The sequence below is a fragment of the Rousettus aegyptiacus genome, unplaced genomic scaffold (genome assembly GCF_014176215.1).
Source record: "Rousettus aegyptiacus isolate mRouAeg1 unplaced genomic scaffold, mRouAeg1.p scaffold_m13_p_6, whole genome shotgun sequence".
NCBI lineage: Eukaryota > Metazoa > Chordata > Mammalia > Chiroptera > Pteropodidae > Rousettus > Rousettus aegyptiacus.
The window spans coordinates 31,035,759-31,179,937 of record NW_023416309.1 but is presented as its reverse complement, the minus strand read 5'-3'; the positions used below and the strand labels follow the sequence as shown (position 1 = coordinate 31,179,937).

Here is a 144,179-nt window from a genome sequence, read left to right as displayed (position 1 = left end):
CTCATAAAACATTGCTGTTACCAATGACCACTTGCCCAGCTCCATCTTATTTCCAGACCTAAGAAAAACTCGTTCTGAGAGTCTCCCTAAACTTTAGAACTTCTAAGTAGCACTTTACTTATCACTGCTTCAGATGGGGGTGTTCTTCCAGGAGAAGGCTGGGAGATGGGTTTTTATAGATGCTTGCACTTCTCATAATTAGGACAATAGCCTCCCTCACAGTACGTATTGACTCCTGGTTGACGCTGTAGGCATATTCTCATTTATCACTCCATTGAGGCAGGAGTTGTCTGTTCTGTTTGCAGAGGGCTGGCACATGGGAGGTACTCAATACATATGTTTTGAATAAATGAATTTTTGTATCAACTTTATGAAATAACAGCATAATTTGTTTACTGGATGGAAAAACTGACATGGGAAGAGAATAAGTTGTCTGGTAGAAGGCTCGTTTGCACAACTGTCTCTCTTACTCTCATCTGTGCCGAGCCCGTCTGAGAGAGGGCAACCATTTACCTAGGTACCTCCTCCTCTTTATAACTAGAGAGCTGCTTTCAAGGGTATCACTTCCTTTTTCTGATATGTTTAAAAAAAAAATAAACAACTCCTTCGATCCCTTGAAGATTAGCTAAAAAGAAAGTTAAACCATGGGGACCTATATAGTAATGTTTCCCTGTGACCTTTTTTTCTAAATCAGGAAATGGTTACTTAGGCCCTCAGAAAGCCAGCTCAGAGCTCTGCTTCTTTCCCCTTTATCAGACTTCCTTGACTTGGAAAGTAGTTTCTCTGCCAAAGACTGTATCAACAATATTTACAGGCTGCCCCCCCACGCCCCCGCCACCCCTCTTTCTTAAAGGATCCAGGGCTTTTTCTTCTCCAGAACTTTATGACACAATTAGGCAAAAGCCAGCTATTTTCAAACAATGTTATGTCACAGTTTCCACAAAATATTTTAGAAAACTTGCCATATCTAATTGAGTATTTAACTTAATACAGGTATTCAGTAGCAAGAATCACACAAATACTTAAAGACTGAAAAATTTTAAAAAGGTAGTAGCTACTTAAAAATAAAAAAAATTCAAGTATTGATCAGGGACTACCAAAAACTTACTATCTATAATTTCTTAATGAAGCAAATATGTTATGTTTACATACACATCAGCCCACAGTGATAACAAGAGCACAAAATGCATTTTAGTGCAATTTATTTCTATAGAATTCTACCCTTACAATATACATTTACAGTATAAATAAAGAGAAAAAAAGAGTAATTGGTTGTATATTAGTCCATATTGGTCATTTCGACTGAGTCTACACGTTGACAAAAATTGTATATCAATTAAAAAAAAAAACTAAGAGAAAAAAAAACAGACCTATTGCTTTGTGACAGCAGTGGAAAAATGCCTGAATCTGGGTGGATAAGGACTTGTATAAATTGACTCCCATATTCTTAATCTTGCAATTGAAATGATAATATTATCCAGGAAGCTGCCATTCATTTGAATTGAGTAAGATGTTATATGTAAATCACACAACACAATGTCTGGCACGTGGGCTTGGTGTTTGCTTTTAGCTGTCCATGGCACTCACTGACACCAATAATGCTGCTCCAAAGTGAGGAAGCACTATAATAAATATGCTTGTCTGCTTGGAGTACTACCCCTAGAATTCATTTTATATCTACTTTAAGAGTGGACTCATTTCTATGTGAATCATAATAAAACATCAATTGTCAAATATGTCTTCCCCTCTATGCCCAGCCGAATGAAATCTCACCCATCTTGAAAAGCTCATCTTGAATGCCACTTCCTCCATTACATATTTTGCGATCTCTCCTGCAGGCCAATGTTTTCACTTTCTCAAACACCTCAAAAACTTGGGTTTTTACCTCTCAGAAGATACTTTCCCTGCTCTGCATGTTATGTTGTGGTCTCTTGGCATTATCCCTGATTAGATTCGAAGTCCCCTGAAAGCAGGGATCAGTCTTATCTTTACATTTCCTATAGGCTGAGCAGAGGGTGTCCGACTTGGATGCTCAATAAAAATGTGTTGATTTGGAGTGAATCGTGACCCATCCCAGCTACCAGGCCCTCAGCCAACTTCAGAGTGCAGAACACAATGGAGCCTTGTATTCCCCGCTGTGCATACCCACAAACATATACTGAACACCTGGAAACATGGGGACACTTAGTTGCTTGGCAAATACTCTCCCTCCCAGGGTGTCTTTCCTTTTGAAGAGGCTCCTCTGACAGCTGGTCTGCTGCTAGTTATATGGGGCACTCCCCAGAATGGGCCATCACTGCAGCAAATGGCCAAGTTCACTGTGCCAAGAACCAAGAAAAGAGAAGGGTCCAAGTAGGAGAGTGTCAATGCCAAGAATGCGCTTTCGGACTTATAACTGAAACAGACATCTCTGCAAGGGAGAAAACCATGTTGAATTCGCACTGAAACTTCCTCCCTCTCCTGCCTTCTTTTTCTTCTCAGTCCTCCTATGTCCCTCTCCTGCACCGGGTTCCCCACTGTCACTTGGTTCTAAGGAGCTTAGAATTCAACCTTAATTCCCAAGGAGAGGCCTCCACTCCGGGGAGGTCAGGGCCCTCTCCCACATCCTCTGTGGGATGCTCTCACAAGACGCTGTGGCAGCAGTGCTTACTGCTCTTTATTAAATACAAATTGCACCGAGCAGTTTCCAGGAACTTTAGTGGAAAGTCGATTCCTCCCAAATATTCAAGAAATTTCCCAGATCCTGAAAGGATCATTATTATTATCACAGCTACCATTATTTACAAAGCCCACATCATAAAAAAAAAAAAAAAAAGTTTTCTTAAAAGAATAAGATAGAGTAGGCATAAGCATGCCGCTTCCAGAAGGAGCCTTTATATTTTGCTTCCTTCAGAAGCATGACAGAACCTGCTGGCATCTGGTTGGGCAGCAAGGAAGAAGGGATCGGGCTTCTTGAAACCCAGGCAGGGTTGCCAGATTTAGCAAATAAAAATACAGGAAGCCCAGTTCGATTTGAATTTCAGAAAAACGATGAATAATGTTTTTGTATATGTTTATCCCAAATATTGCATGGAACACACTTATACTAAACCAATATTTGTTGTTTATTTGAAATTCAAAGTGAACTAGTTATCCTATACTTTTTCAGGCAACCCTCAGCCCAGAGAGAGTCAGGACAGTAAAGAAATTTTCACCAACAAAGCTTCTTTTAAAGCTCTGGCTGAATGGCTTTAAACGACATTTCAATTCAGGCCCTGCATTTTCCCTGGAGTGTGAGCTCAATGTCATAGAAAAACAATTGGGAGAATGAACATTCAGTGAGCATTCCGCCCCTTCCTTGCCCTCGGCAGCCTGTGGCAAACTGTTCCCCTTCAACCAGCTGGGGAGGAAAAAAGCTTCTCTTTTAAGATGGCTTTCCCCTCCCCTTTTATAGATTGGATTGTTTCTTGGATTTGCTGGAGAGCTGCTTTTGCTAATTGCTTGCAGACTGCAGTCCAAGCAGGCCTGCCAACTGTGGAGGTGGCGTGGAGGGGCTGAGAGGTAAAGAGGACGGGGTCTGGAATCAAGCAGACCTGGTTTGAAATTCCGGTTCTGCCACTTCCTGCCTGTGATACATCAGGTAAGTTGCTTAGCCTCTCTAGACCCCAGTATTCGCATCGGCAAAATGGGGGTACTCACAAGGTTTAGTTAAGGGTAACATGAAACTGGAGCATGTACAGGGCTTGTCACAGTGCCAGACACATAGTAGGCGCGCCTTTAATATTAGCCATTGTTATTATTATTGTATCTCTTTGATATGACTCACATGACTGTGACACCTGGAATCGCGTCTACTCAAGCCTGAGACTTAGAAATGTGAGGACAGATTCTAGAAGGCTATTCGACCCTTTTTCACCAGGAAGGGGTAGTTCAAAAAAAAAAAAAGGTGACTCCACTGCTTTCCTTAAGGGGCCTGCCCCGTCAGTCCTGCAGCAGCCGGCACTCTGACCGCCTCTAAAATCAATGATTAGATCACCAAATGGACTTGAATTAGGTCACCACAAAATTTATCTGGAGTCAGAAGTCTACTTAAGAAGGGAGAATAAGAGATAGAGCAGAGAGAGAGGGAAGGAAGTAGGGAAGAAGAGAAAGGGAGAGGGAGGAAGAAGAGAGAGAACGAATTTCTTGGTTTTATTGTTAAAAGCCACCTCTCTGTGTTCATGAATGTGATGGCCATCTGTCTGGGGCAGCTATTTAGTCGCTGTTCTTCCCTCAGATCTCTGGTGGTTCAGGTTTAGTAGAGGCACACATGGCCCAGGCCTAAACTGACAAGATGATTACATCCCTTGGCCACAGAGATGGTGTAGAGATGGGCAAGTGACCAAAGTCAAGCTAATCAAACCCACAGAGGGCTAGTCCCAGATTTGGACTGAGTGATTAAAAGAAGTATGAACTTTACCCTCTTAGCCTTAGAAACTAAGAGGAAGTAAAGGTCTGGAGCCTCTGCAGGCATCTTACAAGCATGAAGATATACTTGAAGATGTTACATCTTACAAATGCGAAGTCTGTGGAAGAACAGAATCAGTATAGAAGGAACCCAGTCATCTGACAGAGAGAGGAAAAAGAATTCTGTGACATCCTTCAAGCTCCTGTATACATCCCTCAGCTGCTTACTAACAGGTCCAAATACAACCTATGTATTATTTAATTTTGTTTGTGACGGGCTTTCTGTTACTAGATCAGTGTCCCTGGCTCCCAGTCCATTTCTGTCTGCCCAGTGCTTGATTTCGGAATCTGTTCATTTATAGCTACTAGCACTTCCAGGGTTCATCTCAACCTGCTTACTTACCAGCGGTCAGGAGTTTCAGCTTTAAGCCCCTACCAACCCTGATACTGCCTGTCCCAAGACGTATCATTTTAGGATAACAGGAAATTGCTATTGGCTGGTTGCTATGCCTAGGAGTGCCTGTCACTGTGCTAAGAACTTTGTTCCACTAAGTCCTCCAGCAACTTCATTTTATGGATGAGGCTACTGAGTCTCAGAGGGTGTATTAAGTGTCAGTAGGGTTGTTTCTTCTCAGTGATCTCTACTTGGCTTGCAGATAGCCAACTTTTCCCAGTATCTTCACATGGTTTTCTATGTCTGTGTCCTAATCTCCTCTTTTTAAAAGAATACCAGTCACATTGAATTAGGGCCCACTCACTTAACCTGATTTTACCTTACTTACAGCTTTAAAAGCCCTGTCTCCAAATACAGTCATATTCCGAGATACTGGAGGGTTAGGATTTCGACATATGAATTTTAGGGAGTTATAATTCAGGCTGTAACAGAAGGGTTAAGTAACTTAGCCCAGGTCATTCAACTGGATACACTGAGGAGCTAAGATTCACACTCAGATCTGTGTGTCTCTGAAGTCCATCATTCTTTAAATATCATGCTTTCCCATCCAGGACCTCCATCCACTACCGCTATTGCAATTGGTGTCATCAGGAATACAAAAAGAGGATTTATAAGCACGTCCTCCAGTGTGTCAACCAGTAGAGGCAAGAGAAGAAGGTAAAAAACAAGTATATAAATGATTATAAAATTTATAGTAAATGTTCAACAACTACTAATTCTCTTCTCTCCATTCTAACAAGGTCTATAACAACATAGAAGAAGTTAAATTAAAAAATTATAAAGAAAACACTGTGTGGTTACAAAGGAGGGAGAATTTGCAATCAAGGAAGGTGAGGTAGGGGGTGGGGGAGCAGATGGAGGGAAAGGAGATAGGATCAGAAAAGGCTTCAGGAAAGAGATGATATTTAAGAAATAAAAAAGAAATTATTGGGGCATGTAGGAATCAAACCGCCAGAATGTGAATCTTAGCTCTACCACCTACTGGTTATATGATCTTGGGCAATGTACTTAGCCTCAATTTCCTTATCTTTAAAATGGGGATAATAATAATTAGATGGATCTCATAGACTTCTTATGAGAAATCAATACAATAATCTTAGTGAGTATTAAAACAAGGCTGGCACATAACAATACTTTAATAAATGTTACCTATTATTATTTGAGATGTCTCAAAGAATGGGTAAGGTTTGCATAAAGAAATTGCATAAAAGAAATATATGACAGAAGAATAAATAATTGAAATTATAATGAAGCTGACTTTAAATGTGTGAATGATGAATTTGGACTCGATTTTACAGGCGATGGAGCTATGGAAGACTTTTGAACAGAGGCTGTGTGATATTACTATGAGAAGATACATTCTGTGAAAAGATTGCTCTCATAAACAAGTGTAAGATGGACTGGAGGAGGAACAGGACATGACAGAAAGACTAGGGTAAACAGGAGGCTGTTGGGAAAAAACAGATGAAAAGTAAAATGAGCATGAAGTTGGGAGGAGGGGCATACCGCAGAGCGAGGGAAAGGACAGAGAGGAGAAACTGCAGAGATCAAATATACAAACTTGGCTACTGATGGGATATCTCTGATCAGAAAGAAGAAACACAGTTTCAAGCTCAAGTATTGGTCGTTGCCTATAGCAGACCTTGTTTTTCCTCCCACACTCTTCATCACCCCTCCCTCTCTCCAATTTTGTTCAAATATTCACCATCCTCTAAATGGCCACTGCTTCAGAGAAGATGCACTATCCTCAGCCTCAGGGGGCAGAGAGGGTATTGAGTTGTTCAAGACACCCAGGTGGCTTCGTTTTCTTGCCAGTGATTGGATTAAGCATGAGCATGTGGTGAAATATTTGGCAAAAAGAGGCAGACAAGCATAAACAACCCAAATGTCCATCAACTGAGGAATGAATGAACAAAATGTGATATATCCATACAATGGAGTACTATTCAACAATAAAAAGGATGAAATACTAATTTATCATATAATATGGATAACCTTCAAAATATGCTAAGTGAAAAAAGCCAGACACTAAAGACCACATATTATATGATTCCATTTAAACAAAGCGTTCAGAATCCACAAATGCATAAAGACAGAAGTAAATCAGTGGTTGTCAGGGACTGGAGGAAGAGGGGAATGGGAAGTGATTGTTAATGGACACAGGGTTTTTTGGGGGGCAGTAAAAATGTTTTAAAATTGATTGGGATGATAGCGGCACAATTCTACGAATGTATTAAAACCCATTGAATTGTATACCTTAAATAGATGAATTATATGGTATGCAATTATATTTCAAAAAAGCTATTATTTTTTTAAAAAGCAAGGGGAAGGCTGTTAAGATTTTGGAACAGATTTCATCACTCTTAAAAAGAAACACAAAGAAGAGCTGGCTCCTGATTTGGAGGCTGATGTATTTGAATATGATCACTGGAGCTATTACGGAAGCCTACCTATGATGACAGGAGCCAGCAGAAGCCAAAACTGACCCACAGAGCAAGCTAGAGCTAAGAGACGCACCTAGACTTTTCATTACTTAACATAATAAATTTCCTTATATTTTAGCCAATTGAGTGAAAGTATTCTGTCACTTGCAGTCATGGTGTTCTAACTAATACAATTCCATTAACAGAAAAATTTTTAGGTCAGGAGAAGTGTTGGTTTTTCAAAGGGACTATGAATTTATATTAATTTAAAAGTTGCGGGTTGTATTCCAACTAAAAGTTAAGGGCAGATCTGGAGGAAGAGATGGATAGATGGATTGATTAGAGTGTTACACTCTCAGCTGAAAAGAATGAGCTGCCTGGACTCCATACACTGAGCAGAAGGAAAAGAAATTAGTGAAGGAGACTGAAAAAAAGTGCCTGGAAAAGGACATGGAAGAACTGGAAAATGCTGCAGATGATGTCATGCAAATAACAACAAAAAAAAGAAGATTCAGAAAGAAGGAGATCGAAATTTGGGTCAAATTCTGCAAAGAAACCAGGGAGGGAATAGCACAGAAAATATAGTTAGATAGACAAGTAGGAGGTCATTACAAGAAAAAAAAATTTTTTTTTTTTAAATACCCAGAAATTTTAGTGGAGTGTTGGCAGTAAAGGCCAGATTTTAAAAGATATGGGTTGGATGGACGGTGAGTGAACTCTGGGGAAGTAGTGTTAGCAGTATAGGCACCTCCTTACAGAAGTTTGGTTGTGAAAAGCATTACTATGTTCACCAATATCTGGTTCTGTTCCCCTTCCTGGCACGTGAAAGATGATACTTCTCAGTGTCCTTGCACTTGGGAGGAGCCAGGTGATAGTTTTTTAGTACAATGTAAAGTGGGTCACTTCTGGACTGAGGCAGTGAAAAGCCTGTGCCTGAATTTTTAATCTCTCTCTCTCCCTGCCACAGAGGTCACGGAAGAGGCCTCCTCACATAGATAACAAAACCAAAGATTGACCCTTGATTGCTGAGTCACTGTGTCAGATGATAACTCCTCTCAAGGAGGTTCACCTGATCTTCAGTGGCCATGAAGAAGAAATAAATTCTTGTCAAGCCACTGAGATGTAAGAGCTATATGTTATCATAACCTAGTCCTATCCTTGTTAATAGATAGTGAATAGGAAGAAAGCTAGACAAGTAGCAAAAGGGAAGAGCAGTCAAAGAAAGGATATTTTTAGTTTCATTTTTCTGAGTTTTCATAATTTTAGGGCAAGTGAGACCCAAGCATGTTTGTCAGGAAAACGGAAAGAATGAGTAGAGAAGAACCTGAAGATGACAAAGCAGTGTCCTAAAGACAGAGAGAAATATGACAAGCCTAGACATGGGTCTCTGCCCTAATTCCGAGAGATTAAAAATATCCAAACCTAAGGTAAATACCTGGCAGTTTGGGTTGGATGTGGAAGTCGAAGGAGCCCACATTCATCGGCCCATACACTCGACTTCTGAGACAGGAAAGCAGAGGGTGGAATTTGGAATCTTTAGAGTGGAGCAATTTCAAGAGATGACGAGTGTCTACGACTGAAATAGCCATGCAGGCAATGATTGCCTTTGTGTATCAGCCTCCTGGCAGCTGCCCATGAAGGATGACTGGCAAGGACTGCTACAGACTACGTTTCATTCTTTCGGTTTAAATTTTATAGGCATTTCTTAAATAAAACTATCATTATTTAAAAAGTAAATAAAGTCATGCCCAGAAAGGGTTAAAACTGGTTTTCCCAAGTTCTAGCCTATTCCCCCACCCCCACTGTTTCCCCATGTCCTTTAATGAAATTAGTTATTCCACTGACAGGCCAGTGCTCATCCCCTCACAGAACAACACATGCTGTGCTCTCTGCGAGTGCACTCTTGATGAACTTTGAGCCACACATCTGCTGCGGAGAAGGAACTCTTATTCCCAAACGGCTGACATTAGCTGAAGATTCTGGGTTCATCTCTACCATAGGATATTTTTATTAGATAGACTGCTGGAGAATCAGAGGAATAAATTTAGTTACTATGTCTCTATCTCATTACGATGCATCCCCAACTATTGTCCTTTTCATCGGCTTGATGTTGTTCTAAGACTTTGCTTCTGCAAAATAAATATTTGGATTAAAACCAGTGTCCATCCTCAATTACCCCCATACCATGTCTATATCTGGGCTGAGGATATAGTTTCACGATGTCATCACTCCGAGCCTCTTTCTTTGATTTAAAGTGGTTGGCAAAGGTTTTGTGTAAAGGCTCAGATAGTAAATATTTTAGGCTTTGTCGCAACTACTCTGTTGCAACTACTCAATTCTGTTATTGAAGCACTGAAGACAGCCAGTGATAATACCTAAATGAATGAGCATGGTTGTGTTCCAATAACATTTTATTTACAAAAATAGGCAGTGGGTTGGATTTAGCCCATGGGCTGTACTTTGTTAACCCCATTTAAAGTAGGGATTAGCAAGAAAACTTCGAGTGACTGATAAAAACCATTATCTTTTCATATAATCATCTCCTAGAAGGAAAACATAACTACACTTTGTTGGACTTTTTTTTTTTTTTTTTTTGCAAATAACAGTATGGCATTTTTCTCCTTCTAATATATCGCATGTTCTTAAGTTCTGAGATTACTTTCCCACAAAAAAAAGTTAAGGAGAGGAGAATTTAATTCAGGGAAGAGAGGGTTAAGTGGCCAAAAATTGCAGGGCAAAAGTATCACTTATCTGCAAACACAGCGTCTTCTTTAGAAACTGATTACCCAGACATTGAGTTGGTTATAAGAAATGTAGAGTAAAAACAAATTTGCTGACCTTCATTTCAGAGATCAAAGGTTAAATTCATACCCTGTAGGATAGTTCTGTTAAATTACTCCCAAGCTGCCTGGTGACATATTTTCAAAAAATATTTCTCTTCAACTTTATCAAGTGTTCTTTGTGTTCTGGAAACATGATTTGAAGTCCCATCTGGAGCAGAAACCTCTTGAGTCTTAGATAGCTAAAATTCTTCTATATCCAGAGGTGTATGGTTAGTTGTGACAGACATTTATTGGAAGAGCTAATATCTCCAAGTCTAATTATTTATCGAAGTTTGAAATTAACATTTTACATTGGATAGCCAAAGGTTATATAAACTGTGCATAGATAAAGAGCTGAAATTGTCCACTTTGATGTCCTTGTCATCGGCTGCTAAAACCTGTCTTAAATTGTAAAATCCGTTAATGACGGAATGTTCCCAATTTCTTTGCTTTTAAGCAATGCTCCAAAACAGAATTCCAGTAGTTCAAAAGTTGGGAAACCTTTGTGTACAAATTAGTTCAATCCAAAATTCATTTTTTAAAAAAGGAAATTTCCTGTTTCTTTAATTGTAAACTTATATGAAACCTTTCAACAGCAATGGTTCACAAAATTCCTTTTGTCAGTCCATAGTGAGATGAAAAAAATTAAGACACTGGTGTAAATGTTATATATATCTAAGTGCATTTCATTTATTTTTAAAAAAATTATTTATTTATTCATTTTATGGTGACATTGGGTAATGAAATCCAATAAGTTTCAGCTGTACACTTAAACAGTAAGGCATATATATATATATATATATTTACACTTTGTATTCACCTCCCATAGTTAGATTTCTTTCTGTCACCACATATTTGACCTCATATACCCCATCTACCTCCCTAAGTGCATTTCATTTAAAGGACTTTCCTCTATTTTTATATTAAACAAGCAAATTTAATTAATTTTAACTAATAATTAAGTTAGTAAAATAATGTTAGCAATCCTATATTGGTCACAAGTTGTTTTAAACTACAATTGTTATAAGCTGAAATCCCTCCAAAATTTATATGTTGAAGACCTAACCCCCAATGTGATGGTATTTCAAGATATTATTTGGGAGGTCTTTGGGAGATAACTAGAATTAGACTAGGTCATGAGGGTGGGACCCTCAAGCTGGGAACAATGGCTCTCTAAGAAGAGGAAAAAAAGAGAGATTTTACTCTGTCTGTCATGAAGACACAGCAAGGCCGTCAGCCAGGAAGATGGCCCTTGCCAGGAATCAAACTGGCTGGTACCTTGATCTTGAATTTTCCAGCTCCCAGAACTGTGAGAAATAAAAATCTATTGTCTAAGCCCCCCAGTCTATGGCATTTTGTTATGTCAGCCCATCTGACTAATAGAACAATTCTACTATTTAATGAGTAGGGAACTGAGAAGATAGAAGAGTGTTATTGAAACTTAATTTCTAACACTTGTTGGCTCAATAAAGAATAACAAATCTAGATTTTCTTCCCTACAAAGTTCAGAGAGTATGTCATTGCTGGCTGACCCCTAAGAATCTGGAATGTAAAACCTAAGCTGAATAATGTTCTGTGTTTTGGGGTATGTGTGTACAGTATCATCATTGACGTAGTAGGAGGCACATATCAGGATACCTAATTTATTGGATGAAGAAACAATTGATTTTTCCAACTGTGAGAGAGATGAAAATCAAACCCAAATGTCCTCACAGATGGCATTTCATTCATACACCACACACTTCCTATTGTAGCATGGATCAAACCAATGACAATTTAATAATTGAAGTTTCCAGTAAGACACTTGTCAGGTGACTTTATATATGTTCTTTACCCTCTCCAAGGCTTGGCTTCTTAATCTATAAATAGGGATAATAATATATCCAATCATGAGGGTGGTCGGAAATTAGAGATAATGAAAGAAACACACTAGTTTAGTTACTGGCATAAAATAAGTGCTCAATAAATGTTTTGGGCTATTGTTTGGATTATTTGCTTTAAAAAGACAAAAATGACTGATTTTACTCATGAAATTACCTTCCCAAATTTTGAAGCCAAAATAGGAAATGAAATTGCCTGGATCTTTATCAACTTAAAGCCAGTCAAGTAGTTGAAAGCCTTCTATCTAAGACTTTGCTGTGTGCGTGCGTGCGTGCGTGCGTGTGTATGTGTTGGGGTTGGGAGGGTGAGGATCATTAAGGCTGATAAAAAAAATTACTAAATTTTTCTATCGAGAGGCAGAGAGATAGATGGGATCTTAACCTCTAAGTCTTTTCTTGCTAACAAGCCACTATCAGTCAGGGCCAGGTAAGGCTACTTGGCAAAGAAAGACTTGATTACCCACTCAAGATTTGGCCCAATTCCCTGACCAGTGAGGCTCAGACTTATGTACCTGTGAGAATTTATTTTGCCAGGGGTGGGGAGATCTAAAAGGTCCTACCTCTCCTCAAATATGTCCTGAGCAGGAGATAGTGCGGTGTTAACAGTTTCAGCCACACAAATCACCAAGTGAGAAGAGCAATGCAGAAGATAACCAAAAGGACCAGCACTCCTATGTAGAAGTCAAGCATTCATCTCTTTTCCTTACCACATGAAAACTCCACTTAAGCTCACCATAACTACAAAACTCTTTCTTTCTTGGGGTTGAGTGAGCAATGGGTTGGGGTAAAGGAAAATGTTAAGCTTCTTTCAAAGTATATATTTTTACTTCGGTATGAGTGTGAGAGGCAGCACGGACCTGTGCGAAAACCATTGAAGCAAACACTCCCCAGAGGGAAAAAAAAAATTGACAAATACATAAAATGTTGCATGTAATTTGAGGGAATAAACAGATCTCCTGGTTCCTCTCTATGAACCCCAATTAAGAACCCTTGCCTTATTGTTATTTTAAACAAATATTCATTGAGCACTGTCAGGCACTGTGTTAGACACTTTTATATCTGCATGTCCTTAGATGTCCAAACATTTCTTCCTTGCAGATATTATTGTCCCCATTTGGAAATTAGGAAACTAAAGCTAAGAAATGTTAAATTACCTGCCCGGTTCTAGGTTTCAATAGCAGCTCTTTCACGTACTACCTGAATGAACTTGGGTCAGATTAGCTGCTCTTGCACTCATCCTTAGTTTTCTGCTCTATAAAATTGGGTTAAAATACAATGTGCCACTTAATACTGAGGATACATTCTGAGAAATGCATCATTAGGTGATTTCATCTTTTTGTAAACATAGTGTTTTTACACAAACCTAGATAGTAGAGATTCCTACCATAATTGTATGTGCTATACTTTTATACAACAGGCAGTTCAGTATGTTTGTTTACACCAGCATCACCACAAACATGTGAGTAATATTTTGCATTATGATGTTACAACGCCTATGATGTCACTAAGCAAGAGGGATTTTTCAGCTCCATTATAATCTCATGGGAACTCATACATGCCATTTACCATTCACTGGAATGTTGTTATACAGCACATGACTGTAAAATTTACTGCTGACTGTTGTATTAAATTGTATGTATTTATATAAATTGTATAGTTTAAATGAGATCATGCAGAAAAATATTTTTCACTGATTCTGAGACATGTTAAATATACAATAAATGATCGCAAAAGAAGGATGAGGAGGAGGAGGAGGAGGAGGAGGAAGAGGAAGAGGAGGAGGAAGAGAAGGAGAAGGGGAAGGGGAAGGAGAAGGAGAAGGAGAAGAAGGAGAAAGAAAAAGAAGCAGCAGAAGCAGCAGAAGCAGCAGAAGCAGCAGCCTTGCCTGATTATCAAAATGAGCCACCAATCCATATGTCAGCTAAAGAAAGCTGGATGATACCAATCAAAGTCCTTTTGGATATTAGAAACAAAAATTCACTCAAAGTAAGCCAAGAAAAGAGAAGCATTATTTAATCAGCAATTTGTCCACAAAATAGAGTGTTCACACTCTCCCAAGAAATGGGAGCTTTTTACAGAATCTTAGGGTAAGAACTCCAGTCAGACCTCATGGACTAGAGCTGAAATTCTGGGTTTAGAAAACAGTCCCTCTAATTTTCAAGACCTGTATAGTCTTTCTCAGATCTTCTCATCCCTCTCTACCCTTTTTGTATCTACTTCACTATACTTTTTTTTACCTACTTTATTTTTCTCTTTCTCTCCTTGCCTTTTTCCTCCGAGTGCTCATTTTAAACATGACCCAGTGTAGCTATCTTAGCCCCAACCTCCATCTTCTTCCTACTCAAGTATTTCTACCAACTGAATCCTCCTCTCTGTGATTTAAAACATCTAAAGAAGGGATTTGGTTGGCTTAGCCAGGCTATGCCTCCCTTTGGGGTCAGATCATCTTAATCAGCTAAAGCCATAGGATGGTAAGAGTGAGTACTCTCAAGTGTGCAAATGTGGTGACTCAGGCCCACTCATTTCAGGTCGTGGTGGGGGGACAACTTTGGAAATGGTTTTATTGTGTGCTCTGGTCTCCAGGAGGAATGAGGGATAAATTGATCATTGTTACTTAACAAACATCCCTACCATGGAAAAGAAAACTCTAAGTCATTTTACTCAGAAGGTACATATTCCTGTATTTGTTTTAAAGGGCAACATATAAACTCCTGATTTTACAGTGTGTCCAAGTCTTTAGGGAAACATGTCCAAGAGTGGTTTGCGCCTGTTTCATACTTGCTTCATTTGATTTGGCAGCAAAATGAAGATCGTGTTTCGAATAAAAGCCCAGTTCTGTCCCTTACACGTTTCATTAAGCATTATATGCTGTTCCCGTGCTCTTGCTCTTCTGTCATGCCCAGACAGGCTTTGCAGACTCCTTTTGTGGGAATATTTTTGCTCATTTCTACATTTATGATTTCTTGTAGCCACAAAATAAATCTGACATTTGACATGGTGTTGGGAAGAGATAAAAGTCTCTTCCCAAATCATTATTTATATTAAAAATGGATAAAACTGCTTTTTTAAAATGCTGTTTTTTAAAAACTGCTGAAAAACCTAAAACTGAAATATGTTTCTGGAGAGAAAGAAAGGACAGAGAGTAAGAGTTATTGTGAAGTTGGAAGTCTGAGCCCAGGCTCTACCCCTCACAAATTGTGGGTCCTTTGGAAAGTCACATAACCTATCTGGGACTTAGCCTCCCTCATTATTTATATAGAATTAATACTGCCTTGAGCTCGAGCTCACAAATTTGTTTGAGGTTACAATGAGGTAAAAATGATGTGCTCTCGTAAATATACTTTGGAAAACTGGTTAAAAGAATAAAAATTTCTTGAGCCTAGAAAACAGTAAAACTTACTCCCTCGCCATGTGACTACCTTCAGCAGTGTCTGGTGGGTTTAGAGGAAGATGGATCCAGACCCTTTGTACTAACTCTGCCCTGTTCAGTCCCCCACTGCCTTGTGGACAGATTCTGTCATATTCATTGCCCTGGTGATTCTTGGATCATTTCCTCCAACATGGATGCTCACCTTTGATGGTAATTTAAAAATTAAATCAGTGAATGTATATCAGCTCCTATTGTTCATTAGGTATTTTTCTAAGTTGTGACTTTATTACAACAACAACAACAACAACAATAATAATAAATAGCAATATGCCAGGTGGTCTTTTAAGCACTTATATAAATTATTTTATTTGATGTACATGACAAACCCCTGCTATATATACTATTATCATTGTCCTGTTTAATAAACTAAGAACTGAGGCAGAGAGAGGTTTAGTAACTTGTCAGAGGTCATAAAGCCTGTTAGCTATGGAATCAGGCTGTGAATCCAAAAGATGACTAGATTGACTCCAAAGGGCATACAATCCACTAAGAGGTTGTATTCCACTAACCATAACATGGAATGACACATTCCAACCTAGTGCTGTGGGCTGAGGAAACTCAGATGTGGGCTTATTTCTACCTATTTCTATTAGAAGAGCTACAAAGAGAAGTTAAGAGCTGAGTTGAATCTTTGGCATAGAGTTAAGCTGATCAGACCTCCCTTGTCATCATTCACTTGGGCTTACTCATCCAGCATTTTAGATATGATTCCTGCCATAGTTTTCAGTAGCCACATTAGCCTAAGTGTCAGTGAATTGAAGAAAAAGATTAAAACAACAAAAACACCTTAGTTGAGAGGTCAAATACTTAGTGCTTGATAATACTACAAACTCCCCATCATCCAGCTTTTCATCCTGCATGCACTTGCTTCAAGCAATTCATAAAAGCTGAGACCCTAGACATCATCTAGTTCAAGGATAGCACATAGATTTCATTTCATGTGCCAACTCTAACCTACTGAAGGTCGCTGCTGGAAAATTGATTTTAGAAGGATCCTGAGGCTATCGAGGATCTAAGGAAAAAGTGCCTCAATTGATTAGTGATGTCTGGCATGGGCCCAGGAGTAGAGAATGATGGTATGTATGCAACATGTGTATCAGACAATCTAATCCAACATGGTTGTTTTACAGATGAGGAAATAGGACTCTGAAATGAAAGGTTGAATGCCTCAAAATCACCTAGTTGGTTAGCGGCAGAATTACCTGGTTTCTGGTGTTGTTTCCATAATACCACGACTCCTAACTGGTGCTCACAGAATCAGCAGCAAAAACCAACAAGCAAAGTACATTATGCTTAATACAGTCTCTGTGTTAAGTGTATTTTATTCTATTCCTTGAAACCTGGTGATCCACATAATATAACTATTCATCAGAATATTTGATTATTTAGAGCAATCTGTGACTCTGTTGAATAATAACCAATAACCATCCCCTAGGCAAGTAGCAATTTATTCCAGAGAAGAGGAAAGATGACAGATCAAGGTCTCCCTTCTTTTTCTAAAGGCCCAGTGACAAACATTTATGCAGTTGTACTATTTGCCAATCTGACCTGGATGTCAGTAACTCTTGACAAAATAAAATGCATTTGAAAGAATGATGGCTCTCTAAACAGCCAACTCAGCTAAGTTAAAACTTGGTGGTCAGATTTCATCATCTCTAAACATTCCTCAAGTATGAACAAATCAAGAAGTGAGCCCTGAGGAATACAGGTAGAGAGGAAGAAAGGAGACCATACCTCACAATAAAAATGCATTTGCAAATTTTTAGTGATAAAGAGGAGTAGAGCTCCTTGGTGGAGAGTGAGGTCAGCCTCGTTAGAACATGGAGTTTGGAGAGCAATTAAGAAGTAAATGTATTATGATGAAAAGAACCTGGACTATGCAGTCAGGTGGATTTCAAACTCAATCCTAACTCCACCACTCAACTAGTTGCAGAATCCCAACTCTGAGACTTAGTTTTTTCATCATATATCTTTCAGGGTGGTCAAAAAATTTTGAGATCATTATGTCAAATAGTTGTACACAGTGCCTGGAATTTAGTTGGTGCTCAACAAATAGTCAAGTAATTATTTAAAGTGCTGGCTTATTACATTTTGTAGAGAAAGCAACATTGATCCAGGAAAGAGAAGCCCTGAGTTCTGGTCCCAGCTCTGCTACAAGCCATCACTGGGACCTTGAACACTCTGCTTTGGACACAGTAAGCATTAAATAAATATTTGCAGAATGAATAAATGAATGAGAAAATGCAAGAATTTTACATGTTAGGCCCCAGTTTTCTCATCTGTCTAAGGAAGGCTGATTGGTCAGATTCCTTTTAATAGTAATGTTCTTTTGATTTCTGCATTTCTAACAGATGCTCAACTTTGTTATGAGTTGGGCACTGTCCTGGCCATGATACTGAAGACCCAGAGAAATTCATAGAATGCAGTGTTTGACCTCAGCAGTTCCTAGGCTAAATCATACCTGAAGGTTTGACCTTGACCACCCAAAGATTCCATAATGCTCTACTTCTTCTTGTAGCTGACTCCAAGCAAAGGAATGCGGATTTTAAAAGAAGGGATAGCCAAGGGTGAAAAGGAGACCTGGAGATGCATCACAGCCTCTGCTCATTTGTATGAATTGATGTCACAGGCACTGTTCTCTTTATGGGCTTTCAGCCCCATCTCCTGTGAATCAGAGACTGTCGAGTGGAGGGTTTATGTTGTTTGGCCGCCATGAAAGTCAGGATGCTTCATCTACCCTTCGGCCTGATCTGCCACATTGAGGTGGAGCTCGTTTAATGGGAAGGGAGTAGCAGGCAGGGTTTGCTGAGCCATCAGGGCACCAAGGACCACCACACTTTCCCTGGCTTCCTGTTCGCTGGTGGAGATTCCCTTCAAGGGTGGGCTCAGACCCAGAAGGGGGCAAAGGTGCCCAGAAACAGAGAGACAATAACATTCACAAGAGGAGAGTTGGAAAGGAAACAGCACAAGCTGGAAGTAATTGATGTGTCTTTAGTGCTTCAAATATGCCTGCTTTTGTTTATTTTTTTAATCTCAACAAGTCACAGGCACTGAATGGTAAATCAGATTTGTTTCCCCCAGCTTTTGGTACTCCGGCTTAAGAGGAGCTTTTATAAGCTTTAAAGATAAAACTTCAGAAAGTCCTAGCTCTGTGCCCAGGAGGCAGGAAAAACAGCCATCTGACTAAAGGAAGGAAGTGGCAAAGGCTGGCTGATCAGTCCTCCCAGAAAATGAGGTTGGAACCAGGAAGTACAATGAGGTAGGAACCCGACAGACAAGTTTGCTGGGAGCTGATAAAAGTAAGAAGTCATGAGACCGGGAAAGTTGAGGAGCTGGTTTGTTATTAACATAGTACCTAAAGGAAATCCTTATAGGTTTCCAAGCAGAGAAATGGACAGTAAGAATATTCTTCTGGTGAAAGATGTTTCTAGTATCTTTTCTTGTGGCAGATTAAAACAAATGGCTGTGAGGGCACACTGACCTGTCTGTAGATCAAATTCAGTTTTAAAATTAGAAAGGATGGAAGTAGATTGTAATTTTTCTAATGCATGTTTTATTCAAATAACAAGAATGTTTTTAGTGCTACCAACACCATTTAGTTATTTACTCAATAAATATGTATTAAATATCAACTATGTGATCATCTCTCTGGGAGATACAGAAGAGGAAGAAATCGATAGTCTCATCAACAGAAGTGTATAAAAATGTGCCGAAGAGGAAAAGGACACAATTAATTTTCCAAGGAGCAGTGCAGATAGTGTACCATCTGTTGAAGGAGAACCCCCTGAGAGCTGGAGTGGTCTGGGGAAGGCAGGTAGATGGGGGACGGGAGCTGGTTCAAAGGGAACATTCCAGTCCAGAGACAAATTGGCAAAGACTTGGAAGGAAGCATAAACAGAGTATCTAAAGGAGGGATTCAAAAGCCATGTTCAGAGTCGGTCAGAAGTGAGAGAGTTGAAGAGGAAGAGGTCAGTAGGGGCTACACCAATGATCCAGAGGCAGAGAGATGAGACTGGGAGGCTGGGTCAAGCATAGCCTATCCTAATAGTGGGCTCCCACTGGCACTTTCAAATATCCCAGGGCCCAGCCAGCTGTCCAAGCTGTATAAAGAGTGAATTGGACACCTGTGCTCCAAATCCCTGCTTGTGCCAGGAAATGAATACTTCTGATGCCTAAGAGGAGCCTGGAGAATAGAACAAAACCCCAGGAAAGTGAGCTTCCCATCTGCAGCCCACATCCCGGCAGCCCGCCCACCATTGTAGAAAAGGGGGATTAATGAGATGCAGATTGTCCAAGGCCTGGCCTTCTATTATTCATTTTTCTTGGAAATGTCTGAGGTTGTATAATCCCTCTCTAATTCCATATGCCATACTTAGCTTACATTTTGACAAGCATGGACTGGGCTGGACTGGGAGGTCCTGCCTTCAGCCTGTACTGAGGACCCACCACACATGGCCAGTGCACCCATTCCAGGTGGCATCAGTTAGCCCCAGAGCCCAGATCTCTGGCACTAATCACAGTTCAGAAAACCAGAAAATAGGGTCTTTTTATTTTTGCTTCTCCTCTTTTTATATTTTGAACGTAACAAGAGTTTTTCTCTAACATCAACCTGAATTAAATTTCTGAGTTTTGAAAATTCACAAGAATTTTTATTTAATCTGTAAGTGCTCTACTCTCAGAGTGATTCCGTGACTTGGGTTTCCCTTTCTAGCTGGGGCCCTCTATTTTATTTTCATGGATGGCCTGTAATTTCTTCTATTATCCAGTAATTTGTATCCAGAATCCCCTGTTCTGAACCAAAAGTTTCTTGGCTTTCTATACCCAATAACATTCATAGAGTAAGGAAAGACAAGATGTTTCTTTGGGTTTTGGTAACTTTCTTTTTCATTAAAAATGTCGAAACACAAACCACAGATCTTCTTAATATTTTTATCCAACTGTGAAAAACTGATGTCTGCAAAATATATAAATCTATACCCCTTCAGAAGACCTCTAATTAGCTCAGTGCCACCCACGTCACTCCTGTTCCTCACTGTCCTGCTTGTTTGACGTAGTTTGCTGCTTCATCCTTATTTTCTAGTCACTGGTAACAGTGGGTGTTATCTCTTAGTGTCACATCTTGAGAGTGCAGCCCAGCAGGGTGTAGCACAATGCTGGCCTTAGAAGTGTTCTAAAAGGCTTGTTTAATAATCGCCACAAATTGATGTTTGAAAATCCTTGTGTTTTTCCTCGGAACTGATCTTGCTCCCTCCCACCAATCCCCCTAACTGGGACTCACTCGGGTCTCAATTCCTGTAACCTCTGAGCCGAATGGACCACTAGAATGCCCAGAGTCTGTCTCTGTTACCCCAGCCAATGCTTGGGGAGCAGCCCACATACTACATCTTTCTCTGCCTACTTCTCTACATCAGTGGTTACCCAGGAACACAATATTCTGGATAGAGAAATTGAGTTCTGAAAAAGGATGGGGGAGACCTGGGGGGTTTTGTTTGGTTGGTTCGTTTTTTTAATCCCCTTCTTCCTGACTTTCTGTTAGGAAACCATCTTTCTACATATTTCCAGAATTTTTGATTCTGAAAGTGCATGCTCCAGAGGACAGCACACAGCCCAGGCCTGGCTACTTCTCTTCCCTTGTTTTGGTAATTGATTCAGGGGGTGGGTGTGTGACGCAAGCAAAGACAAAATGTCATTCTCAGGGTTTTTGCCGGAACTCTTAGGAGAGAGATACTATCCTTTTGCTGGATTTGAAAGCTGATAAATTGTAAGCGTGAGGCTTCTGGTGGCCATTTTCTCATCATAAGGGAAGAACCTTCTGGAGTACTAAGCCAAGAGAAGAAAGCAGAGATCTGGAGAGACACAGATGTCTGGTGACATTTTGTGAGCCCCTGGACCTACCTATGCCTGAGCTTTTCATTTATGCTAGCCAGAAAGATTCTTTTTTTTGCTTAAGACTGCTTGAACAAGGCTATTCTTCAAAAAAGAGGCTTCCCCGCCCCCACCCCCATGCCTTGGTACTTAGAGTCTACTGTTAATGGAGGCTCTTCCTGTGCTTACTGATATGCTAATGTCCAGGAATGGATTGATTCCTGTTTATCCACTGATTAAGACACAATATAGAAATACGTAGCCTTATGAACTCTGCAATCATTTCCAACATATCTTAGTCAATATTCTTAATCTCTTCTTTCCTAAACACGACAAAGTAATGATTAAGTAGCAAAATTTACAGGTTGTTTACCTGTGTGAAGACTGATAGATAATGAAAGGTCACAATGTGAGAGGCAGCAACATAGGACCTGCCTGATGCACACAACTGATGCCCAGTCCCCAAAAGAGTGATCATGAATTTATCATACACAATCTAAGTTCCTCTTCAGAAGTGGCTAATCAGGGCCAAGAGAAAGGACTTCCCAAAGCAATAATATTTCTGATCCATAGACCTAAAAGCTAAATCTATTTGTTAACAGGACCTAAACAAACACCATGAGCTTTGATATTAAGCAGACTTGTATTTAAATCCCAACATTTGTAACTTACTAGTTGTGTGAAATCTCAAAGGAGCTTTCTTAACTTAATTTCCTTTCCCATAAATGGGAATAATACTATCTATCTCATAAGGTTGTTGATGATACTCAAAGAAATTATAAATTTAAATATTTTATCTAGTCACTGGCACATAGCACTCAATAATTGAGAACCATCATTACTAACAGTAATTATAATAATAATAATAATAATAATAATAATAATAATAGAGGCAGTAAGAGTTTGCTCACTCCTATTGAAATTTTATGTGTTTGGTATAACTAGAATTTTAGAACTATAAAACAGCATTAAGAACAATTATCTTTAAATAGGGCCGTGGTGTCCGTTAGCCTGGCATATAAAGATTGGGAGAGCAGAGAGATGGAAGGACATTTTGACCAATTTCGTTGAGGCCAATACAAAGTATGTACCTTAACTAAGCTATATTTCTCAAACACAGAATTTCGTGCACTAATTCCTGCTTACTTTTAATTCGGGAAAAATGTCCCATTTAAGATAATGCTAACAGATCTCTTTTAACAGTTAAATTATATAAACTTTACTAAAAGATAAATGCTAATACATTTCATTTATTTGTTCGGCCTCTACAAATGACATCTGAAATGACATATTAAATTTGTCCTCAAAGGAGAATTTTGAAAATATACTCTAGAGTTCCTCATTTAAAAAATATGGCATAAAATGTAAAGAAAACTGAATATACAAACTGAAGGAGAAAAAAAACAATGCCACATAATCAAACAGAACAACAAAATAATGTCAATGAATGTAACAGTAACATACACACATATGTGATTCTAGTTCATTTATATCCTGATAACTGAGTTTTAAATGGTTTTTAAGTTTAGATCTCCTTTAAAATCAAACCTGGATCCTGTGGTAGGTAGAGGAAAAAGGAAAGGGAGTCACAATCCCCCACTTGAGCTGAGGTGCGTATGTCTTCTGCTTCGTTGTGTTTAGGGCTCTCTGCCCTGACTTTCAGTCCAATCTCCCCACATCAGCGATGGCCTACTCTAAGCGGCACACGCCTAGCCAGAGTGATTGCGCCAGGGATAGGTATGTGAAAAAATTCTGCCCGACGATAGTCGGGTTCAAGATTTCATTGAACGTCTTGGGAAGAAAAACTCACTTTTTTCCATAGGACCTGAAAATGAGAGGATGTACTCCTACAATCTCTCGTAAAACATGAGATTGAAGCCACCCAAAGAAGAAGACAGAGCTGAGAAAGGGAAGAAACTGAGTCTTGAAAATCCCCTTTGGAGCCTTGAATGCTGCTGTGCCTAACCTGCTCCCTCACCTTTCTAATCTGTGGAAGCCCATGGATTCCCTTTCTGTTTAAGCTAATTTAGGCAAGGGTTTTGCTACTTGCGAATTGAAGTGACCTAATAATATCGAGATTCGGTATCAAAACAAACAAACAAAATCAAGAAATTTCTAAGTTCAAATCAAGCATAAGCAAATCAGGAAAGTTCTGTGATCACAGCTGAGATGTGAACGACCAGCACAGAGGTCTGTTGAACCTAGAAAACTTCTTCGAGTCGATCCATAGGCTCATGACACACCTTTAGATAAAAAATAATTAAACAAATAAAACCTCTGATTTATGCTGTGTGGCCATGTCTGTTCAATTGGGGAGTTTCGAGATAGAAATTAAGACAAGTATCAGAATCTAAATAGTGGCTCCGGCAGGGAAATGGATCAGGGCTTGGGTGGTCTCTTCAGGAAATTAGCCGAGGATTCAGCCGTTTTACAACAACTGTCCTGATCGGGAAAAGCAAAGGGATAATAGCTTGCTAGATATCGAACTGAGATGCTTGCAACAACTGCATTATTTAGGGCTTCTGTGACTTCAGATAAGAGGTTTTTCCCAAACTTGGGAAGGTGCCTTTAGGGCCAGAAATAAAGGGGTGTGACTCTTCTAGCACACAAGCAGAAAGTACTCAGACAAACGAGGAATTGTAGTTTTTATGAAATGGGGACTGTACAAAGCAGATGCATTAGGAATTTGGAACCAGTTTAAGACAGTACATTGTTTGTTCAATTCCTGGTAGAAATCCCGCCCCCCAAATTATTTTTAATCGTATATGGCAACTTATTTGCCAAAAAAGAGCTTTGATGCAATGCTAGCATAAAAATCACTTAAAGCCAGCAGTTCAGAAGACTCTCAGAACTCAGAAATTTCGCTTCCAAACCACAGCTAGTCCAGTGCCCGTTTCTGGCAGGGTGGAGTGGAGTGCAGAGTGATGGCAGGCTGTGAGGCTGAGGAGGCGACAGAGGCAGCAGCCAAATTTTTTCTTTGCATTAAGAACTTTGTATTAGAACTCTAATATTCTTCTGATCCGTGTATTTGAAGTATTTGGCACTATTTAATTCTGCTTCTACTGGGTAAACATTAGGAACTGTTTGAAAAACAGGAGAGGATTAACTCAGCCCAGTACACATTCAAATACCAAGGTTTGAGTCCCCTGGGCAAGAAGTTTGCCAACCACAGAAGGCTAGTGCTCCACTGAGGAAGCCAAAGGAATCATTCCACACCTTAGGTCCTCCCCATGCCATAAGATGGCTCATCTGTGTACCATGTGTTAAGCTGCATTTATAGCACAAAAACATTTGCAGTACATTCAATCCTCGTTTTATATGGCAAACAGGAGAAGGGATCTGGCTCTGTGATGAAAAACACAGTATCCAAAATAAAATGAATGATTCAATAAAAGGCTGAGAATCAGCCCTAGAATAGTGCCTAGGACATAGCAGGCACTTATAAGTATATGTTGAGTGAATGAATCAAAACAGAAGCAAACGAATAAATGAATGAATGAATCACTAAATTGATCAATTGATTGTGCCATTTAAAATGAGACCTGTAAGAAAACCACTTCAAAACTTTTGAAAGTGGAGTAAGATCACAGTTGGCCAACAGGACAAGTATTTATAGTTCATCCATCTTGCACAAGGTAAAGTGGAAAATACTGAGGGGGAGGGATATACAAAGATGTAGCAGTATGGTTTCTGCTCATATTGCTTGCTCCACTTGAAAAAATAAATATACTAGGAATACAAGAATTACACTGTAAATTCTCTTCATGAAACAAAGGATATAGAGAAAAAAATCTTACAAGTGTTTGTATAAGCTTTAGGGGTTGAAGGTCAGAGAAGGCTTCGAGCAGAGATAGTATCAGTGTAGGGAGAATTTGAATCTGTGGATAGGAGGAGCAAGGCTTGTCTGTCAAGGGAATGTATGATGTGAATGCAATCATGTGACATATTTAGGACCAGACTGACATCTAAATATCTCTAATCTGTCCATATCTCTCATCCTCTCTACCATGCTCCTGGTTCCTGCCATCATCTCTTGCCTGAATTGTAACCTCTACTTGGGTTTCCAGTCTCTTTATTTAGTATTCTTCTAACCCACTGTCTTCAAGGCAGCCAGAATGATCTTTTTAAAAGATAAATCTTATCAGTTTCCTCCCCTGCTTAAAATATACAATGGTTCCTCACTGACCTTAGAACGAAGTTCTAACTCGCTAGGCTTTCAAATCCAGCAGGAGCTGGCCTATTTTCTGACCCCAATTTCCACCTTTCCAGCCCTAATCCACTCTGCCTTCCAGCTATACTGAACTTCTTTTATTCCCAAGAATGCTATGCTGTCTCCCCAGGGCTTCATACATGATATCCCAATCACTAAGAAAAAATTTCCCGTGTTTCACCTGGCTAAATCTTATTCACAGGTGAGATTTCAGGCTAGATAGCACTTTTTCTGCAAAGGGTCCCTTCGGGGTCCAGGTTACATGTCCCTCCTCTGTTCTTCCAGATGCCTCTGTGCTTCCTGCTCATAGAGTTTGTCACACTGAATGATCAGGTTTAGTGTTCCATGTTGCCACCAGACTAAGTTCCATGGGAGAGGCATGAGGCTTATGTCACCAATCTGTTTTCAACACAAAATACAGTGCCTGAAACTTGTTAGATATTCAATAAAGTTTTGTTGAATGAATGGATGAATGAATGAATGTTGTACAAACAAGTTAGGAGGGGATTAAGAATTGCAGTGGGCCTTGAATGACAGGCCAAGGATTCTGAATTTTGTCTTCAAAGTACCTTATTATTAAACTATTTTGAGTATAAAATATGACAAAAAAAGAGACGATGAAATTATATTCAAAAGAAAAAATAGATATAATCGATTTTATGAGAAGAGAAAGTTGGAGAATAAAAAAAGAGAAGCCAAAGATTTCATTTCACAAAAATGAAGGACTTGAAAGAAGGAGATGTGACATCAACTGTGCGGTTTGAAGTGCTTCTTAGATGAATTATTAATATTTGGAGACTTTTAAGATTGGATTCAACTTAAGTTGGTCCTCAGAACTAACCATAGGCCACCCTCCCTTAGTGCCATGTCATAAACACTGGTACATGTCTCACCCAAACACATGCACATGCATAAAAGAGGAATACAATATCTCAAAGATAATTTGTAAATAACGTTTTCCATGTAGAGTGAGCTGCATTTCTTTGATAGAGGAAAGGCAATAGTAAAGATTTAAAGTTGAATAGAGGAGATGGATACTCTCAAGTCTGACTGCACTTGAACTGGAGTTCCAGTCAACATGTGAGCTGGTCCTCGGCTTACCCAACCCACAAGGCTGAGCTGGTCCTTGTTAACAAAATTTAAAAAGAAGAAGAAAAAGAAAAAGTTAAAATGTTTTCATTGTTCTATTTTTATGTGTGTGATAAGCACCAAGTAAGCAGAGGAGGGACAAAAACTCCAGCTAGTTTGCAAATACTGTAAAGGTCAAAATAGTCCAACCAACTATAGTGAGTTGTCTTAGAATACGTTAGCCTAAATGATTCCTAAGCCTTATTCTTCCATTCAGTAAAATGTTGTTTGGATTATAATATTAATATAGAACTAACATGACCCACACTGTTGAGATTATTCAAAGAGTAGAAAATTGCACAACTGAACATTTTTCTTAGTCTTCAGAGCCTTAGGGTCATAATTTATAGGAATCACTGTGTTGGCTTGGCTACTGAGTATTCACTAAGTGTTGACAGCTTCTTCAGTTCTGTACAAGACAGAAAAAGAAGTCCCAGTTTCTCCTAGGGAAGTGATAATATAAGTTGGGCCAGCAAAGAATTCAGCATAATATAGACAAGGTGTGGTGGTAAAGTAATGACAGGGAATTTTTTAAACAAAAATACCACAATTCTATTCAAGAGAGCTCTCTGCAAATCCATCACCTTGGGGGCATGGTACTATTAGTTCAGAGATATATCTATTGCTCAGACACTACAATGCAGTGTGGTATAGCAAAAGACACATAAACTGCGAATTCTGACCATTACCAGCTGCATGACCGTAGGCAGGTTTCCTCACCTATGAACTCCTTAGATTCTCTTGTAAAATGGAGATAAGATACCATGCTTCAGTTTTCTGAGGATCAATGAAATGATTCCCAAAAGTACCAGTCTTGAGAGTGCTTGTCACCAAAGGCAGCCATTGCTTGTTGTGTCATTGAAGTTCAGTTTTAGTCAATAGGATAAAATCAGTCTTGTTAGGTAATCATAAAATTTTTTGACTGGCAGCAGAATTACTCAACTTGATGACTCCTACAGACATCAAACTTAGTCCCCATATTAGTTTCTTAGGGCTGTTGTAACAAAACGCTACGTATTGAGTGGCTTAAACAATAGACATATATTCTCTCACAGTTCTGAAGTCTAGAAATCCAAAATCAAGGTATCAGCAAGGCCATGCTCTCTCTTTAAAAGCTCTAGGGGAGGATCCTGTCATGCTTTTTCCTAGTTCTGGTGGTCCTTAGCCATCCTTGAAGTTTCTTGGCTATAGACTTAGCACTCCAATATCTGCCTTCATTATCACATGACATTCCTCTGCATGTCTATATCCCTATGTGTCATCTCCTCTCCTTTTAGGGACATCAGTAGATAGAATTTAAGGCCCATCATAATCCACTTCATTTTAACTAATTCTATCTGCAAAAATCCTATTTCTACGTAAGGTCACATTCTGAGGGTCTGGATGGATGTAAACTTTGGGGATTCACTGACTTTGTGTGTGTATTCTCATGATTTTAAAACTTTAGTTAAACTATTGCTTTGTCCCTCCGTGAATGTGGAATGAAGAACATACTCGTGCCTGCCTCGGCTTACCAACTGATACTCAACTCAAAGGGACCGGAAGAGCAATTCTGTCTCTCTCTCTCTCTCTCATTCACTCTCTCTGCAGCAAAAAAAAAAAAAAAAAAAAAAAAAAAAAAAAAAAAAAAAAGGAATAATAAAGATGACATCTTTCTCTAAATTTAATCTATCCAGAAAATGATGATTCAGGCTGAGTTATTCCATTTTCATCTCCAGCCTCCAAGCTTTGTATAGTTATACAGTTTACATTTGTATAAATATCAAAAATGTTTATAGACATGTATAGATAGATATATAGCATTTATACAAAAAGTTAAAGATGTTCCCCAGTCTCAAGTGGAACCCCTCCCTTGAAGAAAACATTTTAGATGGAGACAGATGTTCACATAAGACCTCCTTCAAGGAACTGTTAGAGAGTCCTTCCCAAAGAGAGGTGGGAGACCCACCAGGGCTGCTGAGGGTTTTCAGTCACGTGGTGTCCTGCGAGTCTGTGGTCCAGGCCAAGCTCTCCGCTTCAATGACTGAGTTGTATCAAGCTGAGCAGACACAATGACCCCATTCTACAGTCTCTGTGTCTCATGAGGCAGGTGAGCCATACGCAGAAGGCATCAATCTCAAAAGGAGTCAAGTCCTAATCTGATTCTGGGTGACTGGAAGGGTTATAATTATTGCCAAGATCAGCATAGATATTCCTGGGTTCCCCATGCCAAAATCTAAGGTCCCAAGGAGACTTGTCAGAGGCTCAAGTGCAGTAAATATATAGAAGAACCCAAAAGGGACTGTGGGACAGAGTCAGGCCACCTGAGACCCAGCATGAAGAGAGAGACTCTTCACCAGAACACTGACTGTCATGTGGGGGAACATTTTGCTCAACTTTTGAGGCCTGTGATTTTAGCTACGGAAGATTATGGAAGCCTTATCAACTCTCCTTCTCTTTTAATAAAGCATTCCTTTGATTCGTGCTAACCAGTGTTATTTACGAGTTGAAGAATTGAAATCGGCCTCCTGAGCGGGCAAGAGAACAATTTTTCAGATTGCGGGTGAAAACCAAAAGAAGTGCTTGGCCCTCATAAAGTTCCCTAATTCCCTTCTTCCATAGTGATCTTCGACATCAGGCTTGCACTTGAAAAACTTCTCTGAAGGGAACTTAATCTGAGAAGCAAGGAGAACACTTGAAAACTGAAATGCCTGCAAGAGGAGTGGCAAGCTTAAGAATCACAAAGTCCAATGCTTGCAAAGGCCACGCGGGTAACCTCAGGATGAAGTGGAGCTAGTTTAGGTAGCAGTGAGCACAAGAAAGAATTCTGTTGAGTGAGAGCAGTGGCTTCTAGCACCAGCCTGTTGGTGTCACGCAGGAATATAGGCCCACAGTTGCTACGTTTTTTAAGAGAAACTCAACATCTAAAAACTTGGGATGCAATCTGCCCATTTTAACATCTTTATTGCAATATAACTGATATACGATCAACTGCACATGTTTAAAATGTACAATGTAATAAGCATATATATGTATATGCATATATTTATATGGACGTATATTCACCTGTGAATTAGAACCAAAATCAAGATAACCAAAACATCCATTATTCCCAAGAATTTTTTTATTCCCTTTATAATTTCTCTTGCTCGCCTTCATTCCCATGCACAGGCAACCACATTTATGCTTCCTGTAACTATAGATTCATTTGCATTTTCTAGAATTTTATGTAAACAAACTCATATAATGTGCAATTTTTTCTTTGGTCCGGTTTTTTGCACTGCCAAAATCTCTTTTCATTTATGAAGCAGATTATCATGATTAATATTATATATTTTTTCAGCATACTTATTTTGAGACTCACTCATATTGTGTGTATCATTAGTTCATTCATTTTTATTGCTGAGTAGTATTCCATTGCATGTATGTACAACAAGTTGTTTATCCTTTATCTGTAATGGACATTTGGGTTGTTTCTAGTTTGGGGACTACTTGAATGAAATTGCTATAATATTTTTGTGTAAGTCACTGGATATATTCTTCTGTTTCTTTTGGATAAACACCTAAGAGTAGAACGGCTAGGTCATACAATAGCTAAATATTTTTAAGCTGTTAGAAAAGTACCAAAATGTTTCCGGAATGGCTGCACCGCTTTAGATTCCCGCCAGCAGTGTATGAGAGTTCCATTTCCTCCACATGCTTGCTAACAATTGATATGGTCAGTCCTTTAAATTTTAGCCACTTTAACAGTGTGTAGTGCTATGTTGTTGTGCTTTTAATTTACATTACCATAATGATTAATTTAATTGAGTGTCTTTTTAGGTGTTTATTTGCTGCTCATGTATCTTCCTTGATGAAGCATCTATTTAAATCTTCTGCCCTTTTTTATTGGGTTATTTATTTTCTTATTATTGTGTTTTGAGAGTTCTTTACATAATTTCTATACATGTCCTTTATCAGGCATGTGATTTTTAAATATTTTCTCCCAATCCATGACTCATCTTTTATATTTCCAACAGTGTCTTTTAAAACAAAATTCAGCTTATTTTTTTTTTCTTTCATGGATCATGATTTTGGTGTTTCAGCTAAGGTCATAAAGATATTCTCCTACATTTTCCTTTCTCCCTATTTTAAAAGGCTGGAAATAAATTTAAATTCTATGAAAGTTCTGTATAGGCTAAACAAAACACATTTATAGGTTCTATCTAGCCTCAGAGTCATCTGTTTATAATCTTTACTTACTGCATAATCCCTTGTATCCCTAATTTTATATCATGCAAAGCTAACAAAATCCTTGCTTAACTTTTTCACTGCACACCATCTTTCACAAAAAATACAAATTGTAAGTTTTGTTTGGAGTCACCTACACAGAAGATCAATGCCTCCTTTTAAAAAAGTATTGCGACGTCCTAACACTTGTATTGAGTATTGAAAAAAAATGAATAAATACTGCTTTAGTTCCCTTGAGTCTGAACTTCTTGGAGTTCTGATCAGATGAAAATAACATTCACTAGCATGATCTATTAGTCAACTTTTGTTGAACTTTAATGAGAAAATTGTAGAGGCGATGGGATTAGGAGAAGGGGCAGAGAGAAACCAGATTTTTCTGTTTAAATTTTGTTTTCAGGTAATTAGGGTCAGTGTCAGTTGGGGTCCTTTATTCTTTAGTGTTATCTCAGAACTCAAAAAAAAAAAAATTCCAAAACACTAGACTAATTAAATGCTCTTCCTTTAACATGGACTCTTCAGGATAGTGTTTTTAATATAGTGGAGGAGATAAAATTTTTGCCCTGGGCAGATGTTAGAAACATTTTTGTGTAGTCAAAAGAGAAAGAGTGTTCTTAGCCCCTCTGGCATTGTTCTGGAAATCCACACAAGATGCAGGAAATTAGTTGTCTCATGTCCGAACACTGTTCACAAGAACAATCTTTAAAAATATAATCAGACACCACTAAAATGCAGGGTGAAGTTCAGAATGTGTGATGTGTCCTGAGACCACAGAAGCTTAAGAACGTCAGTAGGTGGATGGGCAGTCCACTGGCAAGGGAGAGTGGAAGTTTAGAAAAGCCATTTATTGGAAAAGAGCTTTGCTGGACCCTGTGAAATCACTAAAGCATTAAACTTTAGTAACTAAAAAGGAGAAAAGACAAGTATTGAGCCCCAGTGTTCTGTAAACGCATAAAACTTTTCTTCTATTACAGGCAAGATGCTGGTTTGGGTCAAAGAGCATAAACTTACGTTGGAGACTCTTCTACTCTGTTGATTGTTTCAGCAATGGTTCAAATACAGTACTGAATCCTGTAAAAAGTATTTTCAGAGAAGCAAAAATTTTCTATTGCCCTTAGAGGAGACTGTTGCTTCTGAACTCCCTTTATCTCCTCTCTTAGGGCATATGTGATATTCTCAAAGCAATAGGACAGTTTATTCTTCCTCTGAAGCCATTTCACGCTATTCAGAGGACCAGCAAGAGGTTAAATATCTCCCAAACTTCCAGAGTCAATAGTTGAGGCCTGAATATCCCTTAAAACCTCACTTCCTTGATCTTGCACCAGCAACCAGGTACCTTGGCCTCTTTGTATTTCTTTCAGCATTTAGTACTAGTACTTGATCTGTTTATCATAGCCCAGAATGAAGCCACCAATTCTCACTATTAATCCAAGGTAGGGTGAGTTTGAAATCTAAATATACATGAACTGAGAAAAAAAATCCTTCTAGCAAATCTCATTACAGCAGAACTTGAAATAAGTATATGGGACCTGTTATCTTAAGAGTTCCTCCATGTCCCTCAAAGAGAGGATTAAAAAACTAAAATTTGGGACATTTTTTTTTTCCTGAATTGTGCAGAGGGATGATAATTGGGCAAGGGAAAAGTTTAACTCCATTTTATTTAGTAGAAAACACATTGCTCACTAGAAAAAGGCAGCCATTCTATTTTAGTTTACTATATATCAGTCCCAAGTGCCTTGGTCTAGTAAGGAAAGCACAAGCCATGAGTTTTATGGACTGGGGTTTGTATAGCAGCCCTACCACCTGCTGCTGTCTGTGTGGCCTTGAGTGAGTATTCTGACCTCCCTGAAACTTAGCGTTATCACATATAAATGAGGTTATTGACATGCAGCCTGGAATGTTGCTGTGAGGAGTCCATTGCACTTCAAGAAGCTGAGCAAGGTAGCCAGGAGTGGTGGCTGTTCTGCACCTGTTCTCACTGCACTGTAGATTCCATCATAGCATTCACCACCATATTTCATAACTGCTTATGTTATCTCTGACTTTCCCCAATACCCTGTAAGGGCAAGGGCCTTGTCTCATTTGCTCACCTTTACGGTATTCGCTGACACAGGCCTCCTACAGAGGAAGCTCTCTATAAATATTTTTAGAAGGAAAGAAAGAAGGAAGGAAGGGAAGAATAGGTTTGTTAGAATAGTGAGCAAATGATTAAAAGCATAGACTTTGGAATCAAAATAGACATCAAATCTAAATTCTGTGACTCACTAGTTGGGTGACTTTGAGCAAGTTATTCAACTTTCATCAATAGAAAAAAAGATAGTAATACCTACCTCGAAGAGATGAGATAAGGGTTATGAGATTTACTTTGCAAAGAGTTCAGCATCGTTCTCAGCACATGATAAACGCTTGGTGATCACTATGTAGTTTAACCGAAGTCATCTTTCTGATTGTCACATTAAAAACTTTTGGGTAATGATTGCTTTGATTCTTGCTGGATGAAACAGGCAATGAAATCATGCAGAACTGCCTTCTCTATCACTAGAAATAAGTTTAAATAATCAGCACTATCCTATAACTGTATGCAGGAAAGGATGAGTTGCCACTGTTGTTAGCAAGCCTAACCCTGTGGGCTGTGTGGAATTTTAACCAATTCAGACAGGCATTTGAACACCCCTATCTGTATGTCCAAGGCACAGGGCTAAGTGTTCTGTGGTGTTCAGATATAAAGCACATTCTGCCCTCCAGGAGCTGACAACTCATAAATCACTACAAGAAAAGGCAGACAATGACCAAGTGCTCTAGCCCAAGTGCAGACCATGGTCTGAAACCCACAGAGTGAGGAGAGGTGACTTGCTGATTGGGAAAACGAGCTCTAGGTACAAATCGCTGTCTCACTATTTTCTGGCTGGGAGAAACTTTATTTCCTCATATATAAAGCGAGAGCAACTAGAGTATCTGCTTCACAGAATGGTAGTAAGCATTAAATGATATCATACTCTTGACTGGACACAATGCCTGGTTCATGTTCAATAAATGTTAGCCATTATTGTTGTGGCTATTATTATCCAACTAGTATTATTTTAACTGGAGAATAGTAATATTATTATAAATATTAATATATAGTATAACTGCTAGCATATTATTCTATATCTCTATCTTACTATAGTTAATATCATAATGTTAATCAGTATAAAACTAATAGTATAATAACAGCGTTTATAACATGATAAGTGCTTCATGTAAAATTTAGCTTCTGAGCTAAGTCTTGAAAATGGGCAGCATTTAGGCAATGTTTGGCTATTCAATATCTAAGGAATGAAAGCATGTACTTTTATCTGATGGCTTTAAAGTTTCTAATCAGTTGTAAGTTTAACTAACATTCTCCAAGTTCGAGACCATGGGCAGAAGGCTCTGTAACCAAAGGGTTAATGAGGACGAGCCTGGAACCAGATATTCTCAGAGGTGAAGGAGACAAAGAAATGCCATTCAGCAGAAATTGCCCAGGTCAGTGCTTTCCCGTGTTCTGTCTGCTTTACCCACCTAGACATCCCACAGGAGAGCAAGGGCAGTGCTCATCAGAGCACTCCACACACTATAAATATTCACTTCACGACTACTGGATTATTAGTATTTATGATGAAAACAAATTCCCCTTTGGGACTCCTGCTCAAATCTATTGGCACCTAGTGGATCCTTTAATATTTAAGTTCCTCCATCTTCAAAGATCCACATCAGAGTCTTTCCTGAGGCTGAGGACTGAACGTTCTTGCACCTGGGAATTTCCCTCATGGCCAGAAAACCCAAAGAGGGAAGCATTTCATGCATAAAAGAAATGTTAAAGGGAGAAGATAAAGCAAAGAAGAAGGGGTGGATCTTGAAGTCTAAAAACCACACATAAACATTTAAATTAGCCTTCCTCTACACCTTCCCCCATTCCCATTAGAAGCTTATAAAACAGTGTGAGTGTGTGTTTATACACACGAGTGCACATGTAAGCATTAGGAAGGGCACAATCATTTAGAGCTGAAATGTGCATTGACTTCCCAGAAAATGTTTCATAAAGTTTGTTTGTAAAATAAATCTAAGGCGGCCATTCTCAAACTTCAATGAGCACAGAACCACCTGGAGAGCTGCTGAAAATTTATATTTCCAGCTCCAGGGAGCTTGCTTCAGTAGGTCCAGGATGGAAGTCTGGAATCTTTATTTTTAACAAGCATCCATGTAATCCCGATGCAAATGGTTCTTGAATCACTTTGAAAAATGCTAGTCTAAGGTTTATATTTTTCTCTCTCTACATTTTTTCTGTCCTTCTATCATTTAGGGACAACTTTTAAACATTTTTTTTCCAATTTTTTCACTACATACAAGATTCCCATCATTTGCACAGGTGGATTTTTTTTTCCATTTTTGGAAATGATTTAGTTTCTAAAAGCTAAAATGCCTTTTCATTGAATTGCGCTGGGACAAATGTAGTGGAGACAGCTTTATTTATTCTCAGCTAGATGATGACAGAGAATACCAGAAAAATTTTCTCTCAAGGGCTTTCTCCAAAAGCAGTTAAAACAGGAAAGTCAGCTGAATGGGGTCTCCTGTGAACTGTCCCTTCTCTGTTAACTTAAAAGCTATGTGGTCATCTTCTGCACAGAGCACATGGCCATGGAAACTTAGCCATATGTGCCAGGGGGAATCCAGGGCTATGGTTTGGTATGTGTAAGCCGCACTGTGCAAGTGTGAGGCAAACCAGAGGGTCCCTGGCACCCAGTCAAGAGGCAGGTAACGCAGTCTGCCCTAATCCTGCTGTTCTGAGATTTGCCCTCCCATGGCTTCCAGTGGAAGGGCCCAGGCACCTGTTCTGAAAGAAGGAAACTTGACAACGTAATTCACAATGTCTTTTGTGTCCTCTCTTCATTTGAAGTTGAATAAACTGCTCTTGGAGGAGGTGGAGAAAGGATAAAGGAAGGCTCTTGGGTACCAGGACCAGACCATTGCCCCTCAGAACAAGCCCTGCTATGGAGGGCAGGCACTGAGTAGAAGAGCAGGAGTGATGATAGATACTGAACTTAATGGCAGCTATAAAAATCCTCCTAAGAAATTTGAAGACCAAGAAATATTTTAATCTGCGAAAGTTTTCACAAAGCTGTTAGAACAATAGTTAACCCCCTTGCTCTTCAACAAAGTGGCTGTAAGCCCTGCTGTTTTAACATCTATGAATTTCAGTTTCTTCTTCTATGAAATAAGGGTATTGCAGCTGATGATTTCTATGAGCCCTTCCAGCGCCAACATCCTAAAAATGAATGTTTTATCCAAGTTGTACCTGAGAAGTTTCTTATGATTAGCTACACCGATCTTTAATAGTTGCAAAGTTAGTTAGCTATTACTGTGTAACAAACTACTCCAAAATTTAACACCTTAAAGAGACCATTTAATTTTGCTCACAGTTTTGTGGATCAAGGATTTAGGAAGAGCTCAGCTGGGTGATTCATCTCTGATTCCAACAGGGGCTAGAGGATACATTTCCGAGATTCTCTGTTGGCTTCTTTACTCACCTATCTGATGTCAATCCGCCACAGTCAGCATTCATATAGAAGTTAACTTCCAACGTGATTAAAGTGACCAGCCCGCCCAAAAATATATTCTTTCATAAAACTCCAACGATTCAGCCTTCTTAAAACAAGAAATCTGATCTCCTTTACCCTGGGAGCAAGGCTCCTCCCATAGCCCCTCATGCCCTGAAAATCTATGCCTACACCAAATTTATCTGCACCCCCCCTCCCTTTCAGGAGCACCTCTCAGCTGCTGAGCCAATCACTGTCTACAGTGGTGCTGAAACAACCTGAGACACTGATGAGAGCCTCATCAGCCTGGCGGCTTCACGTCCCCTGATCTCACTTATTTCTAGCCACAGCTTCCAAACCAGCGCCATTTCAAGAGACATTGACTCAGCAGCCAAGTTCATCGGTGTGGGGCCGACACAGTAGGGGCGGCTGGCTCTGGGGCTGGAACTGGGACTGTGTTTGGGAACCTCATCATTAGTTATGCCAGGACCCCTTCCCTGAAACAACAGCTCTTCTCCTATACTATTCTGGGCTTTGCCCTCTCAGAGGCCACAGGGCTCTTTTGCCTGATGGTGGCCTTTTTCACCCTCTTCACCACACGAAGGAGCTGTATCCACCTCCTGTAGTTCTCTCATCTGCCCCCTATGTTCCTTTTCCTGTATCTCCCCATGTAGCCTGGGGAAAGTGGTTGGCTCAGGATTTAGTAGACAGAAGACAGATAAATACTGTATCAATAAGTGGGCTGGGGGTGGGGGGTGGACAAGAAAGCTGTTCGAGATATCCAATGATTGTTTTATGGTCACTTCATACCCAGACAAGAAGCTGATTGCTGAAGAAGGTCAAGTTCATAAAGGCACTGTATATAGACCAAAAAGCTATTTTTAAATAGAAACTGATAGCTGTTAAAAACAAAGTGGGGGGAAAAAGACTTGTTTTAATGCAATTGACTTTTATCTTTGATAATGCTCAGCCCTTGGCTGTTTCACAAAGAATGGCATGAAAATTGCTAAGAAGTATCCAGTAACTATCTACAAAGCCCTGTCGCTGAGGGCCACTTCATGGGGGCAGAGGATAAGCTCATTGCTTAGTGCTCTGCTTATGGTACTCGGTGTGACACAGATGCCACCCTTGCAGTCTACACACAAACAGATCTTTGTTGCTCTGGGTGCAGCAAATTCTTTACCATGAATAATCCACTACAACAAGTGCTCCCTTTAGTTCCTTCTCAGCCTTGAGAGCATTTGAGCTCCCAAGAGAAAAGAAATCAGAACTCAACAGGAATTAAATGCTAGAAATTTTCTCTTGAAGCATTGCTAAGGAAAAGAAAGGGAATGGCAGCATTTATCCTTTAAATATGGCAAAAGAAATAAATGAATACATTTGAGACATAGACACAGAGCACTACAGTAACAAGGAGGCAGGGTGGTGGGGCAGGGAGGCGCCTGGGCCTTGGAGTAACGTAGCCTGGATTTGCATCCACGCCTCATCAATTCCCAGCCATGACACTTTGGACCAATAACTGACCTTACCTGCACTTCACTTTTTCCTCAGAGATAAGGAAAAGACCACAAAAGAAACGTCTATCTCATAAGGCCACTTGCTGAGGGTGAAATGAGCTGATCCTTGCCAAGTACTCGGCACGCAGTAAGCACTTGATACATATTTCTACTTTTATCACCACATAGTGGACTCACACATACATCGCTCAAGGAAAATGTGGTTTCTTAATTTTGTTCATTATTGTTATAATATTCCTCAGGAGTTCCCCCACTGCATGGGGTAGTTGGGAAGGGAAGATTTTAAACATGTTGTTTAAACATGTCATTTAATACTTCTGTCTCTTCTGGTTTGAATACTTTTGTGGATGACTCCATATTGTTTAGGTCATCTACAATGTCTCCCCTTCCCCACATTTGTCACTAAAACGGAGTCAGAATATAAATGGAAGGTGAGGGCTTGGGAACCAGAATCCTGCTTTGGTGCTTGCTTATCTCTGCAGTGGAGTATACCTTGTCCTGGACAAGCATTGACCATGCAACAACCATAGAACCAGCCATCTGTTCCCAGATCTCTGCAGTGCCCCTGGCCTCCAGTAGCTCCAAGTCCTGTCATCAGGGAAAACTGGAATTTTTGGATTTCCCGCTCAATATATACAGATCCTAAGGAGCCAGGTATCCTGCTTCAGGCTCATCTACCCACGATCTCCCACCAACCTGAGCCATTTTGTCACTGTCACTCCAACGCGGAGCCAAATGTTGGACATCTCTGAGGACAGTGGTTCCTATCAGGAGAGGGGCACAATTTTGCCTCCAGGTGATATTTGGCAACATCTGGAGACATTTTGATTGTCACAACTGGGGAGATAGAGGCCAGAGATGCTTCTAAACATCCTACGCTTCATGGGACAACTCCCTAAGAACAAAGATTTACCTGTCCCAGAGGTAGAGAAAATCTGTCCTAGAGGCTCCCAGCACCCCCAGGCCACAATGAGGAAAGCAGCCCACTAGATTCAAGGGTCTGAGTTTTCCTTAAACTTATCTAGATGTTTCTACCACACAGCCCAGCCTCCTTCTTCCATTAGACTGGGTTGTACTCTCACACTGGAGTTAGTAGGAAGGCAGGGACATGGGTTCCTCACCACCTTGCACCCCTTGTCTCTCTTCTTCTCCCATTTCACCAGGGGCAGAAAGAGCAGGCTTTCCTAGCCTTTCCTGGGTGACAGAGATTTTCCTCAACACCATTTGATAATTTGATATTATCATATCATCCTTTCCTAGATGCATTTGCCCTACGACCTTCTCTGGGGCCAAAAGCAGGTAATGAATATAGGGAGAGAAGCTGACTTATCACTGAGGAAAGGTAAACTGAGTGGTATTTCAAAATTATTCCATTGTTCTTTCATTAATACTTATAAACATTATATAACCAGCTACTTTTCTTATGCCAGGCAGTGACTTAATAAAATATGCAATCAATAGACTTACTTACACTATAAAGTATTTATTACTACCCCAAAACACCAAAAGAGTTTTTTTTGGGGGGAGGGGGCGGGTAGGGGCGCGAATCTTTTTTCCTAGGTAGCCTCCCCTCCGAAGTTCTACTCTGACCAAAGAAGCCCTCTTTGTAGGTCTCATTTGTGCCACTCTCCACCTGTGAAACCTGAGCTTAGTACCTACGCTCTCATTATCAGGCTTTCAGATGTTGATGGCTGCAGGTACCCTTTGCTTCAGGCCTGAAAGCTGCCTGCAATGACAGATGGTCCAAAGCTGATCATGACACAGGACAGCAGCATGATTACACGCACAGGCTCTGGAGTAAGGCTGTGGAGGTGGGAATGCTGGCTCTAGTGTCTGCCCGAGGTGGGACAAGGGGGAAGTTACTTTATTTCCCTGGTGCTCAGTTTCCTTAATTGTAAAACGGAGTTGGTGATATCAACCATACTGAGAGTTTTAGTCAGTTTGGGCTACCATAACAAAACACCACAGACTGAGTGGTTTAAACAATAGAAACATGTTCTTACAGCTCTGGAGGCTGGAAGCTTGAGGTCAAGGTGCTATCACGGCCAGTTTCTGATGAGCCTCTACCCCTGGCTTGTGGACAGACAGTTATCTTCTCACTGTGTCTTTACGTGGCCCTTCCTCTGTGTGCACACAGAGAGAGTGGGGGAAGGGCTCTCTTGTGTCTCCTATTTTTATAAGGACATCAGTTCTGTCAAATTAGGGCCCCACCCTCATGACCTCATTTAATCTTCATTACCTCCTAAAGGCCCTATCTCCAAACATAGTCGCACTGGAGGTTGGAGCATCAATATATGAATTGGGGCAGAGGAGGACACAATTCAGACCACAGCAAAGAATTTCTTTAACCCTTTTCCCATTTAGAAAAAAGAAGTGCAACTCACTGCCAACATTCATTTGACAACAGGTTTAGGAATGCTACATTTTCTAGGATTTAACATTTTCAACACTCGAACTACTAAAAACAGAATATTATCATATCAATAGAATGTGGTTGTTTCCAAAGACTATCAATATACTAGAGCAATGAGAAAGTAATAATAAAAGCAAGATATTTTATGGCAAACGTTGGTGATAAGGTTAGGACTGTGATCTGCGAATTACTTCAGGGTAAACACTGCAGCCACAAGTGAGCGCCGCCAGCGAGTATTCTCAACGCAAATGGGAAATTGGTTAAAGAATACATGAGATGGTCCATGTAAAGTATTTGAACCTAGTAAGCATTCAATAATGTCAGTTATTATTGTTGTTTGCTGCTTTTGTTGTAATAGAGCATCGTCTGACCAGGACAGGCAGGTCTATTGCATGACACCTACTATGAAAGGAGTTTACTGAGTAGGGACCAGGAAAGGAAGACATGGTGCTGACATGCAGTCTCAGCCCCAGACAGACAGGTGCCAGAAAGATCCCAGAGAACATGTCATATTTGGCAGAAAGGAAGAAGTAGGTGCTTTCAAAGGGGACCAGGTCACCAGTGCTACGGATAACAGCATTCATTGATTTATTCCACAAATGTAATAACAGCTGCCATTTATTTAACATTTAGCTTGTGCTCAGCACTTTATGTATCTCTACTAACTCTCTCCCAACAACCTCAACAGAGGGGGACTTTGAGATTCAAAGAAGTTAAATGGCCTCGGCAAAGTTTCACAGTTAATAAGTGGCGGAAGTTTAACTCAGTTCCAAGACTGTTGGATCCCAAAGACATGCACTTTCTTCCTGGACTAGACTCATGCACAACCTTGGTGATATGAACATAAAGATGAGAAGATGTAGTCCCTTCCCCAAAGTCATAATTAACTAGAAACACTTGCAGCATTTGGAAGGGACTAGAAAAATTATCCATTTGCTCTTAAATGTTAGTATTGAGCTGAAAATTAAAATGTGAATTGGGGAGATAAAAGGATTAAGGACATCGTATTGGTTAACTATACCTTGTTATTGCATAACAAGTAATTCACTCCAAAATTCAGTGGATTAAAAACAATAATAATTTATTCTTGTTCGCAAGTCTGCAGGTCAGCTGAGTATTGCTCATAAGGCTGTGCTCAGCTTCAAGCTATAGGTCTGGCCGCACTTGGCTCCATGCTGAAGTTCCCTATGTGGTCATCTGGGACTCAGGCAGAGGGTAGCAGCTATTTGGGGAAAGCTCTTCTCATAAAGATGAGAGAAGTGATGCCTTTTAAGGCCCAAGTACAAAACTGGCACATAGACACTGCTACCCACATCTCATTGGCCAAAGCAAGTCTCAAGCTAATGGGAAAGTCAATGGCAAAGGGCAAGGATAAAGAATGGAGGTCAATAATTCCACCTGAAAAAGATGTTTTCTGATTTGGGGGTGGAGGTGGCTAACAGAGGGGCATGGAGTGGGTAGAGAGGATCTATAAAATCCCACTAACTTTCAACAGATTTGTCAGACTTTGCCTATGCATGAAACACCACATTTCCTCATTTCTCCAACTGAGATAATGAAAGAAAAACCCTCCCACCCTCCCACTTTCCTTGTCCTTTTCCTTAAAAAGTATATAAAATTGTAGGATGCCAGAGTATTAGGCAAGCCTGGCTAAAAAGAGAGATTCCTCTAGTCTCAAGTTTAACCATTTCTAAGAGTAGCTTTTGACAAATATCTGTGAAAAATGCATTTGAGTCTCAGAGTCCCAATTTGGTGTTTAATCTACACACTTGTAATCTCAAATGCGAAGACACTAGTCTAACTGCTTGACAAATAGGACCAGGTATGCTAATAAAACAAAAAAGGAAAGCTTCTAGAAACATAAATCTGAAAAGACTGGGGCCAGATTTTGTTACAGAAAATCAGAGTAGGCCTCTAGTGGTATCACATTACTGAATATAGCTCTATTTACCTTGTGCAGTGTTGGCTCAGCAGTTCTGATGATGGGGTTGTTTTTGAACTGGGAGACACACAATTCCAGTGGAAAAGTGGATTTGTCTCTCTTTTCAGTAGAGATCTCCCCTGGCATTATTTTCTGTTTTCTTTCTTATTCAAACAAGCTCAACGGTGTCAACTATTTCAGTTTCCATGAAGCAAGAATACTAGATGAGCTCTTTCTAGGAGTCTATGCAGTGTTTAGGGCTCTCCTGCTCTCAGTCTCTTATAGGCTATAGGAAGACACTCCATGTAGCTTAGTGCTTAGGTCAACGTCCAGGTGCCTTTTTGTGCTAACCTATAGGGCCTGCAGGATTGTGCGGCCCTGAAGTCCAATCAGCAAGGAATTAAAGATCTCCTACAGCGTGCTTATCACTGTTGTCAGGCAATGGAAGGTAGCAAAGGAAGAAAACAACATATAATGTCCAAACAGAAAATAGTTACTATCTATTCCATCATTAGGTTTGGAGCTGCTGTGACTTTAGTTGCACTACTGCTGGGGAATTGGGGGTTAAGAGTTTTAGGCTTTGTTTATTTAAAAAATAAAACAAAACAAAACAAAAAAAAACAAGCCCAAATCAGATAACTAATTTTGAAGCAATTACAATGCATCTTATCCTATTCTTTTGCCAAAGAGCACCTTATCTGAGCTTGTTTTCCTTTTTACTTGTCCTTCTAAGTCACAACAGTATCTCCTCCTGAGTCAGCAGGGGGAAAAAAAAAAAAAAAGGAGCACAGACCAAGCAGATTGGAAAAGGGAGTGGTGACTGCACTGGGTACCCACGTTGTGCTGAAGAGGGAACTTGAATCCAGCATCCACTAAGTCTTAGGGTTGGATAGATTCATTCAAGTGTGCATGACCAACCTCACATTCTGGTGGGAAATTTTTTTTCCCAGTGAACATATGGATGTGTTAGTATTTAGGAGGCAGCTAAGTTAAAAAAGAAAAAGAGAAAACAAAGTTGAGATACAGTACTTTTGATTTTATTAGGCCAAGTTCCAGATTTTGTGTGTGCTATTAATACATTGTCCCTGGTAATTTAAAAGTCAATACAATTTTTAAAGATTAATAAATAAATAAGCACTGTTCTCTAAGGCAGTGGTTCTCAAACCCTTGAATACATAAGAATCCCCTTGGGAATTGTTAAAAATCTAAATTTCAATATAGTAGACCCAGAGAATAGCCTGAGAATCTCCATTTTTAATCCTCTTCAGAAGATGTGGTTTGCAAACAAGACAATAAAAAGCACTGATCTAACTGTCTGTCTGGTTTTCTTTGATTTCCTCCTATGTCACGTGTGTCATGATCTGTTCCTGACTGTACCAGTGGATGACAGTGCTGTTTTCCAGGAAACTTTTGCCTCACTGTGGCTACATTCATCTGTTGTAGGCTCCAGATAGGGGAGAGGTCACCTGAGTGGTTAGAGGAGAAGCATGAGCCCTTTTATTGCAAGTCTCAGAGCACAACACCAGAGACCTTTAGATCAGTAGATTCACCCAGGAGTGAGCTTGCCTCTCCCCCCCCCCCCCCATACTTAACAATGTCTGGAGACACTTTGGGTTATCAGAATCTCGGGGTGAGGTATGCAGTATGGAAGAGCGCTATTATACCTGGTGGTTATAGACACAGGTGCTACTAAACATCTTGTATTGCATGGGACAGCCATCCCAAAGAATTATCCAGCACACAGTTAACCATGCTGGGGGTGAGGAACCCCATTTTAGACCCAGCTGTTCCTCAAAGAGAACTTGGAAAGTTAACACCCCTTCTTCATGTGCTCAAAAGTATGTTGAGCCCAGATGATGGAGGATCTTGAATGCCATTCTTAGGTGTACACTCACTGTTCCATATTTAGCAAGCTTAGAAGAACAAGGAAAATCACCTGATGACTGCAAAACAATTAGCCCAGAGGAGTCTAAGTCATAATAACCAATGCAAAATAAATAGCTCCTGGTAGACATATGCATACTGAATTTTCACACACACAAACACACACACACACACACACACAGAGAGAGAGAGAGAAACCACATCATAGTAGATTAATGACTCTGATTGATTTTAGCAAAATATATTATTTTTAAGCACAAACCCATTAAGATGTGGCCGGGACAAGGATAAAAATAGCACAGTCCCTACATTCAAATTATTTTTTATGAGTGGAGATTATGTCTACCCCAAGAACAATGACATAAAGTAGAGAGAGAGAGGGACTCAAAATAGAGCACATGAGACTATAGTAAATAAAAGAGGGGAATCCTGAATCTTCTGATGGAGAAGGGGCAGGGGGCTTGGGGAAAACAAGTGTGCTAGTTTTTGAGTGTGCTCTTAAAGATCAGTACTATTTGGACAGAAGACATAAAGACAAGGTTAATCAAGCAAAGATTCAGAGGCAAAAAAAAAAAAAAAAAAAATGCAGGGTGGCAATGGTGCAGGTGGCGATCCCAGAAAAGTAAACAAGAAGTTTGCATTGAAATGTGTGAGAGAGAAGTGAGGTTGACTCACTTTGGGAAGGATTTGACTGCTCAGCCAATGTGTTTGGGCTTTATTTTATGGGTAGCTAGTAGCCTCCTCTAATCCCTAATCCAATTTCTGTAGCTCTAAAAATTTCTTGGACAAAGTCAGTGGGCATGTGGGCACATACTTGCCCTGGAGAGCTAGCCCCGCCCTTTCATTTGCTCAGTATCTATTTTCCAGCTATAGACTGGGCTCTCTGGGAAGTCTATTGAATATTGAACTTGGTGACAGGTAAGAGCATTCGGTTGTTTGCAGGTCATATCAGGAGTATGAGGAGAGGAATTTCTATTAAAAAGGTTTATATAAAAACTACACAATCCTAAGCACCTTGGAGCCAAGGTCCTGGCTCTCCCAGGAGTTCACAAACAACCTCTCTTTCTTAACATAGACAGCCCTTTGCTGTCAGGTCAGGGATGGGTAGTTGCATGAGTTGCACTTGCATTCCCTGAAACAATATTAAGTGTTTCATAAAAATAACTCCATAGTCAGGTAAGTTGGAAAAATGCCAAATCACATTTTCTTCCTTCCAGTGTCTCCAACGAAGTTTTAAAATTCCCCTGCAGAGCATCACACTAAATATTCTGAGGACTTAAAAAAAATGTAGTTAACTTTAATCAACCTAGATTTTCCAAATGAACTTATTTGACTTGGGGATCTTGTTATTTATTTATTTTTAAATAGCATACATACCAATATTTCATGGGTTCTTAGGTATTTAACAAGCACTTACAATGTACTGGGTTCTGTACTAAACACTTTACAAAATATCACCTCATTTAATCCTCATATCATACCTACAAGGAAGATAGTATTGGTTTATTTTATAGATGAAAAAACTGAAATACACAGCAGAGTACAGGGGGAGCAAGGAGCTTATTTTGCCTGTGTCAGCCAGGCAGCAAGGCTCTACAGTGCATGATTTTTAACCAATATATGGAACACCACATGGAAAATACAATATTCTAGAAAGGCTGTCCTGGTCAAGAACAAGGAGGGAACCTGGCTCCTTTGTTGAGAATCTTCCTTATCTACTTGTGCTACTTCTAAGTACCCTATTTGCATCTGTGCTCTGATTTAACAAAAGTTTTCTCTCATAATGGGCCAGAAGCAGAGGTGGGGAAGGAGAGACATTAGCCAGTTTGGGCTGAAAGTGCCACAGTGGAAACTGTGAACAGGATGTACAAATCAAGGGATAGTCTCGATTCAGAGGTACGCTGAAGCCAGAAGCAAGATCGTAAACTCCAGACTGGTGGCTTGGAGGGGACTTTCAAGAGCATCATCTATGCCTCTCATTTTACAAACAGTTGAGAAACTTGAACCTGAGAGAGTGAGTGCCTTGCCCAAGGTCTCAGGGTTACAGCTGGGTGCCTATTTCCTGGTCTCAGTCTTTTTCCTACACATAACTACATTGTTGCTAACTTTAAAGATTGAGGATAGCTTAGATGGAGCTACTCTGATGACAGAAGCTATCAAAAATTAGTCTCTGCTGACAGGGAGTTAGCACAAGATGGCTCAGCCGAAGAGCACAGCCCAGCTAACTTACCTCTTTGCCCTCTAACCTTTACAGCTGGTTTCCTGAAAGGAGGGGCAATAATCTGGCATGCTTTTCTTAAGAGCAAAGTACCCTTTACCCTATAGAATTCCCTGGGACTAAGACTCTAGAGCACAGCACATGCTGCAGTTTCTTAATTTCTCCAAAACTCTGCTACCTGCCACAGTAAGTAGATACACTATACAATGCTCATTGGAGAAAGAGAGCTGCTTAGTCAATGGCAGGCAAGAGATGAGTCCCCTTTGAAGGCCTGTGTGGGTGGGAAGTCTAGGTAGCCATCCCCACAGCTGCAGGAGCTGCCAAAGTTTCTGGTAAAGGAGCACATGTCCTGCCCCCACACATGTCACTGTCACTGAGCCAGGCCGGCTGAGTCTAAGAACAGGAGCCTTTAGAGAAAGCTCTTGGCACAGTTCTGTGCCTCCCCTTCCAAGCTCTGAATAAAGCCAGGCAGAGCCAGGGCAGGCCTGCTGCTGAGCCCTGAGAGTTTGCCTCCATCCTGGGCCAGACTCAACCTGGAACTCACTGCTAAGAGATGCCTGTTCAGTATGTAGCATGGACGGCTGCACACAATATGGCAGACACGGCCAACTCGATTGCTCCCCATGAGAAAACCCGACTCTGAGATGAGTTTCCTGGACTGTGAACTATGATCTGAGAAGATGGAAAATAAGCAAATACATGTGTGTATGAGCAAAAAGAGGAAGAGGGAGAGGGAGGACACATAGACAGAATTCTATGCCCAACCAACACAAAACACAAAGAACTTACAGCACATGAGGGAAACAGAAAGATCTTATAATATATGGAAACTGGAAATGTTAATGTGAATTAATGAAGAGCCTCAATATTATAGCATAAAAAAGAAATTCTATTTTACTACATGTGGGCTCATGCAACAGTTCAACCAATAGTAAGAGGGAAGAAAGAGTTAATTCACCCTTTAAATCCCACCTCCCCTGAAAAATCTTCCCTAATCTCTGTAATCCACATAGACCTCTCCTTTCTGTGCCGTGGTCTCAAATTGATTTGCCTATGTTTCTTCTGTATCCTTGGGTCAGGCTAGGGTGTAGGCAGCAGAAGAGTACAGCCAAGGATTCAGATGTGGCTCAGTCTCAGTCAGGTCGCCAAGATCATAACAGATGGAGAATGAGAAGTCCAGGTCTGAAAAAGAATGAGAAAGTTCCTCTATGTCAGAGCAGATGTTAGGTTAAAAATCTAGTAAGACAAATACATCTTAAGGAGTTAGATAGGTATTAAAGACGAAGGCAAGAAAGATCCAGAGCACAGCAGGTCAGCAAAGTTGAAGAAAGAGTCCCAAAGAAGAGGAAACCCAAATTTAGGGTTTATTCCAAGGCAGAGGCCCTTATCACTTTGCCCTTGTTTATGATCACACTTTCTGCTATAATTTAGTAATCTCTAGACCTCAGAAGGAGACATAGGTGTGGTTATGATATTCTGAAGAGCAGGGAGAGTATCGAAAGGGTAGTCAGTCAGTATTTTAAATACACCCACCACTCATGATTGGTACACTTATAAAAGTGCAAAGAATGGACATAAAATCATTTATTACACCCTGAGAACTACATATATGTCATAAACTTTTATCCCCCAGTGCTTTGCTGCACTGCATGTCTGGTCAAAGATTTGTTAAGAGATAAGAGTGATTTAAAAAATCAGTCATTCATTGTTTAAATGCCAAAGTTTTTGTTCCCGTCAGTCACCCTTAAATTGTAATTTATTCAACATATATATATTGACTGCTTACTATGCACCAGACGTAATGCAAAACTCTATAAATGCGTGGGAAATAAGACCAAGAATCAGCCCCTGGAATCCTGAAGCTCCCCATGAACCTAATGAAAACATCTTCCTTCCTGCCTTCCTTCCTTCCTGCCTTCCTGCCTTCCTGCCTTCCTGCCTTCCTGCCTTCCTGCCTTCCTGCTTTCCTGCCTTCCTGCCTTCTTTCTGTATATTTTTTAATGTCTTGGGAGAGTAATTTTCATAATTTCAGGTTAAATCTCCTTGCCCTTAAACAAATAGATAGCCAGATATTTCTCCAACAATTTGGATTTATTCAGGGCCAACAAAGAATTGCAGTTTGCAACATGTGGTCTAATGTCAAACCACAAGCAAGTCCAGAGAACAAAGGCGAGAAAAAGAGTAGCTCAGAGGGGCTGTTGTAAACAGAGTCCATTGGAGGAAACTCAAAGCACAAAGTGAAATCCTCTGAATGATTTTTGGATGGCTGAGTTGTTTAACAGTCTTTCATTGGCTGAGTGGTTGCTGGGCAAGGAAAAGATCCTCCTCCCTCCTGTTGGAGTAGTAGAGTAGAAAACATCTTCCTGTTGGAAACGGAAAGTACATCTCTTCCTGTTTGGGGTAATTGATGATGAGTGATAGGGCATGAAAACTCCTCCTACAGGTTCTTCCAATTCCAATTCAAATGAAGTTTCTATTTACTAATCTGCACAATCTCATCACAAGTTTTTTACATAGCAAAATTGTTACTACATTCTATAGAGATCCAAACTATTATTCTGCTTTGTCACTCAACTTAAAATACATAGAGTGAACTGATGTTAACACTTCAAAACCAGAAAGAGAAAAATAATTATGAAATGAATAACCTAAGAAAAGGACATTCAAATCCTCAGCATTTTCACTATCTTTAATTTTTTTTTAAATGCTTGACATTCAGACGATTTCACTTTTTGTTCTTGATTAACTATTTATTCATGGAATCTTTGAAAATGTCCCTTCTCACCACGGGAGCATTAAGGATTTTAACCCCTCTTCAGAGCTTTTAAAGTCATATCTGAAATTCTAAGAAAATGTGTATACTTTTATCTATCTATCTATCTATCTATCTAACTATCATCTATCTATCTATATACACACATTCATCTGGACAGATATGGATATACAAGTGTTTCTTTTTGTGTCCTTAACACATCATGAAATGTCCTTAAAATATCATTAAAGATTATAATGTCAGAACTTGATATGCCATAAGAAAATTGAGATGATGAAACTAAAGTCCACGTAATCACTTGGTCACAATCAAACACTCAGTTTAGGAACTAGAACTCTTTCCTATCTGTAGACTAGCAGCAAAGGAATGTTTTTATCAACATCATCTTAGGGGCTTGCTCAAATTTAAAAGTAAGACCCTGGCACCTGGAAAAGGTACAGAGCTTTCACAGAGCACTTAAGAAGAGAATCCAAAAGTGTGATAGTTTTAACTAGCAAAATAAAGGTCAAATGAATAATGAATTCTAAAAGATTCTACTTATATTGTTCAGCTGTGATTGTAGTAATAACTTGCTCTATTGTGCATTTTGTAAAAATTAGAGCTGACATTTTTTAGAAGCTAAATAATTTATTGTGAAGTAAACCCCAAAAGGCATATAAATTAGTGTTCTAACTGTAATTATGTGAGACTTTAGCCACTGGTTGCATTGTCTGGGCCTTCTGTACAGTGTATTCTTGTAGATCTAGTGCTTAGGGGGTTTGTTCCAAAGGGAAAAGCCACATAGCCACAATCTCTGTTTGACAGTCACCTATGGTATAATACTCTGCTTGTGAAGCCTGATTTTTTTTTTTTACAAAAAATAACTTTTGCAAGGAAATACATCTGACAACAGAAATGTCATATTAATAGCTTAGTAAAAAAAAAAATTCTTAATGCTTCCATGGTGAGAAGGAATGTTTTCAAAGATACCATGAATAAATAGTTTATCAAAAAGAAAAAGTGAAATCCACTGAATGTCAAGTAAGTTGAAGTGCATTTTTAAAAACTTTATGATTAACAGCTGAGGATTTATTTTCAAGTGAAGAACAACAAGGCATGTGTCCAGCAGAGGCACGCCAATATTTCAGAGCCAATATTCCAAGGTTGCGTATTTGTTTCTATGCAAATTCAATACCAAATTCATGGTTTTATTGTTCGCGTGAATTGGACAAGATCGAATAAGATTTTAAAAATCATAAACCTGTATTTAAGAGTGAAAACAGTGAGAAACAAGCTGAATCAGAAAAAAAGGGAGATATTAGTCATAATTAGTTGTTTCCTTATGACAAGATTAAGTTATCTCTGTCCTGTGTGTATTCATCTGAATAAGCTAGGTTGTGCTTTGGTAACAAATACTTCCCTAAATCTTAACAACTTAACACATAAAGGCTTATTTCTCAATCCTGCAAGTGAAGAGTAAATCTTCATCCTACCATATGACCCCAATCTGCCTCCATCAAAATGTATCCAGGAGAAAGTGAAGGTTAATCCCAATCGTTCTTCTTGGGAGGTTTTCTCCAACTCTTTTTAATTAGTTAAACTCTGATTAATGCCTATGTGAATGCTAGAAACTGATTAGTTCATACCTACACAGATTACTCAGGAATCTCTTTACCTTCATGAGATGCTCAAGTCCTATCTCTTTTTTTAAGAGCCTTCTTAGCAGGCTTCAGCATTTCTCAGCCTGCAAAAGGATTAGGCTCCAATGTGCTGCTGACCAATTGTCTATTATGGTGCCTACACATTTCCCAGCCCTAGGACACCCTGGTTAACTAGTTATGAGATTTGAGTGCACGATGTTGTAAAAGGGTTTTGTCCTTTACCATGCAATTTGCTCTATAACATTACTTTCCATTGAGGACATTGCTGTGCTTATATACATTCGATGATTCTCTCTAGAAAGAATACCTGAACTGTGCAATTCTGCCTTCATGTTTAACAGACTCAGGAAAGTGAAGTTGCTGGAGCCACTGCCATTCTTGGAAAAAATGAGGGAGGGAATATTCTGGGCATCAGATCTTGTTCTTTTTTGTTTAAACTTTGCTCAAAAAAAATTTTTTTTTCACCATGGAGAAATCTCCATATAATATTTTCCAACAGAGTTAGCCAAGAACATATCCTAAGTGGGAAGCATTACATGTGTTACCATTTAACACTGATATATCACTTAAACGCGCATGCAATTGCAATGTGCTTTACCCAGCAGTGTGAACTAAGATGTATGGCACTGGATGGGGTGTCTTGGGTTCCTTTCCAGCTCCCAAGTACTTTCATCACTCTGTGACCTTGACTGAGTCACTCAACATTTTTCCTCTAGGTTTCCACAAAGAGGCGAGAGATGAACAGAGATGACATATGTAAAATACATGTTCTTTGAGGGAAGGGAGGGTGTTGCGTGAATTTAATAGTGAGACATGAACAGTTGGCTATGCATTTATATGATAGATATCTTTTATGGAAGATGTTAACTCCATCCTGATGGTTTAAAAAAATGAGATTAGCAGATTTTACGCTGATTGTTCTGTTAAGACGCATCAAACAAGAGTGGTCTTCTAATATAACTTCTTCCATTACTTCCAGACCCCAGAATCCCTTACTTAACTTCCTGGTCTCTGCTCATTTATTAAAAAGTTCTGAGTTTGTTTCAAAACTGCTTAAATCCACTGCCTCTGTGTTTTCTAACCAAGATGAAAAATGTTCTTATTTTAACAGCTGATTTAAATTTATTTATTTTCTTTGGGATTCCTCTAATTGTGACTTTACTTATCTCTTCATACCGTCACTCATAATCTCTAGGCTTTCTTGTTACATTAGAAATGCAAAGTTGAGCAATATGTTCCAGGAAAGAAGAGTTTGACGACCTCCTTCCTGGAAAGATCAACAGACCCTTGGTGGAAAAAAAAAAAAAAAACTTTTTCATTAAAATTAGTAAAATCAAGACCAGGGGATGCTTTTGGCAATGTTTTTCAATACACTTAGTAATATATTAGTTCAAAGAATGTTGATTAAATTTGTACTGGTTTTTGTAGCCCAATGATGCAGATTTAATACTGTATTATTATTTTTTTTTAGATTACCTTTCTTCATTAGCTTAAGCATGACATTGTTATTTTCTCTAACTCCTCATCACATAACAGTTCTCAAAATATCTAGGATAGCACTCACATCAAAATATTTGATTCATTTATAGGGCTTAGTCAAATAATGTGTCTAATGAGTAAAGAAAATAGTGCTCGATTTATTCTATGTCTTTATATGACAAAGTTGACCAAGTAAGAAGTGAAAGGTGAACTTAGGGAAAGAGTAGAGAAACTCAGTGAGAACTTGAACAAAGAGAAAGAAAACATAAAAATGGAGATAGAAAACATTACAAAGAAATAGCCCAAAATAAATACAATAACTGAAATAAAGAATACATTAGAGGAAATCAACAGTAGGTTAGATGAAGCAGAAGATCAAATTTAGAAGGTAAGGTAGCAGAAAATACCACCAAGTCAGAACAGCAACGAGAAAAAAGAATCTAAAAAAAAAAAAAAATGAAGATGGTTTAAGGGGCCTTTGGGACAACAGAGTGTACCAACATTCTCATCAAAGGGATACCAGAAAGAGAAGAGAGAGAGCAAGGGATCGAGAACCTATTTGAAGAAATAAAATGAAAAACTTCTCTAACCTGGCAAATGAGGTAGACATATAAGCCCAGGAAGTACAGAAAGTCACAAACAAAATTAATCCAGAGGCCCACACCAAGATATACTATAATTAAAATGCCAAAGGTTAAGGACAAAGAGATAATCTTAAAAGCAGCAAGAGAAAATCAAATATCTACAAGGGAGCTCCCCTACGGCCTTCAGCTGATTTCTCAAAAGAAACTTTGCCAGCCAGAAGGGATTGGCATGCAATATTCAATGAGATGAAAAGCAAGGACTTACAACCAAGATTACTCTACCCAGCAAAGCTATCATTTAGAATCAAAGGATGGATATAGAATTTCCCAGACAATTAAAAGCTAAAGGAGTTCATCAATGCCAAACCAGTATTACAAAAAAATGTTAAAGGGAATACTTCAAGAAAAAAAAAAGATCAAAAGTAAATAATAAAATGGCATTAACTACATATCTATCAACAACTACTTTAAATTTAAATGGATTAAATGTTCTAACCAAAAGATAGGTTGAGAAATGCATAAGAAAACAAGACCTTTACATATGCTCCTATAAGTGATTCACTTCATATCAAAAGACACACATACAGACTGAAAGTAAAGGGATGGAAAAAGAGCGTTCGCAAAAACAGAAACAAACAAACAAAACTTGAGGTAACAATACTTATACTAGACAAAATAAACTTTAATACAAAGGTTACAATAAGATCTATATCTAAAAAAAGAATTTAGTATCTTATTTCTGGGTATTTATCCAAAGAAACCCAGAAGGCTACTTCAAAGAATCATGGGCAGCATTATTATGTTCACTGCAGTATTATTTACAATAGCCAAGATGTGGAGGCAACCTGGGTGTCCATCAATGGATGAATGAATAAAGAAGAGGATGGTGCATATGTACAATAAAATATTACTCAGCTATAAAACGAAAAATGAAATCTTGTCATCTGCAACAATATGGATGGATCTAGAGGGTATTGTGCTGAGTGGAGTAAATCAGACAGAGAAAGACAACTACCATATGATTTCACTTACATGTAGAATCTGAAGAACAAAATAAACAAACATACAAAACAGAAGCAAACTCACTGATACAGAGAATGTTTTGTTGGTTGCCAGGAGGGATGGGAGTTAGAGAGGCGATGAAAAAGGGAAGGGATTAAGAAGTACGAATTGATAGTTACAAAATAGTCATGGAGATGTAAACTATAGCATAAAGAATAAAGTCAATAACATTGTAGTAAATATGTATGGTGTCAGATGGGTACTAGATTTATCGAGGTGATCACTTTGTAAGTTACATAAATGTCTAATTGTCACTTCATACACCTAAATCTAGTATAATATTTTATGCCGACTGTAATTAGAATATAAAATTTATTTTAAAAAAGTGAAAGGTAAGTTGGAATCACATCATGGAAGATACTAAGGATCAAAGGGAGGAGTTTGGAATGTGTTAAGTAAAATATGGAGATCCTTTAGAAGTTTCAGGGCAGAGAGAGTGTATTATTTCATCTTTGTTTTAATGAAATAACTTTTTCAGTATGAAGAATGGATCAAAAAATAATATAAAAGAGGAAAGACCAGTTAAGGGGGCAATATTCAAAAAAAGGCCAAAACTAGTCCAGTGTAAGAATGAAAAGAAAGGGATAGAATTGAAGGAAGGCAGGAAGGAAGGAAGGAGGGAAGGAAGGAAGGAAGGAAGGAAGGAAGGAAGGAAGGAAGGAAGGAAGGAAGGAAGGAAGGGAATGATAATCAGAATAGAATGGAATAGATGAGTGCAAAGTAGAGTAGAGTAGAATAGAATAGAATAGAATAGAATAGAATAGAATAGAATAGAATAGAATAGAATAGAATAGAATAGAATAGAATAGAATAGAATAGAAGAAAGGAATTTCTTATGTAACCTTGGCTTCAGTGACTATATTTCTGATCAGTTGATGCTGATGGAAAAGCAGAGTAACAGGAGATTTTTAAAACCTAGTTACTCTCTTATCTCAATAGCTTCAAGGCTGAATAAGGACAGGACACCAGTGCAAGAAGAACATGGTATTATTGAAAACACTCTGACTCCTCCATAGCCTCTGAGTTTTTGGTGGCCAAAGAGCTGCCTGCATATCTAAGATCTGGCATGCCTCACTGAGGCAGATGTATGGTTGCAACAAAGCATTCCAGAGTGTTGAGCTAGAGAGATGAACTTGAATGCATTATTGATTACTATTGGAACTCATATATCACTAGATTAGCTTAGCATGACATTCATAAATAATAAGAACTTTAGAAAGCATTTATGTTGGTCAGGCAAACATCTAATTCAAATTGACTTAAGATAGGGAGTTTATTGGCTCATGTCACTGAAAAGTACAGGGGTCCATCTTGAAGGACTTTAAATGCCATCACAGGAACTCTGTCTTTCTCCATCTCTTAGTTCCACTTTTTTTCTGTGTTGACTTGACATCCAAGAAGATTCTCAACATGTTGCAAAAAATGCTGACACTGGGTAGAGGCTCATTCCTTTCTTTTCAGCTGCCCCAGTAGAACTGTAAAAAATATGACTTCTCTCCAGTTGAGCCATTAAAAATTAAGATTGCCTCTAATTGGGCCATCTTGGATTACCTGCCCATTCCTGAACCAATCTCTGTGCTCAGGAGGATAAATAGACTAACTGGTCAAGCCTGCTTACATGTTTAGTGTAAATCCAGGACTGGGATCAAACATAACTGGCTGTTTATTATTGAAAAGATAAAACAAGAGATGCGTTAATGCATCCAGATATTGTATAGATTGATTTGAGATCAACAAAAAATGTCTTATTGGAATCATGAAAACTATGGTAGGAGTAAGTAATAATGTAAGATCAATGATATAAGTCGTATGAATTTTTGCAGCAAAATATGGGAGATCGCTGAAGTTTTTGAACATGGTAATGCCATTTGGGTTCAAATGACACTCTAATTTCAAATAGCCAACTAAAATGCTCTTTCACAGAGAAGAAAGATTATCTGACGTGAATGTAAGGTGAGGTTAAGTAAAGAAAAGCCTCATATTTCTTTATTTACTCATTCATTTACTTACTGTGTTCTTTTTTCTACAAAAAGACATTCAAGCCATCATGGTTTACATCCAAGGGAAACATGGATTTCGCTCCCTGTATCTGAATAAAACCATGGAATAACAGACAACTAATATGTACCTTTTTCATTAAACACCAAATCTGTGTCAAGTAGTATGCTAGGAGATGTAAGTGTAAACTGAAGTTCAAGGAACTTTGAAGAAAATCCCCCCAAGAAACATAACTAGTAAGTGTTAGGGATATAGGATTCAAAGCCAGTCTGTCCAAATCCAAGTCTATGTTCTTTCCACTATTCTGGCCTGCCTTTCTACGATTGAACTTGTAAAGGGTGTTATTTCCAAGATCACTGACTAGAGTCCCAAATTTTCTCAAAAAGTTCACCATTAATGAAGTTTTTTGTCAGGAATGAGTTTCTGGTTTGCCCGAAGCAATAGCTGTTCTATATCATGGGAACTTAAAATCAGAGAGAGAGAGAGAGATACCCCCACTGTATACTACTTATATGTAATTCTGATTTTAATTAAGTGTGATGTTAGATTCCCAGAGACTTTCAGTATTTAAAAGAATACTGGAATGGGTTCTTTTTGTAAAGTAAAATTTCTTAATGTGGCTATTTTATTGTTTATTACTTAAGATAAGAATATAGCTGAGTAGCCCTAAAGCTTTATGCTCACACATTTTGAATTGTTTATAAAGTGCTATCAGTGTGCAGTTCCAGAAAAGAATAAACTGCCCAAATCTTAAATATATCATCTGAAACCTAATGTTGTTTTAAACTTTAAGCCATCTTTAACATGAAAGATGATTACTGGTTTACAGCTGGGAACATAGCTGAGTTATATCCGGTCACCTGGGGTGAGATATTTTTCTAAATCCTTCATCTATATGAGTAGCCTCCCAATTGACAATTCCGAATTCTGATGTGGTTGAATGTATTTGAGCACAGCCATTCTTGAGGCTCATAAAAGAAGCAATTAGCCTCCGACCACCTCTGACTAATACATATGGAGAGAACCCCATAAAATAAACATACTTCGAGTTATTTGCCCAGTAATGAATATTTGACCTACCCCCAGCCTTCACTAATGCCATCATAAGTGGTATTTTTAGAGCAAAGGAAATTCCATTTTGATGCACTTTAATGTTCCAAATTTTAGGAAGCAGCTTCATCATAGATATAGTCCCAAGCAGCTCTTGAGTTGGCCATTAGTCCATTAATAAAGCAATTATTTCAATCTACACAGAAAATGCAAAGGCTGCCGGGGGGGCAAGCTAAGAAGAGGGAAGAGTTACACTGTACACACTATGGAAACCAATAACTAGAACCAATAACTGAAAGAAAGGAGTGGTGATTTTCCATTATCCCTTGGCCCCGCTTCCAAAACAGCATAAAGTTATACTCTTTAAATCTGACAATGTACTGCACACCAAAAGTCTGAAAATTTTCTATATTTCCTACACAGTAGTTTTACTTTAACGAATTTATCATAAAGCAATAATCTTAGATTTGATTTAGCTACATCGAGGTTTAACTACAAGGATGTTCATCCACTATACAATTATTTCGTTAGTGAAAAATTGAAAATTTTCTATTACTGTTATAAGATATAACAGAATCAGTGGCTGAAACAACACAAATTCATTATATCACAGTTTCCTAAGTCCAGGGGGCTTAACTGGTTCTCTGCTTTAAGTCTCGCTGAACTAAAATTAAGATGTCAGCAGGGCTGCATCCCTTTGCGGAGGCTGTAGAGGAGCATAGGTTCCTGTTTCCTTGCAGTAGTAGTTCTGAGGTCTCCATTTTCTTTTTGGCTTTCAGCTGAGGGCCGGCATTCCCAGATTCCAGACACTGCCTTCATTTCTTGGTTTACGGCCCCAACCCTCCATCTTCAAAGCCAGCAGCAGTGAGGCCCGTCCTTCTCAATCACATCTCTGTTACCTGTGCTTCTGCCTCTCTCTTGCACTCGGAAGGTTCCATGTGATTACATTGGGTCCAGGCAATAAGATATTCGAAAGCTCATAATATTAATTCCATCTGTAAAATTCCTTTTGTCATGAAACTTAACATAGTCACAGATTTCAAGGATTAGAGCATTTTGATCATTGAGGGCTGACCACAATAGGGTATCAGTGCAAAAAATTGTTGAACATGCATGAATTTAAAAGGAATACAAATAAAGAAATGGTGTGGGAAAATATCTAATGGCATGGGAAAATGCTAAGTAAAATATCATACTGAAAAACATTAAAATAAAAATTTTTTTTAAAAAAACAGAACATCCAATGGTATGGATAGTTTCATCCCAATTTTATAGAGTAAAAATAATCTATAGTTTGATATGTCTAAATATCTATATCTATCTCTACATTTATTCAATATTGATATATTTATCTAGGTGGAAAGGTCCATCCAAAAACATTGAATGGTTATTTAAGTTTGGAGATTACTGGTGAATTTTTTTTAGATTAATATATATTTTTGAACTTGCCTAAATGATTAACTATATCATCTACAACACTCACACACATGCGTACACACATGCACAAATAAATTTAAAAATTAAACCTTTCTCTTAAAGTTGAATGCAGTAGATAGCCCATTGGTCAGCCAACTGACCCATCCAAAACACACAAAAAAACTGTTTCTCCTAGATACAGTGATATTCTCATTCTCATGGGACTGAACTCAGTTCCCACATGACAACCCCAATCCCAGGTAGCCTGTCCTAATTCCGAGAAATCCAATATCTTTAGCCCAGCAGCCCAATGGCTTCTAAACCAAGTTATAAGAGAAGAACCTCACTGACTTTCTACAGCTGCAATAATGTATTGTTGTTTAATGTCATCTCTGAGAAATTTTTTGACATGGTGCAGCCTGAAACATCCATATGTCAAAGTTGGGTTTGGTTTAAATTTCAGATAGCTAAAAATAAGTCTTTCTCCTCCTTTTGGTTTTAAAGTATAAGCAGATCTAGCTTTTGATGTACAAAGCTTATAAACGAAACAATTTGCTGTCTCCACCCAAAGACAGCTAATGCAACTCCAGAAAGCAGGGTCTATGTTTAACAGTTTACTCTACATTCTAACTGTGGTTTCCGTAAGAACATACTGTATACAAACTTTGTTCCTAAGGTTATTTCTGTTGGTGCCAAATTGACTTCAATTCACAAAAATCATGTGGTGCATTCCCATGTAGTTTGGAAGTTTTGTTCTAAAGAAAACAGAAGATTCTTTTCCCTTCAGCAACCATTTCTATTTATGGAAGACCCACTTCCACCCTGGGGATCATACTTAGAATCAGTCACCAAATGTGAGCTTCATTCTTCCAAGACCTAGCAGGCTTTTACCCCTACCTACAACTATGTCCTACCAGTTGAAGAATGGTGGACATCTTATAGTATTATGTTTTAAAAGTACAAGATCTCTTACCAAAATCCAGGGGTAAGAAAATCCTTGGGTCTAAATCTTTTCTCTAAGCTTTAACTACCTGTATTACCAGGGGCCAGGGCCATTTATTCTGTGCGCCCCAATTTGTAAAATGAATATAATAATATTACCTACATCCTAGGACTGTCATGAGGTTTAAATGAATGAAACATATAAAGCTATAAACATATAAAACATTTTCTGGTATATAGTACTAATAGCATTTGTAAGATAATAACCATGTAAATAAGACAGTAGTACTATTTAGGATATTATTGACCATTAGAGAGAGAAAGGAAGAGAGAGAGAGAAAGGGAGAGATGGAGAGATGGAGAGACGGAGAGACAGAGAGAGACAGAGCGAGACAGAGAGAGAGACAGAGAGACAGAGAGAGACAGAAAGAGAGAGAGAGATTCTTTAAGAGAATCATGACCATTTCCAGAGGGGAAGAAGCTAAAGTCCTGCTAACTAGCAGGCACCTTCCTGCCTCAGTGCAGCCCACCCTGATCGCCCAATTCAAAATCATACCACCTCCAATGTGGCACTCCCCATTCCCCTTACCTATGTTCTTTTCTTCTGCACATTTAATATTTTACGTAATTTATTTATTGTGTTTAATGTTATGTAAGCTCCAGGAGAGCAAAGGTTTTTGTCTGTTTCTTGCTGCTACAGCCTCAGCACTAAACTTATAATTGATGCTCTAAAAATGGGGGAGGGGTTGAAAAGCTTAAACTCAGAGCTCTCTATACAACTTGTTGAAAATCCCAAGAGGAGTCCTACATCCTGTGAGCCTCTCCCCCGACAGGTCTGCAGTGAAATTTCTAAAGAGAGCAAGTGAGGCAGAGTGGTGATTGGATGTGGGAAGACCACACTCCAGTTCCATTGCTGCCCCTAACCACCAGGTCACTTCAGCTTTCCTTGAATCAGGTCAAGGCCCATGTAGATGTAAAACATCCATGTTTCTGTGAGTAGAATGGGGGAATAAGCAATTAGGTTAGCATTTATTTAATGCCCACACGCTCAGACTGCTTCAGTTGCCCTTAGCAAAGCTTTGGATAGAGCCTGACCAGAGGCAGCAAAGCAAACTACATTTTCCATTTTAGTTGAGGCTAGAGAATCCTGGTGACTTACATAGAAAGACTGCACCGGAGGAGAGAAAAAGCAATTAAGGGGATTGTTCTATAAACTATATAAATGTCTAACCCATGTGTTGTATACTTGAAACTAATAATGAAATAAATTTTTTTAAAAATTCTGCTCCAAGAATCGGAAGAAATGTTAATTATTGTTTTATATAAAATCTTTCAAAAAACCCATAATGGAACTTACTCAATTTAGTCCAATGATTGACAAATTTAGAAATAAAATATCTTTTGCATTTCTCTTTGTTTAAAATCTATTGAATAAAGTTTTCTGTTAGGGGAAAAAAAAATGTGTTTTGCATTTCTTCTTCTCCCTAACAGAAGTAAAGTATTGGTTTACAAGCAATAGCGTCAGAAAGGGGCCCGATGACACTTGGCATACGAAAATCACCACATATTTGGGCAGAGAATGAGGTTCACATGGCCACCTAGCCAGCTCTCCCGCGCTGTGGCAATATTAGCATTTCCACTTCCTGTGTAGGTGTTCTGGTCTGTTCTGGGAAATAGAAGGCCCACAGGAGATCGATCTAGATCTTATCTTTTCTCCTCATCTTCCCCTTGAGATATAGATAAGATTTGGCTTGAACCCCAAATGCAGACGCCCTCCACAAGATTTCTGTGAATTTATGGGTTGGGCATGCTTTTGGTTACCACATATTATTTAGAGTCCATTTGAAGCTGCTATGATAAAGGGACTCAAAACAACAGTGGCTTAAACAAGATAGAAGTTTATTCTCTCTCATGTAATGGTCCAGAGGTTACCAGAATAAGGAAGGTAAAGTTACTCTGCCATCTTTAACTCACATGCCTGAGTTTAAGGTGAGTGGTCTAGCTCCTGCCACCACACCTGCAGGAAGGAGAAAATGACAAGCAGAGCTCATGCTCATGCCTTACAAAGACACAATGCAGAAGTGGCACCCCTCATGTCTGCTCGATTTCACTGCCTAGAACCTATCACGGTGCACAGCAAGCTTCGAAAGAGGCTTGGAATTGAAGTCATTACCTGGGCTGTCATAAGTCTAACCACAAAAACAAACTTCTATCAGTAAAGCAGGGAAAAGAATGATGGAGGACAACCAGCAATCTGGGCCACAGTCCCCCTGTCTAGCCACTCAAATATCCACTTATACTATTCTTCCCACAAATAGTTCGGAACATACTTTCCCCATCCTTAAGAGATTCAACTCGATGCTCCGTCTAGTTATTGAATCTACCTCCAAGTCTGGGCTCTCCAAAATGGAGCAATCTTTCCTCTCATCTAGATGTAGCTTCCCAAGGTCTGGCGGAATGTTATCTGTTCCTTTTGCATACATGCACACTCCCTGTATACAGTGATAAAGTAGAAACAAATGAACTGCAATTTAAAACTCCCATTAGGAAAAGAGAAAATGGAAAAACACAGCAGTCACTTGTCCATAGCAATTACCAAAGTTCTCCTCCCCTGACTGAATAAATTTCCTTGATTTGATCCTGCTTCTGCCTGCTAAGTTCTTCTTTCTCCATTATCCTCACTTGTCACATCTGAAGTTAATGTTGTAGGGCAGGCCTTCTTTGGAGATGTGCAGCTTTTGTAATACACTTCCTGCTTGGGGCATATTTGGGAGATTAGAGTTGTTTTAGGAATGGAAGAATTACAGGCTTCTGGCTATGTGGTTCCAGGTAATCCCATGTATACATAACTACAGCCAAAGAGTTCATCCAAACAGAGTTGTGTGTTTTTTAACTGATTTTATATTTATTCATCTTTGTGCTCCGCCCATCACACTCTCTCTCTCTCTTTCTCTCTCTCTCTCTCTCTCTCTCTCTCTCTCTCTCTCTCTCTCTCTCAAGTAGCTCCCTTGGGATCATCTGAAACAGTAGTTTAAGTGGGAAGGCAACACCTTTAATCTGATTTTTGCTTCTAAATTAGCTCCCACTATCTGGACCAGAAGTCTTATTGGGAAGTGATTGGGGAAGACTTCAGGCTATATTATCATCTGTTAGAGGTGTCCCTTTAGAATATGAGTCACTTTTGTAATTAGCCAGAGGTCGTCAATCTAACAATGACAAGCGGTTTCTAGAACAAATCAACATTCTGAGTTTTCTCAAACAGTTTAACTAAAGTTTCTGAATCTAGCACCATTCATTTTGTTTTCTGGGTTTCATTACAGATAACTTTTTTCAAATATTTTGCCATGGCATAACAAGAATCACCAGATTTCCACTTTGCAATGTTTTTCTTTGCCTCCTGCTACTTAACCACTAAGCCGCTTATTTTCAGTTTTGTTATGGCAGCACCTAACTTCTAATAGCAAATTCTGTGTTAGGTAGAATATGGCATAAGATGTCACCACAACAAAATCCAAAGTGCAGTGACAAAATAATGATATTTCAATGATTTTAAAATACAGAGTTTTTATTTTTAAATAATTCGGAAATATGAATGTATCTTATAATCAATAGCATCTTAGCATCTTGTCATGTGTGTTAATTGGCTATGTGTTTTTTTTTTCTTGAGATTATGTAGCATAATGGTGCTTTTACAATATATGACACCTCGGGTTGGATTTTTCTCTCATATTATAGTCTAAACATTGACTATCCAGGACTGGGAGGGCAGCTCTACCATCTTCAACATGTGACTCCCATATTTGGGTCCAAGGTGGCTGCTCCCACTCCTCCATCATTACTAGCCAGCAAAAATGAAGAAAGAGTCAGGGAAGTGTATGTTGATTTCTTTTAAGAGCACAACCTAGAATACATATTTCTACCACATCTATTAGCCATCTTAAATCACATGTTCACACATAACTTCAGGAAAGACTTAGAAATGTAGTCCACCTGGACAATGTTCTCAGCTAAAACTCAGCAGGTTTTTTTTTTCTTTTATGATAGAAAAGAGAAAGAATGGATATTAAGAATTACGTTGGGCAATAAGCACACAATGCAATATATATAGGCCTTACTGTTGAATTGGACACCTGAAACTTACTAAATTTCGTTAACCAATGTCACTATAATAATAACAAAAAAAAAGAATTAACTAACAGCCTTTACCATACCCTCTGCCTGCCTCCCAATTCCTGTTTCCTCAGCTAATGCAGTGTCAAACCCAATCAGTTCCTTGATCTCCCCAGATTAATTCACTCAGGCAATTTGCATTGGTAGAGGTTCGCTTTTTTTATTTTTATTTTTATTTATTTATTTTTATTTTTTGTTAGAGATTGACTTTACTGAAGCCATGGCTTTGAGGAGACAAGACTTTGATCACGAAAATAGAAGCAACTTCATGTTGAATAGTTGACATCTCTGTTCTTGACCTTCTGCCACCCAACACCTGTAGTGCCTGGACCTTTTTCAATCTCATTATCTCATTGTCTTATTTTACTCCTTACCCTCTCTGCTCTCTCCTCTCTCACTACTCGCTCCCCTTTTTTCAGCCCATATCCAATACAGAACAGGTTTGCCTCTTCACTTTCCTTTAACTCTGTTAACTTATGTCTTCAGAGTCCTATTTTTTTTATCACTTACAGCTTTTCAAGGACTTTTCCTGAATAAAGGTAGATACCTTCCCTTAAAGAAATTTTGATGATAAAGTTAACTGTAAAAACAATAATATTATCATGCCGCTTCAGAAGACCATCAGGATTCCCAGGAAAGAGTATAGAAGTCAAATTCAAATGCTTAAATTTAACCACATGTCGCTTGACAGAAATCTAACATGGAGAAACTATGATTCAGCAAATCCATAGAACTGAGCATTGTCTTAACACTCTGCGAGTCATTTTGAGAACAAGTCCATAAAATATTTATTTTCTGCCTTGTTAACCCTCTAACAATATAATTTTCTGTATTTGCCTACCAGTTTCCTCACTAAAGTCTCTAACAATATTAGCACCATCCACATATCAATGAAAGTATCTGCTCAGTTGTAAAATCCATATAGCTTTTCCTTAGATGCCAGTAATTAGGTATCGATGAGCTCCCATATTCAGAAGGCAGGCATTTATCTTTCCCCTCATCTCTGTAGAGTTTATGCTCTCTATTCATATTCTCTTTTCATGCCTGGGTATCTGCTATTTATATTCTTTTTCTCCACATTTTATTTGAACCGAAAACATGCCCATCAGTGCTCTCATTAATAAGCACAAGATCCGTCCAGCATGGGGGCCTGATACCATCCATGATTTCCATCCAGTTTTCCCGGCATCTGTGGCTCACTACCATGCTTGGAAGTTCCAAGTGGGACAGATTTCAGACTCTGCCAGTATCCTGGCACAGATGTGGTGGATTTTAGCGTGCCTCCAACAGTGATGTGTAACTCTGGGTATCTGAAGGGTAGTGTGTGTCTGGTGGCCTTGTGCCACTCATTGTCAGCCTTCAGGTTTGGGTCAATTCCTTTAAGTTTGGGTCAGTTCCTGTAATGGCTGAATCACGCTAGCAACAATCCCTTTTAATAATCCCTAGACTTTTAGATTTTGCTTTCATTGAATTATATGTGAATGCCTCATATGGTCAAGAGAAGGAAACTCTGCATGCCTATATTTAAATGCTACAAGTAATTCCCGCTCACTCTAACTCTATCCAGATGTGGATATTCTGTGCCCATGTAAATTAGATGGCTTTCTTTCTTTTCGGCCTTGTCGAGAATCTGCACTCTGACTCGCACCAAAAAAGAAAAAAAAAAAAAAAATGGAAAGAATGTGTGGCAACTATACACAAGACAAGCTATTTTAATAGTAGAAGCTCTGTTAAAGAGAAAATCGGTGCTTTTGTGCTGCAAACAACAGCATTTGCATTTCGAGGGGCTAGACACTATGGCTCAGTAAGAACCAGGCCAAGGACGGCCTTTCGTCCTGGATGGCAACTGTTCCCATAGTTGGATTTCTGGTTTGGGTTCTAAGTATTCTTGACTAGGAGCCACATCTGTTCTCTGCCCCCAGACTTGCTGCGGTGACTTTCTAAAAGGGAAGAATTATTCTGAGATAATGGGCCCTCTGTAGTGCCTACAGCATTTTCCATTCTATTCCTCTTTCTCTCAAGTAGTGATCTGCACTCAGGCAAATGTGGGCACCAAAAACTCTCAACACAAAAAGCAATTCACATGGCTCATCATGTTTTGTGTTCCACAAAGTGTCTCATTTAAAGCACATCCCACTAAAGGCCTGTTTCACTAAATTGGGCTCTTACACAATGAAAAAACTAAAGAAGAGAAGGGGGGAAAGGCAACCCATCTCTTCTTTGCTATTCTTTGCTTGTTTCCTGACTGACAGAATTGAATTAATCTTCAGTCTACCTTCATTTCACCCCAAACTCACCATTTCTTCTTTGAGACTGTAGTGGGGAGAAGACCCACAGATGGTGGAGGTATCTTTAGCACCAAAAGTAATGATGCTGCCTTTTCACAGGATGGCATCGGAGTCACTCTCTGAGGCTCACCCCAACCCTGCTAGAAACCCACCCCCTCACCTCCTTCTCAGACTCTGCCCCAGTCACAGTCCATGTCATTTGACATGTGTGTTTATTTACCCTTAACTAAATGTAAGGCTGAGAAATAAAATTCAGAATAAATAGAATAAATCACCACTGAGACTTATGTGCGATGGACCATAAATACTTTAGAATAAGAAAACCACATTCCACTGACCAGGTTCTTAGCATTTACAGAGTGCCTTCTTAGGCAATATCATGTTTGATCCTCACAGCAATTCCGGGAGGTAGGCGGGCAAGCTTGCTACTCAGATTTTCCAGACAAGGAAAATGAAACACAAGGAGGAGCGTTAACTTCCCAAGATCTCAGAGCTCATAACAGGAGGAAGGAAGGAACTCAACTTAGGGCCTCTGGTTTCCAACCCAAAATTATTTTCATCACATTTTAACCAAACCCTCCAGACTCACTATCTCTACCTACTGATTGTCTAACTTGTTAGTCTCACAAAGGTGAGAATTTCAGGCCTGGCATTGATATGAGAATAGGGCAACTGACTGTCCCGGTTTGCCTGGAATTCTTAGTGCTACAGCTGGTCGACCTAGCAGGCAGCACTTTCAGGGAAGGAGAGCCTGTTAATAGCCATGCCCCACCTCAGTCAGCATGCACCTTTCTCAGGCAAGGTGTGCTCTTTCCAGAGAGCATCTTTAGAAAACGCTTTCAGAAAGATGAAATCCGAAGGGCCTGATCTTTTCATGAGACATGCAAGAACTCTTCAGCAGCCCTCTCCTATGATGACAGACTGATTAAAGGAACAACGACTCTGCTCCTCAGAGTGTGTCCAGGACTGATAGTCCTGAAGCCATCTTTCCCAGGTAGTCAGAGAATAGCTCTCCCACCTGGCTGGACTGAAGCCCTGTGAAACTGTGTGGCCACTGGGAGGGTGACAGTTTGAGTAGGAAAGAGAAAAATAAGAGACTTGTTTGTGAGATTTTCCCCCAGTGACCTGGAGGTCTTGGGGGTTGTTTGTTTTGATGATTGAGTTACTCCACCAAAGAGAGGTATGATGCTGACATTTAAATAACTTCTGTGCACTGGATACCCTCCTGCTCAGAACAAAACAGAGCCTCTATTATCTATGCTTTTGCTGCTAAAACAAGCCTGGGCCCCTCACTGTATATCAGGACAAATGCAGCAATGTGTATCAAAATCTTTAAAAATGTTCATAACCTTGGGCCCAGAAATTTTCTTTGAGGAATTAATCAGGGATACATAGATTAATATTAATTATAATAAGTTCATCATCTCAGGGCTATCATCTTGGCATGCTGTATTTATTACTGGGTGCTCAGAAGCTCTTTAACAGAGCTTTTGTATTTATTACTGAGATCATCTGAAGCACTGGTAAGACTGACTGCAAGACAACTTGAGCAGTGTTCATTGAGGTTTAGAAAGAACAGGGCTTGACCAGGGCACTGGTAGCGTGGTTCAGAAGTCCATGTCCAGGTTGCAGATAGCAAGAAAGGTGAGTGAATGCCTGAAAAGCATTCTGGGAAGTAGTTGAGCCACAGGAAGGAAACCAGGCATATCAAGTTTATTCCAGTAATAAAGGCTTGGACCTTGGAGGGGTGTAGAGATGCCAAGGCAGAATGAAGATTATTCTCTAGCATCTCCCCTACCCATGCCCTAAAGGCATGTCTGAGGGCTAAAAAGAGGGAGGACTAGAAGTGGAAAACTGAAAGAGTAATTTTGTTAAACTGGGGCCCAAGAGACACTGGTTCCCAAGACACTCTGGGGCCCAAGAGACACTGCCTTGGGAACCTTTCAGGAAAAGCCAAGGCACGTGAATGAGAGAGCTGTTCGTCCCACTCTGCCACAAGATCCTGCCCAGCTTTTGCACCAAGGGGACCCCAAACAGCAACTGGCCAAGAAATACTGTTCCTGGAGCAGTGGGAGATGCTGCAATTTTTTCTGTTTTGGGTTTTTTTTTTAATGCCTACAGTACCCAGTATTCCTAGGTGGTCTCACATCCAAGTACTAACCAGGCCCAACCCTGCTTAGCTTCCAAGAGAAGATGAGGGCACATTCAGGGTGGCGTGGCCATAGATGAGATGCTGTAGTCCTGCTCAAGCCATGTAGAGGGGCCATAAATGACCAAGGCAGCTGAGCATCAAAAAAGACTGAGAGATGGACATAGGTGAATCAGCTTCCAGGGTTGCAGAGATAATCTTGGGGACCTTGAGAGATGGGGTTGGTGTCAGGTAATTAGAATTAAACATCATAATTTATAATACATTATACCAAATGTCCAACATAAGAGATGGTTTATAGAAGGGAAGACATGGCCATCTCAGGAAATATTATGTAGGCATTAAAAATGGTCTGTTAGTACGATATGTAATTATAGAAAATGATTATGATATATTAAGTTTATTAAAATGTTTGTAATACTTACGTGTATATAAGCTATATGTGTGCATGTGTGTGTGTGTCTGTGTGCATATCTCACATATAGACGCAGATGTCCCAGACCTTACCAGACAAATAAAAGTAATTATCATCATCAAATTTATTTCATTATCTCCCCTATCAGAGTCTAAGTTCCTTAAGAAAAAGAACCTTCACTACCTTGTTCACCTTCACATTCTTATAACCCAGAAGACTACCTAGTTCATAGTATGTATTTGATAAATATTTATCAGATCAATAGATGGCTGTAGCAACCCACCGTTATCAAGATAATTCTAGACATTAGGCCCTCTCAAAATATTCCTCAGTAATTTTGGGAAGTCTCCAAAGGAGTCAGCTTCAACATCCTCCCTGTTCTTTCTCCATGGTCAATTAGTCCACGTCCTCTGACCATGAAATGTCACTATTACTATTGCCTACAGTCAAAATCTTGACATCTGTACCAAGGGTTCTCTTCTAATCCTTGGAGTGTCAAAATGCTGGGTTTGATTCAGAGCTTAGAAAAATGAAACACACTTTGTCACTAGAACCCAAAGCAGCTCTGCTTGGCCCAGAGGCTGGTAGTCTTCTTGAACAGTGATTTGAGGCCTTCATGCCTCTAACCATAAAAGTTAAAGTCTAATAAAAGACTTGGGTAAAGATAAGACACTATACTATTCACACTAGCTTTTCTGCTCTCCTTATTAATCCAAACTCTCCTCTTCATCAATAATAAAACTCTCCTCACATTATAATATGCAAACAGATTCCAAGAGAAAGGAAAAGTGAGAACATATTTTAGCACTAACTGCATCTGGCCTCAACTCAGCCAGTCAAATATGCATTAAGGTGAGATAGAAGAGTTAGAGTTAGAGATGTTAGTGTTCCAATGGGACCATAAACAATTCTCTTTCCTGCTGAGTTCTGAACCAGGTTAGAGACAACCCAGAAAAGGAAGGCAGATGAAGACCCAGCTATCATCTCCATTGCTGCAAGGCTGATCAATAACTAATTCTCATATATTATGACTTACATCTGCAGGTAAACAAATTTCCTAATCTTCAACTCCTAGTAGCCAGATTTAACATCCCAGCTTCTCCAGAGACCTACCATAAACCTACCACTGAGCTTCCTGTATGAATGAGAGCAACTGGAGCCACAAGCCCTTGTCAGGAACACCCTCCAGTAAGCAAAAAGATGGAGGACCTGGGCTATTCATAACTAGTTCTTCTCTCAAACTTACCAATTCAGGAAAGTTAGGATAAGAGTCTGGAAATATTGTGGTTAGAGTGTGTTCCTTAATATGGAAAGAAACACCAGAAATGGAAAATAAATTTCCCCTTAATAACAAAGATAGAGACAGAGCTACATGAAGGATCAAGACCCTGGGTGGTAAAATTATGGGTAATTTCTATTTTCTTCCATAAATACATGGAAATGTGTGTGTGGTGTAATTTTCCATATTTTTCTCTAAGTATGTAACATATTTGAAATCAAATTGGAAAAGAAAAGTGATTATTCAGGGTTATATTTCAAATAAAACAAACAAAGGCAAAAAAAAAAGAAAAAAAATCACAGTCATCTTAGCTCCTGGCTGGGAGACTGAAACACCTTGACACTTGATGGCACCACACCTGGGTTCATGGCCCAGTTTTATTACAGAAATGGACTCTAGGCCTCCAGCTCAGGGAAGAAAGAGGCTCAGAAATTTGCAGGCTAAGGACTAGAAAGCCCACAAGAATATGCTCATTTGAGGCTCATCAAAGACATGACAAGGGTCCATTGACCCCTTGTAGCCAGTTTGGAGATTCCAAAGAGAAGAAAAGGTTGGCCAGACTGTCAATCTATATGGATGTGATTCTAGGGTATGAAAGCCTGGTGGTGCTGCTGGTGGACTGAGGGGAAGAACCTGAAACAACGTCTCAGAATCACAGCAGATCAGAGCTGGGAAAATCATTGGGGAAAGCTGAGAATCTGATGTTCAGCCTTCTAAATTTACTGTTAAAGAAAGAGAAAATGGAGAGCTCAGCGATTTGATGCGGATTCCACAATTCTTTGGTGACATCATGGCATCTTCGACTTCTATTCATTTTTTTTCAGTTAGAAATTATAAGTGCCATGTGGCAAGAGTGAAATAATTGAAACTGTAAAAATTGAATTGTAAGAAAGTTGTCTGGCTTTAAGAAAACTCCTCGTCATAAATACAACCAGGTAGCAATGCAGGACCTACTCTCACCATGAGGAGAGCCAAGGAGTAAAAAGTTGCCGCCATTTCCCAAAGTGTGATCAGTGGGGCTCTAGATCCATGGGATAGCAATGATATGATATGGGAAAGCAAGGATAGCACATCATTTTGAGACATACTGGGTTAACCAATGTTTTAAATGATTTGAGTGCTAACGTATTTGTGAATTTGTATTTCAAACACTTTCAACCGTAGAAACTTTACTCATCTTGCAGGACTAATGTTGTACAGATGTAATTTGATAATGTCAGAATAGCAGGTCACCATGTTAGGCAAAATCTATTATTTATTCATAGTAACCACGCCTAGGTTGTCCAGGGCTGTGCCCTTTTACACAGACCTGAATCCTTCCTATGATAGTTAAAAATTCTACTCAGGAATGTTCTCATCTAGTTATCTTCTATTTGGGAACCACATGTCTATTTATTTTCATTTTTCTAATTTTCTTATTCCATTATCAGTAGTTCAAAAATAATTTTAACTGTAAGAGATACAATAAAATATCTTTCTAAAATTCCAGCATTATTTTGGTCATACGTTTCTCTTTTGATAGGCTATAGAACTATGCTAAAAAAGGTCCCTCTAAAATCAGTAACGTCTGACAGAGATCCTAGGCAGGAAACAAATCAAACAATCTTAGTTTGAATAATATCTGTTCAATCACTTCTAAAATGAGAAGACTGCAAAAATTAACACTGTGCTATTGATTTTACGGTTTTGGTCACTTTTATATTTAAAAAAAAATAGGTTTCTTTGTCCAATTGGAGTTTAAACAGACACCTATGGTTGGGATGAACTATGGAGACTTTAAACATCACTCTATATAGAGAGAAGTAGTGGCATATTAAACGCTATATGTAGATATACAATCTTGTGGGTAGATCTTACCATGAATGGGCTGTTTTCTTAGCAGTTCCTAAATAAATTAGAAATTGGATAAATTATCATTAGGTTCTGCAGAGTCAACAGATAAATCCAGATACAAAGAAAAGTCAAAACCAAAAGATAAAACATATGCACAAGGTAGAAAAACTTGGTCAAGAATAAAGAGTGAGTGTCACTGGGACCACTTAACAGCAAAAATTCTTTGTTTCAAACCTTTTTCAAGGTATGAGAATATTCATGACGAATGTGACTAAAAATATGTAGCAGCCTTGCCAAAGTTCTTTAAAGTCATCCAAACTGTCAGAGTGTGTCATTCCTAGTGAAGACAATTTACAACTTAGAACATATAATCTTTCATGTAAAATCTATTTCTCCCTGGAAGAAAATACCATAATCCCCGCCCCCAAACTAAATTGCCAACTATTGGTCACCAGTAGGAGATTCTTATGGTCATCAGTAGGAAAATATTGGTCTTCATGGTCTAAAAAACTTCTGTTTCATAAACAGGAGCCTGTCTTAACAAATACTTTCTCAAGAGGCCATAATTAAAGAAATATTTATCCTTAAAAGTAGAAATGTCAATAGAAGCATAATAGATTAATTTCTTAAACTCTTCTTTCCTGCTGTGAAAGTTAGTCTGTGTTTGCTTTTCAGAAAGGATTTTGATTTCGCCCAGGTCTGGAGCAGAGTCTGCACTGCAAAGAGGGTTGGAGGTGGTGGCTGCTTAAAAACTATAGGTTGGAATAATAGCTATAATGGAAGAGAGCACTAGAAGAGGAACAGAAGGGAGGGAGGAGATAAGAAAGGGGATCGAATTCAATCCATGTCTCCTTGTTCTTCTATACCCTCTTCCGCATTTGGGCTACATTCTCAGATTCTAGACGTTTGCTGAATTTCAAGCCCTGATCCCTTTCCACAGTCACAGATATTTTTTTAATTAACTATAAAATGGCAACACTGCTTTATAGCAGATATTTCATATAAGATTAGGTACATTCATGTATGAAATTTTGAGAGTCAGACACACACACATACACACAACACACACAATCAGAAGAATAAAGAGAGAGGAAGCAGAATGAGAAAACCTGCCAATAGCTCAGCCAAAGCCTTCTAAATTTAAAAAAAAAAAAAAAAAAAAAAAATGGAGGGAATGAACCTCTGCAGCAAAGAGGGGCAGGAGAGGTTTGGAGATCCACCTGAGATCAGCTGAGCTGGAGGAACTTCAAGCAAGTCCTCAGACCTCAGAGCTCTCAGACTTCAGAGAGCAGATTTGGCTTTGGCCATGATAACACAGGGCACAGGAGTGAAGCCGGTAAAACGGGAACAGGCAGGGATCTATTCTGTGGGAAAACTGGTGGACAAATTCACCTGGGAGTGACCCATGGGGACTGCTAAGATGTTCATCTGTCATGGGAGGAACATGAAAAAGGCCAAGGTTTAGCAAGCAAACATGAGCTCCTATGAGCGTGAAAGGGCTAAAATAAGGGAGAGGGCCGAGAGAGAGAGACAGAGACAGAGACAGAGACAGAGACAGAGACAGAGAGACAGAGACAGAAAGACAGAGACAGAGAGACAGAGAGCGGAAGGAAGGAGAAAAAGCAGAATATAGGCCTGGTAGAGAACAAAAGATACATTTGGAAGGAAGGGGCTCAAGTGTTCTGACTTTGGGGCCCCCTGGACATTTGAAGCCAGTTAATCATTCCTGAAATTCTTGATCCTGGTGGCCTTCTCCAGAAGAAGATAAGATTTGTCCTCATCCGTATGGCTAATAACCTCCCTCCCTGGGCATTTTATTACTGTGATACGGTGCCTTAAGCCTCGGTCTTCCATTAAACTGCAGCATTAAAATTATGTAAGATTTTAGGATATTTTCATTCATACAAAGACAAGTCAAAATCCACAATTATATAGCGCAGATATATTTCAAAACAAAATATAAGTAATGCCCTCACATTTTGCAAAAGCAATCCTATTGAAACATTAAAAAGTTTATAGTCTTTATCACTCCACAGGATGTTTTCATTTTATTTGGTCCATGTCTCAAATGGTATTTTGGTTTAGACTTCTGTTCATTTTCTTTTGTTTGCGAAGAGCTATGTCAGGCTGAGTCTCAATTTCCTCAAACATTCTGGTTCAAAATGAATTATTGATTAGAGAAAAAGTAATGTTATCATCTGGGTACCTTGTTTTCTTCCTCGGTTCCAGCTGTGTGCTCAACACCAGCTCTTCCTAACCTTCTTCTGAAAAGCAAACATATCCAGTCAAAAGCAGGAAGGAGTAAAAATTCAAAAGGTGCAATCAAAAGGGCAACGGTAAAGGTGTAGAGCTGATAGCACCCTATCAAGATAGTGTTGCAAGAAGAATCGGCCGTGGCAGTCAGAAAGATTCTCTCACGTCAGAGGCTCACATGGTGATAGCTGGTAAATGAGTGATATCATCAGAGGTTTGGGTTAGTAGAAGTCAAAACGGCTAAAAGAAAAATCAAAAGCACAACATTTGACTATAAATACTGTGCCTATATGAAACATAGTAGGAAAAATTCACTTATATTACAAACTGGATAAACTTAAATAAAGTTTATCTGAGACATTCTTAGACTGAATCACACACCAGGACAAAGATGACTAGAATTGACCTTTGGAAAGAAAGAAGCAGGAAGTATCCAGAAAGAAACCTAAAACTAAGAATTTTTTTCCTTGTGTAGAGTAAGCTCACTCAAGGAAACAGACATTTTGCATTAAAGGGGCAGTCCAGAAATAAAATGAAATACTCTCTAATCCTGAAACTATTTGAACAGCCCTCAGAAGCCCCCAGTATGGTACTTCCTACTTCGAAGTGTCAGACACATGGCAGCATGCACCATGCCAGGCAGCAGTTTTCCATCTGAGATGGTACATAGGGAGGGAAGAGAAAAACAGCAGCCACTGGAAATCCGTGTGAGGTGTCATCCAAGTCATTTTGATTCCAGAAGCAAAGTGGCTGCATTTCCCACTGATATGAAATAAAAGAGAAAACAGTTTGGATACTTCCTTAGCAAAGATTTGGGGGAAGCATTTCTCCCCAGTGAGGAGTCAGACCAACACCAGCAATAAGTCAAACACCAGTGATATCAAAGACTCAAATCCCAGCATGATCTCTGACGCCCTGTAGTCAAAAATGCCCATGGTACAGAGCTGTCAGGAAAAGAAGCATAAGAAGCTCTGAAGGTCCTAAAGTCCATTGGGACCTGGAAAGGGGGCTAGCCAGGAAGGGCAAGTTAGGAAGATAAAGATAAGAGATAGATTCTAATGTGGTCCTACAAAATAATCCTACACATAGTATTAATCTCATATATTTCTGAAACCTTAATAGCTCCCAACACACTTTCATATACATTATCCTATTTAATTTCTGGAATCGTGGGGCCTGTACAACTTCAGGCTCCAACAATTCTTAGCCGTGGTGATCTTGGACCAGTCATCTCTATGAGCTGAAGTGTCATCACCTGTAATTGTAGATAATGCGACTACTCACTTCCAAGCATTAATGTAAGGATTAAATGAGATTGTATATACAAATCTCTTCATGTGGCACCTGAAAAAAATAGAAAGCATTCAATACATTTTGTCCACTTTTTAAATTATTTATAAACTTTATGCTAACTCTGAGAGGTGCCCAGGGCAGGAATTATCATTGCCATGTTACAGGTGAAGAAACTAACATTCAGAAAGTGACTTGCCTAATAGTGCAAAGGTGTAGGCCCTTAGAGAAAGAGACTAGAAAATGTATTGCACAGTCAGAAATAAGAAAGCTGTGAATAGTAGCATCCTGGTGTTGTATTTACATCTCATCACAGCTGGAAAAGGGTCAGAAGAGCAAATGAGTTTCAGATTTTTAAACCAAAGGAAATTTTGACAGAAAATCTCCCAGTGTTCACTATGCGTCTCAGAAGTAGGATCATTCTGATACCCACTCAGAAAGACTTAAGTTTTATAGTCAGGAGGATCCCAGGAGACAGTAGGGTCCAAAAGGGGTAAGGAAGGGTGCTGCTTATGGGAGAAAAACATGCTACACTAGCCCGGACGTACTTGCTCACGCACACAGTGTTTGATGAGGACTTCCTCTCACGAGCCAGCAAGGCCAAGTGCACGTGGCTGCTCTTTGGTCACATCTCTGATCTCAGACCGTAAAACATCGACCCTCTGGAATCCCCATAGACTGACTCATGGTGGAGCGGGCTGAGGACTCACTACTTCGGGCTCCCAAAACTTAAAATAAAATATTACTATTACCATTGTTATGAACATGTGTTAATGGATCACAGATATCTCTGGCTTTTTAAGCAAAGTACGTCAAGTATAACTTAGTCTTTACTTGACAACTCGAGGACATCTTCATGAACATCCATTACTACACTGGCTGTACACAGTCATCCTCTTGGGATATTTTGAAGCGTGTTGGAAAGGGGTTGCCACTGAACTAAACAGTTCCAGATTACTGGCATTTCTTAGTACTTCTCTGTGCTTCTTTCACTATTACTTTTGTCATCTAACCATGAACACTATCTTTTCTCTTGCCCTTGCCTGCCTATATCTGTCTCTTGGTCTCTCTAAGCCCCTTTAACTTGGTTTTTCTCATCTATCATAGACAGCCAAGTTCTATAAAATAGGTTGTAAAATATGTACAAATAATACCTTTAAAAGTTAATTTTATAATACATGAATTAAATCTCGATAAAGCTATTTTTAAGCGCATTGCAGACTATAAAATCTTACAAAAGGTGAAATATTATGTCACTGTTTATTTGTGTGCTAAACTATTTTACTTTTATTTAAAAATAGAGAAGCACAAATAGACTCTTAGTGAGCACTTAGAATTATTCTATAAATAATATACCTAAGAGTTAAGGTATTGTCTTTGAAATATCTATTTTTGTTTATTTGACTTTTTTGACTCAGTTCTTTTTTTATATTAAAATGTACATTTTTCAATTTATTTAAATTGAGTCATATCTTATATAAGTAAACAAATACATTAGCCTCTTCCTTTAATACGCAAGTGCTAAATTTGTAATAACATGGATTAAATTGTTAACTTAAATACAGTCATGAGCCACTTCACGATGGTATGTTCTGAGAAATGAATTGTTAGATGGTTTCTTTTTTGTGTTAACATCATAGAGTGTACTCATACAAGCCTAGATGATATAGCTGACTACTGGAATTGTATGTGCTATACTTTTACAGGGTTGGCGGCTTGGTAGGTTCATTTGCACCAGCATCCCCATAAACACGTGAGTGATTGTAGTGTAAGGCCCGACAGTTGGCTTTTCTTTTCATAATGCAAGTGCCTGGCTTAAGCTTTGATTGTGAAACCATCTCTTTCAAGGATTTATTATCTCAAATAGATACACTGCCAGCCAGAGATCTAGATAAAGAGCCAGACCTCCTCCCCTCACTGAGGCTCCTTTGTTTTAGTGATCTTGGTCAATTTCAGTAACTGACCATTTGGGCTATTTGTTTTCTTCTTTTTCCATACTTTAAATTCTTGCTCTTACGCTTTAAATTTGCTGATAAAGAGTGAGCATGCAAAACCCTAGGCCCCCACCCTTGACTCCTGGCATGCCTTGTACACTACAGGCCCCTTAAGTAATAAACTCTTTTTTTCTTCAAAATTTCCTAATGGTTGTCCTTGAAGGGTTTAATTTAGTACTTAATCTAAAGTGATGTTAATTTTAGTGAACTGTAGTATGACTATAGACTCTTCGATTAAAACCTCCACCCTTATCCTCTGTTCATTCATTTGGCATTTTTAAATGATCCAACAAGTGCTGGGCCCTAGAAATAAACATAAATCTCTGAGTAACTCAGGTCTTCCTCATGTGGATTTTAGGTGGAAATTTCTAGGAAGTATGAGTTTTGATGCTTCCATGATTTGTGTTACCATAGTAACTCTATGACTCTGAATCCAATTAGTTCCCAGGGAAACATTATAACCAATCAACTGAGAGACCAGGCCATTGCTAGAAAACTGGTCCATGGAATATGGATCCTTGATTAGAGGAGAATGCTGAGACGTGAACAGAGAGCTACCCTCAGTTGTTGAATTCTCTAGTGCTTTTCAATGAAGCGTCTAGAACTTTGTTATTCAAAGTATGGTCACTCAGAACAATAGCAGCATCAGTAGCACATGGCAGCTTGTTAGAAATACAGAATCTTAGTCTCTACTCAAGACCTATTAAATTAGACTTAGCCTTTTAAAAGTTGCTCAAGTGATTCATATGCTCATTAAAGTTTGAAAAGTACTGAGCTAGATAATATTGTACACGAGCATTCCTGAAACACCTGGCACTTTACCTACTGCAGTAATTACATTTTTCAGAGCCCTTAGGTAAATGATGCCAAACACGAGAGGCCACCATTAGACATAGATGCAAAGCCCACTGGTCAGTAGGCAGAGATGGTCTTGATGCTGAGCAGATGTTCAACATATTTGTTGAGCAGCCAGAGACCACTGCTGTTCTCTTCACTATGCCTGTCAGATTCAATAACTCTTCTCCAATGACTCATCTCTTTATACGCATGTGTTGTAATTTCTTTAAAGACCAGCTTGTCAACAGCTTTCAAAACTGGGTATTTTTTCTTTGTTGTAAAACTTCATCCATATTCCTGGAAATAATGCCCCCCACGTTTAAATTCAACTCTAGTCTTCCTAACACCATTTCATTCATCTACTCATTCACTTGAAAAGTACTTACTGAGTGCTTATTATCTTTTGCATTCTTCATTCAGTGACCACCATGTAAACATTTGCCTCCCTTCTACATTGACCGGCTCACTTGCTTATTTGCCTTTAACACTTAGTTTTTACATCTTACATAAGACTGGAAACATATTTCTAAAATACAAATATGACTTCTACCCTTAAAATATTAATACTATAATTGAGCAGGCAAGATATGGAATTTTGAAGTAGCTGGAGAATAAATTTTCAAGATATGTGCTATACTAGAACAAGCACTGGATATGCATGAGAGGAGATCTGGGAACAAGTTCTGGTCCTTCCATTAACCTACTTCAGACTTTTAGACAAACCCTTCTGCCCTCTATGATTCAACTACTAAAAAGGTGTTGGATCATCTGATCTCAAAAAGAAAAAAATTCTCTTTGTCTCCAATACCTAAAAGCCCAAGGATGGATCCCAAATTACATACAGAAACTCTGATGGAATTCTACATCAACCAGAAAATAAGCAGCATGCGATTGATTAGAGAGACTGTTTGTTACTGTGATTAAGAGCCCTGGCTTCGATAGCAAACAAATCTAGGTTCAAATACCTGAGGTAGTATTAGCTAAATACCTTTGAGACCTTTGACAAATCACCCGATATCTTCGATCCTTGGTTTTCTCATTTGTAAAGTGGAGATAATAATAATAATACCTATCTCGGAATCATCATGAGGATTAAATGGAATAATTCATGTAAAGCCCCTAGCACAGTGTCTGATGTAAAGGATGTGCCAAATAGATGATGATAACAGTGCTGATGATGGTGTTTGTTGTATCTTCGGAAAAGTCTTTCGGGAGCACGCAGGTCTTTCCAATAAGGATAAACTTCAACTTTCACTTGGAAGGACTAACAGGATACATGGGACAAACTACTAAGGAACTGACCAGCTGACAGCAGAGAAGCAGAAAGAAGGTAGAAGAGCTAGAGAAGATAGAAATGCAGGTAAGTTCATGGACAACTTTGTTGACCAGAATGGATGTAGAAGGGAAAAAAATAGTTCGACAGAAAGAGCTGGACATGATGAAGCAGTGTTTGAGTACAGTGGCTCTGGTATCTCTGATGAGGAGCTGAAAGACTGAAGGAAGGGAGACCAACCAGGTGCCTATGGGGTAGTCATTGCTGGGTAAAATGCTGAGAGCTGGACAACAAGGCCAAAGGTCAAAAAGAAAAGGTAATCCTCTGGAGTTCCCCAAATAATCTCTTCGAGATTCTTCTCAAGAAATTTCTTTTGATCTCATACGGACATCCATGTTTAGTATTTCTTCCCACCCCGATTTAAACTGGAGGAAACAAGCAATCGTGCCTGTGAGCATGAAGCTAGGCAAGAAGCTGAGATCACATCCTGTCTATGAGGTCTGAGTCAGAGAATCCCGTAAGAGGATATTGAGGGTTACTAAGCAGGCCATGTCACTTTCAGCTTGGCTTTAGTCAGAGATCTTGTCGGATAAGAATGGGACCCAAGCCCTCAAGGCACGGCAAGGCCTCTGCCACGCCATGTGGTTGCTATTACTGAGCCTAAACAATAAGCCGAGCGCTTGTACAGGCTGTTTCCACCCTGGTCTCCTTCACAGTCCACACCATAGGGCTGTGCAGGAGGAACAGAGACTGCCCCGACATAGCCGTGGGAGTCAACCACTGTTTCCTAGAGACACCCCAGAGGTGCAAGCATGAAAGAGCTTTGCCTAGTTACAGACAAAATTGACCAGAACTTTGCTCCTGTGTTTATCACGAGTTGTCCTGCGGCATGCTTCACTTGGGCTGAGTGCACTCTGGAGTATAGGCTCTTTTCCACATTCCTATATGGCAAGCATTGCCTTGACCCTTTACTATAGAAAAATAAACTGTCATATCTGCAGAGAGGTGCCTGCTGAGGTGGGACATCAGTGAGAAGGACAGTTCAGCAATTGCCCCAACACACGTCACACTTTCCCACGTGCCCACCACTGCCCCACTCCACCCTACTACTAGCATGACTCTATCTTCCACAATCCCCGGAATCATCTGCCAGAAAAAAAAAAAAAAAAAGATGTGATGGAGTTAGAAACAAGCTTTCAAAGCAGGACATGTGGCCATGTCCCCAAGGCCATGACCAAAGAACAGAATGGTTCCTTTAAGGTCATCACAAGAAGCATCTCCTCAGTCTTTTCTTCTTGCCGTTTAACTAATATATTAAGCAAGCAATTACTCAGTGTCTGCTGTATTAACTATAGTCCTAGATGCTTTGATAGATTCCACAAAGTCTCTGATAATCTTCTTGGTAAGTGTGGCACAGGAAAAAAGAGAAGACTTTTCGAAGATGATGACATTTGAGTGGGATCATGGATGATGAGTAGGGTGCTCCAGCCAGGAACATGGTCCAAGGCCTAACGTGAGAGGTCCCATTCCTTTGAGGGTGAGTGGGAGGTGCTCTGCTGCTCACGAGGCCCAGCAAACACAATATTCCTAGTGAGTGGGGCTCCATCCTTTTAAATCCAATCTCAGCCTCCCCTCCTCCCACCCCGATGTTCCTGAAGGTATCTCCCACAGTAGAGAGTACCCAGTTATTCTAGAAATTAGACTCTCTTTGCTATTAAATGGCTTTCCCTTTCTGTCTTTTGCTGGCCCCACTCTACTCTAACACTAGCACTAACAGCACTTAAACTTCAGCACTAACATAGTTGAAACTGTGACCTTATTTTCTACATGAAAACTTGGGAGCTATGGTCCAACTCAGCAAAATGGTATTGTCACAGCTTGAGGATTTATAGAGATGCCTGAGGGGCTCCTCAAAGAGCATGGTAAAGTCCAAGCGAGCCATCTTTCTGCCAGGACAGCCCCCTTCCTATTTCTCTTGTGAACTGGGCATCCATGTAAGAATTATCGAAAGGAGGAGGTAGCCAAGAAAGTACCAGTACGTCCCTCCCCTCCCACTGCCCCTTTTAATGCATATGAGTTGAGTGCACAGTGCTCGGTAGATATGCACAGTACTTGAAACTGTAAGACCAAAAATGGGTAAGATCTAGACCTTGCCTTCAAAAAACACAATAGCAAAAAGACAAACAATAAACCTTCACAATCTACAGGGGAGGGAGATACATAAACAAGAGTGTTTAGAGCATAGTCTCTAAACCAGACTACGTAGGTTCTAAGACTTGTGACCACAGACAAGTTATTTCAACTGTCTGTGCCTATGTTTTCTTGCATATAAAATAAACCTAATAATTGTACTTAGCTAATTTGCAGTATGAGGATTTAGTGAACTAATATATCTAAGGCACTAGAATAGAGCCTAACATGTTTAAACACTGTGTAAATATTTTTTAAAGAATAATAATGAGGTGAGTGCATTCTTGTACCAAGTGCTGGGTGGGGGTTGCTCAGAAGATAGAGTAATTGAGTCTGTCTGGGCGGTCAGTTAAGACTCAAAGAAGGTGGCATTTGTTCTGGATCCTGAAGTTTGCCAGACAGAAGGACAATAGAAGAGGTTTCTTGGTTTAGGAAACAACATTAGCAAGCTTCTTACGAAGCCTGTTTTCTGATTTGAGATCTGTTTCTAGTAAGAGTATTAGAAAGCTATCGACATTGGATGAGGCTAAGCAGAACATTTCACAAAGCGTCTTGCAGTAAAAAGTACAAAATTACAAGGTATCAGGACAGTGATGGGACAGTTAATGTTTAACCTACTGGGAGGTGGGGGAGTAGGGGGTCCTCGATTTATAGCCTTCGCTCATTTCTGTGATATAAATACTCCAACCATAGTTGATATCTATTTGTGACATCAATGAGTTCATAAAATTCTTGAAAATTCCTCTCAAAAGCCACAACAGGATCTGGCACACCACAACATCAGAGGCACTCTGAGAAACATAGGCCATGGGTGCCCCTTACTAGGTGCCATAGGACAATGGAGAGGACTGATCCGACACCCTGCTTAGAGCCTACCCGGGGCAGAAGTCCTTTGGGATGACCAAGACTTCATCCTGACTGAACTTCATGACTACTGATCTGGCCCCATTTTATTTCCTAGAAACAAAATCTGCCTTGGACTGAGTTGTTATGAAGATTAAAAAGAATGTACCATGTCTACCATAGGATCTAGCTTATAATAATTGCTCAGTAAATGATAGTCATTATTAATATTATTAGAAGTATTGATGTTGTTATACAGTATGGCCTCAGTGAGGATGTTAGCTATCCCCAATTCAGTTGGCCTTTCCAAAACTAATAGGCATCTTGATTAAGAAGTTAAGAACTCTTAATTAAGAGTTCTGTATTCTTTTTTATCATCATTTGTACTATGCATTCTGGTTTACGAAGCATATTTATTATCTCATTTGCACCCCAGGCCAATCTTGTGAGGCAAGCAGAACAATTCCATAAGTATTAGGTCACTGCTTTGCCTCACAGTCAGAAGAGTCTGCTTCAGAAAGGTTAAGTCACTTGCTTAGGTCACACAGCAAATTAGTGATAGAGCCAAAGCTAAAATGGAGATCTTCTGATTTTCTGTGAAGTGTTCTTTCCACCACTTCATACTGGATGTATCTTCATTAGTTTGTGCTTCCATTTATTCAACAAACATTTATTTACTACTTTTTATATGTCAGTCACTATACTAAATAGGATCTACTAATCTAAAGATGAATAAAAGAAAGTACCTGTCCTCTAACCAAGGTAATTTAAGAAAACATCCCTACCCCCAGGGAATTTAGTAGAAAATACTTTCACTGATTTTCTGACTCTCAATGTTTTTAAAAATCATATTTGCAAATATGATGAATGAATTTGAAACTGGACAACTCCTTTTACTTGAGCCATAGCATATGAAATTAAAAACATTAAAAAGTAGTATTAAAATCACTAAAATGAGTTTTTTTAAAGAATTACTTTTCAACTACTAAAAGTCATTGCATTGTCAAATGAACTTTACTACCAAAAAGACCAGCCGGTTTTCTAAAAGAAATATAAATATGATGCCAATACATACTATTTATAACATGCAGATTTAAAAAAGCAAAGCTCCTAGCACGTGTGGAGCCTAGGTTTCCTTAAACAACTTTCCCTCTAGCTTTGCTTTGACCCCAGCCACTGTGAGAAGATAGAAAACACTATGGGTTCCAGAATGTTCTGTTCTTGGAAGGTCTCCATTCAAAGTTTTTGGTCAAATGTCCCATTAATTCCCCTCTGACTAAGGCACTTTGGGGTCAGCTGAACTTGGGGTCTACGCTACGGGGATTGCAGAAAAGGGACTGAGTGCAGAGTTCACACCAAGTTTCAGAAACTTGGTGTTAAGCCAGCCTCTGCTATAAGGATTTGGGAGAGTGTTAGTATAGGAAAGATTTTCCTTAAATAAAAGAATTCTGAAGTTAATTGTTGTTTTTTTTTCTTTTAATTATCAATAGTAATAGCAGCCATCACTTAATGAGAGACAGGTATGTACTGAGTGCTTCGTGTATACTATTTCTAATTCTTATAAATAATAACGCTGTGAGATACTATAATCCCTATCTTACATATGACACAATTGAGGCTCAGAAAGTAGTTCTTCCAAGGTCACATAATAAGAAGCAGAGAGGACATTTAAACCCAAGATCTATCTTATTCCTCTTTCCTCTGTATCTCTGCTATCTCATCCAACATCTTCCCACGAAGCAAGAAAACTAGCCCTCAAGTATATATGCACAGGCAACTTCAATTGTTGGTCTAAACATATTTACTAATTATCACCTACACCCAGCACCATATTAGGCACTAAGGAATTGTGAAGATGAATTATTGGTTTTGACTTATTGCTCAACTTAAGAAAAATTTGCCTCTTTGTATCCTGTTGCCACATTTGCCAAAAACCTGTTTCTCTAGCCACTAGACATAATATAAAACTTGAAAGTTTCTATTTAAAGGTTTAGGGGAGAGCTAAATGAAAAATCTTGTTCAGTCAAAAATCATAATGATTTTAATAGCTCATTTGAATCTCATAGATCCCAAACAACATAAATTATGTCAGTGACAAATATAAAAAGTGCTTCATCAAGAAATTTGAGCCACTACATGTGCGTTATATTTTTAAAGAAATATCAAACCTTCACCTACTTTACTTAACATTGCAAAGATTCCTGTTGGGCTTCCTGTGGAGAATACCCTGAGAACCTTTGACAGAATTGGCTGTAAATTCATAATGTCATGAATAGGTCAGTAGAATCGTGCTGTTCAGTGAGTCTCAAGCAGAGGGTGAGAGGTAGAAGACGACAATATTGGGGTGGAGGACAAGGAACAGTATTTTGAAAAATCACATTCAATATTATAATATGGTGTTGTATTTAGAAAACGAAATGCATTTCTTTTATATACAAGCTTTGAAAGTAAAGCTTGACAACTTCTTTGCTTGTGCGTCACTAGCACAGAAAAAGTTGGACTGAGAAATGCTGCTCCATATATATGACACGACTGGGGATATGTTGGCTTACCCCTCAGCCTTAATCTCGTAGCCATGTTCATGAATGAGAAAACTTAGTATTGCAAAAATGTCACTTCCCACAGTGTTCTAGAAGTCATTGTAATTCTAATAAAAATCTCGACAAGTTATTTTTTGTGGCATTTGACCAGCTGATTCTAAAATGTACATGGAAACACGAAGGGAAAAGAATTATCTGTGCCAGATACCCAGGCTTATTTTAAAGGTATAGTAACTAATACAGTATAGATTGGCCCAAGAATAGATCAATAAAACAGTAGAACTCAGAAACATGTACATACGTATATGGATTTAATGTATGAGAGGTGACACTGCAGACTAATGGGAAAAGGACCATTTTTCAATAAATTGTAATGGGAAAATTGGATATTCATAAAGAAAAAAATTCCAGTGGACTCTTAACTTATATGTAAAAATGAGCTCCGGGAGGATTAAAGAGAAAAACGTCAAAGCTTTTAGAAGAATACAGAAGAGATTTTTGTGACCTTGGGGTAGAAATGATTTCTTGAATAAGATATGAAAAGCAATACCCATATTCGAAATGATTGATAAATTTGCCTGCATTAAAATTAAGAATTTCAGCTTATCATATGACATCATGTTGCAGGTGAAAAGGTGAAGCCATAGGATAGAAATTATTTAAAAGACATGTACTCAAGATAGATAAGAATACCGACAAATAAGTGTAAAAAGACAGAAAACTAATATACAAAATGGGCAAACAATATTGATAAACAGACACTTCACAAAAAGTGACTTCAAATAGTCAATATACGTGTGGAAAAGTGTTCAAGGTCATTACTAATCAGAGAAATGAAAAATCAAAACCACAGTAGACTACTACTATAGTATACATCTATCAGACTGGCAAAAGATTAAAAGGTCTCCCAAGCCCAAATGTTGGCCAGAATATGATGGGAGTGAAAAGCAAAGTGGAGAAAATCCCACTTTGGATAATAGTTTGACATTATATAAATACCCCCACGGCCCAGTAATCTCACTGCTGGGTATATGCCCTATACCAGAGAAACTTGTACGTAATTACACCAAGATGAGCATAAAGGATGTTTAAACGACTTGACTGTAATAACCAAAAAGGGGCAGTCCAAGCAGGCACTGGCAGTATAATGCATACATAAATTATAGTATATTATTATGTGAGAAAACTAAAGAAAAAAATGGAAATGAATAAATGACAACTATACACAAGAATATAAATGAATCTTACAAATATATGAACATAAAATAACACATGTAATATGTAATTTTTTATATAAATAGTGCTAGAGATGACCACTTGATAGTCAACTTACACAGACGATCAGAAGGTGATTATCTAAAATTAAGGATGTCCCCTCCAGGAGCAAGGCGGAGAGCCGTGACCCTGCAGGAAACATAAGACACTTCTGGAATGCTGGCAATATTCTATTTCTTGACCTGGGTGGTGAAACATGGGTGTTTGCTTTATAATTACTCACTTTAGTGTACATCTGTTTGTGTGTTATATTTCACAATTTTAAAAAGATTAAAGGAAGAAAAGACAATTACCAGAACCAGTGATTGCCACGATCTCTTCCATTGCTGAATCCTTGTTTTATTTGTTGTTGTTTGCTTTGTTTTGTTTTGTTTTGTTTTTCATTTGGATTCCAAATCAGAAAATTGTTAACAGGTTAATAAGAGAAGGTATGGGAGAAGGAGGGATTTTCTGCCACCTGTCAGATGTTCTGGCTTTCCAGAATCAACAGGGAAAGACATCTGCCTGACCATTTCACCCAGAAAGACACGACTATAGTTTTTAGATCCCCAAGAAAATCTGAAAGTTCTTGAGGATTGACTTCATCCCGAAGTGTTCCCTTAGCTCTGTAGGGAGAAAGAGCTGGGCCTTTTATTCTTTAGGGATAAGGTATGTAGAGGTTCTCTCTAAGAGATCCAGAGGCCAAAGACCAGGCCCTGTCCCAAACTGGACCATAATGTCACCTGAATATCCTTTGTTTGAAAAAGAAAAAAGAAAAATTGTGACCTCTTCTCAGTAACAGAGACTCTCTTACCAAAGCTCTGAAGAAAGACCTTTCAGGAATAAGCCAGCCAATCAAAGCAAGATGCCTAAAACCTTCAGCTCCTCTTGGGGCAGGTACATAGGTTCTTTTTTAACATAAAGTTTAACATAATACAAGTTAGGTATATGCCAAAAGATTAGGCCCTGACTACAGCCCTCCAATCCCTCAGAAAGCAGAATGGCCTGATGGCTCAGATTAATCAATTCAATCAACAAATAATTATTGAGCAAATAATATGAGTTAGGCACCTCTACCAAGGATTGAGGTAACAACACTGAAAAGGTACAGGCTTTACCTTGGAAAATACTTGAGATGATAATCATACATAAACAGGCCATTCGCAAACAGAATAATCACTTTTACAAAATTTTGCATTAAATGCAGGAGCAGAACTGGAGAATTTAAGTCAAAGAAGTTTTCACCAAAGAAGTAATATGTGTTAGGCGATTCAAGAAAGTCAGTCGATTAGATGGAGAGTCATAAACTTTTTCTCCAGTTTTATTAAGATATACTTGACATATAACAAACACTGCATTTGTTTGGGTGTACAATATGATGGTTTTATATAAGTATATAATGTGAAATGATTATCAATGTTTAGTTAACATCCATCAACTCACATAGTTACATTTTTTTCTTATGCTGAGAACATTTAAAATTTAGTCTCTTAGCACCTTTCGAATATATGATAGAGTATTGCTAACTACAGTTACGATGCTGCAATTACTTACCCAGGACTTTTTTATCTTATGTCTGGAAGTTTGTACCTTTTGACCACTTTCACCCATTTCTCCTATCCCCCACCCTCTACATCTGACAACCACCAATCTGTTCTCTGAATCTATGCTTTTTTAAAATTCCACATATAAGTGAGATCATATAGCATTTGTCTTTCTTTGTCTGACTTATTTCACTTAGCATAATACCCTGAAGGTTCATTCAAATAGCAGATTTCCCTTTTTCCTTCTTTTTTTATGGTTGAATAGTATTTCATTATATATATGTGTATATATTCATATATATTCATAAACTTTCAAAACTCTAAATCTAATGTCTTTCTATTCTCTGGCAGATGCTATTAAAACTCCTATGGACAAACTTCTCTGTGATGATATCTATGCAACACCAAAAAAACAATCCACTGAAAAATTCTCGATGGAAATGGTTGCTATTTCTATTGTTATTGTTTTACTGAATTTACAATGAATTCGACAAGTAGATTTAAAGTGAAGTTACATCTTTTCCAATTGTTAGGTTTTAAAGCCTCCACTTAAAGGGGAAATTTTCACATAGTCAAAGTATCCTTGATAAAAACCTTATTTTATCCTTATATTACAGCATACATTATATTCTGTGTATGTATTAATGTGTATATACACACACACACAATAATTCTTATGTATATTAAAGTGCAAGAACCACCAAGCTAGACTAAGAAAGATAAAAAGGGAAGTCTCAATGAAGATTTCTGGGTACTCGAGTAATTCTGCCTTTAATATAATTACCAAGCTCCTAGCAGTGAATGGGAGCTGGTTGGAGAATTCTGTAGTGTCCCAGCTTGTCTCCAGGGTTTATTCTATTCTATTTTGACCTTACCTTTTCTAAAAAATAATCTTATGAGGGAGGTGGATTCCAAAGGCAGCATGTAATGACTTATGTATATCCATGCTAACTTTTTGATAAATATATAGTGAATGAGATAAAAAGGTCATCTCAGTAATTTTTTTCATATCACTTCTATCAAATGATAGTTAGCTTGGCACTGTTAAAGTTTATTTCTGGAAAGACATTCCTGTCCCCTGAAAGAAAAGAGTTTAATTAGAAAGGGATTTTTCAAGGCAACATCTAAATTTCACATTTCCTTGACTCATAGAATTATATCAACTGAGGGACTAAGGGAATCACCCAGTTTAACTCCCAGCCAACACAGAGTGGTGGGTGTGATAAAGTGAAAGGGAAGTTGACAAGAAGACATGTGATCTAGCCTCAGCTCTGCATTGAGAAAACCACTTGTGGTCCAAATTTTCCTACTTGTGAATCGAGGCTTAAAATATATTCTTTTAGTATGGCCCTATCTAACTTGGGCTTGAATAGCCTTGGCCAAGTTACTCAATATTTCTGTGCCTCAATTTCCTTATTCAATTTTTAAATTGAATTTAATAATCGTTTCTACCTCAAAAGATACTGTAAATATTAAATGTTGTAAAAGATTAAATGAGTAATTACATACCTATATGCAAAATGTGTGTGTGTGTTTGGTGTGTGTGTGTGTGTGTGTGTGTGTGTGTGTGTGTGTAATCTGGTATTGGTAAGCACTCAGTAAAATTATCTGCCATAGTAATAATTTTTATTATTGTTATTATTAGACCATGATTTTTCCCTCTTTCGCTATGAGATCCAAAAGGCCAGCCCAAGAAATTATATCAGAAGTTACACAATGATTCTCAGTTAATTGACCATTTCATGAGCTTCTGATGAGCATGACTATCTAGGCTAAGTTAAATGCTCCCTGCACATACACACATGATAATGTACCATTTTCTAAAATGGCAGGTGCTCACTGTGCCCACAATTGAACTATTAAATTGCCACATCTCAGAGGCAGATAGGCAATCCAATGATAACCTTCAAGTACATTTCCCCACCACAGTTTTCTTATTCTAATGATATAAAAGTGCTCTGGCCTATACCAATGCTTTCAAAATATTCTCATCAAGGAATCAGACTAGATGACCACCAATATCCCTTCTTACCCTAGAATGTTAGGGTGCCCAGAAACATTTGAATGCCCAGAAATCTTCATTTCATTTGCTCATAATACATTTAAAATGTGGGAAGTCACATTCAAAATAATCAACAAAGATCCAGTTGAGATGTTTACTCAAAATTTTGTAGTGAGTGTCAAGGCTGGAGCTGCACATTTCATAGCCATTTTCTTTGCCCTGATTTGTGTGCTTTCCTCCAATTTTCTTAACACTGGCTTGGATTCATTTCCTGGGGTAGTTCGATTCTTAATTTTCAACTTGTTCTAATAAGCCATTTTCCTACTTCTCCAAACTTGTTTGACCAAATCTGTGCCTCCTCTTTCTTTAGAAATTACATCGTGGTTGGATTTTTCAGAATCTCCAGCTTTTTCAGAATGTAATTTCCAGCTACCCTGGACCTTCTCAATTTTAATTTCAGCTACCATTTAAAGAAAGAAAGGGGAAAAGGGGATGATATTTAATCCTTACAATTAACATGTTGCAAGAGCAATCACTTTATGTCTCCAGTCTGCGTGGGGCTAGGGGAATAAGAAAGGGCCACATTACATCATACAGTGGCTAAAAAGAAACGCTTTGAGCCATTCACTGGGGACAGTCCCTGCAAAACCAGAATGTCTACTCACTTTGACCTACAGCAAAAGGTATTGAATAACTTGAACAAGTGCTAGTGCAAACAACTGACCAAGTCCTTAACCCTAATTCAGCCATCAGGAAAGCAGGACACATTAAAACCTATCAATTAAAAAAGTAATTTGGGAAAAGAGAGAATTTGAGCTTTTTCCTTTTCATTATTCGTTTTCCTTGTTTTTCTCAGAAGGACCAGAGAACATGGGTGATGAAAGAGACAGCACTCTTTGAACAATTCATAGAATTCCAAGCTTATAAAATCAGCAGAATCTTTTCTCCCTAAGTAAGGTGAAACCACGCCTTTGCCTCATGAGCCACTGCTACGGGGAACCAGAGTCATGGTAACCTAGTGGGTGCGGCCTTATTTTCTGCCAGCGTGTTTTCAGTTTGCACAGAGAAAATGCTAGCATTTTGATGAGCAAAAGAAAATCCCTGGTCAGCAAACAGGTGGCCTTCTTGCCTTCTACCAGAACTGTGTGGTTAAAACCAATCACCAATCTGGGGCTCGCCCAGCCGATCTGGGTAGACGAGATTATCAGATGGATCAAGACAGTGATTAGGAAAAATATTAGAAAAGCTATCATTTCTGCTGCTGCGCCTCTGTGGCAGTTCCTGTGCTAAGCACTTTACACATATTAGCTTATTTAATAGTCTTCGTAATGCTCGGAAGAGCTTCTATTAGTATTTCCATCTCTCAAACAAGGAAAGTGAGCATTAGAGCTTTTAGAAAATTAGCCCAAGGTCACAGAACTAGAAAGCTGCTGTGTGTGATTAACAGCACACCCACTACATGTCCGTCCTCAGCAGCATCTCTGCCCAGACTTTATTTCTTTATCTTCTTTCAGAACGAACAACTACACCAAGGTGTCCTTGCTTATAAGACACAAAAATCAAGATCTTATAACATATCCTATGTTTATTTGAATAAAAGCATAACATTTTCAAAAATTAGCATGTCATCTCATTGGGCCTCCCACCACATCTAATAGGGTAGGTAAGGCAGGATTGTTATTTAAAGCCACTGAAAAATTATATTCAATGACTAAGCATTCCCAATGATTAACTTTTTAGAAGTTCTTTTCAAAACAATAATTGTCAAGATGGAGCAAGTTGACAAGTTTACCCATTAGTGGGAGCACAGACATGTTGTTTGTTTGGAGCAGCATCTGAATGTGAGCTGGGAGAGAGAAAGTGCGTCATAAAACCACAGGGCTGATAGCCGGCACCACCCCAAGCGGCGAAGAGACTCTCGGGCACTGGAAATGTTTCTGGGTGTTTTCTCTGCCTTGTCTTTACTACAAGTTTTTAAAAGTTAGGCTCAGATACAATAAGCATTTTCAAGAAGATAGAGCCATTTGGGAAGTTGACATTTTTCCTACATTCCCACTCTCCTAGTTTTTACTCCTATTTCTAAGTATATTGGCATAAAAATGTAGGCTGGGTAGGCACCCAGAGCAGTGATCAAATCTCTGCTCCCCTACTTACAGCTGTAAGACTTCACCAATCTGAGTCTTAGTGTTTTCATCTGAAAATCGAGGATATTGGTTGAGAAAATAAGATAATGCATACTAAGTACTTGGCCCAGTTTTTGGTATCTATTAAGCACTGAGGACATAATTCTCAAATCTATCATTGATTAACTTTAATATTTGATATAAACATATGAATAAGGCATAACTGGTAACATACAATGTTTTGGGACTTTCAAAAATCCTTAGTAAAATCCCATACCTGTAAATCACATTGGGTCACATACATACTTTCAAGTACTAACTATCCCAAGGTTTTGAAATGGGTTTTAAAGTAAAAAAAAAAAAAAATAGACTGGAATAATCATATACTTCACTGTGTCAAAAATTGCTCTCTTTGTGGTTTTCCAGAGATTTGTTTTCTGAATAATCTTTTTTAACATTTTTAGTAAATAACCAAAAAGCAAACTTTAAAATGCCTGCCAATAATAGATATTTTGTCACTAAAATATTTATCACAATGATAGAGCTAAACGCCAGGCAGACCATTTAAGAGTTGTAAGAGACCTCCTTAAAAGGACTGTTTTTGAGTTTGAATTTTGACACTTCTTAAATGCATGATGTGGGGCAAATTTCTTAACCACTTCATTTTTTTTTTTGCTTGTAAAACTGGAACACGAAGAGTGCTTACTTCATAGGTTGTAAAGCTTGCATTAAATAATGCAAATGAAGACTCAGAACTGTGCCAAAACATGGTAAGTGACCAATAAACGTCAGCAAAAGATAGTATTTGTGATAGTGGTATGAGGTAGATGTAATGATGATGATGGTGATGGTAGTGGTGGTGGTTACAATAATGGTGTTAGTGATGGTTGCAAAGGAGGAGTTAAAATGATGATGTTGGTAGAGATGACGGTGGTTACAGAACCATATCTAGATGGGCTTCATTGTGTAAGACATAAAATATAGATAGAAACACACAAACCCTAGCCATAGGGTAATGTGGTATCAAATATTAGTTCTGATTCATAAAAGAATTTTGGTCTTGGGATAAGTGGAAAAAGCAGTTGGACACACACACAAAGAAAAACTTTCAGGACCAGATACAGTCCAGAATGCAACATTTTCCCCTAGATAATGTATGCCTCCTCCCTCTAAGTATTGCCAATTTAAATGCTGCCAGGGGCCAGGCAGGAAATGTAAATGAGTGAAGTGGACAGGGTGACATCATAGGGCGTGCTAGGGATGGGGGCAAACTGAAGAACACAAACTCCTTCTCTTCCAAAAAAAGTAGCTGCTACTCAGCTCTAGCCAACCAATGCCAAGAGGTAATGCAGACTTAATATTGTGAGATTTTCCAATTTTTAAGAAAATCTGAGAATTCAAGATTTTATGTGAAATCTCTATAAGACAAAGAGAATATTGCTGCAAGCCTAAAACACTGCAATTTTTTTTGCTTAAACCAAGGAGCTTACTCCACCCCTCGTGTTCTAGACTTCTGGAGTTTCTTTAATTATTTAATAGCCTCTCTCTGAAAGCCTGAATTCCAGATTTTACTTCCAGTTTTCTCTGTTTTCACCCAGATCCTGATTTCTATTTTTCCTACCCCTGTCTGGCAATTCCTTCCCACTCTACAATGCTTTCTTTCCTTGAGGCCTTGACTTGGCCTTATTAATCCTAATGATTCCCTGCAAATGATTATACCCAGGTGAGAGGATTCACCTAAACTTCTTCCCCAGACTCAAGTGCGTATTGTCAATTATTTTCTGAAGACATCAACTCCATTCTCTTCTTGCAAAAAAATTACTTTCCTGCAGTCATTTTGTTCACTTGCATGGTTTTCACTGCCCTCTATAAGCTGATGGCTGTCAAGTCTATAGATCTGATTCAGATCTATCACCCAAACTCCATATCCATAGATCCAATTGACTATTTGACATCTCTTTGTGGATGTCACATAAATACCTAAAACTCAAGAGGTACAAATTATAATTGATCACTGTTCCATCAAAGCTGGTACCTTATTTTGTACCTTTTCTCTGTGAAAGCTACCACTCTCTATCTCTAAACACCTACCATCCCAGGACACTGGAGTCATCCTAGACAGTACCTTGCCTCTCACACTATACATTCACCACTCAGACCTTTAAGTTTGATCTCAGTGATGCCGACTACGTTTATCTCCTCTCCCTGTCCACATCTTGGTCATCTCTTGTGGGGAAGACTTCTATATTCTCCAGAGCAATTTTGTTGATTCTAATATCAAACCCTGCATTCTCTATTCTGAATCAGAGTAACCCTCTAAAACACAAATGTGATCATGTACTTCCTGCTAAGAGTGTTCAGTAATTTCATATAATCTATAAGATAAAGTGGAAACTCCTTAGCTTATATAGAAAGCTCCACATAATAAGACCCCTGGTGAAACTCTCCTGGTTTATTTGGATTTTTCCTTTAAACCTTTATTTCAAAATGTATAGAATTCCCTGAGCACGTGTTGTTATAAGCATTCTATATAGAAAAGTTCTCCTTTAAAACTCACAAGAACTCTATGAAGCTGTGGCTATTATTATTCCCATCATATTTATGAAGAACCTAGAGCTCGGGTCAGATAACTAACTTGCCCAAGTCACGCAGCTAGAAGGGGCACAGTCAGGATTTTGAGCCAGCCTCCAGAATCTGTGCTGTCATCCACAAAATTATACAGCTTTTCCCAGTGCTCTCTGCCAACAATGCCGTCTTCTTGGCAAACACCTACTCACTTTTCCATCTCGGCTCAAGAAACACCTCTTCTATAACGCCTCTCTAAGCTTAGCTTCCAACACAAAACTGATCACTTTCAATTTCGTGCCCCTTTTGTTTGTCATATAACTAGCTATTATTGCTCCTCGTACTTGTAATAACTTAGTATGCTTTTGCACTTATATGCCTATCTCCCCTAGTAGATTGTAAATCCTTGATAGTGGGAAGATTGTTTACTATTCTTTGTATCCCCAGTGCCTATCACAATGTCAAGCACATAACAGGTACTTAATAAGTGTTTAGCGAATTTTTGGCTGAAAGAAAGAAAAGAAAAGGAAAGAAGGGAGGAAGGGAGGGAGTAAAGAGAGAGAGAGAGAGAGAGAGAGATCAGTAAAATAATGGGCAGTATAAGAAGGGCAATATATATAAGACCTCTGTTTCAGCATTTTAAGAAAAATATAAAACTGGAAAGGTCTAATATTCTAAATTTTGAGGGTAAGGGAGAAAGAATAGGGATGGTAAGTCTTCAATCTTTAGGCTCTTAGAGGACATGGATAAAGCGAAGGAGTACACATTTACAAAATAACAGACCATTAAAACCTAGGCTTCAACCTTAAAGTTTAAAAGTATTACTAAGACAATAAAATCAAGTACCACTTTTATCAGGAATGAATGTATGACTCCAAGAGCTAATTCAAGCTGAAAATACAAATAGGCTTTCTAAAGGTTGAAATAGTTGACATAGTTCATTGATGATCGACCCAAATTTCACTTATGTTTCCATTTAGTTCAACAAATAATTATGGAGCGCCTACTCATAGGCTGAGGACTGCGATACAAGTATGATGACTATAGCTACTGTCTTGAAGAAATTTATAGTCAAGTGAGGAAAAAGATGTAAGCCCTCAATTATCCAGTGCTTCTCAAGCCATCAATGGTAAAGAATAGCTTTTTTATTATTTTATTTCCAATATCTAACAGATTGATATTTTTGGAAAGTATAATAAACTACTAGAAACATGAAATTTTAAAAAGATATCTAAACTACAATCCTTAATTTCTTATAATTATTAGAGTAAATTGACATAAAATTACTGTCAAATTGCTGTTTCTAAACACTTACCATCAATTTCTCTACTTGGCATCGTGAAATTGTGACAGTTTGCAGACTAGCAACGGTCTGCAGGTCACATGTTGAGTAGTGTTGATATGTAAAACAATAAGTTAGGTGTTTTAATGAAGACGATTATTGAGAGAATAGGAAAGGAGGTCTTTAAGGAAAGAAATTATTTGGGAACCAAGCCTACTCAACTGATATATTTTCTCCAAAACTTACTAAACTCTCAGACTAAAGGACTATTTTTCTCTTCCTCTCAGGACCTAGTTTCTTAAAAATGTAGCTCACATTTGCTGCCTCATCACCATTCCAAAATTATTTTGTACCTTAGAACAGAAAAGAATCACTGCATTTTTTCAAATTTCTCTTGTAATATTTATATCCTGCAATGTGAGATAGCTAGTTATCTCTCTTTACCATTAGATTTTAAGCCTCTCACGAGTAAGAACATAATACTTACCTAAATATTCCTACAACACCTACTAAAAGCCTTAATCATGGTTAAGTAGTCAATAACTGCTTGTTACATGAATGAAAAAAGTGAAGTAATGAATAAACAAGTAAACTAGCTGCTACTCAGTGCCTCCAAAAATATATTATTCAGATGTTCTATGTTTTAATGTATTTAATACCAAAGATGAATGCTTCTCTGTGACTTAAGTTGCTGGAATCACTTAATTTTTCTATATTTGGTCCACATGTGAAATTACAACCAACATCAAATGAAAATTTGATTAAACAGACCAAGAACAGCATGTGTGATAGATGTGAATTCCCCCGGGGCAGGATGTTGGTATGGAAACCAGAAGACTTGACACTACAGAGATGAAAGTTCTCTCAAAGAGCCAATATCTTAGCCCGATAGAAAAAAGACATATACTTTGCCTCCAAAAAAGGAACAACTGAAGTTCAGAAACCCGAAGCATCTGGATCAAGTCACCAGATTTGAGTCTGTCCTTTCCCTCATATTTCCCACTCCTCTTTTAATTATTGTATTCACTCCCCATTATAAGAAAAAAGAAATGGAGAACTCAGTGGTATTGCAAAAAATATTTTTAACCTAAGGAGGCAAAAGGACAAAGTAGTTTCAGTTTCCAAGATTATTCTAGCCTTTCAGAAGCTCTTGTTGCCCTTGAAGCTGGTTTCCTGGAGCAGCTAAGAGTCCGGGGATTCTGCAAGCAGCTAGAGTTATCTGGTGAGTGATCAGAAGGCTCCTGGGAGGAGGCCCAGCTGGGATGCCTTCCAAACTGTGTCTGCACCACCTGTAACTCTTCAATACATATGCTTGCCAGAAGATCGTCCCAAGCCTGGAGGGGGATGGGACGAGTTGCCATTCCAGAAAGAACCACCAGACAGCTTTGGCAGAGAAAGGTTCCTTGTGCATTGGAAAGGAGTCAGGGCTTCCAGCTAAGGGCATCTCGCCAGCCCTGGTATGCGGATCCTGGATCTGTGCGCACTGAGCCTGCCCTGACTTGCCCAGCAGAGAGAGAGGCCAGGGAAAGACGGGAAAGGTGTTCACTCCTCACCTCCTTCCAGCTCCAGCCAGCTCCAGGCTCCTTTGAGGTCCCAGTCCAGAAGGCATGGCCAGTACTGATGCTGAGGTTTTTTCTGTGAGCCTCTGGGATTGGGGTTTTTTCTCTCTTTCTCTCTCTGGAAGGCAGATTAACATAAATCAAAAAGCATGGACTTTGGAAGCAAATAAACCTCGATTCAAAACCTGGCTGGGCCATGGACTAGGTTTATAAACCCAAAAGAAGTTATAAAACTTCTCTGGACCTTAGAGTTTATTTCTGAAATCATGTTAATCTAACTTAATAGTTTCTCAGTCTCAGCATTATTGACACCTTGGACTGGATACTTTTTTATGGCATTGGGTCTGGGGTCTGTCCTATGCATCACAGAATGCTTAACAGCATCTCTAGCTTACCCACTAGATACCAGGAGCACTCTCCCCATTGCACTATCAAAACTGTGACAACCAAAAACAGTTCCAGATACTGGCTAATGTTCTCTAGGGGGCTAAGACGTCCCAAATTAAGAACCACTGACCTAACCTAATCCTTAGGACTGTTGTTTTATACATATTATTGCAAATAAAGAGAGTTTGTACCTATGAATGAATAAAGCACCCAAGAATTATTCATTCTTGTAGCAGATGCCATCACTGCCCCCACCCACATCCCCCCAGCATCCACCTAACACACTGTTGACCGCTTACTGTGAACTCCTGGGACTCTCTGGACTTAAGAGTATGGTGAGTCTGCAAACAGGGTAAATTGGAACTTGCCCTTAGAAGCAGCCTTTTACCACTGACAGATGAGAAGTTGGTAGGTAAACACCCCAGCTTCCTAGCCCCTTATTTGACATAGTTCTGAGGTTTATTGTACATTGTTTCCCAGAATTCCTCTGTGAGATCAGACTCTATCACCCACAGTGGTAGCTCTCTGCATAATACATTCCTTCCCTACCTTCGCTTTTCTGCTACCCCGTGAATTTTTCCTAGAATCACTTCCCAAAATCTTTGTACAGCTTTCTTTATCTTTCATGTGTTTCTATCTTTGAGTAACCTAATATATAAAAACTGATTTTTATGTCTATAAATGTCCTCCCTTGCTGATTCATCAGACTTCTCATTGGTATTTACTCAGGTCACAATGTTTCGATAATAATTATTTAAGTACTGCAAATAAGCACTGTTCTGCTCTGGGGACTGATGAAAATAATGATCAACATATCCCAAACAGTGCTTATTTGCAGTACTTAAGTAATTATTTTTGAAACAAGTTTTTTTTGAAAGAAGTTCTCACTTCTCCCTTGGTCCTAAACCCAACCTATTCCCCCATATTGTTGCCACATAGCTCTTTCTAAAATGCACACTGCACCATGTCTGACATGAACCCAGCAGTCTTATCTACTCCTATAACCTCAGTACCTAAAACCACACTGGCACATGGTAGGTACCCAATAATATTTGTTGAATTACTGAGTGAATGTCATTCTCTTGCTTACAATCTTTGGATGCTTCCCCATGTTATCAGTAAAAGATAAAGATCAAACTCCTTCAAATAGTACATTAGACTCCTTCACGACTTCTTTATCCAACTTTATCTCTCACCGCTAATCCATTCCACCTCACCCCAAAATTTGTACATACAACCTGTACTTTAGCCATCCAATACTATGTGTGGTTCCTAGAAAGGTTTGTTTTCTTTATGGCTGTGTTTTCACATATGTTGCCTCTGAGCATGGGATGTCTTTTCCAGGTCTTTTCCCTGCTAATACCTACAGGTCCCTTAAGAGGCTGTTCAAATCTGACTTCCTGGGAGGTGTCCAGGGAGGGGAGGTTTTGCCTTGATCCCTTTGAGTAAAGGTAGCCCTTCTCGGCTCCCATTACACTATTGTACTATGGGATTTGCTCATTAATCTCTCCCACCAGAGAGAGAGTGCCTTGAGGTAAGGGTTCGTATCTTTGAGTTATAGGTATCCTGATGCCTGATCCATTTCAGGTGTTCAGAATACAAATGTTTGTCCATTAATGAAATTAATAATAAAGTAATGATATAAAGAGGCTTTAGTATGTTCATTAGTCAGGGTTCTCCAGAGAGATAGAACCAATAAGACATATATAAATAAACAGAAAGAGGTTTATTATGAAGAATTGGTTCACATAATTACAGAGACTGAGAAGTCCCAAAATCTGTCATCTGCATTCTGGATGCCCAAGAAAGCTGTTGGTGTAGTCCCAGTCCAAAGTCAAAGGCCTGAGAACCAGAAGAGCAAATGCTGTAAGTCCCAGACTGGGTCTGAAGATGTGAGTACCAGGAGCAATAATGTCTGTGGGTGGGAGAGGATAGACATCCCAGATCCAACAGAGAGCAAAATTTCCCCCTCCTATACCTTTTTGTTTTATTCAGGCCCTCAACCGATTGGATGACACTCCAGTTGCATTGGTGGGAGATCTTCTATTCTCAGTCTACTGATTCAAACACGAATCTTTTCCAAAAACACCCTCACAGACACACATTGAAATGTTTACCATCTGGGCATCCCTTAGACCAGATGAGTTGACATATAAAACTAACCATCACAGTAAGTAATCCTCATTCCCCTGAGTCAGCAACTGACTTCTGCATAGAGAAACTATTTGGCGAATTCCAGGGATTCCCCAATGCTAACCACCTTCAGAAAGACAAACCACAGAGGTACATGAACTATATTATCTAAGCCTCCTACTATTATGGTTTAACTGTACTAATGATGGGAAGAACTTTCTGCCTTGGCCAAGAAATAATGTGACCTGCCACCTGAGCCTCTGAAGGAGGCTCGATGTTTGAACACGAACACCTCCCACATTGCACAGCCAGGCAAATATCGGTCGTGAGTCCCCACAAAAGCTGTTTAAAAGATATGTTCTTTGTTGAACTGAGCTTTTTCAACATAGGGTATCTTCAAGATGGAATTTTTACAAATTCAACATTAGGCCTTAAATCTTAGAGCATATGTTTAATACTAGTGATCTGGTTTTATAGAAGCAAAAGATAAAAATGAGGAAAGAAAAAAATGCGCTGGTTCTGTTTTAAAGGCTCCATTAATTCTATATCTAAATCCTCTTCTGAGAGAAGAATCTAGTTGGGACAAAAGGACTCTTCCTCACTTCCACTGTCATCCTCTCAAAACAAAACTGATTGAGGAGCCCCAGGTACTTCCTTTCCAAAACAACCTTGAGATTTGAATAAAATTTAATCATATGAAAAAAGAAGTCATATAGCAATGAAGAACATAATGAAATGAAAGGAGTTTTTATCATACTGATTCAATCATATGATCAACAAGTACTGAGCATCTATGACCGGCTCATACATCAGGAGGGGCTTGTTTGACAATATTTATAAGACATTTATGCTCGCCAAGACAAAGTACAAGAGTCAAAGGCTGAACATGATGTCTGAAAAGCAATAGATGTTCACAGGACACTAAATCTTCTATAACTTGTCAGTAGGAGACACTATTCGAAGTCTCTCTTGCTGAGCTAAGAATCAGCCAAACTCCATTTTCAACAAAGTAGAGAGCGTAGGTCTTTTATCAGGATCACTAGAACTTTTTCCTCAGTTTCAACTAATCTTTAAATATGCCATCACAACTGCACTTCAGGAGTAGATCTAAACATCACAAGGGATCTTTCTCAACTCAATAGACAGATGTTTAGGGTGATATTCTAGGAATTCGTCCATTGAAAGCCATGAAAATTTTATGTGGAAATAAATGTAAGGCCAGAACTTCCTCAGAAAAAATCATAGAACCAATGTCTAAGCTGGAAGGAATTCCCAGACAAAACAAAACCAGGTAACACAATGGTTGAGAACACTTCCCTAAATATTGGGGAAGATATTTGAAATGCTTAAGTCCCAATAACAGAAAAGACAAGCCGTGCCGGCACGTAAGTCTCCTGATGCCCACACTACATTTTTTCTACTGCTTCACACTACCCCTCATTAAGCATTCCCATTACTGAATCCCTCAGCCTCCTGAACAAGCTGGCTGGCATGCGTGGCCCTCAGCACTGCTAATGTGGTTTAGCCAATAGTACAATCTAGAGAAAGAGTTTCTCATCATTTTCCATGCAAGTGTTAAATCATTTCTTACTATTCCCTTACCGGTAAATCTATGTGGACTTAATCAAGAGACTCTAAAAGTTTCTTATAGATATTGAATGAAATAATTAAGGGCAGAGTAGAGACTGGATTCCAGTTCTCCAGACTCCCTGTATATCATCCTTACTACTCCTCTATGGTCTCCCATATTTCATTGTTCCTGCAGAGAACTCTCAAAGAGGAAATGATGAATTCCAACATTCGAGCCAAACAGAAAGGGTTGAAGATCGCATGATATCACACATGTGGGATATAACCCTCAAAGCAACAAATGAACAGGACAAACCAACATTCAAGACTCGAACCAATCATTATGAATCCAACCTGCTATATAATATCTTATCCTATGTATCTAAAATTAACTGAGACAGTATCCTTCAGCTGGAACCTTCCTGGAACAAAATACTCCTGCTCAAGAAAAACAAGAATCCAGCTAAAGTAATTACTACTGCTGTTATAAAAATATATTACTTGTAGGACTCCACAGAATAAGAGATAATTTTCTTTTTATGTGCTATAGTAGCAAGGATGTTTAAATGTCATCTTTATTTTAACAGAGGAGTGCATTAATGCCAAATTCCATTTAGATAGACTTTTATTATACCAAGACCAGTACCTTTCCCCATTGGGCTCTCTTGATGGACAAAAGTCTCCAAAATAGCTAATAATAGTAGTAGTAGTAGTAGTAGTAGTAGTAGTAGTAATCTTTTTTAAAAGCAACTGTGGATTTCACAGGGAAAAAATTATATTTTGACAGAAAAGCATTAGGTGGGCTTGCTTGGCAAAATTACATCAACAATTACATACACTAGTAATTTGAGCTTGGTTTTACTTTAATTTATGGTGCTAACATCTTCCTTCTCCAAAGACTTCATTCCTGACTAATAATCTCAAATTCTGTGTGGTTTTTTCACTTTTGATACGTCATGCTAAGATACAATGAATAGTTCAGTCTCTAGACAGCTTACTGGTGAATTTAGACAAATAGCATGCACGAAAAAAAGATCCCTTAACCAAAAAAAGGAAAAGAGAAAAATGAAAAGGTGCTTCTGCTTATCTTGTGCTAGTAAAGAGAGTATCAGTGACCATAGCCTGTTTATGTAGCACAATGGTGAAACGCTGAATATCTTTTTATGTGTTTATTGGTTATATGTATATTTCATATTCTCTTTAATTTTTTTCCAATTTAGAAAAATTCTTAGACTAAGAAAAAGAAATAGTCTTTTTAAAATAAATATGAAGTTTATATAGGTGATTATATTGAACCTGTGTTAATAATCACCAAAGGAGAAGTACAAAAATGATACCTTAATGACCCATAAGAAAAAAATGAGATCAGAAGCCTGACTTTGGGAATGAGCGAGGACTTTCAGCCCCAGAATCAAGTAGCAAAGCTTCAGGTCTGACTCCAGGCAAGTCACTTAGACTCTCTGAGTCCTGGTTCTCACATCCTTAAAATGGAATACTAATAATACCTAAATCTCAGAGCTTGTGTGATAATTAAATAAAATGTGCATATAAAGCATAGCCCCTAGCACACAGTAAGCTGTAAATAAGTGTTTGGAAACTAAGCTAACTAAAATTCATCAGTTTTTGTTTCTTTTTTTTTAATTATAGGACTTCTAGAATGCTTTATTATGCAAATGTGCATTGAACCGCTCAAAAAAGAAAGAATTTGTTTCCCAAATGTAATGGACAATGGGACTATTTTTTCCAAAGGTCATCTGACAGGTCAAGTGGTCCAGAAACACAGGAACTGCTAATCTACCTCCTCTCTTCTGCAGATGGAGAACCTGGAGCCCTCAAAAGAACTGGTCCAGGATATTCAGTTACCTGATCACAAATCCAAATAGAGCACCCAAGTTGCCCTGCTAGCCCATTATTTTAGTAAGATTCTTTCCATAATCCCATCACCTTGAGAGTGCGGAAAGAAGTCTTATGTGCTACCCACCTCACATTCCACCTATTTAGTCCATCAAGCTCAGTCTGCACCTTCTCAGGTCCATCATTACATTGTCATGACCAGAGCAAGAGGACAAATGGAGATCTATAAAACACATGTCCAGGTACATAACAGATACAAGTCCTGTTAAGCTGACAAACCACTAAAGAAAATGTGTTTTATTCTCCCATCTTGACAAATAAATCTTTCTCTCATAATGACCTTGAAGTCCAGTTTCAAATTTTGAATCCCTCAGGGTTCCTCGGTGAACATGACATATGTGGATAAGGAGGCACCTAGCCCGAAGCCGCACCCCATCCCTTCCTATCTGTGGCCCTGTCCCACACTGTGAGGGGCCTTGTTTACTTGTATATAGACCCCTCTGGCTACAATGTTCAAGCTTCATCCACAGGCCCCTGCAACAGCTACCTTTTGGCACTACCTCAGAACTCAGAACTCAAAGTCTGTTACCGGCAGCATGGTGGACTCCCAGGAACTCGGACCCAAAGGAAAGGCTTATTTGTGGAAGTGGATTCGAGGCTGTTTGGGCAGGAATTTGGGATTACAGGTATCTGAAGTATGGAAGGGTATGGGCTCCAAGTGGATGTAGTCCCTCAGTCCTGCACTATGGTTGCCCCATAAGGAGAAATGCAGTGGGAGGAGGGACACAGCAGGCCCCCCAAAAGTTGAGCAAGGGGCAACCTGCTTGCTCGGCCCCTCTGAAAGCCACCAGAATTGTTTCAGGGAAGATGCCTGAAAAGAAACACCTGAGAAAATGAGCATGAATTTCCCCTCCCGAAACTTTTTAACTGAAACGACCCTCTAGCCCCACTGGGGGTAGGACCCCAGAGATGCACGAGCAGCAGAGACACCGCGAGGACTTCACGTGACACTGAGGTGTCAAGAGAGCTCACCAAGGTGACCTAGGGAGCCTTCTTTCAGCCCTCTCTTGCCCCCATTTGTTAAATTAGTGAAGATGAATAAAAATTGGAAGGAGACTCAAGGCTCAAATTATGTGTGGATGGTTCGCTACATGTAAATAATAATAACTTTATGGTAGCAAGCAGATTGTACGTTATCATTACTATGATTTCAGCCTGCTTTATGGCTCCTCAGCTAGTTGGAAACATATTTTTAGTCCTAATATCAAAACCTGTCAGAGTTTGTTTTGCTACAGCTAACAGAATGATACAGGTCAGATCAATTATTATGAAAAATTCAATTAAGAAAGTACCATATGTGGCACTAAAAAAAGACTACAACGGCACATATGGCTGGAAAGAAGTGATGGCACTGCGTCCCTGCACGTGTGTGACTCCCCTGTCCTTCAGTCCTCGTTACTGCGGCCATATTGGAACGGGAAATCTCCTCTGCCTTCTCCCCTTTGACCCCCAAAACCTTCCGCTCTCATCTGTCATCCCAACCCAGGAGACCCAGCAACCAATGTAATTGTATTTGTCTACAGAGGACTTGGTTAAGAGGACTTTTGAAATCCAAGAGCATTGATATTTTTAAGCAGGAGAGAAAGAAACTGGTTAGACAATTACAAGGGTTCAAGTTTGATTGGATGTCCTACCTTTGACCTGACAGTGAGTGATCAGTGGTTAAGGACACCAGCTCTAGGGTCAAACTAGTTGGATTTAGCTTCCTACTCTACTATTCCCAATTCAGCCACAGTAAGCAATTTACTTAACCCTTCTAAGCCTCGGTTTTTTCATCTGTAAAATAGGGATAATAACGACAGCTCCCTCACGTGTCTGTTGAAAAAACTAAATGAAATAATGAATGTTAAAGTGTTTAGCATGGTGCCTGGTGAACAGTAAAAGCTCCATCCATATTAATTATTTTGTTTTTATTTTTATGTCATTGACAGGCAGCAGGTTTGGTGGAAAAGCATGCAATTTTGGTCAGGAAATCTGGATCTACTACAAGCCCTAAGACTTTGGGTTAGTTGGTTCACCTCTCTGGACCTTCATTCCCTCATCAACAAATTGGGGATAATCATAGCCATCTGGTAGACTTGTTTCAGGCTTCAGTGAACTACTGCTTGGGGAAAGTGCTTGCAAACTATTACGTGATATGCAAGCATAATTTAATGTAATCATCTCCAAGCTAGCCCTAGGCCTCTGAAAACGCTGGGCAGATGCCATCTCTGTGAGTTTGTTCAAAATATGGACTGTCCAGGCAGCTGAGTAATACCTAAAAGCATCCTAAGAGTCTAATGATGCAAAGCAAAAATGAGGCACAGAAATGTGGAAGCCTGAATTCAAAAAGGCCTGGGATGTACTACAGAGCTGTGTTCAGAAAGAAATTGCCTGGCTGATCGTAGTTAATAGCTTCGCATCTTTCAAAGTGATTGCTTATATTTTTTAAAAATGTCCCAAATCAATATGCAGTAGCACAGCTTCCTTTCAGGCCTAAAATCTAGAACATTTCTGTCTCTTGCAACCATAATCCAAGAGGTAAACCAGTGTGGGGATGCTGAGATGCACAATAATAGCAGCTATTCTTGGGGTGGCTGCACCTTGCCTTAGGGTTTGGCTGACGGAGGCAGCCAGCGATCTGACCACTTGGCTCAGATCATGGAATTTTTCAACCTTCTGGTCCACAGCTCTTGGCTAATGGCTGTGCTCTCTGAAGGCCTCTCCAGCCTGGTCATTCTCCAAGGCAAAGTGAACTGATTATTTACACACAACTCTTCTTTTTTGGACTCTGAGACCTGGGGTGTGTTATGCATTTTTATCCTGAATCCCTTACTTTATGAGAGCTTCAGGGCTATACAACACAGAAAATGGAACAGGGAAATGAACTTGGAAGAAAAATGAAAAAAAGGAGGAGGAAGCAAATGTTCTCGCCTGACCCTGCTTTGCCTCTTCAGGTGAAGGAAGAGGAAGGGTGGCGTCAAGGTTGCACCAGAGCAGTTCTGAGGAGGAAGTAGTTTGGGGAAGCAGCTGCTTGCAAAGCTCAGGGGAGCTGTCAACCCCTGGAGAAGGTGGCCTCTGTCAGGGGAGAGGCAATCTCAGCTGGCTGTGGAAGAGTAGGGTCCTGCTCCTTTAGTATTGAAAGGGGGAGTGGGGAGGCTGTAGACCATGACGCCTAGAGCAGAAGACACAACCCCAGGCCACACAGAGACAAGGCAATGCCGACACGGAGGTTGTGGACCCCATCGTCTCATTGCTGTATTCTGGTCTTTACTCTGGTTTCCTTGTAGCTGCGGTTAAAGAAAAAAAAAAAATCATGATTAAAACAAAAAACTCCTCACGTGTGTAATTTAACCATTTTATTCAATTGGGGGGTAACTATAGCTTAGCAAGCACATTCCTGAACCTCCTCCTTCTCTCTTCCGTGGTCCTTCTTCCTCCCCAACTTGCCGCCTGTATGCTGGTTTCTTCCTTTCTCCTATTTTTATCCTCTCTACTCCCTTCCCTCTCAGACTTCTTTACTCAAACCTCTTCCTTCTCTGCTTCCCGCTCTATGCTCCCATCCTTCCTGCTCCCTTCATCTCTTGGATCCCCATGTCCTCTGTCCTTCTCCCCTAGTCTAACTTTCTGTTTCCAGCCCATCCCTTCAAGATGCCCTGATGTGGACTTTCTGATTTCTCTGTTTCTGGCTTCTAGAACTTTAAAGGTAGTATAAAATCTTACATGTAGCTGTCAAAAGACCTTAATGCTAATGGGAAAAGAATAAGGGGTGAAGGATGATGGTTCAAGTGTAAATAAGGAAATAAGTGTAATAATAAAACAGTTTTACTGTAAATTTTCTAAGAACAGGCTAGTTCTCATATCTTTGTAGTGTCCATAGAGCCTATCATTGTACCTACCTCACACCACACACACACATACACACACACACACACACACACACACACACACACACAATTTGTTGAATAAATGAATGAATGCATGAATATTGAAACAAAATGTGGTTTTATTTCATTGAGCACATACTGAGCCAGACAAAGCAGAGATGCGGATCTTCAGAGAATCTCAGGAATCCTCTGGTGAAGGTACATATTCACTTATAATTAGCATTTAAGCATTGTTAAAGTAAATGCTGCTGCTACTGGTTTGCCCTCCTCAGTGAGCTAACATTTCCCTTGTTTGCATCGCTAATTTTCTTGGAAAACCTTCTTTTACACATACAAGCAGAATCCCAATCCGGAAGTTCTGCACACAAAGCCACTGACTGCCGCTGTCCTGTGGTGACACGGTATCACGTTCCCCATTCCCCCTGCATCCAACTGGTTCACCTGCTGGATTCATCTAACTCGTCTTTTCAACAAATATTTACTTTATACTTTTCTTTGCATCACTCTTTATGCTGACTGCTTTACTCTTATCTCATTTAATCCATACAATGCTCCGAAGAAGGTAGTGTTATTATCCCTACTTTTCAGATAAGGAAACTGAAACTAAATTGGTCAAATACATTCATTAGCCATCCCAATTTGCCCACTTCGGAGGGAGTTCCAGGACATGAGACTTACGGTGTTTTTTTTTTTTCTTAATTAGGTTTATTGGGGTAACATTTTTAATACAATTATATAATTTTCAGGTGTACATTATAATTTAACATCTATATATTCTATTGTGTGTTTACCACCCAAAGTTCGGTTTCCTTCATCTACCATATAGGACTTGCAGTGTTTTTGTTTTCGTTTTTGTTTTTGTTTTTACCAGGGCAGTCCCAGGCAAGCTGTCCCAGTTTGCCAGGGACTGGGGAGTTCCCGGGTCATGGGACTTTCAGGGCTAAAGCAGGGAAAGTCCCCTGCAAACTGGATGAGTTGGTCACCCTAACATAATTACATGCCCGAGGTTGCACAACTGGTCCACATCAGAAATGGAATTCAAAGCCGCCCCTTGTCTAGTTCCAAGACCCCCACTTTTACCTTCTCCGCTTCACCTCCCAACCTCTAACCCTATTTCTGGTTGCCTCTAAGACATCCACAATCACTTCACACCTCAACACCACCCACTAAAAATCTCTCTTGCCCTAAAACCAACTGTACTAATTCTAACTCCATTGACTTACTAAAAGCATCCTAAGAGTTACCTCCAAATCTCCTCAATCCACCCCTTCCTTGCTGCTCCCTCTACCTCCACCCTCATTCATGTCTTCAGCCCCTGAATCCTGGAACCAAAAGGTTTCTCAGCCTCCAAGTGTCTGTCCTGCATACCACCCCAAGATGCAATCTCTGGAATGTTGACTAGAAAGGGAACTCGCAGACAACCTTGCACTTGGATTGTTAGGAAGCTAAGGCAAGGGGAATGAAAGGGCAGAGGCCAGTCTAGCATCACATCTTTCTAACCTACAGGCCAGCATGCTGTAGCGCCATCCCTTGCCTCTCCAGTGGTTCCACTGAACCTCAGAGCAAGTACAAACTCTGCATCTAAAGACATACCAGCCTTCTCACCCTCCCTGCAATTCCATCATGTACACCCTTAGCTCTGTTAAGTTGATCTGGTCCTTGCAGACCTCTAATTACTTCTACATCTGCTCCTCTGTTTTTATCTGCCCTCTCCTCCTTATATCACTAAGGAGATTTTTACTGAGCACTTGCTATGGGCAACATATAGGAACTACATACAGGAGAAAGACACAGCACCTGAAACAAGCAGCTTCACTCCAGCTCAAATTCCACCTCCTTACAACCCCTCCTCCTGACCCCGTTCATCATGACTTTCCAGAATGTATATTTCTTGTCCTATGACTTCTGTCATTGAAGCTTTTCAATCTCATTTTCTGTCTGCTCCACATAGATGGGTCTTAATTTCTTAGTAAGATTGTCTGGTCTTCGGTATAATAATACTGGAAAACCTTTGTTCCTGTTCCCGCAACACAGCTGGCTTTTTGTTGGGCATGTACTAGGTACTTGAGAAGTACTTATTGAGCTGAATTAAATTGGTCACAACAGATTCTCTGTCACAAATAATCCTATGTAGCAATTTTTTTTTCCTGATTCCAGTTTATATAACAGTCATTCTGCCAGAGTAAAACTTAACTGGACACAAGAAGGAGAGAGCCGACTTCAAATTGACCCATTTACAATTTTTTATTCCACCAGCTCAAGAGAACCCACCTCCTTTCTATGCTTTTCTTCCTCCCCCAGACATCTCAAAGAACCTAATCACCATCTTCTGAATCCTCCCTGTCACCTACCACCCCCTCACACAACGCACATACCACCTCAAATACTAAACCACAAGTCAGATTTTTAAAGTTCAAGAGCTAAAAAGAATGAGCAATTGACTCATTTTTCCTTGATTCAAAGAGCTGCGGGTTTTCTAGAGCAGCCCTGACACCATTTATGTGGGCCTGATCCCAATGCCAGGGCAGACCAAGGGGATTCCTACCTCCCTAACCAAATTGAACAGTGCACCAACAATGACCCTACCTTAATGTGTGACCTTGAGCAAATAAGTCACTTTACTGGCTGGGCTTAGGATCCCACAGCTGTAAAGTGAAGGGCTGCTTCTCTGCCGGTTCCCTCAAGGACCCTCAGATCACATGTTCCATGACTCTGGTTTCCTTCTCATTCCTGAGCTCTCTCCACAGCACAACCCGCTCAAAACACAGCGCCAGCCCCAATAAATCCTCTGCCACCAGACCAGTATAAAAGGTGAAAATATGCTTTCTTTCTTCTTTTTATTAAATACCAGGCTGTGAAAGTGTCATGAAAACTGCAAGTTCACCCAAGATGAACTGAGAGAAGACACCCCCAGTGGAAGGGCAAATAAGCCTCGGGGGCCTTAAATTCTCAACTGTCTTCTGAGATAAACTGCTCCAAAAACTTTAGTGGTTTAATCTCAGTAGCTCATATGGATCCTCAAGCCATTTACCACCTCAGAATAGAGCAGTAAGTAGAACATGAAAAGCCGGTGGTCTGTGGAGTCTTCCTTGGATGACAACAGAGCATCGGGTTCCCACTGGCCTTTCCTTGGAGAACTCACTTCCAAAGGAAAGGAGAATGGCGTTTCAACCACTATTGCCTTTCTGTTAAATAAACAGAAAAATTTTTGACTCCACCGAGTACCTTGATGGGTTTGGATATGCAAAATGGGCCCAAAGCAAAGTATGTGGAAAGAAGTTGGGGCAGACTTGAATTGCTCTACATAATTAATAAGAAGAATTGGAATTGGTTGGGAGAACTCACAAAGGAGGGGATGGAGTGAGGGGACCAGCAAATGAGTGAGCCTAGAGCTCTCTGTGGGGCAGAGTGGCCAGCGAAATTCCAGGGTAGGAGTCTAGAACTTAGATGTCTATTTTCAATATGTAGTTCTGTCCTATTGCAATAGAAGCTCCTCCATCTTCCTTTCAAACCTGCTATAAAATCTTCTCTACAAAATTTCATGTGTTGATGGTGTTGTTTGTTTGTCTGTTTGTGATGGTGGAACTCAGAGATGAGGCTCAATTTCAGGTAGGAGTCAAATGTGAACTCAAATAACAGAAAAAGCAGAGAAAAATAAGTAAACAGAAGTTAAAAGCCAAGGGTGATTACAAGAAAATAGCCCCTAAAGAATATGAACAAATCTCTAGACATTCACAGTGTATTTAATGTGTGGTTCAAGCTCATCTTTTCTAGACATCAATGAGAAGGAAGATATCATCCGTGTGTTTGCACATACACACACAACTGGGGAAAAAAAACGGAAAGGGCTGAGGGAGAACTTTGGCCAGGTCTTGGCCCAAATGCAGGGGAAGCCTGGATAACGATGAGACAATGCCCCTGGAATCTGAGGGCTCTTTCTTGAAGAGGCTGAGCAGGTAAAGTCTTGGCTGTTGGCAAGGAAATGAAAAGTCATCATCAGAAGAAGATGCAGCTACAAGCTGCAAAAGGGTGTGGATGTGCCATCCAAGGGCCCTCTATAGTGAGGGACATTGACCAATGAGGTATGAGTTTCTCATGATGGTTCAATGCTTTCACATTGAATATTTGGAAATGTCTAAAAAACATGGCATCTTGAAAATGGAAGATGGCTTTTCCTTATAAATACAGCCCCTGTTAAGGCTATTAAAGAGTGTATAAATATATGTTAGGAAAACTAAAGCAAGGAAGGGAGAAAGCAGGGTTGGATAGTGAGAGAGAACCAAGTTCCTGGAAACCAAAATATAATCCCACAGAAAAATGGATGTGAGCCAAGGAAACAGACCCGTCGATAGATTGTTATCTGGAAAGAAACAAAGGAAGAGAGGAGTCCCTCACGACCTCAGGCAGACCCACCTGGCCTCTAGAGCTTTTACCTTCCCATATTTTATGCTTTCAGTTCTATTCATTTTTCCACATATGTTTACTGAGCACCAAATACAAGCCATGCCCTTTTCTTGATAGTAGGGATGCAGAGATGAAACAAAGAAGGGTCTGCTCTCACAGATTTAGCACAGACAATAAGTAAGGAAAAAGTACACAAATGAATGAGATCATTTTAGATACTATTAAATAGTCTATGAGTAAAATAAAGCAAAGAACTGTGAAAAAGAACAACTTGGCGTAGAAACAGCTATAGAGAGTATGGAGTCAAGAAAGGTCTTTCTGAGGAAACCTCATTTGAAGTGAAATATTAACAAGAAGGAGCCAGCCTAGATAAGATGCTGAAGAAAGACATCCTGAGCAGAGGGAAGGAAATACAAAGGCCCTGGGAAAGGCAGGAGGGCCTGCAGGACTGGAGGGATGAAGGACGTCTGGAGATGGAGGGAGACAGGTGGGCAGGAAGCCTGGGGGCAGATTGTGCGAGCCCTGGAAAGCTACGCTGAGAAAAATAAAAGCGGGCAGCCATCTGGTACACCGTCGTGGAGAGAGTCTTTCCTGAGCTGTAGGGAAGCCATTTCTCCTAGAAGAGAAACAAGGAGCAAGCCCAGCCACATGGAGGAAGCCCCAGGAGCAGTGCATTACAGCAAAGAGCCACCAGATGGCTCTGTGACAAGACCACCAGCACTTTCTCTTACCATTGCTGATGTCTTTCCTGTTCTAAGGTAGAAGCACTTTTTTCCCACTGAACAAAAGCTTCTTTAGCAAATAGCCACTTCACTTTTTTTAAAAAACAAAAGAAACCAGTAGCAACCAGTACAATAGGGCACTCCGGGTGATTTAACATCTTTGCTTCCTGACCGCTAAAAGAGGCAACTCCTATTAGCCAGGGGGCTTCTCAATACTCCATTCCCAAGCACCCAGTCTTTCAAAGAACTGTGCTCAACCCAACTGGCTTGGTCACCCTGCTTTCCAGATAGACAATCCTAGGGGGAAAAAAAATGCCAGAAGCTCAGGCCACAGGCCAAATTTCAATTCTCTAACAAGCCAACTTGCTCAAGAAGTAATGGCTTTCAGGCACTTAAAAACCCTGGGTGATGATAGTGTGTGTGAGAATGTAGGGCTGGAAGAGTGAGAGGAGCAGAATAAAAAAGACAGGCAGGGAGTTTGCTATTTGCACCAAGATTTTCTTGCAATAGTATGTTTTTTGGGGTGTTGTTGTTGTTGTTGTTGTTGTTATTTCTAAATAAAGGCAAGAATTGCTCCAGATCTCTTAAAAAGCAATGGGCCTAGAAACAGTTGTCTGGTGCGAAAGAAGGGGCTTCCGTGACCAGCGTGCAGGTGACACAAGAAAGCAAAGATCTACAGGATTTGTCAGTGACTCAGCTGAATTCTTCAAGGAGCCACAAGGCCCAGGGATCTCTCAGGAGGTCTGAGGATAAAAGAGAAAAAATAACTCCTGTCTTTAAGGAGCTGACAATCTGAAGTTGGCATAGGAATTCTTGCCCATTGGAATTCTTTTCCTTTCCATCTGTTGAAATTAGCCTCTCCCTCCCTTGAGCTCCCACAGTCCTTGGTACATATTATAGTTGTGTCAGACTTGTGTCCCTCACTAGATAAGGCTGCTCTCTGAGTCCAGATCCACATGTCATCAACATCTGTTTTCCCAGAACCTCCCATAGAGAGAGACAGAGACAGAGACAGAAATGGAGACAGAGAGAGGGAGACAGACAGACAGACAGACAGATGAGAAAGACAGAAGTGGGAGGAGGGAGGGAGGAAGTGAGAATTTGTTTAATAATACTGTTCTCAACTCTGTTCTCCACCTCTCCCTGACACAAGTACACACACACACACACACACACACACACACACACGCACTTGAAGGATATACATGTCATGATCTACTAGCCCATTTTCACAACTCCCATTGGGGCACATTCAAGATAAAGAAGTAATCCTAGAAAATGAAGCTCTATGATGATTTTTCTATCTGCCTGACCAAAAAAGAAAAGAAAAGGAAAAAAAAAGACCCAGGAAAGGTCCTTGTTAAATTGTTTTCAGCAATGAGAAGGAAGAGAGGCCTGCTGTGTTAGTTCATCATGTTTTCATGAAAGGTCACACGTGTCCTTTCTCCGACAACATCTGGAAGGATGAAGTATGACAGGGAGCTGCTCTGAGTATGGCCTACAAACTGTCGCTGTTGAAGAAATGTTCTTCCTGCCCCTGACAGTTCTTTGCTGGTAGTACAGGGTATTGAGGCATGATTCTTAACTCCAAAGAGACTTGTATGGTGAATTTAAGAACCACCCCAGCTAAATCTCCCTATGGCATTGCTTTAATCACATATCTCCCTAGGCACAATCCATTTAAATGGTTCTCAATTGCCTACAAATTCAGTCAAAATCCACTGACCTGGAAGTTAAAACTTTCTCTGCCTAAACTTCCTCCTCCGGAAAACTTCCTGGATTCCCTCACACCCAGTAGCATCTGCGACCTCGTTTTTGTAGCACTCTAAACTTATAGCCTTTCTCATCCCGATAATTGTTTAATAGAATTTGAATTAAATATTAGTTTATTGTCACCAGAGTAGACTGCTGAGATCTACGTGTATAGAGACCAGGTCTTTTTGTTCAAGCTCTCAAGGTAGTGTCTGGCACTATGTAAGTCCTCTTAAATATTTATGACTCATTTGGCAACTGACTGACTTGATGTTCTTGTCCTAACTTTCCAGCTTCATCTCCTGATTCCTTAGTACAAACACCTATGCTTCATCCAAATCCATCATTCCCTGACATCTGTCTTTACTTTCAATCTCCATGACTTTGTTCAAGTGATTCCTTCTGCTTGGATAATGGATATTCTTTTCATCCCACATAAGGACAACCAGAATCAGAGAAGACAGAAGAATACTTTTTATTGAGATATAAGTTCACATACAATAAAATTCAGTGGTGATTTTTAGTATATTCACAAGGTTCTGCAATCATCTATACCTAGATGATTTTCTATACCTAAAAAAAAACCCCTGTACCTATTACTCATCCCTCTCCATTCCCTTCCTCCTCAAGTTCCTGTCAATCATTAATCTACTTTTTATCTCAGTATATTTGCCTAGTTTAGATATTTCATTTAAATGAAATCATACAATATGTGGCCTTTTGTGTCTGCCTTCTTTTATTTAGCATAATATTTTCAAGGTTCATGAATATTGTAGAATGTATCAGTACTTCGTTCTTTTTTATGGCTGAATAGTATTCCATCATTTATATGACTACCACATTTTATTTATTCATTCATCAGTTGATGGACCTTTGGGTTGTTTACACTTTGGGGTTATTATAAATCATGCTACAGTAAATATTTGTATGAACATATGTTTTCAATTATCTTAAGTGTATATTTAGGAGTAAAATTTCTAGGTTATATGGTAACTCTATATTAACCTGTGTAAGAAACAGCGAAACTGTTTTTCTAAAGTGGCTTACCATTTTACATTCCCACCTGCAATGTATCTTATATCCTTTGCCAACACATGTTATTATCTGTTGGTGGTGGTGGTGTTGGCGTTGTTCTTGTTGGTGATGATGATGATGATGATGATGATGATTGCCATACCAGTGAGCGTGAAGTGGAATCTCACTGTGCTTTTGATTTTCATTTCCCTGACGACTAATGATGTTAAGCAGTTTTTCATGTGCTTGTTGGCTATTAGTTTATTTTATTTAAAAAAAAAAATGGTTATTGAAATCCTTTGCCATTTTTAGTTGGGCTATTTGTCTTTTATTATTGAGTTGTTAGAATTCTTTATACATTCTGGATACTAGACCCTTATCAGATCTTTGCAATATGATTTTCACTTTTCAACATTGTCCTTGAAGAACAAAAGTCAAATTTTGATAAGGTCCGATTTATTCTTTGGTTTTTGTGCTTTTGGTGCCATATCTAAGAAATCAATACTTAATTCATGATCACAAAGCATTACATCTTAGAAGCTGTCTTCTTTTAAGACTTTTATAGTTTAAGCTCTTAAAAAATTTAGATCTTTAATCAATTTTAAGTTAACTTTTGTATGTAGTATAAGGTAGAGGATCCAGATTCATTCTTTTACATGTAAATATTCAGTTATCTCTGTACTATTTGTTTAAAAGATTATTCTTTCCCTCATTAAACTGTCTTGGCAAAAAGAAGCATTTTTAAGACATTCCTGATTGAAGAGTCTGCATGGTAAAGACCACCACAGTCTGAGGTATGGCAGTCAGGAATGCAGAGATCAGCTGGTTTATTCTATACAATACCTACTATGTAAAAATTCCATGCACACCACCTCAGTCCATCTCTGTCTATATACACCAATGATTCTTAATCTTTTTTTAGGGTAAATAATCCAATAAAATTGTGGAATCTTTCATACACACATAATATTCTGCTTAAAATGTTAAGGTCACAGATATCTCCCCACCCAAGAAGTGCATCCACAGACCCTAATCTAAGAAGTCCTGCTCCACTCTCCTTCCTTCAGAGTTCATTCACCGCTAAGACTCTAGGCAACACCCCACAATGCAGATGACTTACTTTGTTTTTGTTTGTTTCCATGTGTGTATCCTTACCCACTCCTTTGAACTGCACATTTTCACCTAACTCCTAGACATGTGCACCTAGTCTCTGGGCATTTCAAATTTATCACATTCAATTCATTATCTTAACTCCCCCAACCAAGCTTGTTTGCCAACTTCTCTTTTTCTGGCCACAGCTCTGTTCTTCCCATCACGCAGGCTCAAAACTCAAGGTCATCTTCACTTTCCTCTCCCACCATGCAATCATTCTCCAGGTTTATATAACTATTTATTTATCCTGACCACCTGTCAGTACCATGTCTGGTCCAAGTTCTTACCCTGAGACCTGTCTGATGCAATAGATGTCTCTGGCTTTGCTTGTTTTTGCTTTTGGGTTCTTCACTTTCTAATTCATTAGGGCACGAAATTTATCTGCTGAGAGCACAGTTCTGAACATTTCACTTTCTGGCTTGAAAAAATTAGTAGCTTGTCATGATCCTCCAAATTTAGTATAAACCCAATTAGTCAGGAATTCAAGACTCTCCATTCTCTGACTCCGACCAACCATCTGGCCTCACCTCCCAACTACCCAAAGCAGACCCCATCTTCCAGCCAAAATTGTCACCACTTACATTCTCTGCTTCTTGCATTCACTCATTGCCCTGCCCCCATCCTTAGCAAGCTAACCTTGTTGAGCCTTCAAGCCCAGCCCAATTGGATCACCTCAACGAGGTCTTCTTAATTGCCCCCACTAGAGGAGGAATCACCTACATCTCTAATCTCGTGTAGTAATGTAGTTATTTTTATATGACATTTTTTATTATTAATCATCTTATATCCCTCTTAGCAGATTGTACTGTCTTGAAAAAAATAGTTTCTTAATGGATATTGGCCACATTCAGCAGTGATTCCCAAGGGAATATGAATCAGAGTCACTTGCGGAACTTTTTCAAAACACCCCACTTGGGACCTAGACATCTAGATTTTGAAATTATCATCCATTGATAATTATGATGTATTTCAGAAATTTAAAACTATTCATCAAATTAACAAAACTAACAGTAGTAAGATGGTTAAAATATACTGAACATTTACTGTGTGCCAAGCACTGTGTATGCAGTATCTCATTTAATCCTCAAGAGACCCTATAGGGTGGGCAGCATTATTTTCCTATTCTGTGGATGAAGAAACTGAGAATTAACTAAGTCATTTGCCTAAAGTGGGACATTTATGAATAAATGAATTTGATGAAATAAAGGTCCCTGAAAGACACTTACAATCTATCAAGAAACTTAACAGTGATTTTCCAGGAAAATCTATGTTCAGATTTAGTAAATTTTATTCATTTAGTAAATTTTATTCAAATTTTCTTCTTTCCCTAGTTTTGTGACCTTGGGAAAATTACTTTCTCTCTCTGAGTTTGTTTCTTTTTTTTTGTAAAATTAGCATAATATAATACCTACTAAAGTAGAAGGCATTAAATGCGTTAAATCATGTAAAGTACTAAGTGCCTACACGGAGTAAACACTCAAGAGGTTATTCAAATAAAAATATTTGAATAATATTTTTATTCAAAAATATGCCTCAACCCAAGGTAGTCCTTCCTAGCTGCAGTCGACAATAATGAGCTGAGCAGCACAACAGCTTAAATAAGTTACATCTAAGACTGACTCTCGGAGTCAGTCTAGAGTGGAGCTAGAAGTAATAAAGATTTTTACTGAGGAATTTCTAGGTGCCAGGCATTAAAATGCAGCAGTAAATAAAAATAGTTTCCCCTGCCTCAGGGCACTTACAATTTTGATTACTGAGATCAAGGCTACTCCTCCCTCCTCCCACATCAGACTCTGTCCACTGCCCTGTGGGCCTGTGAGTTCTTAAAGAATTGCCTATGTCTAGGTTTTTCAGCCTCTAATCTTAGGGGTGGCCCATTTCTACAACCTGATATTCTCCTTTAGACAACAAACGCATGGAGGAGAATGAAGGCAGCTTCGGTGTTTCATCACTTCTACCGCCATCTGGAATCTCATTGCTCTCAAACATCCCTTTGACATAGACCAAACATGGTCCGGTTCTGCTCTCTTCTTCTCAAATGTACTTAAAGATGGAGAAAGAGGGTGGTTGCATATCATTGTAATATATTCTTTTGCAGAAAGAACACAGACATATGAAATATTTCAATTATTGCAACCTACGCCGGACTGCCATTGCTATTTTAATTTGACACTTGCATTTGCATAACATATTTGGATTTATGCTATTCTTTCACATATACCTTATAAGGTAGGAATTATTGCTGTCGGTTTATAAATGAAGAGACTGAGCCTGAGAGAGTTTTGTTATTTACCCAAGATCGCACAGCTAATGAGCCACTTTTGACATGAAAATTCTGGGGAGGCTCTTTAAAAGGGAATAAACAGCGAGGTGGGGAAAGGATGCTTTTGCCTTTCATTCTTCTTCCCACTTCTTGCCTGAAATTCAGATATTAGGCCTATAGTTTGTACTGTCACTTTGAACTCGGAAGCCAAACAAAATGGATGGAAAAGCAGAAAAAATAAAAGTAGCCTAGGCCACCGATGGATGTCTTCTTGTAATACAAGATCAGCTCTGAACAGCTTACTTTTGTCTCTGTTTTTTCCTTTTATGTGTTTAAGACACTCTAGTTGAGTCTCCATTCCTAGCAGTTATAAGCTATTCTGAGCTGCTAAACAGCATTATCTATAATTGCACAAAACTGGTAACAATTACCAATAGGGACATGGTTTAACAAATGGTGTCACATCATTATAATTATGCCTGAGACTAACTCTCCATTTCTAAAATGGATCTATGCTATTCTCTGTCACATAAGCCATGAAAATGACAATTGTAAACAACATAGACACAAATTCCCAGGCCCATGATATACCTAATGGCATACACAAAATGACCGAAATCACACAAAAATCTGTATGAGAAGGAAAAGACTAAAACCTAATATACAAAAATAATAGAAATATAAGCTGGCAGAATCATAGTTGATTTTTAATTCAATTTTCAAAGTTGTTCTTAATATTGTTGTCTTATCCTTTGAATTAAAGCATTAAAGAATTATATAAATGCTGAGTTCTCCAAATCATTACCCTTGCTATTTGGTTACTACTAAACACATTCGTTTTTGTCCAGCAGACGTAAGAATAGATAGCTATTGAGTATATGAAGCCATCTCTTTCTACAATAAATATTTTAGTAATAGAAAGAATTATAATTCATATTCACATTCTTAAAAACAAAACTGGAGAAATAAGGGCATCTCCTTGAATCAGGTAAATTCCTAAGGTCAGCTGAAGAGGGCCCTAAAGTGAGCAAGCAGAATCTCGAGGTTTGTACTACCTGGGTGGTGAGAGCACACCGCAGGAGCGGCCCCGCCAGCTCACAGTTCTCCTGCTTCTTCAATCAATAGTATGTGGGACGTGGGATGAGTTTTCAGTGTCTGTCCTTTATTCTCAAATGTTCGCTTCCCTTTCATATAAACATTCACTCCAGACAATTCAGATTCTTTAGATCCACTCTCTTGGTTTGATGGTGTTTCCATTCTCCTAAAAGAACATTTGACACTTGTTTCCTTTCCGAACTCATTGTTCTATGCCATACAGATTTTCATGGGCTTTCCCCTGACCCTAATCTGTATAAAGTGTCAGGTGAGTGTAAATTAGGGCAAAATCCATTTCATTGAAGGAAATACCAAGTATATATGAGCATTTGAGTAGTTGAAAGAGAGAGGTGGGAAGGAGGGAGAAAGGAAAATGGGCAAATACTGTTGAGTGCATGAAATATGCCATATACCATCGTCTTCCTGAGCCTTAACTTACATTCTTAGGTTGAGTCCTTCACAGGATTCATCACAGCAATATTATCTCTAATGTACAAGTGAGTAAGTTAAGGCTCTTACAGTTGACTAGTCAAGGTCACATGATTAGGAAATGGTGCCAAAATCATATGGACTTCGATGTTTCACCCAAAGTCCATGCTCTTTTCATTACACTTGGAATGGACTCACCAGCAAGCCAGGTGCACTGGAAACATTCAATATAGTTTCTAGTATAGATTACTAACTTTATTTACATGAGGAAAAACACTGTACTCAGAATAAAGGAAGATGACAAGGAAGAAAACTACTTAGCAATAGGACATAGCACAGCATAGGTGTTCACAGGCCACCTCTGATGCCCAATCAGAGTTGAATATAGGCCCTGCCATTGCATAATCTTGGGCAAGTTTCTTTCCCACTCTGTGCCTACAGAGTTGTTATGAGGATCTAAATAGGTAGAGCATACATAAAACACTACCTTCTACAGAAAACTAGTTTTGAGAGATACAAGAAGAGGGAGGAAGGAGCAGCAAGAGAAATAAGGTAGATTTTAATCAAAGAAGTTGAGGTGCATTGTAGCTCTGCCACTCTCAGATATTTACAATATCTTCTAATAAATTAAATCCAAAATCCTGCATTACAGAACTTAGCATTTACCTACACTTTCTCTAAACTTATCTGAGTACAGTGCCCCTATCCCATCCAAGACTGGAGCAAGTGTTCACATTTGGGCGAAGGCTGCTTTAGGGGATGGGGTATGTGGCACTCGGCACCTTCTTCCCTCACAGAAACTCAGAAACAACTAGTGGGAATTTGAAAATGCTCTGATTCTGCTGCATCGTTTTGCTCAATGTTTCTAGAGTTGAGTGGATTTTTCCATTGGTAATTTGCATGTCGTTCCCATATTTTAAAGTTGATGAGTAATATTTAGAAGTAGAAGGCTTTCCACTTCTAGTTCCTCTCATTGGTATGTAATGTGGGCAAGTTAATTAACCTGTCTGGGTTGAGTCTTGCTTTCCACCAGATGGAGAACCATGCATAAAATGAATAATTGCTACATCTTTTCAAATATAGCCAATTACACTTTGCTAGAAATGTCATGCCCAACCCTCTCTCCCCCTCCAAAAAAAAAAAAATCACAAGAATAATTAACAAACTGAACGGTAAGACATATTTACTCAGAATTAGAAACCAAAAGACTGATTAAGTCATTCTGCCTTCATGGTCATATGTTTTCCCACCAGTCTGTGAATTTGTGAATATGGTATCCTATGAGAGTTCAGCTGAAAACCAGGAAACTGAATACTAAAGTTGCATCTGACAAAAGCACATAGAAAAAAATGGCCGTATCTGTAAGAGGACATATTTTCTACTTAGGACAAAGTGCTCAGGAGAAAATAGCATAGTGATTAATCAGGAAAGGTTGGACAAGGCCTGATCCTGATGAGGCAGATTTCATGAAACAGATTTTAAAATTTATTTGAACAAATAAATAATAAAATAAAATTGAATCGAGGTAGACAACATTTTGTTTTGCCAAATGAAAATTAAAATAAACTTACTATTTACTATCTCCACATTTTAGTAAAGACACATTTACCAACATAAACATAAGCAGTACCTCATTTAAGAATAAAAGACAGTTTTTAAACAAATTTAGCGATGTGAAAACCTCACTACCTGACCCTTACTTTCTTCATTTCCTCATGCATCAGTGGAAAGTCTATCCCATAATGGCTCTAGTCCGAGGAATAGTATTTAGGAATGAGTGTTTTAGAGAAGAGTCTCCTTCTGGCTCTTCATGTGACCTAGAACAAATTGCTCCACTTCCTAGAGGTTCAGTCATAATCCATGAAATAGAAATAATGTGTGCTTGCCTGGCCTAACCTACAAAACAGTGGTCAAATCAGACACAGTAGCGCACAAAATGGCTCTGGAAAAGGTAAAGAATTACGCCAATGTTTGGGATTGTTATTCTTTCTCAATTTTAGTTATATGTTTATCCCCAAATTCCTAGGATTAGATAATTTTAGTATAAAACGGTTCATTTCAGAGAAACAGCAAGTGCTAGATACTCACACGTTTTCTACATAAGGAAAATAAAACACGTATTGGTAGTTTGCCGTGAAGACTAGGAAGCTGGATCTACATTTAAAAAGCGCCATCCAAAAATCTCCCAGTAAGGAGGACACTTATTTCAGTTAATCCTTTGAGTCTCGGCAGATTCTTCCTGAACCAAGTCACATGGATGGGCGTCTACCGTTTTCAAAGATTCCAAAAGAAGTTTCACAGACTTGAGATTCAGTACCTCACCAACAACCTATTTTTTTCATCTCTGTATCCACAGAACAGAGAACAACAATGCTGGGATCGAGATAAGTGCTCGATGAATGCTGAATAAATGAATAAACCTATAATCTAGGTCCAGGGAAACCACTTTTCAGTTTATTGCCATAACCTGGGAAGAAAACCACCAACTAACTTCTGTGGTAGTTACAAGTATTTCCTATTTAAAACAAAAAATATATATATTACTGATGGAAATGTAAAATGGTACAGTCACTTTGGAAAAACAGTTTGACAGTTCCTTTAAATGTTAAACATAGAATTACCATGTAACCCAGTAGTTCCACTCCTAGATATTTACCCAAGAGAATTGAGAACATACCTTCACACAAAGAGCTGTACACAAATGTTCATAGTAGCATTATTCTGCATTGTCAAAGAGTGGAAACAACCCAAATTTCCATCAGCTGGTGAATGAATAAACAAAATGTGTTAAATCCTTATAATGAAATATTATTTGGGAATGAAAAGGCATTAAATACTGTTACACGCTGCAACATGGATGAATCTTGAAAACATCGTGCTAAGTGAAAGAAGCCAGACAAAACAGGCCACATATTGTATGGTTTCATTATATTAAATGTCCAGAATAAATGTAATAATATATGTCAACTATAATTTAAAAATAAATCAAAAGAAAAAAGTTCAGAATAGGCAAATCCATAGAGACAAAAAATACTAGTGCTTGTCAGGGGGTAAAAAGGTGGGAATCAGAACTAACTAATATAAGGTTTCTTTTGGGGGTCTTGGAGATGTTCTAGAATTAGATATTGGTGAAGATTGTACAAAATAGTGAATACACTAATCACTGAAGAACATACTTTAATATGGTGATTTTTATGTTATGTGAATTACAATTTAATGTAAAAAAAATTAATATAAAATGCTGTAAAAAACAGGGAAGTTAGAAGTAACAAGAAGAATTATATCTTATTAAATAGCCTTAAGAAATTAGTTTCTAATTATGCCTCCTCCACTTTAAAAAGAGCCTTCACTTGCCAGGGCTATTTATTTAAATTTGTGTCAAGAAACATATTCTTTACAGCACCTGGTAGGTAACATACCCTCAATAAATGGTAAATAGATGAATAAATATGAAGGCCTCACATTCGATTTCCTAATAGACAGGATTTTTTTTTTTTAATACATTTCAAGACACAGCAGGAAAACTTGACTTTGTTTCAAAAACTATAAAGAATCAGCAAATCCCAGCATAGCGGCCCAGCTAAAAACTGAATAAGCACCAGCATTATTGATCAGGGGGTTCTTATGTGTTAAGAATACTCTGAAACTATGAGAGTTTTACTCAATGAATCATTTGAAATGGAATTCCCAAATTTTGAGATGTCTTTAGTTACATCAAGTGAAATTTTGAAATCTAAAAATTTTCAAACTAAAATTAACCGGACTTCCTTAAATGGTTAAAATCAATCTAGACTCTACAGCACATTTAAGTCGAGGAGGGCACAGAACTGAGCAGGAATAGAGACTCCAAAAAAATTTGGAATAACAATATTGAAAGGACTCGACTGAGACTTGCTCAACTCTCATGAACAGTTCCCACAGCCCAGTAAATTGTATTTCTAATGGATACCCAAGCTGGGATGCCTTGGGTTTGCCAGTACTTAGTAACTTGAATAAACTGAATCCTTCATTTATAGAGGAAGAAACCATGAACCAGGGACACAGAGGGACCAGTCTGAGACCATCCTGCTGTGTAGGATCCAAATTGAGCCTAGAACCCAGACTTCTTGATTTCTAGTTCTGTGTTTTCTCACTGCTGAAATTCTATACATGTTCTCCAACTACATAAGACGTGCTAAGAAAATTTTGAAATTTTAACAGTGTTAAGGTGACCATAATGGGTTTCCTCCAGATTCACAAATTTTATAAATACCATAAGTGACGGTTTTGCCCACATTCAATAGAAAAAAAATATTTCCTATTTGTCCATAGGCTCCTCACTTTGGCATTGATGCTTGGAAATATTTGAAAAGCTGCAATTCTTCCCATAAATCTTGCTGTCCCCTTCAGGTGGGCTAATTCATCCTTAGACACACGACTTCACTGAATGCCACTCATTCTTTGAGTGGATGGGAGGGGGAGATAGAGGGAAAGCCAGCTTCGACTTCAGGCTCTGCCAAGAACAAGTCATATAATTTATAGCAGAACTAAGGAACGTATAATCTGCAAATTGGCTGTGTATTTATTTTTCTAAGACATAAGTGAAATGTTCTTGGGAGGTAATACCACCTGGCAAAGTGTAAGTTCTTTTGGAGGCGGGGTGGGATGGAGAGGGAAACTAGTGCATGAGGAGAAGCCGCAGAGGCCAACGTGGAGGGCAGTGGTTGGTTTCACCTGCTCAGTGCCCATTTTGACTTCGTCTGATAAAAATAATCTAGTTTTAATTTGGAGAACACGCACTCCCTCTCAGTCCACAAAATTTGGGCAGAATTCAAAGGTACTCCCCCTTCTCCTACCAGCTCCAAGGGTGGTCACGTGACTGAGATTTCAGCAGTCAGAATATTCTATCCCCTACAAGGATGCCCACATTGGAAAAGTCAGGTCAACGAGACTCTACTGCCAGACTTTAACTGAGCATTTTGGGAAAGAAAGCTCTCTTGCCTACATTATCAGCTGCGAAAAGCCACCAGAGGCTACCACATGGAGAGAGCCTAACTATAAATGAAGGCAACGCAGAGCTGAGCCAAGAGATGGTCGGCAAGAACAGTACAAGCAAGAAGGAGACCCAGTGGGATCCTATCCTTTCTGAAACAAGAACTGTCTCTGGCATTTAGTTATATTAGACTTTTTTTGCTTACACCAGCTTAAGTTCAGTTTCTGTCATTTGCAGTGGAGACAGATAGTACCATGCAGTAGTCATGCAGAGTCTCAACGCACAGGAATGAAGTGTGATCCCGATTCAGCTACTTTCTAGGTATGAAACTTTAAGCTAGTTACATAATCTAAGTTTCACTTTTCTCATCTGCAAAACCGGAGAGCCAATAATATCTGCTGCTGGGAGCAATGAGTCGGTGATCTAGCCAAATCACTTGCTAAAGTTACTGCCATGTAGTTAGTGTCCAACAAATTTGAGCTATGTTTTTTTAATGAATCAACTATAATAAAAGCAACTCAATGCCTGCTATCTCAAGATTAAAGTTACTACAATATTATTCTACTTTTACTAAGCTTCACTAGTGTGTGAGGGAATCTCAGCCTTTAAATAGTTCATCTGAAGGAGGCATAGAAATGGACCTGAATATCACATTTTCACATGTTTCTGAAGAATTTGAAAGAACATAAAAAAATGTCTGTGGTAGTATATTAAGAGAATAAAGAATGTTACACTACAGCCCATACTCTATTTGATAATATTTATAAGAAAAAGCAAAACAAAATCTTTAAATCTCTACATGAAAAATCCTGAAACTGCAATACAATGAGAGAATGACTGAATATTGCCTGATATTTAGATTTCCCTTCTTTCTATTTTTCTCTATTTTCCAAGTGTATTTCAATGAGCATTGGCTGTACTTCTCTTTCGAAAGTTTTTTTTGTCTGTAGGTTCCACAACCACACCAGGAAGCTTTAGAATGTTAGTTTAAGAAGTAGAGAATCCCAGACTATTAGAGACAAAAGAGACAACAGAGACTATTTTATCCAATTCTCTCATCTTACAGAAGGGAAAAACTTGTCCAACATCAAATAGCTAGACCCTTGCAGCACTGAAATTATGGCCTAACATTCCCAATAATCCAGAAAAAAAAAAATCCTTGAGAAAAGCACCATTGATTGGACCACATTACCTAGGTTAATTCTACTAATCTTGCAAGGGCCCATTTAAATATCACTTCTTTAAAAAACCTTTCCCTGAGCAATAGCTAGAAGAAATCCTTCCAACTTTTAATTCCCAGAGAACCTGATTTTTACTTTTGTTTTTGCCAGTATTTTACTCCAGGCATGCTTAAGTATTCTTTATTAGTCAATAAGTTCCTTAAAAAGGGATATGAGTCTTTTTATGGCTATACCCCAAGCATCTAACACCATGCTTCGGTACATAGTAACTATCTGATAAATGGTTGCTGAAAAACAGGCTATAATATTGCTTTAGGACCTACTGAATCCAATTGGCTTAGTTAGAGAACAGGACTGAGAAGTCATCATCCTATGATTCTTCCTGGGCATAAGGAAGATGGTACTTCCTACCCTAATTACAACTGGAAGAGACTACATGACTAGTTTTGGCCAAGGGACTACAAGCAGATGTGATGTGTGTAGCTTCCATACTGGGGCAGTGAAAAGCCCTTATGAGACCCTCCGGTTGGTTATTCCTTCCCTTACCTCAGCAACCCAGAAGCCACGTGCTGAGAAGGAGGGGCCATAAAAGGAAGCAGTCATCACATGGAGGAGAGTTACGATTCAGAGCCATTGGACTTATATTAGGCTTGTGTGAGCAAGGAAGATGTATTGATTCGAGGGTTACTTTGTTGCTGCAGCATAATCTAGCCTAACTAGATAATAGCCCAACTAAAACTCTGTGGCAAAGACTGCTTAATGTAATCCATTCTTTCTTTATTCCTCACTAACAGAATCTTTGGCAATATGCCTAACTGAAAAATTACATTATATTACAGTATATTACATATCAGCTAGGGGTGACCAATGCAATATCGCAGAATTTATTAACGAGTTTTCAAGATGTCCTTCCTCCTATTTCCTGAAGAGAATTCAAATATAATGACTGGAGCTTCAACAACCATCTTAGACCATGAGGAGCCCTTGACAATAAAAGTCAAAAACTAAGATTGGTGGGCAGAAAGGTAAAACAAGCCTGGTTTCCTGATGACGCTGTGTAGTCACTGTACTAAGCAAAGCCTGCCCTAACTGCGCTTTTATTTGCAAGAATTAAACCCCTGTGTGTACAAGCTCTAGAGCTAGATCTCTGTTACTAGCAAACAAATGTAGTTCTTAGTCAATGCAGACCTTATGTCACATACTCCAAAATAATGTCCTTGTACTAAACAGTAGCAAAGGAGCACTATTTAACACCTAGCTCAAATTGGGGAAGAATAGTATTCTATTTCTTTCTGCTTTGATCTTCTGAAGAAAAGGAGGAAAATTTGCCCTCTCATTATATCTAATATCATTTTTTTAAATTCTTTTTTCACATTAACAAATTCTGAAAGAAACATAACTAAAATTACATTTTCCCTCATAATTATAAGTACTTTAACTGTGAAAACATGAGAAAGGTAAAGCTTAGTCAATGTCAAAAATTAAGAATAAAAATGATTTGATATTTCACATTATTAAGAAAAATTTTAAATGTGAAGCGTTCTTCTGGGAGAAGCTGCATTTTGAGAGACTAGGAAAATTTAAACATTGGAGATTTTAAAAGCAGTTTCAGTGAAGCTTTTTAATTATTATTCTTACTGCTAGTGATTCTCTCGGGGACTTGTCTACCTTTAATAAAGTTTCAATATGAATGTGTCTGCTATTACTTTAATGAGAACTGACACAAAAATTAAAACTGACTCCGAAGTAAAGACAATATTCAGAATCACCAAGAATTTCTTTCTTTTCTGCATTTCTTTCTGGACAAAATGTTAGCCCACTTCATCTCAGCTACATGCCTTGCAAAATCCAGATTATTATAAAACAAAACAAAAGCAAATTTTAAAATTATGCATCCACTATCCCTATCAAGTTTGCTTCTTCAACTGGACATTTAAAACCATAATAATCTGCATCTCTGGTAATGGATACAAATTCCATCTTTCTAAGTTATATGACTCTTCTCTTCATAAGACTAGGAGGCATTCCTCATCATTCATGACCAATGGGGAAGTATTTCCAACATCAGGCATTTCAGGCCACCTGAACTAGTGAAAATCGTGAACACAGGGCAGTGAGCATGTCCCCAGAAGAAGAGATTTCATTATCTCCCTTAAAATATAACCGACGGGAGTATTCATTTCCTATGCGAAGTTTCTCAGGAAGCTTTTCACTCATCAGTTTTCCTAGAAAACATTGTAACCCCTGTGTCTTTTTACACACTATCTTCTCAGTTGTCCAGAACTGGGCTTTCAGGATACGATGGGCTTATGACCAAGCAGTAGTTATTTTAAATCTTCTTTTACTGACTGTGACAAAACATCTTTTCAGCTGGAACCATGTCGTTTCTAAAATAGTTCTTATTTCAATACAAAGCTTTTCAGATGGTGACGGCTATAAGTCTCAAGGTTCATTTAAAAATTGGAAAGCCTTGGCGTGGCCTTAATATTTTTTATACCCAACCCTGGATTGCATAGGAAGGTTAAAAGTTAAGAAGAAAAACAAACAGGCCTGAATTCCCCTGACCGCAGCTGCTACCAGCTGTGCGAACTTGGGCAAGTTACTGAATCTCCTTTAGCCTCTGTTTCTTCACATGTAAAATGGGGGTGATAGTCCTTATCTTCTGTGGTTACTGTGGGGATTGAACAAGACAATGCATGTAAAGCACTTAACACAATGCTCTGCACATAGTAAGCACTCAATAAACATTAGCCATTGCTGAAGCATTTCTTTTTCTCTTTAGCTGAACGAACTCTGGGAAGAATCTCTGAAGAACGAATCCAGAAATTCTTGGAATTATTGCCAGACACAGATACTAACTAGGGCCTCTGTGGGTTTTGGCCATTCTGAGAAATAGCACTTTGTCCAAGTGGGTAAGCCAGGCACACAGCCCGCAGATCTGGGCTCTAAGATCCATCCACAGGAATGTAAAACTACAGTTTGGCAGACTGATGCCTATTTTGTGTCTACATCTACCATGCCTCCCAGAGTGACTAAATCCTTTACAATAAACTGTTCCAGATTGCAACCTTTTCTCCCCCACCAGACATGCATAAAAATGAATCCATATGTGTACGTTAAGTAACAGTTCCAAAAATAACTGTGAGACTATAGGACAGTTGGAATGGTCCGGAAGTAGGACAGTTAGGAAAGCATTCGCTAAGGAAACAAGATTTAATCTGTGTTTTGAAGGATGAATAGAAGTTAGACACGTGGATTAGAGAGAGAAGATGTCTTGGGTACAATAGAGCATGACAAAACTACAGAGGCAGTAATGAGTAAAGTGGGAACAATGGGCAATGAATATAGCCGAGAGGCTGTATAGGGAAATATGGCGGTGGGGTAGGAGCACAGGTTTTTGTGCTGTAAGGAGCTGGAGACCACTAAGTAAAAAGGGGACCTGATTAGGTCATATCACCTTTGTGATATGACCTAATTTTTACTGCTGTCCAACAAAGGTTGGACAGCAGTAAAAATGATATCATAAGAAGCAAGGACAGCACCTGGCACAGAGCAGTGCTCAATAGACTTCTATGAGTGAATCGGTGGGTTCATAAAAAAAATAAAATAGCATTTTCAGATTTATCTGGCTGAATGCAATGGAGGAAAAAGAGTTGAGGCTGCCAGATCAGGCAAGAAGTTACTGCAGGTCTGAGCCTGAGATGATAAAGAACTAAAGTAAGAGCACTGTCGCGGCCATGAAGAACTGGTGATCAAGAAGAGAAATGTGATGAAAGAAGAATTTTAAAATTTGGGATTGGCTGCATTAGCGGAAGGAAGATGAATTCCAAAGTACTTGCGCTTTAGAGCCAGGGTAATTGGTTGGACAGCAGTAAAAACAATATCATAAGAAGCAAGGGTGAAAGCAGGGAGGGAAAAGTACAAGTCCAGTTATGAGCATTTAAGGTGATGAGAGAACAGCCCATTGTAATTGTCCTCTCCTTGTTTGGAAGTAAGAGTCTAGGAATGAATTAAAAGAGCCAGGGCCCTCCTTCAGGAGCCATTGTCATCCCCAAGTTCAAAAGTTTTTTCTGTTAAACATCTTTTTCCTTAGACGACATTCTAAAATTATGTTAAGTTCTTCTCACAGTATTTCCTGGAAAACTGAGATTCATAAAACAACCTGAAAAATATCAAGTCTGGTATCATGCTGCAATTCTACGTGAATGTTTTCCCCAGGCCTGGTGTAGAGCCTGTGCCCCAAGTACAGCTTCACTGGGATGACTTGGGTGTGCAGTCCTGGGGTCTGCATTTCTTTCTTTTTTTTCTAATTAAGTTTATCAGGGTAACATCGGTTAATACAATCATATAATTTTCAGGTGTACATCTGAAAATTTGACATCTATATATTCTGTTGTGTTTACCACCCAAAGTTCAGTTTCCTTCAGCTACTATATATTTGATCTCCTTTACTTGCTTCATCCTCCCCTTACCTCGCTATGTTTGACCCCCTTCACCCTGTCTACCTCCCCCCACCTCCCCCATCCCCTAGCCTACGGTAACCACTAGACCATTGTCCACGAGACTCTGTTTGTTTGTCCTGTTCATTTGTTGCTTTTAGGTTTATATCCCACATATAAGTGATATCACGTGATTTTCAACTTTTCTGTCTGGCTTATTTTTCTTAACATGATTATCTCGAGGTCCATCCATGTTGTTGCAATGGCAGTATTTCATCTCTTCTTATGGCTGAGTAATATTATATTGTATATATGTACCACAGCTTCTTTATCTGATCAGAATCACTGGCAGAATCACTCTCGATTCACTCCTGCAGAAGGCAACCTAGGTTAAGTGGTTAAGTGTAAGAACTCTGGGAGCTGGGATGCCAGGGTTCAAATCCCAGCTCTAACTAGCTGCTTGTACTTGGGTAACTCATTTAACATCCAAGTCACTGAATCTCTCCAATATTCTCTGATCAAAAACAAAGGAATAATAATAGTACTACTTCATGAAGTTTCTATGAGGATTATTTGCATTAATATATACATGTAGAATTAAGTTTTTCAACTATGGCACTATGGACAGTGGGATGTCCTATGCATGTAGGTCATTTAGCAGCATTCCTGGCCTCTACCCACAAGATGCTAGTAGACTCTTATCCCAATAGTGACAATCAGAAATGTCTCCAAAGGGAGGGAGGGAAAAATTACCCCCGGTTGAGAACCATCGACATAAAACAGTGCTGTTTACTGAGCATTGGCTAAAAGTAATGCTGAACATGACGTCAGTAGTGCCTTAAATTCCCAACAACCCAATAAGGTAAATATTATCTCCAGCTTTATAAATAAATAAATAGAGTGATAAATTCTTTACCTAAAGTGACTCAGCCAGCAAATTATGGGGAGGATCTTCAATCAAGGTCAGTCCGACCATCAGTCTCCAATCCTTTCTGAGCCATCAGATGCTCAGACTCTCACAAGGGAGCTGCTTGGGACACTAACCACTTCACACTATTCTCCAATGTGAGACAGAAATTGCAGTCACTAGCAGCACACTTGTGGCCTAGTATCATGGGAATGTACCATCCTCCTACTCCAAATCCTGAGCGTCTGTCGTCTATGGGTTTTGCCCTATGTCACTTACAGAATAAACGTAAGTTCACAGGAACCAACACCTCCCACTCACCTCACAGTGTCTGGGTTAGGGCCCTTCTCCACACAGCCATCTTTCAAAGGTGATCACCCCCACTGTTCATCTTTCTCTCTTTATGAGTGTCTGCTCTTGAGGCTATATACACCCACACCTCTGTTTCCACAATACGAACACAGGGCATGACATGCACAGATGTGCAATAGGTGCACTGTTTCTTGAATGAATGGATGAATGAATGAATGGTCTCCATGTTCATCAACTCTCTGAGATATATGCATCAGGGTCAGCCTCTGTCTCACTCTCAAGTTCTGTGATCTCATAGAAGGTGCTACAGGCTTTCAGGGGCATATCCAACTGGCTTTTCTAAATCTGAGCAGCACATGAAAGATGAATCTAGAATGCCCGAGTCCCGTAAAAAGGTATTTAGGCTGAGATTATTTGAAGAATGTTTGGCCAAGATTATGCTAAAAAATCAGGGAGCAACCAGAACATGTAGTTTTAACTCACAAAGATGCCCTCCCCTTCTAGTTAACTACATTTCAATCTGTTTCATCATTGACAGGTTAAGAGTTCTAGCTTTGGTACCAGATGGATGTGGGTTGATATCTCTGCCCCACCACTCATTAGCTCTGTGATGAGGAGCAACATAACTTGCCTCTCTGAGCCTCAGTTCTCCCATTTGTAAATGGGGATCAGAATAACTACAAAATAGGGTCATCATGAAGTTTAAATGCATCAAGATACCTAAAATACTTAGAACGGTGTCTGGTTTACAGTGAGCACCATTATTAGTAATAATATTTGTATTGTATTTTATAATAAGAAACATTTATTTAATGGTAACAGGATGTTAAAATAGAAATTAGGCCAGGGCACATTTTTAAGAGATGTGCTAGATAAAATGCACATAATAAGTTCAAAGGCGTACAGTGGTTGTCACTCACTACCTGAACCTTTAAGTTCATTACTATTATAAGAACACACTAAATATGTGCTTACAGGATGCGAAGATAATCCGCAAATGACAGTTGGACTATGCAGATAATGAGTAGAGGAGAGAAAAAGATAGAGATTACAGACCCAGATTTCACACAGAACCCAGCAGGCCAGCGAGAAAAAGGTGTGAGGTGTGATTTGTGACCCAATACTTCCTGCCGCAAAGCTGAGAACCCATTTTCAACATGCTCCATGGGAACTGCACTCAGGGTGCTCTTCTACCTCCTCCCCCACTGAGCTAGACTCTCGGACATTGCTGCCTGAGGCTAAAACAAGTACTTGGTGGCTCCTTCCTCTTAGCTACAGTGTCCTGAAAACTCAGGTATTAAGTGTCATGCTGAGTGCATCTCCTCCTCGGAAGCTGTGAAATAGAAACTTTCAAAAGATAAGCTCATCTTTAACCACACAACTTGTGTCATTTCATAATTCTAAACTTTCATAACCTGCATTTCCCGGGTGCAACTGGCATGATGAAAAATGCCATGTAATTTGCTCAACACAGTCCTACGAAGGAATCAACAAGATTCTTAAATTAATTAAATCCATCTTTGAAGAAGAATAGACCTACCCAGTTTGGGGATCAGTTAAGGATGCAGGCGTTGCCTTTCACGTCCTTGAATTTTCATTTAAATCTCTGCCTTTTTCCACTTTGCCATCCCCTCCCAGCTGCTCTTCACCCACCTGCCTTGAAGTTCCCTCTCCTATTTTTTATGGCTGATTTCTCTGGGGGTGCATTGGACCACCTCCTAGTCCACATTTCCCCCATAGCCTGGAAAAAAAGCTCAAGTCTCCTCTATTCTAAAAGTAAAATTAAAGGGGAAAAAAAAAAAAAAGGCCACCAAGGAAACTCCCTCAGCCCTGCGTACCATTCATCACCTACATGGGGTTCATGAATGGTGATCTGTGGACTGGCTTCATCTGAGTCACCTGTGAAAACTCAGTTTCCTAGGCCAACCAACCACTAAAATTTGACTCAGAAGGTCCAACATCAGAAGATCCAATGTGGGACCTAGGAATTTGTATTTTTCAGGTTCCTTCCAGGTGATTAGAATGTGTAGCCAAATTTTAAATCCACTGGTCATCTTCCTTATATTTCATCACCACTGACTCCAAACACCTGACAAGCTGACTTGCTCATACTACTTTTTCAAGAGTCACCCATGACTTCTAACAGCCAGGGATCATTCTTGGCTTCTCTGTGGCAGTCAAGAAGGAAACAGTGATCTACTTTCTTGACACTCTCTTCTCTCTGTTCTGTTGTGAGCCATCTAATGACACTATAATTATGTGGGCCAGTACCTCATGTCTTTTGCTATGTCTACTTCTACCTCCTAACATGAGAACATCAGCAATATTGAGACAATGGTTCTCCCCTGCTCCATCTCTGGAGATCTCATTTAGTCATATCATTTTAATGAGCCTTGAAAGTGGCTTCAAAAACCATTTCTCCAGCTCTGTTTGCCCTCTTGAACTAGATTACCCCCTTCATATGTCTTCTCGGTCTTTAATCCAGCAAGTCCTAAAGTCATCATTTCCCCCTTCCAGAAATCCTTGCCTCAATCAGTGGCATCATTTCTCCAATACTCTCCCTTCACAACCTTGAAATGTCTCTTGCCTTTCCTCCGCTTTTCCCCGCACATGTGTGCTTTTCGATTCTTCCTTTGCAATATTTACCCACATTACTTCAAGCCCATCTCCCCTCCACCCCAGAGCCTTTACCTGAACTATCTCTCCCAACTTTCACCTCCATTTCTCTAAACTCTGGTTTTCTTTTAAGTCCCAGACCCATCTACCTCTTCCATGACACTTTTATCTCATGTCCACTTCAGCCGTGATGCTGTCTCCTTCCTCCAACCACCATTAACATTTATCTTCTGTTCTATTCATGCAGTGTTCACCACTTGCTATTTCTCTCTCACATTCTGTCTCTACCACTGGATTATGTGGGTTTTTTGAGGTCAAGTTCTCCACCCAATATCTCTTTAAAACCCTATCTCATAGTACTATGTCTATGTTTAATAAATATTATTGATCATAATAATAGAAACAAACACCTTTTGCACATTAAAAGCAATAATAAGCCTTGCTATTTGCACTAACGGTAAAAGACTAAAGAACTGAATTCCATTCATCAGTTAGAACACCTCATGCATCCATCACCCTGTTGGCATAACGTGCATGAGTTCTTCTCTCTTTATTCCAAGCCAATATTTCCAGTCATTATGTCAGAGCTCAGTAAAGTGGCACATGGTGTCAAGACAAACACCCAACCCAGCTGTGCTAGGAAGCATTGATTCCCAACATATCTTGTGGCCTGATTCTTCCCACTGACCTGACCATCCACCTGAGCAGACCTTTCTTCCCATTTCCATTCTCATCTGCCCTCCATTGGTGTAGGCAATCGAGAGCTGAGGGGCTGACTAGGTTCCTGTCATTAATTTAAAACTCATGAACAAACACCAGAGAATGGCATGATTTGTTCCAGTTGCCTCTATACAGAGTCAGAAGAGCAGAGTGACAGGCATATGCTGAATTTTGAGCATTGTCTCAACTGCTGGAAATCATGGTCAAATAGTTCAACAGCTTCTAGCATTAAAACTTGCTTTCTGTATGAAGAGACTCCAGCATAGTAAAGCAGACTCCTGGGGCTAGCGACATATTCCTGCACGTGGGAGGAAGGACCAAGCCACGGTTTGTACCATGGCAGCTACGTAAACCAAATAGGTTACATGCAATACAATTTCCAATCCTCCTGTAAACAGCAAAACAGTGTTTTGAGGTGGGAGCTTTCTGATCATTATTTAATCTTTTTTTTCTGTGTTTTTTCTAATTTTTCCTACAATGTCCTATGCAATTACAATAAATAACAAAATACAACATTGTACTAATTGGAGGGAAAGCATACACATACAGAGAATTTTTTTCAGCCATTAACATCATTTATTCTTGTTGTCATGCACTTTCATTTTAGTTTGGGAAGGTTGCTTACCATTTAATGCTAGGCTAGCCTGCTGCCCTGGGCTCTTTAACTTTCTCTAGCCATGCATGCCAGGGAGTGAGGTGTTGGAAAACCAGGGGCACAAAATGCACCAAGAGTTTTCTGCAGCGAAAGTACTTTCGAACTAAAATGGCTCAAGGCAACTTTGATCACCTCCAAGAGCAGGAAAGACATTTCAAGTAGATTGGCTGTGCATGCTGGGCTCACTCTCCCAACCTTAAAATGTCGTCCTGCAGATGTCCTGTCGAAGTAGAGACTCTGCCTGGGACTCGTGTGTGGATGCTGGTCTTTGGTCCTCTAATTTAGGCAGTGATTAGGAGAAAGGAGTGAAATGAGTCAGATATACTTCTAGAGAACTACCTAAGCTAATTAAAAGAATGAAGTAGACGTCTCTGTACTTATATGCAATGACCTTCAGACGTTTTAAGCAGAAATTAATGTGAACAATCCGATCTCACTTTTATAAAAGAATAAAACTGTAAGTTTTTTACATGTAAATGCATAGAAAAAGTCAGGCATAATAGGGATTATCTCTTGGAAAAGGAGAACTATGGAGAAGTAAATGGAGCGTTCAATTTGTACTATATAATATTTTATAAATAGATCGAATAATGGTTTACTTGTATATTTTGCAAAATTAAAACATTATTATCAGAAATATCTAACCAAGGGTAATAAATGACCTACGTAGCTTTCCGTCTAGGCCTAAAAATAGCTAAAGTCATTTTAAGTAAGGAGAAAAAATGACCTCAAATAATTTATTCTATTTATCATTGGACAAATCCATTAGCAAATCCATCTGACTCTTCCTCAAAATATATGTAGAATTCAATCACTTCTCACCATCTCCCCTGCTCACCTGTCTAAGCTTCACCATCACTCACCAATGACCTCTTAACCCTTCTTCCTACTTTTGTCCTTACGCTTGCACAGTTTGTTTTCCATACTGAAAAAAAGTGGCCCTCTACTAAGAAACTTCCAGTGATTTTTTACATCATTCAGGGGAAAAGCCAAAAGTCTTACACATTAGGGCTTTGAGGTGAGACAGACACGTGTTCCAATCTTGCCTCTACTTTACTGTGAGCCTCTAGTTATCTCTCCAATCCTATCTCCTGCTACACATAGCTGCAGCCATACTGGCCTTTTTGCTCTTCCTTGAACACTCTAGACACACTGCTGCCTCACTATTTTCTCTGTCTGAAATACTCTCTTTCTAGATTTCTCCATCATTTGTCTCCTACTTCCTTCAAGTCTCTGCTCAGAAGCCATCCTCTTGACAAAGCCTTCCCTGACTGCCCTAAACACTCCCATCTCATTTTCTTTTTTCTCATCTCATCTATTTTTTGCCACCATCAAATATATTGTGTATTTTACATCTTATTTTATTTACTATCTGTCTCCCTTATGAGAATAAGAGCTCCATTTGGATAGAGTTTTGTTACTGTTGTTGGTAGTGGTGATGATGGTTTATTTGCTTGCCTGTTGGGTTTTTTTCTTAGTTTAATTGAGATATAATTAACATAGAACATTGCTTAAGTTTAATATAAACGCGTTGCTTTGATACACTTAGTTATTGTAAAATGACGACTACCACCACAGTGTTACCTAACATCTCCATCATGTCACATTATTAATGCTTCTTTATTATGGTGAAAACACAAAATCTACTCTTTTATGGCTTGTTTGTTTTTCATTATTTGAATCTATTGCTGTACCCCAGCATATAGATCCATTCCTGGCTTGTATTAGATGTGCAATAATGTTTTGTGGAATAAATAAGGTTTGAACAAGCCTTTTGATAAACACTCTTAACTGTTGGATCAAGCTAGCTAGTTTCCTTTTGTGTTGATATCATGGACACATCCTCACCACCACCACTGCCACCGCCACAAGCAACAGCTTTGAGAACAATGTTAAAAGATTAATGGATTGAAAAGTCCAAGCTTTCTGCATCCTTAGCAGTGGGGTGTTGCACCAAAACACATAGCAACCCCTGTGCTTGGGTGCCATTCCTTTGTGTCCCCTGTCAGCTCTGTCTGCTGTGCCTTAGAGCCTAGAACATCTATCCTATGTCAGGAGATGCTGCCACACAGATCACCCTAGGGGAGGAAGGAGGCTGTGCCCACGTACAGAGACGGTGGAGCTACTGCATATACTACAAAAGAGAGCCCAGCTCAAGTCAACAAAAGCAGATTCGCCTGTGGAGCAGTAAGAGGGGGAAAGAAAAGGTTAAAAACTTCGAGGTGAGGAGAGAGAAGCAGAACTACGCACACGGCATTGGGAAAAGACACATGCTGCAAAGAATATTTTGAGGGTGAATCCATCCAAATTCTCAGTAAGTATCAATATCCAAAAACTAACTCATATTATTTGGCTGGTTAAAGAAGGAAGCCGTGTCATTTCTATCTAAGCTCCTTGCATATTGTTTCTCAGATGCTCAAGTCAGAACTCTCCTGGCCACTAGTTACCAGAGGCAGTGTGATGATGTGGACACATTAAGGCTTTGAGGTGAGATAGACAAGTGTTCCAATCTTGCCTCTACCTTACTAGCAACTTCACTCTGGACAAATTGCTTAAACTTTGTGAAACTTCCTTTCCCTGTATATCAGATGAAATGGGAATTATAATATCTATCTTGCAGGCAGGTTTTTTTATGAATTAGAACTAACATCTATTATATATACATATATATGTTTATAATATTGTATTTGTTATTTGTTTGTTTGTTTATATGCGACTGACAATGAGCCCTTAATAAAGAGCAGTAGTCTTCATAATCAGTACCAGCATTGATAATAGAATAATAATGAGTCTTAGTCCTTGCAGATTCGATTTAAATTTGACTTGGAATACCCAGGGTTTTGTTTGTTGTGGGGTTTTTTTGTTTGTTTGTTTCATTTTGTTTTGTTATTTCATTCCTTCAGAACTCTCATACTGCCTTTCTCTTTACTGTATTTATTGGTTCTTTCTTCCTCAGAGAGTTCTGAGACCCATTGCCAGTGAATAGGATAACTAAACAAGGGTGTCATTTTGCTTCCACAGCCATTTTCAACTGGGGCCGAATTTAAGGTGACAATCCCAAGGCAGATCTGCAGCTACGTGCTAACTTGTAAAACCCAAAAGGGGACCTGAATGTGATCACATCGTTCTTAAAAACCCTTGGTGACCTTCCAGTTGTTCTTAGGACAAAGACTAAGTTGCTTCTTGAGGCCTTCCAAGCCCTTCAGATCTGGCCCTTACTTATCTCTCCATCGTTCCTGGCTTGCCACACTCCAGCCACCCTGACCTTCCACCAATTTCTTGAGCACACTATCTCCACTGCCAAGTGTGGGCCCATCTCCCAGCTCTTCCCTGCCTAACTCCCTCTGGTCCCAAAGGAAATGTCATTTTCTTAAGGAATATTTACTGAATCTCAAAATTGGATTAGGTTCTCTAATCTCGTGGAGACCTCTGCTTTTTTCCATAGATGTCATATTGTTATTACCTTACTATTTGTGTGATCCCATTTAAGGTCTACCACTTCTAGACATTAAGTTTCTTGAGGGCAGTGACCCTGCTGTCCTTTCTCACGGCTGCAGCAGTCCCTGGAGCTTAGCATGGCTGGGCATAGAAACATGCTTTGTAAATATTTGTTGAATGGATAAGTGGAGTAATAGGTGGATAGACACTGTTTTAGTCTAGTGGCGCCTAGTTCGGATCTCCGCAAGGCTCCTCTGGGGAAAGCGGGTCATTCTGAGAGACAGATGGGCCATGAACAGCAGTACTCTGAAGAGTAGAGGTCAAATGATATGTATTGACGGAGGGAAGCCTTCTCACCACATTCACTCCGTCAGCTCTGAAGCAACTCCATCAGCAAAGTTCACACATGTCCTGCCAGCAGTGGAGTGGGTGGAGGACTTCTGTCCTCACCTGAGGGGCTAACCCTGCCCTGTCCAATACAGTACTATTAGCAACATGTGGCTATCAAGCCCTTGAAATGTAGGCAGTGTGACCAAGGAACTGATTTTTAAGTGTTATTTCATTCTATAATTGACTTTTAAATTTAAAAACTGATACTCAATTCAGTTATTAGAAAAAAAATTATGTTTGGGACACCTAGGGCAGGTGAAACTATAACTTTTTGGAAGTCTAAACATGGATTAAATATTTCTTAATGAAAATTCAGCATCTCATTTGAAATATGACATATACCAAATTTCAAAGATAGTACCCTAAAAAGGCAAATTTCTCACTAATAACTTTTATGTTAATTACACATTAAAATATTTTAGAAATATTAGATTAAATAAAATATATTATTAAAATTAGTTTTATATGATTTTTTTCTCTTTTCAATATGACTGCTAGAAATTTTTAAAGTATATAGTGACCCACATTATATCTCTTTTGGACAGTTTCTCTAGACTGCTAATTTAGGGGAAAAAAATGAAAGAACACATTCCTTTTAAACCAGAGCCTGTAAGTTTTAAATAGACATCACCGTGGACCATGCTTGGATGGAGGAGACTCTTCCTTCTTTACGTGAAAAAAAAATTATTGTATTAAAACCTGAAATGGTAGACACCAGAGTAATATCAAGGGTTTTGAGGAAGAAGCATGATTTCTCTTCTTCCACAGCTGTAATGTTCCTCACTGCAGTCAGTGTTAGCAACCGTGAGGGAGTCGTGGATGGCGGGGAGGCTCCTTTGAGTTGCCTGGTGTATCAGCTAAACCAGTAATGAAATGAGAATAGTGACTATAAATTACTTTGTTCTTCTGAAGTACCTTTCCCCCATAGATCTTGCAAGCTTTCACAAATGCTAATTAAATTTTTCACAATAGCTTACAAAGGTCAAAATCTCATCTCCTTAGGACCGATGAGAAGGCAGAGAAGTGGTGATTTGCCTAAAGCCACAGAGCAAAGCAATCAAGACTAAGAAGGCCAGATGCACAGTCACTTAGCTGGGCTACTCACCCAGGTTGCTCCTCTGAAGGTGCCAGCAGTTAATCCCAGAATTATTCTTGCTTCCCAGAGTTCCAGCTTGCACTACTTTTTAAACAGTCTCTGTTCAGGAGAGTGACATTCTTTGGTAAGTGGCAAAAAAATGATATGACCAAGTACTTCTTCAATGGAGAGCAAATGATTAAAAAACAAACTTTAGGCTGGTAAATTTTTAGTTTCTTTATAAGACAGTATGGTTTGGAGGCTTGCTGTTCACAATGTGGTCCACTGATCAGCAGCGTGGACATAATCTGGGATCTTGTTAGAAATGCAGAAGCTCAGGCCTCCAGACCTACAGAATAAGAAGGCATTTTCACAAGCTCCCGAAGATCTCTATAAGAATTAAAGTTTGAGAAGCACCCACTGGGGGCCTTGGATTATAATCCCAACTTCTTTACCATGACTAATTGAAGAAAATTCACTTGGAGTCCTTAACATCTGTCTCCTTCCTTATCTCTCTCTCTCTCTCTCTCTCTCTCTCTCTCTCTCTCTCTCTCTCTCTCTCTCTCTTACACACACACACACACACACACTTTTTTAAAATGTCTGCAGACTTGCTTCTTTGCAATGCTCTCAGTTTCTCTTCCCTACTGACACCAGTTGGCCCACAGATATAGGTCACGTGGTTCCCATTTAGCTTTAACTTTATGCAAACTTAGCACTCCACTACACAACCATTTGACTCGGAGAGTGGTACAAACTCAAATGCCTACAGATGCCAGGCGGGTAACGTGAATGAGTGTAGAGAGCCATGTTTGTTTCAGACAGGAATCTTCATTTGTGCCCTTTCAGTACAGAGGCATTTGGTTTGCTTATTATAAGCCACTAGAATAATAGTTTCTTTCACGAAGAAATGTGTTCATTGTCTTTTTTCATAAAACATGGTCTTTTGATAGAAAAAGAAGGTACAAGAAATATTTCTTATTTCCCTGAACACTATTATACAAGCAAACTAACAGCACAAGCGCAGCCCCTGGTTGGCCTCTGTGGGGGTGGTGAGAGCTGGGTAGATGGAAAGGGCATGCTGGAGTGAAGGGGGCAGGAGATCTCTGCTCCAGCCATTGTCTCCAGGCGGGAATTTGGGTCCATTTTACCGGATCCTCCCATTTCTTAAAGAGAAGCCGGAAATTTGGATTTTTATGTGAAATCTCCCATTTTTTAATTTTGGCCATTAATTCAATTTCTTTAAACATCGTGCATGCCAAACAAAACATATCTGCAAGCCAAAATCTACACCCTCTGGACTGTGGTTTCTATGTCCCTTAGAACAAAGTCTCAAAGACAGCACATTACTGTTTTAATTTGAGGTTGAGCCTACGCATGGTCCTATCAAATAGAGTCAGCGTGTGGTATCACCTGGAATGAGCATAACCTAAGCTCACCCTTTTAGCAGAGACCTAGGGTCAGGAGGCCATTTTGAAAGAAGCAGGTATGAATTGGGTGGCCACTTCAATACATATGTTACATTGACAAATATATAACTAGGAGATTCTGAGGGACAATAAACAACACACTGTATTAAAAGTCAAGCTTCTTGGGGTATACATTCACCCTTTTTATGCATGCTTCTATGAATTTGACATATGTACACAGTCATGTAAGCTCTACCACAATCAAGATATAAAACAGTTTCATCACCCTCAAAATTTCCCACATGCCACTTTTTAATAGCCTCCCCTCCTCTCCCTGGCAACCACTAATCTGTTCTCTGTCCCTATAAGTGTGCTTTTTCAGAATGTCGTGTAAATGAAATCATAGTTTATAGTCTTTTGAGTCTGGTTTCTTTCTCTTATCATGATGCATGTGAAATTTAACCATGTTATTGCATATATCGGCAGTTTATTTCTTTTTATTGCTGAGTAACTCTTGATTATATGGATGAGCCACAGTTTGTTTACCCATTCACTGATTAGAGAATTTTTTTTTTTTTGTGATTATGCATAAAGCGGCCATAAAATAGTTTTAATTTCTCCCGGGTAACTATCTAGGGGTGGGATTCCTGAGTCCTGTGGGAAGCATGTATTTAACTTAATAAGACATTGCAAAACTTTTCCAAAGTGACCAAATCATTTGGCACTCTCAACAGCAACATTTGAGAATTCTCATTCCTCTGTATCCTCTCCAGTATTTGTCATTGTCAGCATTTTGTTTTTGTTTTGTTTTGTTTTGTTTTATCCCTTTTAATAGGTATGTAGTATTTATCCATTTTTGATGAATTGTGTCAAACATGAAGATCGTTCTCTAAATCTAGGGTATCATTAGAATCAATTAAATGTTATTTCTGATATGATGTCTATCTTTGCACAGACTGACCCATCCATCCTCAGTACATTCACATGTGTAATAAGAGGTAAGTGATTTTTAATTCCACCAAGTCAAATCCCCTTGATGTGACTTATTGCCATTCTGCTACTGAGTCTTGAGAGATTATGGATGAGAACCAAAAAAAAAAAAAGACTTTGAACTGCTCTTTCACCAGTTAAAAATAATACTGAAACCAAATGTAAACATAAAAGAAGTGGTCAGATTCGGGTTACATATTAACGGTGTTTGGTCAGACTGGAGCTGAGGCACAGCTGCAGAAAACCTTTCACTTATCACTGTTGCCAAGCCTCCCTACCTGAACTAGATCGGACTGGATTTATAAGAGATCTTTTGAAGAGATGCGGATAAGGCAAGCAGCACACATTTCCTGGTAATAAATTTAAAAAGTCACTAAAACATTCCAGAGATTTTCATTCGACATTCCTCTGGCCAACACATCTGCAATGTGCCAATCCTTAAAAATGGGTGTTTTTGCATCTTAATCTCACAAACATCTTTGAAAATACCTTTCCTCTCAGCCTTCATGTCAAGCAAATTCAGCTTTTTTCATTTTCTAAAACCACAGAAATATAATGCTGCTTAATCCATGCAAAACTGAGCTAACCAAAATTGAAATAGATTTTCAGATAGTTTATTTGGCTCACTCCTCTCTACCAGATGCTTCCATCCTTGAAATGGTCCTATAATTATATTCTTTCATTACAGAGGTGTCCAGCAAAATAAAAGAGCTGAGTTCTAAACTTATATAAAAGCAAAACTATTACTTTAAACATAAGAACTATAATAGATTGTATCACTGACCCTAATCCTTCACCCCTCCCTGTATCCACATGCCTTTTGCCATGTTCTTCCCAGTAAAGGTGTGGAGTACATCTTTTCTCCCATTGACTTTGGGTTCAGTCACACAATCTGCATTGGCCTATAGAATGAAGCAGAAGTGGAGTACTCATTCCAAGTGTAGGCCTAAGAGTCCTCACGTGTTTCTGTTCTTCCTCTTCTACCTATGGCATCACCATGAGATAAGCATATCTTGAGTAGTGCACTAGTCCTGGGAAAATGATGAGATGAACATTGAGCAGAGCTTGGCCAGATGCTGCAGTCTCAGGTCACCCACAGACCCACAATGAGAAGCAGAGATGCCCCATCAAATCCAGCCTAGAGCTGCTTCATCACTCCAGCTGAACCCCAGCCAATCCAAAGCCTGAGCCCTAATAAATGTCTTTTTTAGCCACCAAACTCTGGACTGGATTGTTAAGTAGCAAAAGCTAACTGATATAAGCACATTCCTGAATTATTAGTTTCACTCAAAGAAAAATAATACCGGCTACTTAGTATTTTAAACTGTCTGCTTCCCATATGAAGTAACTTCTTAAAAGGAGAAACTTAAGAGAGGTCCCAAGGTCAGTTGGAGGAA

At 39.1% G+C, this 144,179-nt stretch overlaps 2 long non-coding RNA genes and 1 pseudogene across 3 annotated transcripts; 2 read left to right on the top strand and 1 right to left on the bottom strand.

Annotated features, from left to right (window-relative positions):
• Positions 1 to 3,511: 3,511 nt before the first annotated feature.
• On the top strand, positions 3,512 to 7,624 carry LOC118603903. Its single transcript, XR_004951460.1, has 3 exons — positions 3,512 to 3,619; positions 5,431 to 5,536; positions 6,178 to 7,624. It is a non-coding gene; the product is annotated as an uncharacterized LOC118603903 (long non-coding RNA).
• Positions 7,625 to 22,983: 15,359 nt separating this feature from the next.
• LOC107501759 lies at positions 22,984 to 37,024 on the top strand (annotated as a pseudogene).
• A 7,863-nt stretch (positions 37,025 to 44,887) lies between these two features.
• LOC107501767 lies at positions 44,888 to 140,830 on the bottom strand. Of its 2 annotated transcripts, XR_001594862.2 has the most exons (4): positions 140,414 to 140,830; positions 96,973 to 97,096; positions 73,636 to 73,693; positions 44,888 to 47,533 (listed from the first exon to the last, which is right to left on the bottom strand). It is a non-coding gene; the product is annotated as an uncharacterized LOC107501767 (long non-coding RNA). The 2 variants fall into 2 exon arrangements; XR_001594863.2 differs by lacking the exon at positions 73,636 to 73,693.
• Between the last annotated feature and the right edge of the window lie 3,349 nt (positions 140,831 to 144,179).